The sequence below is a fragment of the Dromiciops gliroides genome, chromosome 1, assembly GCF_019393635.1.
Source record: "Dromiciops gliroides isolate mDroGli1 chromosome 1, mDroGli1.pri, whole genome shotgun sequence".
NCBI lineage: Eukaryota > Metazoa > Chordata > Mammalia > Microbiotheria > Microbiotheriidae > Dromiciops > Dromiciops gliroides.
In genome coordinates, this window is record NC_057861.1 from 671,913,783 (window position 1) to 672,038,997 (window position 125,215).

At 42.6% G+C, this 125,215-nt stretch overlaps 1 protein-coding gene across 1 annotated transcript; it reads left to right on the forward strand.

Moving 5' to 3' along the window:
- The first annotated feature begins 3,768 nt into the window (after nt 1-3,768).
- Nucleotides 3,769-114,517, forward strand: CCDC13 (coiled-coil domain containing 13). The gene is given in 17 exon segments (XM_043978082.1): nt 3,769-3,807; nt 3,810-3,980; nt 3,982-3,992; nt 5,038-5,186; nt 15,252-15,394; nt 27,472-27,561; nt 38,213-38,329; nt 39,914-40,018; nt 42,643-42,801; nt 54,301-54,477; nt 55,762-55,968; nt 62,511-62,659; nt 63,845-63,928; nt 67,164-67,292; nt 96,507-96,661; nt 109,670-109,784; nt 112,314-114,517. Coding segments are annotated over 17 exon segments (2,160 nt in total). The 3' UTR covers nt 112,474-114,517.
- The last annotated feature ends 10,698 nt before the right edge of the window (nt 114,518-125,215 follow it).

Here is a 125,215-nt window from a genome sequence, read left to right on the forward strand (position 1 = left end):
ATATTTTCACTGACATTGACCACACTGTTATCCTGGTCCTGGTTTTCTCACTTTGCATCTGTTCTTTGGAATCTTCCATCATAACATAACCCTTTGTGATTTTTGTTACTTATTGTTATTAGCTAAGCTATGCACAGCACATTATAGTTTGTAAGCACATTTTCTTTATGACAACTTTGGGAGAATTATCTTCTGTGAAGGAAAATTAGGCCCAGCCGGGTGCAGGCCTTCTCTGCTCCCACAGAATGTTAGTCAGTGGTGGAGAGTGGCGAGCCATCTTCTTCCAATCCAGTGCCTTGGGCTGGGATACTGGTGACAGACCTGCCTAGAGCCTCTCAGACCCTCCCTGGTCAGGAGGTCCACTCACAGGCTGCTTGTTCCCCCTTCTCGAAGACTCAGTTTTCCTCTTTTGTAAAGAGGAACAGTAATACTTACCCTGTCCCCACCTCTGCAGGGTTCTTGGAAGGAAAATCTTTGCAAACTTCAAGGTGAGATATTCCTGAGATTTTATTCCTTCCATGAGCTGTAAGCTTTCTGGGGGAGGCTTTTTCAGGTTCTTAGTAGTAATAGTCCCAATAGCACAAGTAAATTTGGGATTAACCAGGTATATATTTGGGCTTCTCCAAAAGTCCAAGGGATGGAAAAAACATTTGCCAGATAAAGCCACTTAATTAAGGAGAAAGCTACTCTTGTATACCTCTAACTCAATAGTAACAAACATTTATATAACACTTTAAAGTTTACAAAGTATTTTGCATACATTGTATCATTTCCTTAAACCAACCCTATGGGGTAAGTACTTAAACATTTTTTACAGATGAGGAAAGTGAGGCTTAGAAAGGGTAAGTGATTTATCCAAGGTCCCATAGCTACAGTGTCACGGTCACAATTTGAACCTAACTTTAGTAAGATATAAGATTGGTAATGTCATGCTGCTTCTCACCACCAATAAAACCTTATGAAAATTATTCTATACTGTTATAGCTCCTTATCTCAGAAAAAAACCATTATAAATAGCATTGGAAATATATAGACTTGAATGAAAGGGGAAAAAGATTATATTTAATGAAAGTGAAATACAGTTTCTAATATCCTTCTAATGTTCTGGAGGCAGTGTGGCATAGTTATAAAAGGATGGAGTTAGAAATTTGGATTTGAATCCTGATTTTGCTCCTTGGTAACTGTGTGACCTTACAGGAGACTCAAGGGCCTCACTTGGATCTCTGGGCCAGTTCTGACATCCTATGCTTTGTATGTAGTCAAGGGAGAAGAAGAATATTTACATGCTAAGATTTCCATGTTTCTAGTAAGAGAGAGAGTGTGGTTTGACCACCCTTTCCTTTTGCCTCCTTTCCATTCATCCTACATAAATCTTCCTTACTACATAGATCTATTCTTCTGTTCAAGCATCTTCAGTTGTTCCCATTACCTACTTTGTGGTTGTCGCAGTCATTTCAGCCTTGTTTGACTCTTCGTGACCCCTCTGAACATGCCTTGCATGGCCACTGTGCCTATCTAAACTACATCTCAACCTCCTTCCTCCTCTCCTTGCATGGAGCACAGTAAATTAATGCTTAATGTTTGGTGAATTGAATTAAATATGGGCCGTGAGAAATAGAAAAGACCTTAAGAGATTAACTGAGAGACTAGGAAGGGCTCATCTTGTGCCTCTCCTCTTTTCTAGACTCCAAGTATCAGAATAGAAGAGATTATGCAGAATTTAAATTTTGCATCTCCCCTCAGATCTTAATGTAGACTTTGTGGTAGGTGTCTGTTAATGTATGAATGACTCATAACAAAATTAGGACAAGTCAAATTCCTATAAGGACTTTTTCTCAAATAATCCATTGAGACTAGGTTGCATTTTTATCCCCATCTTACAGATGAGGAACTAAGGCTTAGCAAGGCTAAGTGACTTGATTGAGGTCACAGACCCAATAAAAGCCAGGCTTGAGATTTGAACCCAGGTCTTCTGATGTTGAAACCAGTGCTTTCTCCTCAAGCACATTTCTTCATGCCTAGTTCATAGTAGACACTTAATACCTGCTTGCTGATTGATTGTAAATGAATCTGTTCTAATGAGGTGCTAAATGATGGGCTTTTGGTTTCAGAAAGTTTTGAATTTATCAGAATAAGAGCTATTTCCCCAATTGATAAATGGTCAAAGGATATGAAATGGCAGTTTTCAAAAGAAGAAACCCATGTCATCAATAGCGATATGAATAAACTTCCCAAATCACTAATGAGAGAAATGTACATTATAGAAACTCTGAGGTTCTGTCTCCCAACCATCAGATTGGAAAAAGTGACAAAAAAGAAACTTATAATTGTTGGAGGCTGTATGGGAAAGCAGGCACATTTATACCCCTCCTCGTGGAGCTGTGAATTGGTCTAGCTATTCTGAAAAGCAGAATAGCAGAATATCTCCAGGACTATACTCCAGAAGTTACTAAACCATGCATATCTGTTGACCCAGCTACAGATACCAATTACTAGGTTTATGCCCCAAATATAGGGAAGAGGACCCACATGTACAAAAGTATTTATAGCATCTCTTTTTGTAGAAGCAAAGAACTGGAAACTAAGGGATGGAGGCCCACCCACTGGGCAATAGTTGAATAAATTATGACATATGAATAATAGAATACTATTGTATTATAAGAAATGATGGTTTAATAATTATAGCTAGCATTTGTATAGCTTTTACCATGTACCAGCTTACTGTGCTAAGAATTTTACCATTATTATTTCATTTGCATCTCATAACTACCCTGGGAAGTAGGTGCTACTTTTTTGTTTTATAGTTGAGGAAATTTATACCAAACAGAGCTTAAGTGATTTTCCCAAGGACACATAGCTAAAGCTAATAAGTGTCTGAGGCTAGATGTAAACTCAGGTTTTTCTGACTCCCAGCCCAGGGACTCTATCCTAGCCTGTAGTTCCAAAGAAACCTGGAAAGGTTTGTTTGAACTGATAGAGAGTGAAGTGAGTAGAACCAGGATAACAAGTTATACAACTACAACAACATTGTGAAAGACAACTTTGAGAGACTTAAGAATGCTGATCAATACAATGACCAACCATGATTCCAGAGCATGCGTGATGAAAAACAGGCGCCCCAGAGAGATGATGGACCTGGGGTGTTAGAATGAGACACTTTTTTTGGACATTGCCAATTCAGGGATTTGTTTTGCTTTGCTATTTACAAAGGATTTATCTTCCTTTTCTTTTTTTCCAATGGGGTAGATGGTGGTGGGATGGAGAGAACTAGATTTTTTTAAGCTAAAAAAATATATAAAATAAAATCTTTAAGAATCTATTAAAGAGGGGGAAGCTAAGTGGTACAGTGGATAAAGCACCAGCCTGGATTCAGGAGGACCTGAGTTCAAATTCAACCTCAGACACTTGACACTTACTAGCTGTGTGGACCCTGGGCCAAGTCACTTAGCCCTCATTGCCCTGCAAAATAAACAAACAAAAAGTTAATGGACAAAACAAAAAAAAAGAATCTATTAAAGAGGGGCAACTAGGTGGGCGCAGTGGTGGATGAAACACCAGCCCTGATTCAGGAGGACCTGAGTTCAGAGTTCAGATCTGGCCTCAGATACTTGACACTTACTAACTGTGTGACCCTGGGCAAGTCACTTAACCCTCATTGCCCTGCCCCCCCAAAAGAATCTATTTAAGGAGTTTCAGAAAGCATCATCTAAATCCTCTGATGCCCTTATTAACCAATTTTCTGGTCATGGTTGTTGTGTTTAGCACAGGATGGAATCTGAGGAAGGGATGCATGAGAATTTACGGCTTCCAGTTTAAGGGCTCTACAGGAACAGCAGCACAAGAGGTTACAAAAACAGCTGGAGAAAAAAAGGGAAAAACACATGAACCTCACAGGAGGTGGGAATGACCCAAAGGCAACATTTGGAATCCAGAATGAGCTAAACTTGCTTCGAGAGGGTGGGCAGCCAGCCAAGGATACCCTTCAGCCAAAGGTAAATGGACACCTGTGCTGGCAAATTGTGGAGTTAGGGAAGAAAGGGGGGATAAAAGAAATGATGGAAGATATTGGTTCCAAAATCATGATGTTTAGATTTTTTTTTTAAGTATGAGAGACTGATTTCAATGTAGTATTTGCTTTTAGTGTTTGGTACATTTGATTGAAGGTCTGTGCTCTGTTTACATAATTTTATACAAATGTATTTGCCTAGCATTTAAAGTCAAATTGAAATGAATGCTCATTATGATTTTGTTATTCACTTGATTTCCTCTGTGGAAAGAAGAGAGTGTTTCGCATTAAAGAAATATGTTCAGACATAATGTCAGTGGGTTTCTCAGGAGCTGATTGGTTTTATATGATGGTATGTTTATGAGACTTCTTTAAAGCTCATCCTCTATCATTTTCTCTTTTGCCCTTTTGCCCTTGCCTTTTGCCTAATCTTCCCAGGATATAACCACACACAAACATAAAGGAACTCTGGCTTCTAAATAAGATCAATGGAGATTACTTTTTTTTTTTTTTTTGCAGGCAATGGGGATTAAGTGACTTGCCCAGGGTCACACAGCTAGTAAGTGTCAAGTGTCTGAGGCTGGATTTGAACTCAAGTACTCCTGAATCCAGGGCTGGTGCTTTAACCACTGCGCCATCTAGCTGCCCCTGAGATTACTTTTTGTTTTCTTGATATACTGAGAGTGATCTTTGTAACAGCATTCATCCAACACTTGAATGACCAGTGATCTCTTTTGTATGGGTGCTCCCTCCATGTCTTCTGGCTCTTCCAGTGTTGTGACTAAAAGCATTCACTCATTGATAACCTGCTGGCCAACCCTCTAGTGGTGAGCTTTTCTGAGCTTAATGAGGCTGGGCCTCAGATGACAGACATACAGTCCATTTGGAACCTTTCCAATTTGGGAGGAACTGTGTGTTGTTTTGAGATAATTTTTGAGAACACAGGGTCCCTTCCACATCACAGGGATTTGTGGAAGGAGAATGTTAGTGGAGGAGACATCAAAAGAAATAATGACTGGTTTGACTTGTAGGTTGCTTGAAGAAGAGATTGAACAACTCCATGAACAACTCAGAGAAATTGTGGATGAAAATGGAAGGTTGTATAAACTGGTGAAGGAAAAGGACTTTGAAAATAAAGCACCTCAAAAGAAAATAGAAGAAGACCGATGGGCTTTCACAGGTAGGGCTGCAGAACTTGAGAGAATAACTTCCCTTCTCTGGGACTCTATTTCCTCATCTGTGAGATGAAGAAGTTTGTACTGGCTGGTCTGTCTCTAAGCCCCCTTCTAGCACGAAAGGGTCCTGAGCCTAGGATTCTTTTTTTTTTTTTTTAGTGAGGCAATTGGGGTTAAGTGACTTGCCCAGGGTCACACAGCTAGTAAGTGTTAAGTGTGTAAGGCCGGAATCTGAGCCTAGGATTCTACAGTGCAGGTCCACAGGTCAGTAGTGCTATAGAGCCAGGATGAGGAGTGTGTGTGTGAGTGAGTGCGTGAAAGAGAGAGACACAGAGAGAGAGAGAGAGAGGAGGAGGGAAGTAGGCTGCCAATAAGGAGGTCAGGGGAAGTTAGGATAACTTGAGATGTCACCACTTCAGAGAAAAATTGTCTCAGCGATTGTCACAGCAAAGGTATACAGGAAATGGTAAATCTCATAGTCTGGAAAAATGACACAAAAGGGTGATTGTATGAAATGCATAACTCTGGCTGGCTCTAAGATATTATGCCTAGGGCAAGCCCCACAGGTGGCTGGGTTGGAGAAGGGGAACTTCCTCCAGGGAAGCCCAGTTTGCCGCACTGTTTCCTTAGGATTGCACAGCCATAAGGGACAAAGGGTCTTAGTGCTGGAAGGGCTTGAGCGATAATTTAGTCTAACTCCATTTTACAGATGAGGGAACTAAGGCCCAGAGAGAGACCAGGTAAGACATTTCTCAAATGCCACTTAGTAAGTCCTTTCAGCAGACTACCTGAAAGGGAATTAGGAAGTTGTAGTTTTGTGGGGTTTTTTATTTTTTGGTGGGGCAACAAGGGTTAAGTGACTTGCCCAGGGTCACACAGCTAGTAAGTGTCAAGTGTCTGAGGTCAGATTTGAACTCAGGTCCTCCTGAATCCAGGGCCGGTGCTTTATCCACTGCACCACCTAGAGCCGCCCCGAAGTGTAGTATTGTGAAAAGAATGCTCATTTTTGTGTCAGAAGACCTACTTCCTAGGCTTGGTTCTTTTACTTTGCTTGCTGTATGACCTTGGAGAAATTGCTTTCCCTCCACGAGCCTCAGTTTCCCCATTTGTAGAATGAGAAATCTAGACTAGATGATCTCTAAGGCTGGAATTCTAAAGGACCTTCTAGCTCTAATATTCTGGAAAATGTGTGAAGGAGTGGCCCGGGCAGGAAGGCTTCAGGGTCCACATCTGTCCTCTCCTCTTTCCCTCTTCATTTGCCTCATTTCCTCAGTTTCTTCAGGTAGACTGAAGGAATGGATAAGTACAAACCAGAGAAAGCATGTAATGATTGCAATATACAATATAGAGTCTTTATTCTAAGGATTTCAAAGTATTGATAGATTTTTTTTTTGCAGGGCAATGAGGGTTAAGTGACTTGCCCAGGGTCTCACAGCTAGTAAGTGTTAAGTGTCTGAGGCCAGATTTGAACTCAGGTCCTCCTGAATCCAGGGCCGGTGCTTTATCCACTGCACCACCTAGCTGCCCCCAGTATTGATAGATATTAATAAAATCTGCATGGCATTCATGTAAATGATAGAGGAATGCTACATGTGAGAGACATTTAGCATTTTAAGGTTTATCTTCAAAGATCCCAAAACAAATCTGGAAATAGAAAACATATCTCAGTGCTGGTCAGGTGCAAATTTTTAGGCAATGTGAGCCCTCTACAAGTAAGGGTTCATTGTTATCCTTAGCTGGCCAGCCCTCTAGTGGTGAGCTTTTCTGAGCTTAATGAGGCTGGGACCTTCCTTGGCACCCCTGGGAGACTCTTGAGTTTTATTATTCATCATTATTCATTGAAAAGGACCAAAATGACATCACTATGTTGGGGTCAGGGTATAGTGTGACCAACTGTGGCCTTTCAGGCCAATACAAGCTCAGAAGGCTGTACTACATGTTGGGCACAAAAATGACTCATGAAAATTTGGAGTGGAGATATCTCTAAATTTGCACATTCCACATTTCTTTTGAAGGGCATGAGCAAATTGAATGAAGGTAGGAGTGAGCTGGCATGTGTAAATGCAGTTATGATGGCAGATTGAAGAGATAGTCATTTAGGGCTTTCCAAACACTTGGGGCCCTTGTAAGGAGGCAGTGTGATGTGGCATGGTGTGCCATGGCATGGCACAGCATGGTATGGCACTCCTGGAGTCATACAACATGTGTTCAGATCATGCTCCTGATACTTACTAGCAGTGTGCTTCTGGGTGAGCCATGCAACTTTTCCCATCTTCATTGTCCTTACTTCGTACTACCTCCTTCACAGGGTTATTGGGAGGAAAACTTGAAAACATTAAGGTGCCATGTACTTGAGAGCTGTTAAGGTCTCCCTAAATATATCATAGCTGCTCTGAAAACTTCTGTCCCCTCCATGTAGTATTTAACTAGAAGGAACCCATGGACCAGGCCACATTGAAGGCAAGCTGAGGCCAGCCTCCATCATTTAGCGCCACTCTTGGTCCCTGTCATCAGCAAGAGCAATGTGCCTGAAATAACAAATGGCAGCGTTCACCAGACATTCTCATTGCTCTCATTGACCAGTCTTTCATCAGGCAGTCATGGAAGGAAGAGATTTACTTTTCTTTACCCAAATGTCCTGAATGCTTCAAGAGGAACCCTAATTGCTACAAATATAACTAAATCCAATAGGCTTTTAAAAAAAATTAAATGTGTGTGTGTGTGGAGGGGGCAGCTAGGTGTTGCAGTGGATAAAGCACCAGACCTGGATTTGGGAGGACCTGAGTTCAAATCTGGCCTCAGACACTGACACCTACTAGCTGTGTGACCTTGGGCAAGTCACTTAACCTTCATTGCCCTACCCACCCCACAAAAAAAGAAAAAAGAAATAAATGTCTGCTGTGTACCAAGTTTTATTCTCCTTACTGGAGGAGAAACAAGTTTAGCTAAGACATTCGTGGGTTTCCCAATCCAGCCCTGACTGCCACCTCCTCTCTCCTTACCTCCCTCCTGCATTCCCACAGGAGGAACAGTAAGGAATGACTAAGGCTTGGCACCCCTGGGAGACTCTGAGTTTTATTATTCATCTACTACTGCTTACCATGACTCTATTATCCCTAACAATTTTCTATGACCTGTTTCTCTCCTCATCCCTGTGTTAATCAATCAGTAGCCACACAGGAGAAAACCATGCCCAATCTCCACCTCTCTTTTCCTGTTCAAGTCCTTCACTCTAGAGTTCCCTCTCCATAATGACTGAGCTTCCCATCATCCTCCAGCCTCTTTCTCTCCGGCTCTACCATGTTCAGACTCTCCCTTTGGCCCTATTCAGCCTTTGCACAATTAAAACTTTGCATTTCATTGAGATCACGGTAGCTGTTGTGTATTGCCCCCACATAATTCTCCCTTCCTTTCTCAGGGAGTCTAGCAACTGGCTAACCATCTGCCTCTTCTCCCCAGTTCCTCCTCTTATACTAGGAGATATCCATATTGAGGTTAACTTCCTAGTTCCTCAGTCTACTTAAATTCCCTATTCCTTTGCTCCATCTCAGCCGCAGATTGGGATGGTCACATCCTGGATCTCACAAGTGTTCCACTTCTTTAATGAAAAAAAAAAAAAACCCAAATACTCTGATATTCTTCTTTCTTACGTATCATCCGTCTCTTTCAATGCCTCACTCTCCTTAAGTCTGTTCTTTTCCTGATTCATTGTAACCTCTAGTCCCTCTTCCCTGAGCTTAGTATTTTCCTTCCCTTTTCCTTCCTTTCCAGTATTGGCCCCATAGTTAACCAGTGTAATTCCTTGACTCTAGAATCCCTCATCATTTTGTCCTGTTGATGCTCTTTCTCTGTCAGACCTCAGCTTGGGATTTAGCTCCTCATACTGCTAAATGGAGCTGAGGACATCCCACAACTGTGCTAGCTGGGCACATCATGTATTAAAGCTATTCAACTTCAACTGGACCTCGCTGAAGAAAGGCGATGCTTTTACTCCTCCCTAACCGATTACCTTTCTCACTATCCTCGGAGGCTGTTCCATAACCTTTTCGTCTTTCCTCACGGTTTCCATGCCTCCCCTCCCCACTGTCTCAGCTGAGTATCTTGTCTCTTACTGTTCTTGGAAAACTGTTTTCATTCAACATGAGCTCCGTCTTCTCCCCTTTTTGTCATCTCAAAACTCCTTGACATCTTGCTCTACTCTCTTCTCACTTTCCCCATTCTGTGATGATGAGGTGGCCTTTCTTATGAAGACCAAACTATATGTGCCATTGAACCCACCCCTTTTCAAATTCCCCAGCAGATTGTAACCTAACTCGTCCCTCCCTCTAATCTTCAAAATCTCCCTCTATCTAATAGCTCCTTCCCTACTGCCCCCAAACATGCTCACATCTCCTCCATCCTTAAAAAAAATCACTAGATCCTACCAATCCCTTAAACTACTGTTGAATATCTTTCCTAGAAAAAAAATAGCTGTGCTCCCTGACTCCCTTTCCTTTCCTCTCACTTTTCAACCCATTGCAACCTCACCTCATGACTCACTGAACCTGCTCAATCCAAAGTTACTGAAATTTTCAACTTACATCAAAGTTACTCACAGTGTCTTTTTTTTTTTTTTTTTTGGTGAGGCAATTGGGGTTAAGTGACTTGCCCAGGGTCGCACAGCTAGTAAGTGTTAAGTGTCTGAGGCCGGATTTGAGCTCAGGTCCTCCTGACTCCAGGGCCAGTGCTCTATCCACGGCGCCACCTAGCTGCCCCACTCACAGTGTCTTAATGACCAAGATCTCCCCCTATCTGCTGCATCTGACGATGTTGACTACCCTTCCCTCCTGGATAGTCTCATCTTTCTGGGCTTTCATGACACTACTTGCTCCTGGTTTTCTTCTTCCTATTTATCTAACCATTCCTCGATGTCCTTTTTTTTTTTTTTTTTTTTTGGGGCAATGGGGGTTAAGTGACTTCCCCAGGGTCACACAGCTAGTAAGTGTCAAGTGTCTGAGGCTGGATTTGAACTCAGGTCCTCCTGACTCCAGGGGCCGGTGCTCTATACACTGTGCCACCTAGCTGCCCCCCTCGATGTCCTTTGCTGGTTTATCATCCATTTTCTATGTGTGCCCAAAAGCTTTGTCCAGGGTCCTCTACACTATCTCTATGTTGTCTCTCTGTGACCTCATTAGTTATCACCATATGCACATGAGTCACATTTGCATATTTAGCTTCACATTGCCCATTGCTTATTAGATATTTCAGACTGGATGTCCAGAATGCATCTTAAACTCGACATATCCAAAACAGAACTCATCTTTGTTTTTGTCAAAGGGACCCCCCCCCCATTCTTTTAGTTTCTCAAGTTTGAAATTTTTGTTCAGTTTCTACTTTTGGCTCACTCTCTGGCCTGCTCCACCTCTACAGTGACTGCCTGGTCCCCGAGGGACAATTCCACCCTGAAGCCATCTCAGTGAATGGTGAGTCCCTGCCTGGAACTGACATTTCATGAGAAAACCCAGCCATACCACTCACTGTCTACTTCCAGCTCACCTTCCACTTTGTCTCCCCTCCCATACTCTGGAATCCAGCCACACTCTCTTCTACTTGTTCCTCACATGTGACACTTTATACAAATGTGTCTTCCATATTGTTATACTATCCCAGGAGGTAGAAACTTAAAGCCACAAAACCAAAGCATTTTTTTTTTAAACGGGGCAATGGGGTTAAGTGACTTGCCCAGGGTCACACAGCTAGTAAGTGTCAAGTGTCTGAGTCTGGATTTGAACTCAGGAACTCCTGAATCCAGGGCCGGTGCTTTATCCACTGCGCCACCTAGCCGCCCCCACCAAAGCATTTTGTAGGACTGCTCAATTGGCATTTCGCATTTCACCTCAGCTCCACACTGTCCACCCACAATTACCCCTCAACCCTATCTTCTGGCAAGCCTGGCTGGGGATGGAGCTCCTCCCCCTGATATCAGTCAGAGGTTCAAGGGACCTAGGACTTCCAGACCTTTGAGATTCACAAGGTGGCTTCCAAGGAAATGTCCGTTTCAGGGCTGCTGCTCTGTCACCTGTAATCAGGCAAAGAAACTAGAAGCAGAAGAAGTTGGGGTTCTGAGATCCAGCCTCTGGCTTGCTCTGGCAGGAAATATTCTTTAACCACTATGGCCTCCCAGAGAAGGGCAGCCCCTTGCCTCCTGCCCCATGCACAGAGGCTCAAGTGAGGCATGCTGGGAAGAGAAGAGAGGGACAATGGGCAGGCCACTGAACTATATTCTCTTTCTCTTGGAATTCCTACAAGTTCTCAGGGGAGTTCTGGTGCATATTCTTTGTCCATTCCCATGCATGCTTCCTGGGCCCACTGCACACATACCAATGTAGACAAAGTAAATGTAAGGGAATATCATCAGGAAAGCCTTAGCTGCTGGGGCTACCAGCGGGGACAAGAAAGGCCCCATGCAGGAGGAAGCAATGAACCTGAGAGGGAGGCCATGGGCAAAGGCAAGGAGACGGCAGGTGGAATGTCATGTGTTAGGAATGACAATAAGATCAATTTGTCTGTGTTGTAGCATGTATGGAGGGGATTGGTATCTAACAGGCTTGGACAGGAACAGGTTGGAGTCAGTTGTGAAAGACTTTAAATGTCAAAGGGAGGAGTTGGGTTTTGATCCCAAAGGTAGTAGGGAGCTACTGAAGCTTATTTAACAGGGGAGAGGTATAAGTCAAATCTTTTGCTTTAGGACTATCTCTTCAGCACCTGTGAAAGATACATTTTAGAAGGAGGAGACTTGAGGCAGAAAGACCAATTAGGAGGCTGCGGTAGAGACCGGCAAGATAGAATGAGTACCTGAACCTAGGGTAGTGACTTTGTGAATGGAAGGCAGAGACAGATGTGGGAGATGGTGGGGAGGCATAATAGGCAATATTTGGTTAGCATCAAGGATGATTCTGGGATTATAAACCCAGGTGACAGGAAGTACCTGGACAGAAATACAGAAATGGGAAGTCAAGAGGGCAGGGATCAGGGAAGGGCACAGGTGGGGGGGGGCATTAACCTTAGCAAGGAATGAGATATATTAATAAGCCTATAATAATAGGGGGAGATTGCATCTGGACTCAGGAGACGGGGCTAGAATCCTGGTTCCTATGTCACTTTGGGCAAATCACTTACCCACCAAAGGCCTCACATTTTCCTCATATATAAAATGAGAGGTTGGGCTAGATGAGGGGGTCCCCATCTTCTTTTGGTCCTTACAGTCCTTGGCTTTCAGTAATCCTGTACTCCTTTTCCATACAAAAGCTAATAAATTCTAGAGTTTACCATGCATATGCACATAGGAGACATTTGAAAAAAGATTAATTTTCATAAAGAAAACTACATTTTGTATATCAATATGTTTTACTGTCATAAAGTTATCAAATGATTATCAGAACAATCAAACAGTTAGTGAGACCCTTAATTCTATTTGTTGTCAACCAGTAGCTTTATTCTTGTTATTGCTTTTGACACTTCCTTCTTTTTTTTTGAAATTTTTTTTTTTTTGGTGAGGCAATTGGGGTTAAGTGACTTGCCCCGGGTCACATAGCTAGTAAGTGTCAAGTGTCTTGAAAGGAATCATACTTTTTTGGGGGGGGCGGGTAAGGCATTTGGGGTCAAGTGACTTGCCCAGGGTCACACAGCTAGTGTCAAGTGTCTGAGGCCGAATTTGAACTCAGGTCCTCTTGAATCCAGGACCTGTGCTCTATGCAGTGTGCCACCTAGGTGCCTCTTTGTTATTGCTTTTGAAGGAGATCCCTGCATATCATGTTTGGTTTCCTATTTGTTTCTTGCTTTGAATATGACTGAGAGCAGGACTGAGCATCCTTATTCACAGAGATCAGTTGTGTTTTTTGTTTTGTTTTGTTTGAAGGGCAATGGGGGTTAAATGACAATCAATTGTTATGAACAAAATTGAACATATTTGGTGAGAAGGGTGTGTACTTCTCTAAGGGTGTACCCCAATTGTGTAAGTCCATTGATTAGAAACCAATTAGAAGTTTCCTGTTTGTTCATTTTTCATTAGGTTGTTGTCACTGATATTTGTTTTTTTCTGACTCAACAGGAAGAGGTTTTTGTATCCAAACCTCATTCTTTTGCTTTTGGTCAGTTGGTAATTTTCCTTCAATCATCCTTCACATTTTTTAGATGTTGTATAACACTCCTTCTCCCACAATTCCCTACCTCTTTGCTGCTCTTTCTCCAGTCTCTCTCTCTCTCTCTCTCTCTCTCCATCTCTCTCTCCCCTCTCTCTCCATCCCTCTCTCTCTCCATCTCCCTCTCTCCATCTCTCTCTCTCTCTGTATACACACACATATTTTAAACACTACTAATTTTGGAATATTTCATAGGCTAATGTTCTTATTATTCTCATATTCCCCACACCTCCTTGACATGCTTCTTGTACCCCCAGTGGTATCTCCACTGGACTAAATCAAAGCTTCCTAACCTGTGGGTTGTGACCCCATACGGGATCATGTAACTGAATGTGGGGGTTGCAAAAAATTTGGCAACAGTAAAAGATTATGCATACCTGTTTTACATACATATATGTAAAACCTTTTCTCAGGTGAAAAGGGGTCACTGGTGGAAAAAGTTTAAGAAACCCCGGACTAGATTATGTTATAAACTCCAAATCCTATGAGCTCTGTGCTGTGGTCAAGTGTCGCCATCTTCCACCAGGTGTCACTGTCAGTCTGTACAGCTGAAAAGAATCCTGCAAAGCCAGAGCTCACCGATGATGGAATTGGGAGGCACCGGGGAGGTCTCCGGGGCCAACACTCTCATAATACGCAGATAAAGAAGCTGAGGATCGCCGAGGGCATGTGACTTGTCTGGGTCTCACTGCAAGAGAGTGAGAGTCAGAGGAGTTGAATCCAGAGTTCTACGCCTCCCCTTCCAGTTCATTTCCCCCCATTCTGCTATGCTTCTTTCCCAAGTTGAAACTTTGATTTCTGACATCACAGGCACTGTGGTGTGGTAGAAAGAACCCAAGAATTTTTTGTTGTTGTTGTTTTGTTTTGTTTTTTGCGGGGCAATTGGGGTTAAGTGAGTTGCCCAGGGTCACACAGCTAGTAAGTGTTAAGTGTCTGAGGTCGGATTTGAACTCAGGTACTCCTGAATCCAGGGCCAGTGCTCTATCCATTGCGCCACCTAGCTGCCCCCAAGAACCCAAGATTTAAGACTAGTTGGGCTCAGGTCCACATCCTGGCCCTGCTATTAACTGGCCACACATGTAGCTGTATGCCAGGCACCAAGGATACCAACACAAGCAAGCTAGAAAGAAGGTCCTTGCCCCCCAAATAGCTTACATTCAAATAGGGGAAGTGGTACCGGCAGCTAGGAGCCTGGAGTGATTGGGGCCGGGGGTATCAGGTGATGAGGGGGCGGGGCAGGCTTGGTGGAGGTCCTTCCTAAAGTAGGGGTCACATGACCTAGGCTGACATCACAGCCTTACTACCAACTCCCTGTGTGACCTAGAACTACTCGTTAATGTCTCTGGGATTCAATTTTCTCTTCTACAGAATGAAAGGGTTGGATTAGATGGTCGTTGAATCTTCTAGCACTGAATTCTCTGACCTATGACCTTTTTATATTTTAAAGCCAGCCTGTAGGATCCCTAGGCAGCCACGTTTCCATTCAAAGGACATAATGTTGGCTTGTAGGTTTAGTTGACATCATACAGTCGGTCAGTTAGTCAGTCAGTGGAAAGAGCCAGAAGAACCTTGGAACCTCTGCTTGAGTCTGGGCTCCAAAACTCAGCTGCACAAGTCACTTCGGGAAGACTGTTTCCTTCCCTATAAACTGAGGACAGTAGTCTTTGCCCTCCTTAATAGACGGAGTCATTGGGAGAAGGATGCTGCTTTTCCTAAGAAATAGCAACTCTTGGATTGCTGTGAATTGCCTGACGAGCTCTGATCTCTGCCCACTTTGTGGGGGTTACCATTGTACTGAGGACTCCGCCCACCCGAGGATAGCACTGGGGGCTGGGGGCTAAGAGGGCTGAGTTTCCATTGGCCTAGTCATTTTTCTCCGATTTTATCCAGGGACAGCTGGTATGGCGGGAGATGTCATAGCCACCAAGATCGTGGAGCTGTCTAAGAAGAATCGCGACCTGACTGCTGAGACAGAGAGCGAAAAGACCAGAGTGAAACAACTGAACAATCGAGTCCGAGACCTGGAAAGAGAAGTGAGGTGTTTTGATCATTCTTGTACCTTGAGATCATTCTGGTGCTGCTGGAGGACTTTCTCTGGCCGAACTGAGGTCTCCTTTGCTGTTCTTCAGCTTGGTTGAAGTTAGCTGGGTTGGTAACAAAGTCCTTGCTCTCTGCAGGCATCAAGCAAGGCGAGATAGATGATAGATAGATAGATAGATAGATAGATAGATAGATAGATAGATAGATAGATAGATAGATAGATAGATAGATAGATAGATAGATAGATAGATAGATAGATAGATAGATAGATAGATAGATAGATAGATAGATAGATAGATAGATAGATAGAGACAGAGACACAGAGACAGAGAAAGACAGAGACAGACAGACAGAGAGAAGCAGAAAGACAGAGGCAGAGAGGAGAGACAGAGAAACAGAGACACAAAGAGAGAAAGAGAGAGAGACAGAGGGACAAAGACAGAGACAGAGGCATAGAGAGAGACAGAGACAGACAGAATTCAGAGACAGAGAGAAAGAAACAGAAGGGAACAATGAAACAAGATGAATAGGAAGCCAGCTGTTACAACTGCTAATTTGCTTCAGAAAATGAAAGTGGAATTTCTTTCGATGCCATTTCACTTTACTGTGCCTTTTGGTTTTCATGTTATCTGTTGTTTTTTTTAAATCTAATGTAAAACCCTCTTTTATTATGAGCAAAGCCATATCCAAGTGGATCATCTTCCCTTACTCATAAGGGTAATAAGCTGAGCCAAGGAAGACTCGATTTTATTTGGGTTTGTGCTTAATTCTGGGATTCTGGTTTTCTTCAATTGCCTATGATACAAATTTATTAAACACTGACTGTGCACTGAATTCTGTGCTTTGTGCTAGGAGAGATTTAAAAAATTAGACCCAAACACAATTCCTGCCCTCAAAAAGCTTATAGTCTCGTAGAGGGACAGAACACAAGCACAGAAAACTACATAATGGCAAGTGAGTTACATTAGAAAGCCACAAAGCGCTATGTGAAGTCTTAGGACAAAGATTATTAGCGAGGGGGTAGAGTGAGAGGAAGAGAATCAGGAAAAGCTTCGAGCTAAAAACAGCAAACTTTTATTGAATACCTACTGTTCTTCAGTCACTGTGCTAGGTGCTGTGGGGAGACCCGGAGAAAAACAAGACAATTCCTGCAAAGCTTCCCAAAAGAGATGATGTTCGAATTGTGCTTTAAAGGGTTGGTAGGAATTAAACGCATGGCTAGGTGGTGCGGTGGATAGAGAGGGGTCTTCATCTGGAGTCACGAGGACCTGGTTCAGATTCAGCTTCAGACACTTACCAGCTGTGTGACTCTGGGCAAGTCACTTAACACTGGTTGCCTCAGTTTCCTTAGCTGTAAAATGAGCTGGAGAAGGAAATGAAATACTTTTTTTTTTTAAGTGAGGCAATTGGGGTTAAGTGACTTGCCCAGGGTCACACAGCTAGTAAGTGTTAAGTGTCTGAGGCCGGATTTGAACTCAGGTACTCCTGACTCCAGGGCCGGTGCTCTATCCACTGCGCCACCTAGCTGCCCCTGGAGAAGGAAATGGAAAATTACTCTAGTATCTTTGCCAAGAAAACCCCAAATGGGGTCAAAGAGAAATATTTTAGGGTAGCTAGGTGGCACAATAGTTAGAGTGCCAAACCTGGAATCAGGAAGACTAATCATCCTGAATTCAAATCCAGCCTCAGACACTCACTAGCTGTGTGACCCTGGGCAAGTCACTTAACCCTGTTTGCCTCAGTTTCTCATCTATAAAATGAACTGGAGAAGGAAATGGCAAACCACTCCAGTATCTTCTCCCTACCAAGAAAAGCCCAAATGGGGTCAGGAAGATTTGGATATAACTGAAATGACTGAACAACAACAAAAACAAAGGAATTAAATGGGCAAAAGGGGAAGAATCTAAGCATAGGGCAGTGTGGACAAAGACATGGAGGTGTGAAAGGTCACTGAGTGTTGTAGGAAAGGAGCTAGGAGAGCAGTCCAGTTTGGTTGAAGTTCAGAGAATTTGGAGAGGAGTTATTTCAGATAAAGCTAGAAAGGTCAGAATTGTAGAGGGCCTTGGATACTGGGAAAAGAAGTTTGAATTTTACGTGGGAGGCAATAGGGATCAGATGAAGATTTCTGAGCAGAGAAGCGGCATGATTGGATCTGTACATAAGGAATGTCATTATGCAGGCTAGGCTAGGAAGGATGGATTAATGGGGGGGGGGACACCTTTCCAAGAAAAAGGTATATTTTCATGTCTACCTTGAAATCTGATGATGACCCATCAGTGACCCTTTGGGGTTTTGTTTTTGTTTTGTTTTTCCTAGCTAAAGTATGTACTTGAGGACTCGTAGGCATATGGTCAGATCACTGGATAGGAAGGAGAAAGGTTTCAACATTTACTAATTAAAAAAAAAAATCTCCATTCAAAGCAATGAAATGATGAAACTTATGTCATGGCTTCTACTCAAATCCTATTCCAAAGCCTCATCAGGATGGTTTTTGCAGAATAAGTCAATGAATTGCAAGCTCTGGCCGGTGGGGGGGGGGGTGTCCTTGGAACCTCAAGAGGTTTCAAGTCCAGGTTCTTTAAGGGATTCTGTGTCTTGAGTCCAAGGACCAGCCTACCTAAGTGCAGGAAGGTTCATCCCAAGGAAGCTGGACACCGGCTGATGAATGTTTTTTGGTCACAGCAAGTTATGTCCTATAAGGTAATGGTGAGGCTTTGATCTGCACCTGTGGAGGGAGTGCCTATACTGATGAAGCCTTATATCTTTTGAAGTATTGAAATCAGAGCATGATTGAGTTCAGCATAACCCAAAGTATCCATCCACAAACTAGCCAGGCCACTGATGTAAAGACTTGAAGAGCAGAATTCCTTGCCCAAGGTCAGTAACAGGCAAGGTTCTAACACGAAGAACTGAAGAGGCCTAAGAGAGGACATTATGATCCCAAGTTCACATAAGAACATAACAAGGGAGGATGCAGGGGGGAGGTTCCATAGAATTCAGACATAGCCAAGACAGGATTTCTTAGCTTTTCACTTGGCCTGCTTTTTTTTTTTTTTTGCAGGGCAATGAGGGTTAAGTGACTTGCCCAGGGTCACACAGCTAGTAAGTGTCAAGTGTTTGAGGCCAGATTTGAACTCAGGTTCTCCTGAATCCAGGGCCAGTGCTCTATCCACTGCACCACCTAGCTGCCCCCACCTGGCCTGCTTTTAAAGAGGCAAGTCATGATCCCTGGCTATTTGGCATCCCAGGCTCCAGGTAACCCTTGGGCATCATCCAGGTGCAGGGTGTCAGCAAGGAGAAGTACCAGGAAGGTAAACTGTGGTGTAGAAGGAAAAGACAGAGTTTTAGAAGCAAAATTCTGTCAAAAGAGCTAATTGTCTGGATGGTTTGAGTTATTAGGAAAGGTGAGGTTTTTGTGTTTGGGTTGATTACTGTCAACACCCTGGCCAGGGGTAGCAGCAGAGCTGTGAGCAGTGAGCTGATGAAGTCTCATGGCAACAGACGATGGTCTGGCCAAGCCTCTCACACACAGATGGACTGCTCTGGGCTGCCATTGGAAGAAACAAGATGGCACCATGAGGTAGAGGATTTAAAGAAGAAAAGCAGAGTCCTCCAGCTCACAGTACTAGGCTGCTATTGTGGCACCATCATAATACAAACTGACTTTATGTAATGCTTTGCATACATTATTTCATTTGAACCTCACAACTACCCTGTGAAGATGACATTATATTATTTTCCCTATTTTATAAATGAGGAAACTGCAGCCAAGGGTTACTTAACTCATGGTGAAAGTATCAGGGACAGGATTTGAATTCAGGTCTTTCCATATTAATTTTAGTTCCTTTCCAAGAGTCAGTCAGGCCCTGGCAAGCCTCTGGAGTTTCAGAAATATAAATACATCATCAGCATTTCTGAGAACTCTCCTTTATATCTCTGTGCTGATCTTTGAGAAGGTAGGAAGGGGAGTGTGTGTTTTCCTGCCCTTTGAGTGTCTCATGTACCTGTGATTATTCTTAGCATCTCCCCATTGGATGAGGGTAAGTGCTGCAGCTTTCACTGGTTGAATTCCACTTTGATGGGGTCCTATAATTTACCATCTTTAAAGTGCTGTCCCACATAGAAATGTGGGGTATGTCCAGGAACGACACACTTATGCACAACTGGGTGTGGCAGGCACATCAGAGTCCAAATGGTATTATTAGTTTTTACCATTGTCTGTTTATATTGCGTCTGGAATATGGTCTTCAATTTGTTACTCTGGCCAATGCAAACCATATCACATGCTCCTCTTCAGACCTAGCTTAGTAAAAAACGTGGGCTGCCTCTGCTGGTCCAATAGATTAAGGAATAGACACAGAGTATTGATTGCTGATGATCTCTTGTATTGATGTCATGTCCTGGTCATTATTATGGAACTGGAGTTCCCCACTTTTCCTTTTCACAAATAGTAAAGGTGTGGTGGAGACCTGGATAAAACCCTACTAGAGATTGGTGGGGAGAGAAACTTTCAGGCAAGGGCCTTAGGAACCATGTCCATAGTGAAGTTGTTGTACTGATATGGGAAGGATCTGTCTGCAAAGAGTAACAGAAACCCACACTTATACCTTAAGTAAGTTTTGCAGAGTACAGTACTTTGCTCATAGCAATTTTGTGAGGTTTATTGAAATGTGAAGTGTTCAGTTAATCAGCAAAGGCTCTCAGACTGCTATGAGTGCATGCCCATGGAGTGGTGTGGCTCAGTAATCTCTGCCCTCTTATTTGATTTATAGATCTTATGATCCAAGCAATGCCAGATGAGAAAGAAGGGAAGGGAATAAGAATTTATTTATACAGTGCCAACTGTGTGCCAGACACTGGTGTTCCTTCACAAATATTATCTCATTTAATCTTTTTTTTTGGGGGGGTGAGGCAATTGGGGTTAAGTGACTTGCCCAGGGTCATACAGCTAGTAAGTGTCACGTGTCTGAGGTCAGATTTGAACTCAGGTCCTCCTGAATCCAGGGCTGGTGCTCTATCCACTGAGCCACCTAGCTGCCCGTATCTCATTTAATCTTCACAACAACCCTAGGAAGTAGGTGCGAAAACTTGAGATAAACAGGTCAGAAGTTAGTGACTTGCCCAATGTCAATACCCATTATGTGTCTAGGATTGGATTTGAACTCAGGTCTTCCTGATTTCAACCCTAGCGCTCTAACCATTACACTGTCTAGCTCCCTCTCTAGGCTGAGAAACAAAATAGAAAGCATAAATCTACAAACAAGTCGGAATTCCTAACACAGGGACAAGAAGAGGTCCATTTTAAATGGTAAATAAGTGGGGAATTAGCACAGAGCTCTGAAGGTAAGGCTCACATCATAGCTGTAATCTGATGCATTGGCGAAGTCATGGACTACCTCAGAGATCATCTAGTCCAACCTTCTCATTTTTGTTGTTGTTCAGCTGTGTCTGACTCTCTGTGACCCCATTGAGGGTCTTCTTGGCAAAGGTATGGGAGTGGTTTGCCATTTCCTTCTCCAGCTCATTTTATAGATGAGGAACTGAGGCAACCAAGGTTAAGTGACTTGCCCAGGGTCACACAGCTAGTAAGTGTTAAGTTAGTCTGAGGCTCCTGACTCCAGTGCCGGTGCTCTATCCACTGTGCCACCTAGCTGCCCCCTCGGATTTGAATTCTTGAAGATGAGTTTTCCTGATTCCACGTTCAGTGCTCTATGCACTGCACCACCTAGCTGCTCCATCTCATTTTACACAGTGGGAAACTGATGTCCAGAAAGAGGAAAAGGACTGATGAAACATCATAAGTAGCGGAGCCCAGATTCTGTCTCCAGTTCCACCACACTGGCTCCTGACTCCCACTTCAGAACTCTTTACTCTACAGTGTGAAAGCCCCCCAAGAACACTGTCATCAGTTCATTTTGTTTGGTGGCTATTGGGAGACTAGAGCAAAGAAACCAGAGATGGGGGTTGTGGTTCAAACAGTTAAGATAAGACCTAAGAACACACTCTTTGATGGGCCCCAGGCAACACCACTCTATAGCCCTTGTCCTCCTATAAAATCGTTGCTGTTGGCAAGAATATTGGTGGAAGAGTTGAAGAAAAAGAAACTTTTACTCTCTTTAGGTGGTCCCTCTTCAAGCTGTGCTCATAGATCTACCCTGTGGCTAAATGGAGGATTCATGTCAATCTGATGCTTTTCAGCTGCATTGCAATTAACCTTCAAATCCCTGCATCCTTGGGCTAGAAGGAGCCTTGGGAGGCTCTTGAGTTTGAGTTGCATCGAACTCATTTGGGAAAAATCATCATGCTATTCTAAAACAAAAACAAAAACAAAACCTCCAGGGAAATTCTACAGCCTTCCCTGCAAATGTATTTCCTTGTCTTGATACAGGTATTAGGAAAATTCCACAGACACACCTAGATTTTAGCTCGAGTGCACCCTATAAAAATGAGTGTTTGCCTGTCAAATAGCTCTGAACTGACAGGTTTCTCTGTCTCAGTTTCAATCTGGGCTCGACACTTTCTAGATATGTGACCTTGGGGAAATCTCTTGGCCTCTCCATGTATCTGTTTTCCTCAGCTGTGAAATAAGGAAGATGATACCTGTATTACCTACCTCATGTGGTCATGCTGAGGTCTAAGACTGCAAGCTCAATGAGGCAAAAAAACCCCAAAACGACGGTGACAGACAAGAGAGGGGGTTCTTGGCCTTCACAAAAACAGGAGTTAATTGTGCTGTTCTCTGCCTTGGCCAGACTGCATGGGGGTATCGTGAGCAGTTCTGGGCGCACATTTTAGGACCATTGACAGGCTGGAGAGGGTCCAGAGGAGGACAGCTAGAATGAGGAAAGCCTTGGAACCCTGCTGGAGTTGAAGGCATTGGAATGTTTAGCCTGGAGAAGAGAAGGCTTGACTTTGTCATAACAAACTCAGAAGCCTGAGGGGTTAGGGTTGGGTTTTTTTTTTTTTTATATATTTGAAGTCCAGAAAATCTTCCTAGCAGTTAGGGCTGTTCAAAAGTGGGGTGAGGAGCCACAAGGGGTGGCGGGTGTTGAAGCAAAAGCCATGAAAGTGAAAATCACTTGTTAGGTGAGGTTATGTTGGTACAGGTTGGATTAGATGGTACGTAAGTCCTTTATAACTCTGAAAAACTGTGATTCTGTGAAGTGAGGGTGTCTCCAGAGCACGTTCTAAACTTTAGAATGATATCGCAACACCAACTCTGGCCATCGTCACCTACTTCCGAAACTCCAGAGACTTCGATCTGCTATACATTGACATGGGCCTTTGGGGGGGGGGATGTAACTCCTCTTTGGCAGCAGACCCTCTGGTGATGAGTCTCCCCATCGGGAGCCAGGCTGATGCTTGGAAGACATGCAGTCTATTTCTGGACCTATGCTTGAAGTCTTTCCAGCTTGGTAGGAACTGTGAAAACTTGTGCTCTACTAGCATTACTCTGGAGAGCCCAGAGTCCCCTTCCCCACCCCAAGGACATGTCAGAAGAGGATATTAGGGCAGGGCTAAAGGATACATTTGGTTTTTGTTGTTGTTGTTGTTGTTTTTTAGTGAGACAATTGGGGGTTAAGTGACTTGCCCAGGGCCACACAGCTAGTAAGTGTTAAGTGTCTGAGGCCGGAGTTGAACTCAGGTCCTCCTGAATCCAGGGCCAGTGCTCTATCCACTGCGCCACCTAGCTGTCCCCATACATTTGTTTTTAATCATTAAGCACTGCTTGGAGTTTATCTGAAACAGGTGTGACATATAAAAAGTTTGAGAGACATAGTTTATGGGTAATTAATCATTTTATTAATTATTATTAATTAAGTAGTAAAAGGGGTTAGTGGCACTCTCAATTGCCAAAGATGGATCATGGTGGCTTCTTGGCATTTATATGCCCTTGGAAGAGTGGGTGTTCCTGACAGGCAGCAATCAACTCTGATTAACAATTTTAATGAGAAGAATGAATATTATAATGATAGGGGACCCTATTTTAATAAGGGGCTGGGAAGTGACTGATCACTCAGACTAGAACACAATGGGCCGGATTTCACTCAGATTAGATTTTCTTTATAAAGTTTTTATAGTTGGGTGGGTCAACAACTCCACTGAGATAAAATGGTCTAGGTGGGGTAAATCTGGGGACAAAGTCAGAGATATCCTTGAAAGACTGGACTTTGAAATAGGAAAAAGGAAAAGAAAAACCATGGCTCTCCCCAAGAATTATTTATTATGAGAGAAATAACCAGTTCTCTTGCCTGAGAGGTGCTACAGGTTTCATAGGCTGTGCTGTTTAGTGTATTGAAATATGAAATAATTTTGGATACTTCTGATGAAGGATGTTAGAACTGGATCATCTAGGGCAGCTAGGTGGCGCAGTGGATAAAGCACTGGCCCTGGATTCAGGAGGACCTGAGTTCAAATCCGGCCTCAGACACTTAACACTTACTAGCTGTGTGACCATGGCAAGTCACTTAACCCTCATTGCCCTGCAAAACAAAACAAAAACAAAACAAAAAAACCCCCTTAGAACTGGATCAGGGGCGGCTAGGTAGCACAGTGGATAAAGCACCGACCCTGGATTCAGGAGGACCTGAGTTCAAATCTGGTCTCAGACACTTGACACTTACTAGCTGTGTGACCCTGGGCAAGTCACTTAACCCTCATTGCCCTGCCCCCCCCCCAAAAAAAAAACAACAACTCAACAGAACTGGATCATCTAGTTTAAATTGCTTATTTTGGGGAGGAAAAAACTGAGGCCTTTGAAGGGCAAGTAACTCGTCTAAGGTCACATAACTGGTAAGTAGTAGAAGTGAGGCTGCACCTCCAAGTTCTCCTTACCCTGTATCACTGTGATTTCAGTCCTTAAGCAAGTTTGAGAATCAAGGTGTAGAGGAAAGAGGACTGGACTTTGAGTTCAAATTTCCACTCTCCCACAAACTTTGTGACTTTGGGCTCTGCTTTACCTGTGGGAGTCTTGTCTCCCCCAGTTGTAACAGTGAATAACAGTACTCACCCTCTTCACATTCAGGGATGTTTTGAGCAATGTGCTTTGTAAACCTTAAAGTATTATGGAAATGGGAGTCAAATCTTAGGTTTCCCATTCTGCTTAGTTCTTTTTCCATATCTTTCCCTCTGTCCTCAGGCTCTCCACCTCCAAACACACAGACCTTGCCCTCCTGCTTGACTGAGATTGAAGTCATCTAACAGGAACCCTGTGTCCTCAGTCATGTTCTCCTCCTTCCTCACTCTCTGAGGAGGTTGCTTACCTCATGGCAAGGCTAACTGCTCCACCTGTGTCTTTGACCCTTGCCCCTCTTGTCTCCTCCAGGACCCCTCTTCATCTCTCTCTCCCTTCCATTGCAAATCTCTTCCTCTCCACTGGCTCCTTCTCTTCTGCCAGAAAACATGCTCAGTTTTCCCATCTTAAAACAAAACAACGAAAACACCTCTCTTCAACCCTGCTGCTGCTCTCTTGGGCTACAGACCATCTTCTTCCTTTCAGCAACACATTTCCTAAATAAATAATGTGCCCTTCCTGCTGCTTCTTCCTCACCACTCTTCATCAGCTGTGAACCAGCTTCTTCCTCTCCAAGGGACTTTAGGTTCCCATGGACCAGGTCAACCCTGTGGGATGATCCCAAAGGGTCATTATCTCCCTTTGGCTCATGCTGAAGCCCTAGAAAGTCTGGGAGAAACCTGAATAAAGCTTAGGTATGACTCCCAGCTTTTTTCCCAATGTGGGTAACAGGGTGTCCCAACTCCTTCTCCCTAGGCACTCAATATATGAGTATTGGCCATAGCACAAAACTTACTTCACCCATTACAGAAAGTACACAGGATACAAAGAAAGGAAGAAGGGAACAAGTATTCCTCAAACATCTTTGTGCCAGGCACTGTGCTGAATGCTGTACAAACATTATCTCATTTGATCCTCACGACGATGTTGGGATGTAGATTCCCATTTTACAGCTGAGGAATTGTCTAAGGCCTAATTTGAACCCAGATTTTCCCGACCCTAGGCCCAGTGCTCTATCCACTGCACCACCTAGTTGCTTCTCAGTTAAGGACTCACAGAAGCCCATGAACAAATACAGGAAAATAAGGAATTCTGCAGCCCATTAGACTCCCCTCTCACCTGCTCCCTTCATTCTCCTGGCCAGAAGGTAAGGACACATTAAAGGATTGTTTAACCAATATTTCCCATTTACCTCAGACCCACTCTGTGTGAGCACCTCCCTGCAATGGCAGGGTTGGCAAGAGTTAGTCCAGCTCTCTTACTTTGATGCCTCTCCCCAAAGTAGGGCATCAGTCCTCCAGCTACAGAACAATTATCTCTTGAGGATCGTCTTCTCCAAGCATGTTACTGAGGAAGTCTTCCTCTAGGAAGCTAGTGCCCGAACTCTCAAATTCAGGAACTCTAGATCTCTTGGGAACTCTACACCTTGCATGGAAAGGCCAGTCTTAGGGACAGCAGTCTCGGACCTGTGCTCAGAAAAGGAGACAGGAAGATACCCGAATACTGGAGGTCCAGAAATTCCCTTCACAGGCTATTTGCCATCCGCTTCTCATGAAAATTACTGTTTTCTGCTCCTAGGCAATAGGAGGGAGAAATCGTGTCTTCCCATCCCCCTTTGCTGTGCTTGAGCCTGAAAATGCAAAGAAGAGAGTATGCAGAAGAAGGGGGTGAGCCATTCTGAGAGCTTGCTCTTATAAACTATGGGGATAGGAGGACTCCTTGGAAAACATTCATCTCCCCTGGCTTTCAGTCATCAATCAGTCTAGCTTGGACATAGCTCAGTGTCTAGGAGCAAGTGGAAGAACTCCCTAAGTCTTTCCAACAAAGAGCATCATTTTAAATTTTACCCTTACCCATCCCATCCATTATTTACCACATAAATTGGGGAAGTATCAGTTCTGTTTCCAAAATATCTTTTTTTCAACTGTTCTCATCCTTCCTATTTCCACTGCCATTATTCTAGGTAAGGTCCTCATTCTCTTTTTTTTTTTTTTGGTGAGGCAATTGGGGTTAAGTGACTTGCCCAGGGTCACACAGCTAGTAAGTGTCAAGTGTCTAAGGCTGGATTTGAACTCAGGTCCTCCTGACTCCAGTCAGTGCTCTGTCCACTGCGCCACCTAGCTGCCCCCCTCATTCTCTTTTGCCTAGACTCTATGAGTTTCTATTTTCTTCCCACTCCCCAACATATTTCATATTACAGCTAGAAGCATTTTCCTGATTCATATATCAGATCCCATCATTTTCCAGCTCAAAAACTGTTCTTGCTTATGGAGTAAACATCCAGACTGTATAGCTTGGTATTTAAAGCCCTCCACATTCTGACTTCAACCTGTCTTTTATACTACTTCTTTTCATATGCTCCTTGTTTTGGTGAGATCAGACTGCTGCTTACCTCAGATTCTTATCTCTGTCTTTCCCTGCCTCCATTTGAAATATTCTCTACCTGTTGACAACTTGCCCACCCATTAAAACCCAGGTCAAACATCACCTCCTCCAAGATGCCTTCAGTTTCCCCCAGCTGGAAGAAATCTTCCCCTTATCTGATCTGACAACACTTTCTTTCTCCTCCTATGTATTTGACATATTCTAATTTGTTTTATGTTTATCTGTGTGCATATTTTATCACCCCTATTAGACTCTAAGCCTCTAAAGGCAGGGACTAAGTCTTATTATTTACCTGTGTACTTCCCCTGGTGACTGATATAGTGTCTTGTCCATGGTAGGCACTTAAGAAAGGTTTATTTAAGTAGTTTAAACTCTGCATCTTAGTTTTTCTTACATTCACCTCTCTTACCACCTACCTCTCTTATCACTCCTCTGTCTCCTTTTCTGTATCTTCTTCTACACTCATTTTAAGGTAGGTATTCTTGTTCAAGTTTCCTCTCTCATTGTAGTTTTCTGAAAAAAAAATAACATAATGATCAGAAATATTCAGAAATCATAAAGTAAAAATAGAAATGCTAAGCCCACCTCACCCCTCAGCATCAGAGTGCTTTATTTTTACTGGATAATTGCTGAATAGAATTAAATGTTAAGTCAAATCATTTCCTTTTTCAGCTACAGACAGCTTTGGCAAAGATCCAGGCACAAGGAGGCCGAGAGTCAGTGACCAAGCAGTTCAATCCCAAGACAATGGAAGGAATCTTGGTATGAATTAAGTTTTGACCTGAAGAAGACTGTGTAATCCTTGTAATTGCCTTTAAAACTCTTGCCCCATAATTACCTATAGCCTAAGATCTCTAAGAGAATTTGAGCACCACAGGACTCTAGATACCAGAGCTTTGAGGGTGCTTAGGGACCATAATAGTTGACTCCAACACGTACACACGTCCTACCTTCTTGGAGCTTGTTTCCTTGTGTAAAATTGGGGTAAGGATATTTGTGCTACCTAACTCAGAGGATTGTTCCAAAAACCAAACATGAGTTACTGTTATTGTCTTGTCCCTCTCCCTCAGTTTACCAGTAAGGAAACTAGGAGAGTTAAGGTTAGTGCTTAAGGAAACATGGGTCACGAGGGTGTTAAGTACCTAAACAGATTTGAAACAAGTTCTCTGACTCTTTCCACTATGTTAGCAGCTTCCTCATTGTTAAGAAACTGGTAATCATTCATACTTTAGTGTGAAAATGTCACTTGTTCGGTCATGTACAATTCTTTGTGACCCCATTTGGGATTTTCTTGGCAAAGATACTGGAGTGGTTTGCCATTTCCTTCTCCAGGGTGATTAAGGCAAACACAGGTTAAGTAACTAGCTCAGATTCACACAGATAGTGAGTGTCTGAGGCTGGATTTTAACTCAGGTCTTCCTTACTCCAGTTCCAGTGCTCTATCCGCTGAGTCATCTAGCTACCTATAGTGGGAGAGTGTACCCCAGGACTATTTTGAAGGGATATTTTATAGCTACTCTGCTTATTATGCCTTCTGGTAAATACTTTTGTTGAGAGCTGTGTCTACTCTTTAGCTATAGTATTATAAGTATATACATTTGGAGCACTCTCTAGAACCTAGCAGTTGTAGCCACCATCTGGGGATCCAGCCTATGAATGGAAATGCACCTTGGTATTAGCACTCCAGGGGCTTCATCCAGAACATATTTAGGTCACCTCTGCACTTGTAGGGTCCCACAGGAGTGATTCTCCATCTGGGACTTTGCTTTTTGGATAACCTAGTTTTTCAGAGATCCACTAGAGAAAAATTAGCGTTTTTTTCCTTTTGTTTCAAGCTCTGATTGTATCACCCATTTTCCAGTGTGCTTCCTTTACAAGTCAGATAGATTAGTGTCTTTGAGATTACATTTGCATGGTTGTATACTTAAGTATTAATTGCTGTTTGTTTCTCTACCCCTCATGAATATGTCTCATGTCCAACTCTTCCTGACCCCATTTGGGGTTCTCTTGGCAAAGGTGCTGGAGTTGTTTGCCATTTCCTTCTCCAGCTCATTTTGCAGATGAGGAAATTGAGGCAAAACACAGTGAAGTGACTTGTCAAGGGGTCCCACAGCTAGTAAGTGTCTGAGGCCAGATTTGAACTCAGGAAGATGAGTCTTCCTGACTCCAGGCCTGGCACTTTGCTGCCCAATATATAATTTGCCTAGAGTACATCATGAAAGCTCATTCATTTTCATTTTTTAAAATAAATTTTTATTGATGTCCTTTTTATCACCAACATTTTTCCTATTATCCCTTCTCCTTTCCCTCCCAGAGAGCCACTCCTTAACAAATAATATTTTTAAATACAAAAAAAATAAAAAGAAGTAAAAGTATTAGTAAAACTGATCAATACATAGGAAAAGTCTGAAAATATGTGCAATGTATCATACTCATAGTCTTCCCATATCTGCAAAAGGAAGGGGAAATGGGAGTATCTTTTTATATCTATTTTTACATCATGCATGTCCTTTGTAATTTTTCAAATTCACTTTTTGCTTGTGTGTGTGTTTGTTCTTTCACTTTACAAGGCTGTAGTCATTGTGCATATTGTTTTCTTGTCCCTGCTTACTTCATTTTGCATTAGTTCATATTTTTCCAAGCTTTCCCTTGTATTCATCATATTTGTTATTTCTTATAACATAGTAATGTACCATTACATTCATGGACTACAATTTGTTTAACCATTCCCCAATTGATGGACATCTACTTGGTTTCCCTAGTAGTGGACTCTGTGGGTCAAAAAGTATGGCCGTTTTAGTCACTTCATTTGCACAATTCCTAATTGCTTTCCAAAATGATTGTACTGATTCACAGATCCACCAAAAATGTACTAGCGTGCCTATCTTTACATAACCCCACCAGCACTGTGTAACGATTGGAATGATGCCACCTGCTGGAGACTTAATGTAGAAAAGCTCCGCCATGAGGAGAAGGTCCCTTTGTGGTTGCTATCTATAAGGGGTTAAAATTCTAGCTATACTATCTAAAATCTAATGAGTAGTCGCCAATAAATTACAAGTTTTAGCAAGAGTATTTAAGTGTTTAAATATTTATTACAGAGCATTAGGATCAGAGAGAAAGGTAAAAATCTAACTATTTCTAAGAGACCCCATCATTTGACCCACCATGGCGAGGTCAGGAACCAAAAAAGACTGAACCCCTCCACCAGCGTCCACTTCCAACTTCGCGTCCTCCTCCCAGAAATGGGAGGCTCCTCAAGTTGATTGGCTGGTAGCCTTGATAGACAGTACCCACAAGCAAATGTCACTTCCTGACGCTAAGGACCTTGACCACATGGCTTGTCCTCAGAGGCCTTCTCCTCATGGTGGAGCTTTTCTATAGTAAGTCTCCAGCAGGTGGCATCATTCCAATCGTTACAACTGACTGTTCCCACCTTTTGCCATCTTTGCTAACTTACAGAATGTGAGATGAAACCTCAGAGTTGCTTTGATTTGCATTTTTCTTATTATGAGTGATTTGGAGCATTCTTTCATCTGGGTTGTTAATAGTTTAAAAATTCTTATTTGGAAAACTGTTTACACATTTTGACCACTTATCTCTTAGGGAATGACTTTTTGTTTTATATATCTGTTAATCATTTATATCTCTTGGATACCAAACCCTTAACAGGGAAATCTGATATAAAGTTGTTGGTTTTTTTCCATTCAATTGCTCCCCTTCTTATTGTAGGTGCATTAATTATGTTTGAGCAGAAGGTGTTCAATTAAGAATAGATCACCCATCCATAGCTGTAAGAGGTATATGATCTGTTTCTTTTCTAATTGTTTATTGTGTAGTCTTTAACAATAAGGCCATGCAGCCATTTGGAATGCATTACAAAATATGGTGTAAGGTATTAATCTAAGCCTCATTTCTGCCAGACGGTTTTTTACTTTTCCCGGCAGGTTTTTTTTTTTTATCATGCCATGAGTCCATATCAGTTGATCTGTGGGTCTTATGGAATCTTTTTCATAGGATAAGATTTTCCTGTTGGCTTAGAAACCCTGAGTAATCAACTCCAAGTGCGTAATCTCTTTTTGGGAGCTGCACACTTCTTTGAGGCTTTTCTGAATTTATTTTAGTTTTAAAATAGCATAGTTGTTCCCATGACAGACGAATTCAGGCAGTCAGTTGGATATTTCCTCTGGTTTAAAAGGGGATCCCAGGAAATAGGTACCTTATGCATTGTAGGGACCCAGAGGATTTTTTACCCCACTATTAAACTTGATCTGTGAATGTGAGTCTGAACCAGGATAGGTGCTTTAATGGGTGGGGGAAAAGGATGATCCTAACCCCTTTTAGGTCCTGCACGTCTGTGTTATTACACAAAACACCAAGACAAAATTACTTGGTTTCTAACTTAAAGGGGAGGAAGTGACTTCTAGTCCACCATTGGTACCTTAATCCCTATAGGGAAAGCCTCATGTTTTCTGGCAGCTTTATAGGGATCAGGCTTTCTCTTTGAAAGGGGAAGTTTGATTTCCTTTTTTCTTTTTCTTCCTGTCTTTTGGTTGGGGCAGGCCTTTGTAAACACCAAGCTCAGTGATATATTTCACAAAATGATGTCTGCTTTGTTAAAAGCAGCTATTTGGAAGTGAATGTGATTCCAAGGCCCACTAATTATTTTATTTTTTATTTTTTTCTATTTTTTATTATCAAGGCCCACTAATTATGGTGGAAGAATGTTCATTTCTGGATCGTTTGTGAGCCATACTACACAGACTTTTCCAAAAAGCATCCCTATTGATTTTCTGGGGACAGCAAATTTTTAACTGGGGGAAGGAGGTGTTAAAGGATCACCTCCATCAGCCACTTTGCTTCAAATTAGAGCTACCAGACACTGTAGAAGAGACTATATCTATTAGGAAGTGGAAATGCATACTCCAGGCAAATGCATATAGAAAGGGGTTATTACTGGAGGAAGGAAGCCACTTCTAGGAGGGGATACCCTGGTGTTGGAGAAAGGACGTTGCTGTGCACTTGAGAGAGTTAGCCTTGGCAACCAGGAGTTAGAGCTGTGGGATAACTCTACGATGAAAGGAAGAAAGGATTTTCAGGCCTTGAAGTTGTGAGTTACTTTGGTGCATGTGTTCCCTCTCTGTGTGCCTCACTACCAACGCACTCTGTTTGTGTCTGCCTTCCATTCGATGCTATATTAGTGGGAGTATACACCCCAAGTTTGTTGTGTAGCTGCTGTTCTTACCACACCACCTTATTAAATGCCCTCCTTCAAAGGTAATTGTGTGGGTTGGCTGATTGTTAATGGGCAGCACACCAATGGAGGCTTGTGAGCCATAGGATGAGAAGTGCATGCCCATTGGGCATACTCTAGAACCCAGGGGTAGCAGGCACCCTCGGAAGACTCAGCCTTTGAGTTTGAGTGCCAGGACGAGTGCAACTTAGCGGAGTATCCCAGAAAGGATGCTCTGAAAGAACGGGCACACAAATATTCAAAGAGTTCAATCGACACTGAGCTTTTCTAGGAGAGTGGCTGTTTGATGTTGTGGAAAGAATACTGGACTGGAAGTGGAGATATGGCACATGACATTGTAGAAAAAGGGAAAAAGCTTTTGAGATAATCTAGTCCATCATCCCCTTTGATTCATAAATGAGAAAACTGAGGCTAAGAGAGAGGAAATGACTTGTCCCAGATCACATAACTGATAAGTCAACACCAGGTGGTTTTCAATGCTCTGGCAGCTCCTGGATTCATGGAGTATCTGCATGGGAAGGGGCGGGGGCAGAGAAAGCAGGTGATTGGTGTTGAGGGAGATAGACCCAATTTCTTTACCTTTGCTTTTGTCCTGATCATCAATTCCCCCACTATGGCCCTTTTAGGAGTCAGAAGCCCAGGGGAACGTCCCTGTAGTTCATCCATAATGGTGTGTCCACCAACAAGTTTGGGCAGGTTGGTAGAAGTACAGTTCCCACATGCACATATACCAATCTCCCCTTCCTTTGAGGGAGTGAATAAGCAAAGACTTGGCATGCCACTTTAGAGAGATGGATGGCCTTGTAAGCTCCATGAGAGTGGAGAACCCCATCTTATCTAAACTCTGTATCTTACTCAGTGTCATGGTGCCATGGACAGAGCATTGGGCCTGGAGTCAGGAAGACCTGAATTCAGATCTAGCCTCAGATGCTTACTAGTTGTGTGACCCTGGAGAAGTCACTTGCCTGCTGTCTGCCTCAGTTTCCTCAGCTGTAAAATGAAGATAATAATAATATGTACCTCTTAGGGTTGTTGTGAGGATCAAATTAGATAATATTTGTATATTACATAGCACAGGTGCATAGTAGGCACTCTATAAATGCTTATTACCTTCCCTTCCCTCTTCCCCAGAATAGGGCTCAGCATATAGCAGGTTTTTAATGAACATTTGTTGAATTTTTTTTTTTTTGGTGAGGCAATTGGGGTTAAGTGACTTGCCCAGGGTCACACAGCTAGTAAGTGTTAAGTGTCTGAGGCCAGATCTGAACTCAGGTCCTCCTGAATCCAGGGCCGGTGCTCTATCCACTGCGCCACCTAGCTGCCCTTTGTTGAATAATTTAATGAAGATCTCAAAAGAGTACAAATAGATGTATGGGTGTGTATGTGTGTATGTATGTGTATACACGTGTATGTATGTCTCTGTAGCCCTTATAAACTCTGAGGATCCTTAACTCCCATTCTCACTGAAGAGTTGAGACCTAAAGCAAGGCTACATCTCCCACTCAGGGCTCTGGGGTTACTATCTCCTAGTCCAGACTCTGATGTATGCTACCCCATATCAATGGCCAGTGATTAGTTCCTCATTTAATGTAACCAGTTAAGATTAACATTCATTAGCTTTCACAAATGGATATTTATTGAGAAGATATAATAAGAATAAAAGCATAAGCATTGCCCGTTAACACCTAGTGGCAGGCTCTCCTTTCTATCATCGCGTCTATCCCCAGGGAGAATGAGCTTAAACATGAAACAGTTTTTTAAAATTATTTTTAATTTGTAGAATAAAACAAGCATTTCCATAACATAGTATAATAATAATAATATGATTGAAGGAGTTTCTACAAAGCATTTACCATCCTAAGTTCACTTCTGCAGGCAGCATTGCATATGGACAAATCTTTCCTCCTTAGATGACCCTGCAAATCCTCAGAGCTGGGGACCCTGGCCCTTTTGGGCCACATGCCTTCTGGGGCACAAGCTCCCCAGCTGCCTCCTCAAGGTCAGGCTGGCAGCAGTCAGATTGAGCACCATGAGCTCTAAGGATGGGGCTCCAATTGGCCAGGCAGACTCTGTTCTATCCATACACTTGATTTCCTTGTTCAACTTAACTTATAATCAAAGGCTACCTCATCCTGGGAGGAATAGTGCAAGTCAAATCAACAATAATAATTTGTATAAAACTTTGTTGTTGTTGTTGTTGTTGTTGTTGAGTTGTGTCCAACTCTTTGTGACCCCATTTGGGGTTTTCTTGGCAAAGATACTGAGAAAGATTTCCTTCTCCAGCTCATTTTACAAATGAGGAAACTTAGGCAAACAGGATGAAGTGACTTGTCCAGGGTCACACAGCAAGTAAGTGTCTGAGGTCAGATTTGAACTCAGGAAGATGAGTCTTCCTGAATCCAGGCCCGGCTGGGACCTATGATAAAATAGCTCCTATTTCTACAGCATTTTAAAATTTCCAAGATACTTACCCCATAATAATTTCATGAGGCAAGTAAAGCAAATAATATCCCCATTAAAGAGACAATAAAATCCCCAGAGAATCAAAGAGGTAATGTGATCTCACATAGATAGTAAATGTTGGAACTAGTATAGGAATGTGGCACCCTGCTCCAAACTCAGATGCCCTGCCCATTCTACCACACTGCCTTTCTGGGCTGCCACAGGTCATTGCTAGGTGGGGAGAAGCATGGGGCTGGAGGAGAGAACCTTAATGACTTGATTCAGAAGTATACTCTCCATTGATAAGTGTATGATCAAAGGCTTTGATCAGATCTCCACAGGCCAAGGAACAGAACAGTCCTTAGGACAACAACTATTATCAAATTTCGGATCAGCTGGATCATGATCTAAACTCCAGAGGCTTAGAAAACTCAGATAAACATCCAGGAATGGACAACTCCCTCCTGAGGCAAACCAGGTTCCAAACTTACTGAATTTCCACTTGCATTCTCCACTAAGGGCTTTGGGTAATCGTGTTACACAGGGCATTGTCTATTGTATCTTTGTTACATAGAAACTGCTATTTAATGTGTTATCAGAAAAATGACTCTGACCTGCTCATTTCTCTTTATCCAGTGTTCCCTTCTCATTATACAGCAGTGTGAACACCAGGGGGGAATTTGTACTTTTGACTTTTCAGTCAAACTGGATTACTAGCTGGATCTTGCCTCTTCTTTATCTCCCCTTTCCCCTTCCCTTCCTTTTGTGCATGCTAAAATGTTAAGGCTGGGAAAATACAGTTTCCCACATTGTAAAGTGCTAAAGTCCCTTCTAGCCTTAACACCAATAATCCATGAGTATTGAAGTTATAGTGACCCTGAGTCATCTAGAAAAGGTTAATTGATGTTTGGTGCCATCCAGTTAAAAAGGCAGGAATATACATCATACCTTTTAGAAAGATTTCCATCCAAAATATTGAGCATTTTTAAAAAATGGTATTTAAAGGGGCAGATCCTCAACTGTCTGGAAAACAGCTATCTTAGATGATTCATCCCGTAAGACCACTGGAGAGATGAATGGAAAGATAATCAGTTGATTAATCTTCCACATTAATCATATATAAAAACAATGACAGAAAAAGGGAGTGAGGTTAAGGTTAGAGAGCCTCAGTACCACCAAAGACCAAGTCCTACCCAGATTTTCTATTCTCTAAGGAGTGAGGATGTGTATTTCTGATTTCAAAACTACCTCTAAAGTGAAATTTTTAAAGAGTGTAAATCTGATGTTAAAGAGAAGTAATTTCCTTTTTCTTTTCATTGTCAATGAAAATAAATTTGTTTAGAAAGGATAACAGGAGAAGATAGGAGAAGAACTCACATATATAACAGAAACTCATATTGTCATATTTTTATAGCACTCAGAGCCTTACAGAGCACTTTCTTCCCAACAACCCTGTGAGGTGGGATCATCAGCTTTTTTTTTTTAGGGGGGGGCAGGGCAATGAGGGTTAAGTGACTTGCCCAGGGTCACACAGCTAGTTAAGTGTCAAGTGTCTGAGGCTGGATTTGAACTCAGGTCCTCCTGAATCCAAGGCCAGTGCTTTATTCACTGCGCCACCTAGCTGCCCCCAAGGGATCATCAGCTTTTTAGAACTGGAAGGGAACTTAGAAATCATTAAGGACAAAACGGTGGTTTTTCAAGGTCATGAAGGTTTTGCAAAGGGCCCATACCCAGTCATGCATTTTTTAAAAAATTAATGACTATTAATAGTACAACTCCTACCATTTGAAGGTCTATAAAAAAAATTTTAACGTTAAAAAGTGGTCTTCATTCTTGAAAAGGCTGGGAACTACTGATTGAGTCTAACCTCATTGTACAGAAAAGGAAATACAATGTCGTGGAGAAAACGCAGGATTTGTTGTCAAAGCATCTGAGTTTGACTCTTATATACTCACCACCTGTGGGAATGTGGCTAAACCATTTCACACTTTCTAGCCTCAGTTTCCTCATCTGTAATACAAGAGAGTTTAGTTAGGTCCCTAAGGCTCCTTCCACCTCTAAATCCTATGATCCAAGTGGTAGAAGCTGGACTTTTATGGTTATTGTAATGCCTTTCTACTTATAACAAAAGGGGAATATATGTGTGCATACTTGTGTCTAGACATGTGTACATATATGTCTAGACACAGCTGTTAAGGGCTAAAATTCTAGCTAAACTGTCTAAAATATCTAATGAGTGGTCGCCAATCAATTACAAGCTTTAGCAAGAGTTAGACTTTTAAGCATTTATTAAGGAGAATAAGAATTTGGTAAAGAGAGAGAGAAAGGCCTAGATTCCTATCTATTAAAGGGAGAGCACATTTCTAGCTCCCTTCTCCGCCAGCGTCCTCAGGAAAGAGCCCCAGAGTCAGCGCCAGTCTCTTCCTTCCTCCTCCCACTAGTCCGCGTCACTTCCTGATACCAAAGAAAAGACTCCTGGTCTTGCCCTCAAAGACCTTCGCTTCATGGGCAGAACTCTTCTACAGTAAGTATCCAGCAGGTGGCGTTATTCCAATCGTTACACAGCACATGTCTATACACAATGCATATATATCTATACATATGTGCTGCATGTATATATATATACACACAGGCATGTGTGTGCCTATATATATATTTGTGGGTGTATATCTATACATATGTGCAGATACACATATACATATATTTTTGTTGTTCAGTTCTGTCCCACCCTTTGTGACATTGTTTGGGGTTTTCTTGGCAAAGATACTGGAGTAGTTTGCCACTTTCTTCTCAGCTCATTTCATATTATATGTATTCATACACATATGCATGCATTAATATATGTGTAGACATACATGTTAGGAGATATATATTATATATGTGTGTGTGTATATATATATATGTATACATATAGATAGAATGTTTTAAGACATCCCAGAAGTGTGTGTGTGTGTGCGTGTGTGTGTGCGTGTGTGTGTGCGTGTGTGTGTGTGTGTGTGTGTGTGTGTGTGTGTGTGTGTGTGTATACAATAGATGTTAAAAGAGCACTGGAGGGACAGCTAGGTGGCGCAGTGGATAAAGCACTGGCCTTGGGTTCAGGAGTACCTGAGTTCAAATTTGACCTCAGACACTTGACATTTACTAGCTGTGTGACCTTGGGCAAGTCACTTAACCCTCATTGCCCTGCCCCCCCAAAAAGAGCACTGGACTCGGAATCTTAATACCTGGGCTCCAGGCTTAGCTCCCCTCTTACTAGCTGTGTCAAGTTCTTTGGGGTTCTCAAGACCTTGGTTTCATCATCTGTAAGATGAGGGGGTTGAATATGGTCCCTTCTAACTAGAGATTCTCTTTTAAAGTGTTATTGCTGCTACTAATGAAAATCTATTATGATTCTAAGACATTTAAAAATCTGGTCGAGGCGGTGTGGGATGGCACTGGAGTTGGGGCCGGAGGACCTGTGGGTTGGAGTCCCAGCTGTGGTACTTACTGCCTGTGCCCCGGGGGATATATAGGCCACTTTCAGCTTTCTTACTGATAACATGAGGGGAGGGGCCCAGGTGACCTCTGAGATCCTTCCTAGCCCTAAATTTTGTACTGATCCTGATATGGCAAACTCTTTTCCTTATTAGTCCCATCTGGGCTCCTTTCTGTTACCCCTGGGTGCTCAGCATTCCGAATTTGAAAACAAATCCCTTTTCTGTTTATTTTTCCCTTAAGGCCGAAAATCCAGAGGTGAAAACTTTGCAAGACAAGCTGGCTTCAGCAAACTTTAAGATGGTAGAATATCGCAACCAGATCCAGACCATCAAACAGGAGCTCAAAGTTGCACAAAAGGTATCCCTGAGCTTCCTCTTGTCATCATAGGCTTCACCTGGGCCTCAAGAAGGGCAGATCACAGATGGCTCTTCCCCCACCCCAGCCCCGCAGGGTTATAGCCAAGCTCAGTTGAATTCCTAGGAGAGGGAGATTCAAGGGAGACCAGAACAATAGATTGTTATTTAGAAGTAGAAAATATTCAGTCACATGAAAGTCAGGCAGTTCTTGCTGGGCGTGTCTCAAGATGCACTGACCTATTTTCCACAATCTCTATTGACTCATTTAGTTTGGTGCCTGAGGTATCGAGTGTCTCTCCCCAGTCCACACCTTCATGGTCTCTTAGGCACTGAACCCACATTCATCCTCTGCGCCCCTACCCCAAGTTCCATTGTCTCTGATACTTCCATTGTACCAATTATTGTCAAATAAATGTCTGAATTTGTTATAGTAAACCATCTTTGGCTTGGTAAATCACACCCAGAAATGTGACATTTGGATATGTCACTGGATCTATTTGATTTATTTTGTTGACCTTTTGGTATTTTTTACTTAATAACAATGACTACAACAGTAATAATGATAAAAGTCGCATTCAGTGCTTCACAGTTTACAAAGTACTTTCTTCACAACAACCCTGAGAGCTAATATTTTTATCTCAGTTTTACAAAAGGGAGAAACTGAGGTGCAGAGAAGGGCAGATTTGCCTGAGGTCACAGGGCAAGTAAGTGGCAAAGTGGATGTTCTGATGGCATTTTCCATTACACTAAAAGGTTCCTTTCTGAAGAGAGTGTGCAGAGTTGGAATTAGGTCCCAATTGGTTTGTTATTTATTTTCATTTAAATAGTGATTGTGGCTAGAATTCTTTAGAGTCTTTCCTCTCTGCTGGAGCCTTTTATATTAGCCAAGATTTCTGAAACAGTCTTCTATTGTGGAAACAAGCTGAAAAAGCTTTGTACACATGGCTCAGTTTCAGTTGACAGGCATTAAAGAGGCCAAGTTTATAAACTGAAGCATACTCTTGTAGATTTGAAATCTCAAGTCAGCTCTGGGCATAGATAGGTCTTCATTGATGGCACCGTGTCATTCCCCTCAAAAGCCCCCAACAATTTCACCCCAGTATACCAGATTGACATGTTCTGTTCCCTTTTCATTTGCCGCTGCTTTGAGATGGCCATCCATTTGTCTCTGCCTGATTCTAAACTCTGTGACACAGGGGATGTGGGGCCAAAGCTTTACAAATACACCATGTGGAATGTACTTCCTGTGATTATCCAGAATTAGCCAAGGTTGAGGCAAAATGGGAAACAGGTTGAAAGAAACACAAGGGTTTTCCATGGCCAAGTTTATGTTTCATCTGTCATGTATTGGGAGAAAATGAGTTGGAGTTGGAAAGAGAGCATTCTGAGCCCCGGTGGTTGGGGGGGTGGGGGCGAATGGGAATGCCTAGGCCTTCTGGGTAACTATCAGGTGGGTGGCCATCTCCTCTACCCTCAGCCTCTGTGAGTCCTGTCCTTGAACCCTGTGGAGCAGTGTCAGGGAAGGGGGTCAGCCGGGGTTCGCATGCGGCAATGGACACTAATCCCACTGGCCCCTGATTTGTAGGTTTTAGCAAGTGAAGTTGGGGAGGACATCAACATTCAGCAACTGTTAACCTCCCCTGGGACTTGGCGCGGTCGGGCCCAGCAGATTCTCGTTTTGCAGAGCAAGGTGAGTCATGGCTCTGTGTCCCTTTGTTCCTAACTTGTAGATAATTTTTACAAAGATTATTAGAGCATTCCTGGAATCTTCCCAGCAAGTTGATTGTCCCAACCAGAACGTTAAAAGTAGCATAATCCCCACATCCACAGGGTTGTACCTCACAAAGCACTGCAGTCCTTACACAGCCCTGGGGAGCAGGCAGCCATGTTGCCTTCTTCCAAGTCCAAAGCACTTTGAACTCCTCTTCTACAATGGCCCCAGGAGGTGGCTAGTAGAACTACTTTGCAGATGAGGCATAGTCACCCAGCTACAGAGCTGGAGCTAAAATCTTGGCCAACTGACTCCTCACAGCAGCACCCGGCCCCAGGCAGTGAACATCGGAAGCCCCACGAATAGTGCTATGCATGATATTCATAAGTAAATTTTAGTAAGGATTAGTTATCCCAATTTTTTTGTTGTTTTTTGGGTTTTTTTGTGAGGCAACTGGGGTTAAGTGACTTGCCCAGGGTCACACAGCTAGTAAGTGTCAAGTGTCTGAGGTTGGATTTGAACTCAGGTCATCCTGACTCCAGGACTGGTGTTCTATCCACTGTGCCACCTAGCTGCCCCTCGATTTGTTTTTACAGTGAAACATTTCTTTCCAAAGAGGCTTCATTATACAGTGGAGAAAATGCTGAAATTGAACTCTAATAACCTGGGTTCAAATCCTGGCTTTTCCAGGCAGGCCCTCAGACAAGTCACTTCTCTCTGAGCTGCCATTTCCTTATCTGTAAAATGGGAAGGTGGGACTAGATGGTTTCTAAGGTTCTCGCCAGCTCTAAATACGACTCAACTTAAGTCAATAAGTGTTTCTGAGTGTCTTCTATGTACCCACTGGCCGTGGGGACACAGAGACAAACGAAGCAGAGACTTTCATGCTATCAGGGGTAAACATGTACAAAGTGAGCTAATACAAGATGTGGGAAAAGTTACGTGAAAAGGGCAAAAGCTGAAAGGCAGCTTTTCAGCCATAGACCAGGGATTTCACAGGGCGAAATTGAAGGGTGGGGAATATCAGAGGGATGAGGTTGACATGGTTGAGTACAAGGGACCTGGGAGTGTGATCGGCAACGGGCACCCTGGCTTGGGCAGCCTCCAACCCAGCATCCCAGGCTTTCTGAGGGGAGCCCTGAGGTCCCCCCACATAGAGTATGTCCTCACAGTGTCCACAGGAGCAAAAGCTAATTTGATCCTCAGTCTCTTGTGGACAAGGTAGAAAGTGGGGGCCGGAGGTACAATGTGGCAGGGGAGATGTTAGGAGATGTGGGCAGGGGTTGGTGCAGTCCTGGGGCCAGTCCAGCTGCAGAGGGCTTAGGTCAGCTCTCCTTTAAAACTTGCTCTAGTGTCAATCCTGGGATCTCAGGTCTCTGTGCCTGAGCTAGTTTCCCTCAATCTTTGAAGAGGTGGCTGCAGCTAACAGCTTCAGGCCAAATTCTCTATCTCAGGATGTCTACAGGGGCTCAAAGACTTACACTATAGCGGGTCTTCCTAAATAATTTGCCCAGATTTCCTGTTGGTTGGTTTCAATTGCCCAAAACAACAAACTCAATTTTTTTTTTTAATCTTAGGGCACAACTTGTTTTTCTTTGTCACTCTGAATTCCTCTTGAGAATAGACCTGTAAGGGCTGTAGGCTGTACAATGTCTGAGCTGGACAGGAACTTAGAACATAGAATGTTAGACCTGGAAGGGAGCTCACAACATAGATCATAGACTGTCAGAGCTAGAAGAGATCTTAGAACATAGAATGTCTGAGCTGGGGGAGACCTTACAACACAGAATGTCAGAACTTGGAAGGGACCTTAGAACATAGATCATCTAATGTCTTAGCCAGGAGGGAGCCAGAAATCTTCTAGCTCATCCGTCCCACATTACAGATAAGGAAACTCAATCTGCAGAGAGAGGACCTGCTTTTCTAAGTTCACACAGTGAGTGTGTTACGGAGGGATTGGATTAGCCCCCAGGTCCTGGGGGCTCTTTTTTTTTTTTTTGGTGAGGCAATTGGGGTTAAGTGACTTGCCCAGGGTCACACAGCTAGTAAGTGTTAAGTGTCTGAGTTCAGATTTGAACTCAGGTCCTCCTGACTCCAGGGCCAGTGCTCTATCCACTGCACCACCTAGCTGCCCATCCCCTTCTCTTTTGTGAGTAGTTACACACATCTCAATTTAGGTTCCAGGACAGACCTCTCTGTCCTTGGGGTGGCCTGGCCATACACAGCTCCTTAGAGCTTCTCCTTGGGCCTTTGAATTATATCGACATTGTGATTCAAACTACTAATGTGCCTTTGAAAGATTTAAAATGATATTATAGAGACATATGAGGTGGCTATAACCAGAGTAACAAAGAAAAACTCTCCCTGATCAAATATCAAAAATCAGGAGGTGGGGATGGGATTTACTACTGCCCTTTGTCAGTGATGCTGGAGAATTCCGATTCCTGCCTTCCTTGGTCAGGCTTGTTTATTCTGCACATTTGATAGGCACCCTGGTGGAACATGCTATTTCTCTTTTACCGGGTCAAGTTGACCTGCTCAGTGGTAGGGCCTTTCAGCTCAGACCTGGACCTGGGGAACTTCATTTTTATATTCTTCCACAGATTCGAGAGCTTGAGAATCAATTAGGCTCACTCCGGAACCGTTCCATTAATAATGAGGAGGAGATGCCAAACCACTCAGAAACAAAGAAATTTTCAGCCCAAGAGAAAAACCTATTAAAGATCCGTATCTTGGAGAAAGAAAAAAAGGATGCATTAGAGGTAAAGAAGAGTTTCTATGGCTGGGGTTCCAAGGGTTTAAGCGAGATACTTCCAGAGACATTGGGCTGGCATGTAGGATGCTCAAGAAAGTCCAGGTTTTATAATATAATAATAGCAATTAAACATTTATTAAACACCTACTTATGTACAAAACATTGTGCTGGGCATTGTGGGAAACATAAATCTTAGATTAAACATGGTTCTTGCCCTCATGGAGCTAATAGTCTCATTTAGTCATAGACTACAAATACAGATAACTATAATACACAATAGGGCAGCTAGAAGGTGCGGTAGATAGAGTGCCAGACTTGAAATCAGGAAGACTCATCTTCATGAATTCAAATCTAGCCTCAGACACTTCCTAGCTGTGTGACCCTGGGCAAGTCACTTAACCCTGTTTGCCTCAGTTTCCTCATCTATAAAGCTAGGTGGCACAGTGGATAAAGCACCAGCCCTGAACTCAGGAGGACCTGAGTTCAAATCCGGCCTCAGACACTTAACACTTACTAGCTGTGTGACCCTGGGCAAGTCACTTAACCCCCATTGCTCCGAAAAAAACAAAAACAAAAACAAATGTGCTGGAGAAGGAAATGACAAACCACTCCAGTATCTTTGCCAAGAAAATCCCAAATGGGGTCACGAAGAGTATGACACAACTGAACAATAACAACAAAGTGACTCTATACTATGCATAAATCAGATTATTTGGTAGGGGGCATTTGAAAAGGCCCTTAGAGATTATTTAGTTGAACCCTTCATTTTAGAGAGGAAGAAACTGAGGTCCAGAGTGGGGAAGGTACTTACTTATATTAGGTCACACAGAAGACTGCGCTGGTATCCAGACCCAAAGTCCAATCCAAGCCTCATCATGAACCTGTTCTCTTCTTGCTGAAGCAGGTTCTCACTTCCTACACTTGACCAGCAGCTATTTGCCAGACTCACATGGCTAGACTCAATACTTTGCCCAAGTGCTGTTCGGTGGTCAGAAAGTATGTTTTCTGTGGCTGCATCCTAGGGCCATACAGACATCTCCTTGAAATCATCAGTCCAGAGAAGGTCTCTGCCAATCTTCCCCACATGAGGTGTACATGGTGATTTAGCTGAGGTTTATCTGAAGAGATCATTAGCCCAAGACAAGGTATTGGTCACATCCCCCCAAGGAGAAAAAGCATTTTGTTTTTTTAGTTTTTAGTATCCAGATTGGGTTCTGATACCTGACTGGTGTGCCAAGTAGTCATGTCTTATTTGCTATAGAAATTCATTTGACAAACGCTTAGGTATCTGGTGTTGGCTTCTGAGTATCGTGCTAGGGACTGGAGAAGTTACAAAATTTAGATAACACCTAGTCCCTGCCCACATGAACTCATATCCATTTGGGGGATAAGATAAGCAAGAAGGCTTATGCCCACACATAAACACAGAGCACCCCCGCTGGGGTGGGGCCAGGGAATTTGCAAGTCTTCCTGAAGATGGTTGCCTTCAAATTGGGCTTTATCAGTGAGGTAGAAATTGGCACAGGAAACAACCCAACGTGGTACATAGGACTCCAGTTGAGACTTGAGAGAAGAGATCTTGTCAAAATGGAGTGGCCAATAGGCCTCGTGAAGCTGGAAACACTTGGGCTGGACCTCAGAAGTATGGGGAGAATCTGGCTTAAGGGAGGGAGAGGGAGAAAGGGTTTTTTTAAGCTATCAGGAAATCTTAGAGTGGAGACTCATAATGGTGTGTTCAGGAGCGCTACAGAAAACAGGGCAAAGGGGTCAGGACGCTTGAGGCAGCAGTAGGATAAGTTTGATTAGAGAAGGCCCAGGATGCGAGGCTCTAAGTCTATGATGGCTGTGCTAGAAAGAGCCCTCCTTGGATTTGGAACAAGTGATGCTGACTTTGGAAAGCCAGCCTGAATTACGTGGGTTTCAATTCCTTCATGTAGCACCAGTGGGTGGCACCGTGGAAGGCTCTGGACCCTTTCTGCTTCCTCCTTCCTTCTCCAAGGGGAGAAGCTGAGCTCTTCCTTCTCAGGCCTCACCTGTTTTCCCCTTGGGGGTGGGTGAGGATGTGATCTTTTCTTCAGTCACCACCTTCTCCTCCTCACCTCAGTCTGTTCCAGAAATTCAATCAGCCTCACCCTATTTCAATCATTATCGTGATTTTATCCTGGGGGCAGTGTAATGGCCTTCAGATCTACCTGGTCCCTTTCTCAGCTATCTTATTGTTTGTATGGGACAAAAAGTTATTACAACAATTACTATGGCTTAGACACCCACTCCTCCCAAGTTAGGAAAATTCCTAAAATTTGGACAAAGGTTTGTTTCTCTGCTCTAATTTAAAATTTACTTACCCCCTCTCTCCCACCAGTCTTGTGCCACTAATTTTTTTTTTTTCAGTTTGACTTATAAGTCCTGAGTAGAGATGCTATCTCACTGATGCTGCGGTGTTTGTATAAAGCCAGTTCCTTCCTCTTAGTCTGATGTCTCACAGGTTGTGTGTTTCTTTCAAAAACTCTCAGGTGTGATTTCAAGCCACCTTCTGGATCATAAATTTCTATAGTCCATATATCTCTAAATGCCAGTCAGTCCTCAAACCCTTATAACCTATAAAATAAGGGAATTGAATCGTGCAGCTGGGTGGGAAAGTGGATGGAATGCCGAGTCTGAAGTCAGGAAGACTCATCTTCTTGAGTTCAAATTTGGCCTCAGACACTTCCTAGCTGTGTGACCCTGGGCAAGCCATGTAACCCTATTTGCCTCAGTTTACTCATCTGTCAAATGAGCTAGAGAAGGAAATGGCAAACCACTCTAGAATCTTTGTCAAGAAAATGCTAAATGGAGTTGCAAAGAGTTGGACAGCCCTGAAAAACAACTGAACAACAATAACAAGGGGGTGGAATTAGATTTCCTTCCAACTCTAAAGCCTGTGTCCTGTGCCAGACTCTGAATTATGTAGGCAGTGGGGAAAGAGGGAGGAGGCCTTTAGATATTTTTGAGTCATGGCCCATCATAAAATTAATGTTTTAGGAAAGCTGGCTTCCTAATTCCTTGTACAGGAACTGATTGAGTGGAGAGAGAATTTAAAAAGCTATTGAAGTCCAAACAAGAGGTTGGGATGGAGGTGTAGTTGGGGAGGCTGACCTTGTATGATAACTTTGGGAATGGAGAAGAAGGAGCAGATGGGACAGACAATTCAACAAACATTAAGTACCTACTTTGTGTAAGGAGGGCAACTGTGTTCCATGACCGGAAGCCCCTAGCCTGTCCAAACTCTGCAATGCTATCTCCTCAGGGTCTTCTAACATTTTCCCAAATACAATAAGATCGAATAGTAACTCAAAGAGTCACAGAGCCTAAGAGCTGGGAGGGGGATCTCAGAGGCCCTCTGGCTCACTCTGAGCCAGCCTCTTTCACCTGTGGACAGTTCTGATCATTAGGAATGTCATTATTAATAGCAGTGGCAGTAATATCTCATCTCATCTTAATTGAATAAGGTTCACATAGGAGCAGTCCTGGGACAAGTTGCTCTCCTGCTATTATTCTTTTATGGTTAAAGGTCTTGCTCATTGTTGTACAGATGGAAAGAAATGACTACTTTTTCTAATTGAATTTTACAGTTTGGGGATGTGAGCTAATCTTCTGTAGGCTCATTGAAAGCCTGGGTGGGAGAACTGGAGTAGAACTCCCAATCCCAGGGATACTGTGTATGTCATCCTGCTATGATCATGGTTTTAATTTAGCATAGGATCATAGAATTAGAGAGCTCTAAGCTGGACAGGTTCTCAGAGACCATCTAATCTAACCCTTTGTTTTATAGATGAGGAACCTGAGAGATGAAGAGGTTTGCCCAAGGTCACACAGTCAGTCCTCGTTAGAGGGGAATGTGAACCTAGGTCCGACTTGAGTGTCAGCCTTCTTTCCCCCATACCATACTACCTGCATCAAAGACCTTTCTTCCTCCAGGTCCCCATGCTTTGAACATTTTGTATCCTATGTGCTTGAAAGATTACAAGTTTCAGTACGACAATGTCTATTAAGAACATCATTTTGGGGGCAGCTCGGTGGCGCAGTGGATAGAGCACCAGCCCTGGAGTCAGGAGGACCTGAGTTCAAATCCGGCCTCAGACACTTACCAGTTGTGTGACCCTGGGCAAGTCACTTAACCCCAATTGCCTCGCTAAAAAAAAAAAAAAAAGAACATCATTCTGGCACCTGGGCTAAGATGGCTGTATCCATGTGAACCTCTTGGTCAGTCCTCCCAGAAGCCATCTTAGCGCAGGTGTTTTTAATGGATATCTCATGGCTCACCTGGCTTTGGGTGAGCAGAGTAAGGGGCTAGGTGGCCATGATACAGCTGAGCTCAAGCAGTGGCCTGCCTATATGCTGGAGGATGGCTTCCTCCAAGCAAGCTATCTAAGCATATGCAGATGAGAAAGCAACATAATTTGACCAGATGGATGACTTCATGTTACTGAAAGATTATCAAAGCGTCCCAGGAATCGACAGGGTCAATAATGTTGTGAAAAGTTCTGTCTCTAGAAGTGGTCAACTAGAAGGAGATGAAGATAAAGAGAGAGCAGTGGCTAAATGAGGCTGTGACAAACCTAGATGAGACACCAACTCCCTTCTAGGTTCCAGTTACAAATTGATAGTCATGCTCTCTTGCTATGAGGAGCACCCTCAGGATAATGTTTGCTGCCCCAGTGGGGCAGCTACCTGGTGCAGTAGGTGAATAGAGCACCAACCCTGGAGTCAGGAAGACCTGAGTTCTAATGTGGCCTCAGATACTTAATTAGCTGTGTGACCTTGGGTAACTCACTTACTCCTGTTTACCTCAGTTTCCTCATCTGTAAAATGAACTGGAGAAAGAAATGGCAAACCACTCCAATAGCTTTGCCACAAAAACACCAAATGGGGTCACAAAACCACATTTTTCTTGAATTTTAAAAAATTGATCAATGTTCTGTCCAAGTAATTGTGGTTAACAATTCAGTCTATGATAATATTCCAATTCCAGTACTGTTTATTTGTGGAATTCTCAAGAATATTTTGAGGTCTGCATTTATAATATATGAATTTATAATCTGTTAGTTTGTAAAAAAAAATAATGGCCTCCTGGTGTATATAGTTCTAGCTATATTCTTCTAGGCATCTGGTAGATTCCATATTTTTGTAGCCTGCTGTGAATTGTTTCTCTTTGTCAAGATTGTCCTTCACTCCTGTATATTTACATTCCCAATCGGTTATTCTCTCTTCCATTTCTATGATGAGACCTGCCACTGTGAAATAAAGTTTTTCTACTCTGCCAATTATTTCTGCTGTGTAGTTCATAAATTCTGTATTAACAATTATTAATTTCTCTCTTAAATCATTCAGAAGCATCCTGCTGTGTTTCCATGCTTTCTTGAGAACACACAGAGACCTCTGTTTCATCAAGTGTTGTTTGATTTTCTTTTGTTTTACAATATTTATTTGTATGTCTGGAGTCATTTAGTCGATTTGGAGGTCATATCCCCTTTTGTTATTAATATATTCCCTGTTAGTTTATCTACTTATGCTCCAGGTCTTTGAGTTTTCTTCTTCTTGAGATCTTTGGTAATTTTAAGTCTTTTTTTCCTTCTTCTTATATTTCCCTATTGCCCACTTTCTGACTCTTTCCTTATGTTTGGTGATGCATCTCAAAGGTGTCTTAGGCTTTCCCCATGATGCATAATTCGTGTTTTAGCACTCTCAGTTTCTGCTTCAAATGATGTCATGGGAGACAGAACTGGCCCCCAGTTGGATGCTGGGTTCTTTCTCTCAGTATTAGGGGAATGCCATAGCCACACAACATGGATCTTGCTCCAGGTCCTTCTGTTCCTTGATTCTCTGGCTGAGCTCTGTTGCATCACACAGCTCTGCCTTTTGGTTCTCTTTGGCACAGGGAGGAGGAATGGGGCAGAGTGGAGTTCAACTACAAGTCTTAAAGTCAGCTTGCATAGCCCTGACAGAGTGTGCTTGGTGGGTAAGGGAGTGCTGAGTGAATGAGTTAGGTGTTAGGAATTTCTCTGCTCTAAGTTCACCAAATTATTACCTCATTAGAGTTCTTGGTGGCCATGGAGTATGATAAATTCTGCTTTTATATCTGTTGTTCATAATTCCTATTTTGGAGATGTTTGAGAGGTTGGGAGGATTGGAGAAAATGTCTAGTCTGCCATCTTGTTGGTCACATGACCTGGAACTCACCTGCTGTGATGTGTTGCATGGTTTCCACCATTCCATTGTATGCTCTGCATCAATCAAGGTTTGGGTTCCTTAAGGATGACCTTTCTGTAATTTCTGGCGGCAGTGACCTGATCCTGGATTGCTATCATAAACCTCTCTTTTTCTACAAACAAATCTAAATGATTGTCATTCTTGACACCTCACACGCACTCGCTCCATTTATCCAACCTGTGGCCAAATCTCTCCTCTACTTTTTTTTAAAATTTTTTTTTTTTTTTTTTGGTGAGGCAATTGGGGTTAAGTGACTTGCCCAAGGTCACACAGCTAGTAAGTGTCAAGTGTCTGAGGCCAGATTTGAACTCAGGTCCTCCTGAATCTAGGGCTGGTGCTCTATCCACTGCACCACCTAGCTGTCCCCCTTTCTCCTCTACTTTTACAATATTTCTCAGATGTGTCCCCTTCTCTGCACTCAGAGCTACCACCTTACTTCAGGCCCTTGTCTCTTCTCACATGTACTCACTAGTCTTCCCTGCCTCAAGCTTTTATGTACTCCAGTCCACCATACTTCATTCAGCAACCACAGTGGTTTTTCTTTCTTTCTTTCTTTCTTTCTTTCTTTCTTTCTTTCTTTCTTTCTTTCTTTCTTTCTTTCTTTCTTTCTTTCTTTCTTTCTTTCTTTCTCTCTTTCTTTCTTTCTTTCTCTCTTTCTTTCTCTCTTTCTTTCTCTCTTTCTCTCTTTCTCTCTTTCTCTCTTTCTTTTTTTTTAGTGAGGCATTTGGGGTTAAGTGACTTGCCTAGGGTCACACAGCTAATAAGTGTTAAGTATCTGAGGTCGGATTTGAACTCAGGTACTCCTGACTCCAGGGCCAGTGCTCTATCCACTGCGCCACCTAGCTGCCCCCACAGTGGTTTTTCTAAAGCATAGATCTGGCCATGTCACTCCCTGTTACTTTCAGGATCAAATATAAAGTACTCTGGCACTAAGAGTTTTTCCTGTCTTGGCCCCTTCCCGACTCCCCATTTTTCTACTTTATTGCCTTCCATGCACTTGTACAATCCAGCTAACAGATCTGCTGACTATTCTTGATACATGGTACTTTATCTCCCATCTCTATGCCTTTGCACGGACAGTACCTTATGCCTGGAATGCCCTGCCTTTTGGTTCTGCTTCTTAGTCTCCCTGGTTTCCTTTAAGACTCAGCTTAAGGGCGCAGCTAGGTGGTGCAGTGGATAAAAGCACCAGCCCCTGGATTCAGGAGGACCTGAGTTCAAATCCAGCCTCAGACACTTGACACTTACTAACTGTGTGACCCTGGACAAGTCACTTAACCCTCATTGCCCCACAAAAAAAAGACTGCTCAAATCCCACCTTCTATAGAAGGCCTTTCCCAGCCCTCCTTAGATGTTAGTGTCTTCCCCTCTGAAATTACCTTCCATCTCCTCTCTTCTATGTAATTTGTTATTGTTAAGTTGTTTTTCAATCGTATCCAGCTCTTTGCGACCTCATTTGAGGTTTCCTTGACAAAGCCACTGGAGTGGCTTTCTTCTTCAGCTCATTTGATAGATGAGGAAACTGAGGCAAACAGTGAAGTAACTTGCCCTGTTAGTAAGTATCTGAGGTCAAATTTGAACTAATGTCTTCCATTCTCCAGGACTAGTGCTCTATCTACTAGCCGCCCTAGTCATATATAATTTAGATATGGATTGATTATTTATATTGACACCTTCATTAGGACACGAGAATGTAAGCTACTTGAGGACAGGGATAGTTTTTGTTTTTCTTTACACCCCTGGTGCTTATCATAGTACCTGGCATATAGTAAGCACTTAATTGTTCATTGACTAACTGATTCTATGGACTTCAAGTATTCTACCATTCTCACTGAGCCTGAATTTTCCTTCTCCATCCTACAAGAGTGTGTCTTCTGGTTCTCTCTACATTCTTCCTCTATGATCCCAAATGTTCAATTATTATCTCTATGGAGATGACTCCCAAAATCTTTCATGAACTCCAATTGTGGATTGCTAGCTTCTTGCTGAATATTGCCACCTGTACATCTCTTTAAAAAATCTAAGTTGATGATTGGTTCCATGTGTGTGTGTACATATATAGGTGGTATCTTTAGAAAAGCACTTGTTTTTCTTCCCCATCATAACTGGGTTTTTTTGAGTCTTCAGAATTTCATTCTTAGAGTTTCACTTCTCTGGGGCTGCCTTCCCAAGTAGAATTTTTGAATCTATTGAATCCTACCCATCATTTCTCTGAACTCCTTTGAAAACCACTTTCCCTAAATGTTTCCTATATCAGAATATTCTTGCATTTCCTCTTCTTTACTCCAAACTCAAAGATGAAGTGGTTTCTTCCACCTAAGTTTCCCTTCACTTTTCCTTCAGTACCAATTCATTCTTGGACTGGTGAAAATCATATCTAAAACAGAAGTTCTCAATTGTTTCTCTGTCTTGAATAATAAAATTAAATTATCATTATAATAAATTTCATTAAGGCAATCAAGAAATTGACTCTCTAAAGGAAAAATATATGCAAGTCACATTTTTAAGTTTAATCTGCATTATTGACGTTTTCCCCATCACTTAAGTACACAATCAACAGAATAAATCAAGCCCTGATTTGTAGCATTTCCTGATTTCCAAAGCATAAATATACACACTGAAATTTTAACAATTAGCTTTCAAGAGCCAGTAAGATCTTGCTCCAGTGCACCCCAACTGATGTTACATTCCCCAACATCCTTTAAATGATCTTTTTTCCTTTTTGAATAAGATATATTCTTCTAGGGCCATATTCTAGTCATGGGTCTCATCCCACCAAGACAGTGATACCCTACAAGTTTAATTTTCCCCTCGAATTACGAGTAAGAGGGGCACCTTCCTTGTTACCCATATGTTGTAAATTTGTAAATAGACACCAGAGACTGTGGGTTGTTTTTTCTGTTTTCTTTCCGGTATGTAGTTAGTGCTTAGTCATGCTTGTTGACTGACTGACTTGGATATATTCTCCTGTGAATTTCTGGGCATTTCTAAAATGATTCTTCTTCCTACACTGCAGCCAATCCTTATCATCTTTAGTTTGGTGGATATAGGGAAGAAGTTTTCTTCTTCATCCTTGCCTATCAGTTTAGAGCTGTTTTGATTGGATTTGTTCAGACTTCAGACAAGTCCATTTTGTCAGTCCACATTGAGCGCTTTCCATCCATAACCAGGAGCCTGTCATTCCTATATTTTAAACTGCAATCCAGAAATCTAAATTCTGTCCTTGACCACATACATCTGCCTTTCTGTCCTGAAGCCTTGCCTTCAATCAGCAGCATTGCTGAAAACACCTCTGACTCAAGCCCTGGAGAGTGTTCAGGCTTCAAACATTGGCCTGTGAGGCTGCCATGTGGCCAACTAATGAATAGCCTAGCTGAGAATACCCCCCCCCCAATGCTTTAAGGTTTAAAAGTCACTTTTTTTCACTAAAGGTCTGTGAGGTAGTTGGTACAAATATTATCCATATTTTATAAATGAGAAAACTGAGTCTGAGAGAAAGGAAATTTCTTACCTGCAGTACCAGAGCTAGTATCTGAGGAAGAATTTTATTTTTTAAGAATATTTTGTTTTATTTTTTTCCAATTACATGTAGTTTTCAACATTCGTTTTTGTAAGATTTTGAGTTCCAAAATTTTCTCCCTCCCTTCCCTCCCCTCTTCCAAAGCCAGCCAGCAATCTGATATAGGTTATACATTATAATCATGTTAGACATATTTCTGCATTAGTCATAAGAGAAGAACCAGAACAAATGGAAAAAAAAAATAAGAAAGAAGAAACAAAAAAGAATCAACAACAATGAAAGTGAAAATAGTATGCTTCAATCTGCATTTAGACTCCATAGTCTTTTTTCTGGATGTGGAAAGCATTTTCTACCGTAAGACTTTTGGCATTTTCTTGGATCATTGTATTGCTGAGAAGGGCTAAGTCCATCACAGCTGATCATCATACAATGTTGCTGTTACTGTGTACAATGTTCTCCTGGTTCTGCTCACTTCACTCTGCATCAATTTATTTAAGTCTTTAAAGTTTTTTTCTGAAATCTGCCTGCTCATAATTTCTTATAGTACAACAGTATTCCATTACATTCATATACCACTTGTTCAGCTATTCCCCAATTGATGGGCATCCCCTCAATTTCCAATTCTTTGCCACCACAAAAAGAGCAGCTATAAATGTTTTTACACATGTGGGCTGAGGCAGAATTTTTTTTTTTTTTTGCAGGGCAATGAGGGTTAAGTGACTTGCCCAGGGTCACACAGCTAGTTAAATGTCAAGTGTCTGAGGCTGGATTTGAACTCAGGGAGTCCTGAATCCAGGGCCGGTGCTTTATCCACTGTGCCACCTAGCTGCCCCAAAGGAGTTTCTTTTTTTTTTTTTTTATAGTGAGGCAATTGGGGTTAAGTGACTTGCCCAGGGTCACATAGCTAGTAAGTGTTAAGTGTCTGAGGCCAGATCTGAACTCAGGTACTCCTGACTCCAGGGCCGGTGCTCTATCCACTGCGCCACCTAGCTGCCCCTGTGGCAGAATTTTAACTGGTCTCCCTGTTCCAAATTCATGGTTCCAAGTCCATCCCTCTTTTTATGGTCTGTTACTGAGTACAGAGGAGCATGTCACCAGATATGTGGTGGGCCACCAAGGAGTGAATTTTTTTAGACCCATCAACTCATGAAGAACCATTTACTGAGGACTAGGAGGGGCTGAGTTCTGCACTGGCAGAGACAGCCCCCATACCAATGAAATTACATGTCCTTGAGCTGCTGAAGTAAGTAATAAATTTATGTTGTGCTACTTTGCATTTCTGTAATTAATTTTATCAAAACATCTTTTAATATTTTTCAAGTTTTAATCCTTAAACAACTCTAAATTTAGACATACACACAATACTTTCATTCTTCATATAGCAAAAGGCCAGTGAAAGCCAAATGAATTTGAAGTGATTTGCTTAAATGTCCTATGGAAAGGTTAGCGTTTCCTTTGGCCTCATAATGGAGAGGACTGAAATAACACGTGGGAAGAGACGGGTGAGCGGCAGTGCTCCTCTGGGGCTCAGTTTTCTCAGCTGCAGAGTGAAAGGGCTTGGACCATGTGGTCTGAAAAGTCCTTTTGTGGCTCTAAATACTATGGCTCTAAGCTCCTCGAGGACTGGGGCTGTGTCATAACTACCTTTGCATTCCCGGTGCTGAGTAGTGCCTTAATAAATGTTTGTTGAATTCCTGATTGGATTATTTTGTGTAATTTTGTCTTATCTCATTCCAGAGACTCACGACTGAGCGAGATACTCTCCAAAAAGATCACGAAGAACTAAAACGAAAATGTGATGGCATAAAATCCCGGAACAAAGTGTTATCCAATGAAATCAAAACACTTAAGAGCCAAATGGCGACCCTGCTTGAGAAAGGCAAACATGATGATGAGCTCATAGATGCTTTAATGGTACAACCTTCGGCAGCTGCGTGGCTGCCTTACAGACCCACACTCTTTCCAAAATGTGCCAAGGGCAAAAGAGCCCAGATGCTGGGAGGGAGGCCTCCCTACTGCTACCCTTCACCCAGAGGTGGCCATGGGACCTAAGGCAGAACTTGTAAGGGTTTTTGTCTGGGAGGTTACTACTTCTGGCAGGGTTGCATTAGATGCTCCTCTGGATCCCTTCTAGTTCAGAGCTTTGAAGATATATAGTGTTGTAGGGGAATATTTGTGATCTCAGAATCTTCATGTTTCTTAAGAAATAGATATCTTGGGGGCAGCCAGGTGGCACAGTGGATAAAGCACCAGCCCTGGATTCAGGAGGACCTGAGTTCAGATCTAACCTCAGACACGACACTTACTAGCTGTGTGACCCTGGGCAAGTCACTTAACTCCCATTACCCCGCCCCCCCCCCAAAAAAAAGAAATAGATATCTTGGAGAAGAGAAAGCTGAGTGAAGACTAGAATGATTGAGAATCACATCATGGAGTGAATAGGCCTTGAACTGACCTGAGAAGCTGGATAGAGTTTGAATAAGCAGAAGGGAGAGGGGAAGATATGCTAAGCAAGGGAAATAGCTTAAATAAAGGCACAGAGGAAGCAGGGAATGTCTAAGAATCATATGAAGGAAGAAGAAAAGTAATAAAAACTACTTGAAGGACCCTCAGGAAGCTACAATCTTCTACCTTACCCCTGGGAGAAGTGAAGCTTAGCAGAAGTCAATAAAGGGATTGTCATGAAGGAACTTCACTGTTGTTATTTTAGATATGCCCTTCTCTGATCCAGAAATTTAATTTTAAAAAAACCAAAAAATTAAAATTAAAAAAAATTAAAAAGGAATCCTGGAAAAGAGGAGATTTGGGGTTAGGGGTTAGAGGGCTTGTGGCTCTATTCTGGCATTTCCAAGGCTAGCATGTGGGGAGGGATCTAGATTTATTTTGTTTGGCTCCAGAGGATGGGACTAGCAGCAACATGGGGAAGATACAGAAAAGTCTATTTGGCTCAGGAAAAAGGAAAAATTTCCCAATGATGAGAACTGTCCAAAAGTGGGATGGGTTTCCTTGAAAGGTTGTGTGTTCCTTCCCCCTACCAATCTCTAAGCAGAGGTTAAAAGACCCCTCATCAGGGATGTATTCCTGCTTCAGGTACTCATTGGCTGAGATGTGTCTCAAGACCTCTTCCTACTGAGAGTCTGTAATTCTGGGGCCTTCAGAATCATGATCTCAGATGACTTTTTTTTTCAATTTCCTCAGAGCCAGCTAAAGCAGCTGCAAGACATCTTAAGTAAACTCAGCCACCAGGATGAAAGGGCCAAGGAGGCTCAGCAGAACTTGGGCCAACAGATGACCATGGAGGCTCAAAAAAACAGTTGTATCATAGCCCAGCTCCGGAGGATGGTGGCTGAACGAGAGGCTAAGGTCCAGGAGCTGGAAGAAGAAATCAGTCACCTCACTCTTCAGGTAAAAGCATAGTGTGAGCTTCCTCAGGCCACATCCTGAGGAGCTTTTTGCGTGTGATAATTCACTTTTGTAGTTTATTATTATTTCTGACAGTAATAGCAGCTACATGGTGCAAGTGCATGGAACTAGGAGCTGGGAGATTTGAGCTTTAGGTCTACCTTTGTCATCCGTGTGACTCTGTGGGGTAAACCACCTTTCCAACATTCTGCTTCCTTACAGTTTCCATAGGTTGTTTTGTCTGGAACCTCCATCTCAATTTTTTTTCAGAACACAATTGGTTAAGAACTCTAAGAAAGAAGCATTGGAGGCCATCAAGTGTAACTTGTCATTTTTTATCTTTTTTTTTTTTTTTTTTGGTGTGGGGCAATGAGGGTTAAGTGACTTGCCCAGGATCACACAGCTAGTAAGTGTCTGAGTCTGGATTTGAACTCAGGTCCTCCTGAATCCAAGGCCAGTGCTTTATCCACTACTCCACCTAGTTGCCCCCTTGTGTAACTTGTTTTATAGATGAGAACACTGAGGTCCACGGAGGTGGACTGTCTTGGCCAAGGTCACACAGGGAATTAGTAAGCCAGGTTTTGAACCCAGGTCCCTTGACCCCAGATGTGGTGCTCTCTTGGCATCTCTTGGCAAACCACAAAGAGAAGGTCATCTTAGAGACTTCCTGGCGGAGGCTTCATTCCTATTAATAAAGACATCATCCCGCTCTTGAGTATGAGTTGGAGATGTCTTCACTGAGAGCCCTTCTTAGAGAGGGTCTTGCCCTCCCAGATTGATTTTTTTGGGAAGTCAAACAAGGCCGTCGTTCTTGCCACAATTCTTACCTAGCCTTTGGGTATTGCCTCAGACAAACCTGGGAAAGACCTTAGCTTAAAAAAGGCCAACATCTCTCCTTGAATCCAGAGCCATCACTGGTTGTCCTGACTCATGTCTTGCCACTGGACTCTGAATGACTCTGAAGGAGAGAGTGTGCTTGATGACTTTGCACAGCCCTGCCCCACTTAAATCCGGTTCACTTGCAAGTCAAGGTATCACCCTCCTGATGTCATTGGTCCTCTTTGAGAATGAAGGACAGACAACAATCTTACAGAGCGCTTTAGATTCTTCTCCCCTGAATCTTCCTTTGTCGGAATTTCACCTTTTCCTTGTTACGTTGTTGTGTCATAGTAATTTGTGAACATGCTACAGTAGCCATGTTAAATTATTTTTATTTTTATACTACTTGTATTTCTAGCACTTAGCACAGTGCTTTGCAGTAGGGGGTGCTTTCATTTGTTGATTCATTCTAAGCTCTGTGTGATCCTCTTTCGTTTTTTTGTGTGTCCCAACCCCGCTTATCAGATCATAGGCATAGAGGGAAGCTTAATCATGGTCTGTTGAACTGAATGATAAAAATGCCCCCCAATAATGCATGCTCCCTAAATACCTGCTACAGGGGTGAGATGAGGAGCGAGTGATCCTGACTGTCCTCCTACATAAAAGGATTATTTCCCATACCATATGGCTGTTCAGGAAGCCAGACCCCCATGGCTATGCTACAGTGGACTGTTAGGGGTGATGTTGTGAGAGAAGAGGGTGGGTAGAGCTAGCCTGGGGTTCTGTGGCCTGTGGTTTTTCAGGTTTTTACTTTGCTCCTACTCAACTTCCTTCCTCATTCTCCCCTTCCTCGACCTATGGCAGAAGAGACTCAGGCACACACCAGTCAACAAGGAATTAATTTTTAAAATATTGACTGGGGGGCAGCTAGATGGCGCAGTGGTTAAAGCACCGGCCCTGGATTCAGGAGTACCTGAGTTCAAATCTGGCCTCAGACACTTGACACTTACTAGCTGTGTGACCGTGGGCAAGTCACTTAACCCCCATTGCCTAAAAAAAAAAAAAAAAAAAAAAAAAATATTGACTGAAAATATTGACTGAACAGCTATAATGCAGTAGTCACTGGCCCAGGCAATATAGGAGATAGAAATGAAAGGCGAGGTCTCTGCCTTCAAAGAGCATACAGTTCTTTTAAAAAATAAGTCTTTGTTGAAGTATTCTGTATTTTACTTCACCAGAGTTTTCTCTAGCACATCCCCTTCCCTTTCTCCCTCCCAGAAAGTCATCCCATATAAAAAAATGTCATTTTTTGTTTGTTTGGTTGGTTTTGCGGGGCAATGAAGGTTAAGGGACTTGCCCAGGGTCACACAGTGTCACGTGTCTAAGGTCAAATTTGAACTCAGGTCCTCCTGAATCCAATGCCGGTGCTTTATCCACTGCGCCACCTAGCTGCCCCCAACAAATGTCATTTTTTAAGACAAAAAAGAAAAAGAAAACAAAATCAGCACACTTGATCAACACACTGACAAAGTCTGAAAATATATGAAGGCTCAGGTTGGAGTTGTGTTCTCTTTCTTCATTTGAGTCCTTTTTGTTATATTCATTTTTGTTGTTTTTTGGGTGTGTTCTTTCCATTTACATTGTTGTAGTATTGTGGATTTTGTTTTATTTCTGCTTAGAGTACACATTTTTAAAATTATAAACATTTTTATTTAGAGTTTTGAGTTTCAAATTTTATCCCTCCTTCCCTCCCTCCCCTATCCCCTCCCTGAGGTGGTAAGCGATCATATGTAGGTTACACATGGAATACACATTTTTTTAAAAAGTATATAATTGGGGAAATAAGACAAATCTTTTTCAAAGATTTAGGATTTTATCAGTGTGGGTACACCCTCATTCCTAACCTTCCATCACAACTACCTGCTGAGCATCTCCACCTGAATATGCCATAGGCTTCTTAAACCCATGTCCAAAACAGAATTAATTCATACTCTCCCCTCCAAACTTGTCCCTTGCACAGCCTTCCTTGTTTCTGTTAAGGGTCCCACCAGTCTTCTGGTAACTCAGGTATACAGCCTCAGAGACATGTTCAATATTTGACCCTCCCTCCTCTCCCAAAGATGATCAATTAACAGGTATTGCTGCTTCAGTCTCCACAATCCTTTCATGCCTGTCCCCTTCTCTCCACTCATGGAACATTTCTGAAAGCTTAAGCACAAGTCTCATTCAGTGCCTCCCTTTTGCCTCTAGGCTGAGGTACAAACCCCTCAATTTGGCATTGAAAACCATGAACGATTTGGATCCAACTTCCTTTTCCAAACTAATTTCACACCACTCCCCTTCAGGCATTCTACATTCCAACCAAATGTGATCACCTGCACTTCCCATACTTTGGCATTCATCTCCCATCATCTTTGCAGAGGATGTCCCTCCTCACCTCCAGTCAAGGCTGGGTTCAAGTGCTACCACCATAGGTAGCCCTTCCTAATCATGCTGGTTAACAGTATGTGTTCTCTCTCCCTCTCTGTCTGTCTTTTTCTCTCTCTGTGTGTCTCTGTCTCTGTCTCTCTCCCCTCAGAGTATCTACTTTTCTGTTGATACATTATATCTCCCAATAGAATGCAAGCTGTTTGAAAACAAGGATTGTTGATTAGTCTTGTATTTGTTTCCCCCATGATACCTACACTATCTGGTTCATAGTTGTTATAAGGGAAGCACTTTGTGAGTTTCAGAGTTTTGTAGACATACCTGGAGAGATGGATGTTCATGGGAGTTTGGAAGTTTTCTCCAATGATGTAGACTCTAGCTCATTCACAGTGGACCATCTATCTGCCTCTATTCTTGGATCGCCATAGGAGAGTCTATCCAACCTGCTGAAGGCCATCCTCACCATTTCCTGAAATTCTAGGGTGTCATGGAGCCTCCTGGCTATTGTCCTCCCCCAGCACTGACCCTCGTCTCTGCATCTTCTCCTTGTGTACTGTCTGATACTGTCATTTATTCCTGTTCTTCTTCTGAGTTCCTCATTGGTTATATGGTAGAACATGCTTGTATCTACCACACACTTCTTGTCCTCTGCGTGATATTCAATCTTAATTTTTCAGAGGCATTTGTGTTCTATGCTTTGCAGCTGTGTTGGAACACCAGAAGAATGTTATCATCAAGGCAGCTGCTTTCATGGGGAGCATGAGTAAAGGGGTTTTGCAATTTCCCCAAGACCATCCAGCCTGCACCCTTCCTTCTTTTCATCTCTGGGCCCAACTCCTCATCCACCTGTATTGTCTTATGCAAATATATAGCCCAATGGGCCAGCTCTCTAGGATCTCCATCCGAATGGCAATAAACATTCTCAATTTCATTTCATCTCACCTCACCGCCCCCCATAACTCTCAGTCTTTCCCCCTGAGATTGCCTTCCATCCACCCTATCTCTTGTGCATACATGGCTTTCTACAGGTTGTCTTTCACATTATACAGGAAGCTTGGTGGGGACAGGGGCTGTCTTCTGCCTTTTTTGGTATTCCCAGTGCTTAGCACATAGTAGGTACTTAATAAATATTTGTGGATGGCTAGGTACAATTTACAAAGCATTTTTTTGGTAACCACACTATCATAGGTAGCATAAGTATTATCACCCCAATTTTAAAGACACGGAAACTGAGGCTTGGGAAATCAAACCACTTGCCCAAGTCCATATAACAAGTGTCAGTCCAGGGTTCTAAACCAGGTCACCTAATTCCCAAATCCAGTGTTCTTTGTATTTTTTTGTTTTTCGTTGTTGTTGAATCAGACCTGTGATTTCAGGGGCATAGGGAACTCCTAATGAGGAAGTGAGAGCAGCTAGATGATGCAATGGTTGGAGCACCAGGCCTGGAATCAGGAAGACCTGAGTTCAAATCCAGCCTCAGACACATATTAGTTGTGTGACTCTGGGTATGTCACTTCATCCTATTTGCCTCAGTTTCCTCATCTGTAAAATGAGCCTGAGAAGGAAATGGCAAACCACTCCAGTATCTTTGCCAAGAAACCCCCACATGAGGTCACAAAGAGTCCTGTACAACTGAAAACAAATAGACAAAAAAAAAAAAACCAACCATGAGAAAGTGCCCTCCAGCAATGCAGATTCACAGCTGCTGCCTTGGAAAGGCTTTCAGTGAGAAGTGCAGTGAATTTCCCAGTCACTTAGTCAGGATGTGTCAGAAGCAGGAGGACTTGAACCCAGTTTTAACTGATTCTGAAGCCAACTCTCTAGCCACTAAGTCATACTATCTCTGTTCTTTCTACTATGTTAGGAACATTAGATAATCTTAACATGGAAAAGGAAGGTTGAGGGCATGTGTCAACCTATTCAGTGCAAGCAAGTTTCATTGTTCTTTTATTAATGTCTATTGTGATCTTTACCATTTGTCTTCCCATCCTCAGTTCTCTTGGCCCCCTATCAAGAGGAGAAAGGAAGGATTCTAGAGAAGGTTGGGCTGGGCAACTGTGGCCGACTGGCTCCAAGCTGCCGCCACCGCTCCCTGCTGTGGAGGCCTCTCCTGTGCCGTCCTGGAAGGCTGACCACTTGGGCACATCAGCATACTTATTTAATTTGTAACAGACGCATCCTCTGCCTTTCAAGCTTAGGAGAGGGGAAGGACAGGGCCAGGACTAGGGGACATAGCGTGGAATCAATATACAGCACTCCTCTCTAAAAAGGATCATAATTTCCAGATCAGTAAAAGGCTGAACTAAAGCGCTAGGCACAGTGCCCTGCAAGTTTATAAGCCCCAGCTGACTCAGTCCGATATGGTAATTTTCTGAGGGTCCAAGGATTTAAAGTGAATGTCTCAAAGTAGAAACTGCACATCTGTTTTGGGAGTTTTCTGTGTCTAACACTGTTATGCCATCTGATTTACTGGCATGAAGGGAAGCATTATTAGATATCATTATTATGCAAGAGGCATTTCATGAAGCCAAACTCACTTTGCTCTCCTGCTGAAAGGAATCTTATTAATTTATTTATGACTTTTTTGATGTGTATGTTAAATTTAGCGAAATAATAACACAAATGTCCTATTTGCTTCCACGACCCCTTCTGAGCTCTTCTATGCATTTTCTTTTTGTTTTTTTTTGTCAGCTTATTAGCATAAGTATAAATCACATAGCTGCAGTCACTGTGCATATTGTTCATTCTGATTTCTTTGCTTTGTATGTTTTAAGTCATCCCATATTTCTTTGTATTTTTCATATTTGTCATTATGGTGCAATAATGGTCCATTACTTTGGGGGTGGGGGTGGGAAAACTTTTCGATTTAAAGCTGACATGTCAGTTGGTGCTATTGCCTGCATGACCTTTGGCTAAGCCCACTTAAACTTTCAGAGCCTTAGTTTCCTACTCTAGGAGGGGAAAATGAGGTTGTAGTAGATAATCTTTAAAACCTTTTCCATCTCTAAATGATATAATTCATTCAGCCACCCTTCTCCAAGTGTTTTATGTATGGGTTGTTTACAGGGTTATTTATTTACTTTTTTTGCCATTACAAATAAAGCCACAGATGAACATTTTTGTAGAACAAGATCTTTTCTTCCCCTCCTCCTTTTAATTATATCTTTGTAGAGGGATCACAGGAGCCTTCTTTCAGACATCTGCAAGGTTTATAATGAATGCTCCAATTCATTTCTGTGCTTCTGAACATTTCTTTTCCAAAGCGTTGTCAAATCATGCTGGTGTTCACTTTCTTACAGCATCATCTTCAGAACAAAGATCGAAGTGAGGACTCCAACTTAATGGATGGCAGTTCACTGTCTTCCAAGTTTATCGAGGAGCCAAACTTTAACCTACTCAAACCGCCTGCATCAGCCGGAGATCACATTGGGAGGGTCGGAGCTTCTCGGTAAGAGGCATGCAATTGAGATATTTGCAATGAATATCAATTATTCAGAAGGATATTGTTTCCTGCCAGCCATCCAAAACCACAAATGCCATTTTAAGATGACTGCGGCATTTCTTATACAATATATGGCTACTCCTTATTACATTATCTCTGCATCTGTAGGAAGAACCCATTTAAACACAGACATTATTACATTAGGAATGTGTCTATTACAGTTCACTTTAATAATAGCTGCACAGTTGACTTTTAAGTGCCTCTGCTTCTAAGAATTTGAAACAGGGAATCCATTTAATTATTATCCACGTTCTTGTTGTGCCTCTGCTCACTTCTTCCTAAGGTGAATGTCCATGGCATGGTGGTGCCTTAGGGTTCTCAGAGGTTATGGCAGCAGAGTACAGCTTTGTCAGGTCCCACCTAGGATTTGAATAGGTCCCAACAGCGAATTGTACCAGCCTAGCAAAGTGCAGGGAGACTTGTCACTTAGAGGGTTGGTCAGAAGGTGTTGTTTTCTTTCTTTTTCCTCCTTTCTTCCTTTCTTTCTTTCTTTCTTTCTTTCTTTCTTTCTTTCTTTCTTTCTTTCTTTCTTTCTTTCTTTCTTTCTTTCTTTCTTTCTTTCTTTCTTTCCTTCCTTCCTTCCTTCCTTCCTTCCTTCCTTCCTTCCTTCCTTCCTTCCTTCCTTCCTTCCTTCCTTCCTTCCTTCCTTCCTTCCTTCCTTCCTTCCTTCCTTCCTTCCTTCCTTCCTTCCTTCCTTCCTTCCTTCCTTCCTTCCTTCTTTCTTTCTTTCTTTCTTTCTTTCTTTCTTTCTTTCTTTCTTTCTTTCTTTCTTTCTTTCTTTCTTTGTAGGCATTAGAGGTGTTGGTGCATTTCCACTAGGAAATGATGGATCCTTGAAGTAAAGAAATGATATTGTTGCCATTAGGGTTGCATCTAGTTTTGAGTAATCAGGAGGTCTGAAATAATGCCTCACAGGAGTATGAAATCCTGACTACCTGTTGTTAGTGCTCTTGGGGTGATGCTTTGGGTATGGGTACAGAAATGCTGAGAGAGGTCCACCAAGAGCCAAGAAGTTGGTTTGCACCCCATGGAAAAAGACTTGTCACTGTGGCTCCCTTGGATTTCTGCTCAGCCAGTTTCTGGCTGGGCTAGTGTTCAGTTGTTCTGAGAGACCTTTCTTATTTCATGCAGAACGGTGAGCAGCCTGGGGCACACTCTGGTGGAATCTTCAATCACTCAGCCCTCCCTCCCAAGCCCTAATGTGTCACCTCGAAGGTAGGTCCTCATAATGACTACAGTTCTCTCCATTAACCTGCTACTTTATGGCTTCTCAACCACATTCTCATCCATCATCTCAAAAGCCCCAGTGAGACAGTGACAGGGATTATGGATCCCCATTTTAACCTGAGGAAACTGAGGTGCAGAGAGGCTAAAGTGGCTGAAAAGGGATTTAAAGTAAGGTCCTCCCCTCCACTTTATTTTTATTTATTTATTTTGTGTGTGTGTGTGTGTGTGTGTGAGGCAATTGGGGTTAAGTGACTTGCCCAGAGTCACACAGCTAGTAAGTGTCTAAGGCTGGATTTGAACTCAGGTCCTCCTGACTCCAGGGCTGGTGCTCTATCCACTGCACCACCTAGCTGCCCCCTCCACTTTATTAAAAAAAATTTTTTTTTTAAACGGGGCAATGAGGGTTAAATGACTTGCCCAGGGTCACACAGCTAGTAAGTGTCAAGTGTCTGAGGTCAAATTTGAACTCAGGTCCTCTTAAATCCAGGGCTGGTGCTTTATCCACTGCAGCACCACCTAGCTGCCCCCTCCACTTTAAGAGTTGGCATTTCATCAGTGCTCTGAGGTGTACTTAGTAAACCTTGCATCAGCCCTATGGAGTAGGGGACGCCGGTGTTTCTGTCCTCATTTTACAGATGAGGACACGGAGACTGAGACAGCTGAAATCACTTCCCTAAGATCACAGAGCGAATAAATGGGAGAGCCATCTTTGGACCACAGTCTCCTGACTTTGATTCCAGGGCGCTTGTCTCTGTCCCACTCTGCTGAAAGAGGAGAATTCCCTGAATCTACCTCAGGGGCTGTACCACTTCCTGCCAAACAAAGCTCCTAATGCCCGTGCTAAGTTGTTCACTCATGGGGGACTTTCATGTCATATTGATGAATGTTTCCAAACCACTGAGCCACCTTGTCTGTTTGGCCTTGTCTTTTGTGGTAACACTGAATTTTAGATTTAAACCACTCCCTCGGCTGATAAATGTTTTCCAGCCCGAATATTATAAGTGATGTCATAAGCAGTCTTTTCCATTTGTTATATTCATTGTCAAATGCATACTTCATACATTTGCCTTCTTAATTGGCGTGGTACGGAGCCCATAGAGAATTACAAAATGCTAGGATTTTGAGAAGATCTAGCCCAACCCCCTCATTTAACAGATGAGAAGGTGGGTGCCAGTAGCATGGAGGATGTCCTGGGTAAAGTCAAAATACAAACAGGATGACCCATTTATAGCGAGGTTCTCCAAATGCTGTTATTCACAGGTGAGATTATGCTCATCGCTTTTGAGACCTCTATTGCCACCAAGTCACTTCAGGGAAATTCGCTGCCATGAGAAAGAGGCCATTTAACCATTTGCAATGGAAAACAAAATGGATAAAACCATATTGCACAGATTTGGAGGATGGGTACACTTCAGGCTCGTCCATGACGTCTAACTAGGACAGACCCTGCAGATAGACAGAGAGGTGAGCCTGGAGTTGAGTGGCAGGAGATTGGACTGGACTGTATTAAGAAAACTGCAATGGGGGCAGCTAGGTGGTGCAGTGGATAGAGCACCGGCCCTGGAGTCAGGAGGACCTGAGTTCAAATCCAGCCTCAGACACTTAACACTTACTAGCTGTGTGATCCTGGGCAAGTCACTTAACCCCAATTGCCTCACCAAAAAAAAAAAACACACAAAAAAACTGCTAGGGCTTTCAATGATCCCAAACCGCAAAGGTCCAACTCTGTAGCACCAGTCTTCTCTTGGTGACCCTGGGTGTCTGTGAATCATGGAACACTGTGATGGCAGAAGAATAAAAATTACAGATATCCTAAATGGCCATGAAAAGTTAGGACAAGGGGCATATTGCTAGTGATGACCCGTGTGTAAAAGGCTTCATCAAGAACATGTTAAGACCAGAAAAAGGGATGGTTCAGCCACAGTGTCAATGAGAGACAACAGATAGCCCAAGTTGTACATTTCTGTCCCTGAAATATTAAAAGAACCAGGGAAAAGCTTCTAACATTTTGGTAAAGCTATGAAGGATTGACATAAAAACACAGATGGGGATTATACAGGATAGGAAGGCATTGAGGCGCTGGGGTTGCCATGAGGTGAGGAAGTACCCACTCAGATGAGATAATGGACCCATTCAAGAACCAAAATGTGGACCTCGGTGCCCCTCCTCCTGATTGGCTTCATGCCTGGGCTCAGCTGGAGCTGGAGCTCCAAGGTTTGATTGGAGAGGTTACTTAGCAGAGATCCTCACAAAGGCAACTCCTTTCTATACTCTGGTGAGGTCTGATGAATTTTAGTCCTGGCTCTGACACTAATTTGCTATATGGCCTTAGACAAAGTGCCCGAGACCTCAGGTTCCTCATCTGTAAGATAACATCATAGGACTCAGAGCTGGACAGGGCTATTTTTTTTTTTTTTAGTGAGGCAATTGGGGTTAAGTGACTTGCCCAGGGTCACACAGCTAGTAAGTGTCAAGTATCTGAGGCTGGATTTGAACTCAGGTCCTCCTGAATCCAAGGCCAGTGCTTTATCCACTGTGCCACCTAGCTGCCCCCCGGACAGGGCTATTTTTCAGGTCATCTTGTGCAACCCCCTCATTGTAGAGATGAGTAGGGAACATGGTGTAGAGCAAGAATACTGTTCCCAGACTCAGGTGATCTGGGTTCCATCCCTGGTTCTTCTGCTACTTTGTAGTGTGACTTTAGGCAAGTACTGCCATTTTCTGTTTTGTACTAAAAAATAAATGAAGGGGTTGGACTAAGCCTCCCTTCAACTCTAAAAGTCCATGACTGAGGTAAGGGGGAAAGCAAAGCCAAACTGAGTCCTATGAAGGAGAAATGACTTGCCCAAGATGGTAAAGATAATAAATAAGCAAAGCCAGCATGTTTGAGGAATGAAGAGGGATTAACTAGAAGCACCTGAGAGGCAGGCTTTGTTACCATCTTTAGAGTAAGTGAATCATAACTGGAGGTCTTCAGACAGAGACCATTTGTTAGGCTTGTTGTGGAGAGCATGGATTAGACTAGTTGGCCTCAGAGGTCCCTCAAGAATCTGTGACTCTTCATCTGGCGCCTACACATGGAGCAGGCTGAAGTCCCTCGTCTCCACCTCTGTCTGTAGTCCTGAGGCTTTGTTAGGGTGACCTTACAACAGCTGAGTCTCCCCTTAAGTGACCACAAGTGTTTTCCAGCCCCAAGATTCTGTGATCCTTACGCTTTTTGTAGGCCTTCAGAGATGGACTCTACAGAATTGAAACGGAGTCAGGCACAGATAATGGAGTTCAAGACCCTTTTACAGTCTGCTGAGGTGGAAAGGGACCGGCTCTCAGAGTTTGTTGCTGTCCTGCAGAAAAGGTAAGGTTCTGGGATGTTTTTTTTCCTGGTCTTGGCCATGTTGCTGCCGCTGTCATCAGCCCCACTGGCTTCTAGAACAGGGGCATTCCTCTCTGTTATCAGTCTGTTCAGCTCACTGACCTGGTGGCTTTCATAGCTTCCTTTGCTTCAGCTGGAATAATATAATATAGCTCCCTGGAGTTATATATAATATAACTCACTGGAGTTATATGTAATATAATATAGCTCACTGGAAAGTCTCTGTCCTTTGCTCCCTGGGCTTATTTTATAGTTGAGATAATAATTGTAACATTCATTCCTTCATTCATTCATCCAACATTTATTAAGCAGCTGTTGTGTGCAGACAATTGTGGTAAGTGCTAGGGGAGGCACAAAAGGGGTTAAAAGTAACAAAATTTGGCAGATCATCTGCTCTACTTAGAGTCAAGAAGATGAGGTTCACTTCCCGGCTCTGAAACTTGGTAACTGCACATATGTGGGCAAGTCATTTATGTTTTTTGGCACTGAAGGTGAAAGAAAAAGCAGTTCCCCCCACTGCACCCCCTTCATCTAAGACAAAGGCCTTGAAGAACAAGAAGGCAGTGTCAAAGGGTATACAAAGCCACAAAAAGATGATCTCAATGTCCCACACCTTCTGGAAATCCAAGGCCATTTGGCTTTGAGGATAGTCCAAATACCCTTGAGAAAGAGTCCCTATGAGAAACAGGTTTGGACATCACTCTGCTGTTATTGGGCTTCCCTTGACCACTGAGTTTGCTGGGATAAGGACAAGACCACCCTGTTATTCATTATAGATGTGAAGGCCAACAAACATCAGATTAAGCAGGCAGTAAAGAAACTGTATATCAACATAGTTAAGGCCAATACACTGATCCAACCTGATGGAGAGAAGGCCTGTGTCCAACTTGCCCCAGATTATGATGTTTTGAATGTTGCCAGCAAAAATGGTATCCTTGGGGCAGCTAGGTGGCACAGTGGATAGAGTACTGGCATTCAGGAGGACCTGAGTTCAAATACAGCCTCAGACATTTGACATTTACTAGCTGTGTGACTCTGGACAAGTCACTCCAATTGCCTCACCAAAAAAAAAAAGAAAAACCGGTATCCTCTAAACTACATCTAACTAGCCTGATCACCGACAATAAAATATTTTCCAAAAAAAAAAAGAAAGAAAGAAAAGAAAATAGATATTTCCCATGCCTAGAACATGCTCCCTTCTTATTTCTAACCATTGAAATCCTTTCCTTTGCTTCAAGGTCCAGCCCAGGGGCCACCTCCTCCCTCATATTTCCCCCTAAAAGTGGCCTGCTTCTCCCCTCCAGACTTTCTTAGAGCATTTTGACTGATTTGCACATCAGCAAACATTTGTTAAGTGCCCCCATTGTTCAAGGTCCTATGCCCTTGTCACATTTTACCTTGTATCATACTTATTGGTGGACATCTTATATCCCTATTAGTGTATTATATTTCTCGATGACAGGTATTGGGGGTCCTACACATCTATAAGTGCTTAAATGTTTCTTGAACTATACCCTGTGTTAGGAATTTGAGGGTGTGAAAGGAAGCAGAGAGATTGCAGAAGATAACCCAGTCTCTAACTATAAAGAGCACATAATCTAGTTGGAGAGAAAGAATACACACAAATAAAACAATTAGAGAAGAAGACAGCACGTAATAAAATCCTAAATAGTATTATGGGAGCAATTAAGGAACAATGCCATGTATAATAAATTGATCATTAGTTAGTGCAGACACAAATGCACCAGGAATTGGAGAAGAAAGGGAGAGATTAGTGTGGGCTTGAAGAAGGTGACAGGGACAAAAGTTCTATTTCCTGTGATTGGTTTCTTTTAGCAGTTGGAAGGCTACCTATCATTGTAGTGACCTTGTGCAAACCTCAAAAGTCAGTCTACATAGAACACTTTTGGAAATTACATGTTGAACTTAAGAAATATTTAAAAAGCAAAGAAAGCTGCACATAATAGAGGTTCGAAGTTTCAAGTAAAACCCTTTCTATTCTACTACTATGGAAATGCTCATTTTATTTGGAATTTGTTAAGTTTGGAATAAAAAAATTAAATTTTTTTTTTTTAGTGAGGCAATTGGGGTCAAGTGACTTGCCTAGGGTCACACAGCTAGTAAGTGTTAAGTGTCTGAGGCCATATTTGAACCCAGGTACTCCTGACTCCAGGGTCGGTGCTCTATCCACTGTGCCATCTAGCTGCCCCCAAAATTAATTTTTTAAAAAGAGAGTCTGCTTTCCATGCATTAAGTGTTTAATAATGAGTGGCAGTCTCTGTCTGGGGTTGAGGAAGCAGGGTCTCATTTTGAAGTAGAACAAGCAAGGGGAAAAGATCCTGGTTAAATTCAGACTGGGTTGGCTTCAGAGCACCAAGATACAAGTGTAAAAATGGATGGGAGGACTGGTTTCTGAAGCAGTCATCCATACCAGATTAGGAAATCAAAAGACATGGAGTACCGTAGAGTTGACTAAGCAAATTTGGTGATGCCATCCTAACTGCTCTGAATTTTTCACTGGCTCCCTGCTGCTCCCTATCAAGTAAAGCTCAGATTCTTCAGTCTGTCCTTCAAAGTCCTGCACAATCTAGAACCATCTTGTCTTTGCAGCCTTTTCTCCTCTGTTCCCCTTTATATACTCTGCCCTCCTCAAGCTGGACCACTCTCTGCCTCCTGATCACTCTTCTTCTCTCCCTTTCCTCTTTGCATCTTGATTACTTTTCTCTCCCTTTCCTCTGGGTTTGCTTATACTGCACAGTCCCTATGCCTGAGACATCCTCTCTCTTCTCTTCAACTATTGAGTTTTTACAACCCAGCTTGAAGGCCACTTCATTCTGGAAGCTTTCCTTGTTTCCCTCTATATCTCATCCCTCACTTTATTTGCATCTCTTTTTTTTTGTTTTGTTTTTTGGTGAGACAATTGGGGTTAAATGACTTGCCCAAGGTCACACAGCTAGTAAGTGTTAAGTGTCTGAGGCCGGATTTGAACTCAGGTCCTCCTTACTCCAGGGCCGGTGCTCTATCCACTGAGCCACCTAGCTGCCCCTATTTGCATCTCTTAAAAAAGGACAGGCTAGCTGCATCTTTTGTTCTTGTATCACTGTGATTTCTAGATATGCCTTACCACCAATACCTACGAACTAAACCCTCCCTAGAAACAAAGCAGAAGAGTTAAGCAAAAACAATTAATGGATTGATTATGCCTCACAATGTAGTATTTGTTTAACATGAAGGAAACCTCTGCTGGACCCAAGAGATTGGAATATTTATTAGGCTACACTATTCTGGATCTAAGCATATGGTCCTGGGGGAGCCTGGCCTTTAATGAAAGTGGAGAGAGGTTCCCTTTTTCACACTCTTTGGCTTATTAAATTTCCACCCCAGGGTCCCAGGGACAGTTATTTGAAGTTTAAATCTGTGGCTTGTACCTAGGTCTCTCCAAACAGGGAGTAAAAAGGGCACTAATATACAATATGAATCAGGTATGGGACAGGTATTTTATTCCTATACACAAAAATAATACTAAGTGTAAAAGACTCATAGTACCCATTAACAGGATTACTTCATATAGAACTCAGTAACTTGTAACTATTAATAAGCTAATATTCAATCTTCATTAGAGCGTAAAGCCATTGGCAAGACTGACTAGGTATTTTATATCTCACCTCAGCTCCATACCATCTCTCTCAAAGTGTCCTTATATTCTTTTTTTTTTTTTTGTGGGGCAATGGGGGTTAAGTGACTTGCCCAGGGTCACACAGCTAGTAAGTGTCAAGTGTCTAAGTCCGGATTTGAACTCAGGTACTCCTGAATCCAGGGCCAGTGCTCTATCCACTGCACCACCTAGCTGCCCCTAAAGTGTCCTTATATTCTGACAAGCCAGGCCAGGGTTTTGGTCTCTTCCTCTTATCAGTGGTCATCTCCTCCAATGAAGTAACTTCCCTTGCCTCCTGCTGTCTTTATTCAGTGAACCTCTCAAACTTACAAAGTTGCATCTGAGCCTGGACATGCCTAGTTTGAGGTTCATACTTGGTCATCTGCTTAAGAGGGGCAACATAAAGCAGAAAAGTCAGCCAGGGCACATAGACAGGGTCACCTTATCACACTGACTCTATCTGCCACAAGAACTAGTTGCCCAGATGCTGGAGGTCGTGTGTGTGTGTGTGTGTGTGTGTGTGTGTGTGTGTGTGTGTATTGAGTGAGCTCACCTTCAGTCCCTCCCCTAGAGAGAGCAATCAGAAACTATCTGTTCTTTTGTTTTGTTTTTTTGTTTTTGCAGGGCAATGAGGGTTAAGTGACTTGCCCAGGGTCACACAGCTAGTTAAGTGTCTGAGGCTGGATTTGAATTCAGGTCCTCCTGAATGCAAGGCTAGTGCTTTATCCACTTTGCCACCTAGCTGCCCCCACTATCTGTTCTTTTAACTAACAAACACCCTACCACTGTCAAGAGGTTTTTCTGCATCTTCCCAAAGTTACAGGAGACTTTCATGACCAGGTTTCCACATGACTGGAAACATCCAGGAAGTTTGTCAGTGAATCTGCCCCATCACACAACCCAAGGGTACACATGCAGTAGGCATGGCATTCATCAATGTCTATGGAATTCAGTTGCTTCCCTTGATTTTAAATCCTTGTCCCTGCCTAGTAAAGTGAAGCCATCAGGAGGGTGGTGATAACAAAGACTGGGGTTTATCATAAGACGAAAACCATAGACTGGGAGTGTTTAAATTAAATCAGAATGGAGAGAGGAGTCTGTTTAGCATAATCAGAATTATGAAGAGCATAACAAGAACTGGTTAGTCCCCTCTTTTCCACTGTCCCGTAATAAAAGAGTCAGAGGGCTGCTCAGTGAAATTAAAAGGCATTGAATTTAGAACTAATGAAACGAAGTGCTCCTTGATGCAACAGAAAGTCGAACTGTGGAGATTCACTGCCAGCAAGAGGTTATGAAGTTAAATGCTATGCTGGGACTTAAGAAAGGAGTATATAATTTTATGACCATGAATAGCATTTTCAGCCGTCCCAGCTACAGCAGCGATAAGGGTAATCGTAGCTAATGCTTCAGGGAAGGCCTGTGATCTCCTGCCAGGATAAAAAAGGAGCCTTCCTCTAAAAGTAGGATCAGGCAATTGGCTTTAGTGCATTAGAAGCTATTTTCTCTAGAAAATTGGCTGTTGGTAGTCACCGCCGGGCATAGGATATTGGACTAAATATATTCTCTGCTAGCCCTTGGGTTTCTACCTCAGCCTTTGTGACTAATTGTGTGAAAGTGGCATGAGGTTATAGGAAAGTGAATGAAGGCAGCTACTTACTGTACATTCTCCAGGAGTCAGCCTCCTGCCCTCCCCCCAACTCCCAAGGCACCTATTAACAGCATCCATCCTGCTCTTGTTCTTCACTCCATCTCACCCCTGCCCCTCTGAAATGATTCCAATCACATCCACATTCCTACTGTTTGGAACAATGGTGACTGGAGACAAAAAGGAAGCACACATCTCGACTGTGGCCATCATTACAAACCCCTCTCCAGGCCTGTTTCTTTGTCCTCAACACAAGGGGGTTGGATAAGATGAGCTGTAAAGTTTGAGGTGAAAAATTATTGCTATTCTTTGTTTTTACATCACCTCCATTTCCCACTACATCCCCCATACCCTTCCCAGGGAGAAGTCCCTAACTAACATCCATGGAGTCCAGTGTCACATACACTGGTCCACACACATAGTCCCTCATACCTCTGCAAAGAAAGAAACGAGAAACGTTCTCCTATATCTCCTTTGGGCCAGTCTCAGTCATTTTCTTCCCTCCTCCCTCCCCAAGACAGCAAGCAATCTGATATAGGTTATATATGTACAATCATATTAAACATATTTCTGCATTAGTCATGCTGTGCCAGAAGAATCAGAGCAAAAAGGAAAAACCTCAAAAAACAAAAACAAAACAAAGATAGATAGTATGGTTCACTCCGCATCTAGATTCTATCATTTCTTATAAAGTAGTAACATTCCATTCCTCAGAGGGGAAACTAAGACCAAGAGAGGAAGGTCACATAGCAGAAATTGGGTTTGAGTCTAAACCTTCTGACTTCAGGTCCTATACTGTCTCCACAATATTACACTGTACACTGCCTATATTTCTTTTGTCTTTACAACACTGTCACTTGGAAAAAAGACCTTCCAAATGGTATAACCATTCCAGAAAACAATTTGGAATTATGCCTAAAGTCGCTAAACTGTGCATACCCTTTGATGCAGTGATACCACTACTAGGCTTATACCCCAAAATAATGAAAGACAGAGGGAAGGAACCTATTATATGCAAAAATATTTATAATGGCACTTTTGTTATAGCAAAGAACTGGAAACGAAATGAGTGCTCATTAACTGGGAAATTAATGGAATATTATTGCAAAGTAAGAAATTATAAAAAATATAGATTCAAAGAAATCTGAGAAGACTTGTATGAACTGATGCATAGTGATGTGAATAGAACCAGGAAAGCAATTTATGAATTGGCTACAGTGTTGTAAAAGACAACTTTGAAAGACTTACTAACTTTGGTCAATGTAATGACCAGAACAGAAAGAAAAGAGAATGATGAAGAATGCTTCTTACCTCTTGGTTAATTTGCTTGCATAATTCCAAATTGATATCCAAAACTGTTAACTAATTCATAGATTCAGGAACAGTGCCCACAGTCTTTCCAACATCAAATTGTCCCTGGGTTTCCATAACACCACTATCTTCATCAATTTATAAGTGAGATTAAAACCTCGGTTTTTAAAATATGCATTTCTCTTAGTGATTTGGGGGGCATATTGTCAAGTGGTTTCTTATACTTTATAATTCTTCTTTCAAAAACTGGGTTTCCCCTCTATATTTTGGCCTAACTGTGATTGTTTGTTCCTATATTTATATACTAAGGAGTTTCTCTTGGCATTACATAATTGTATCCATTTTCTACATATCTTGAATACCATACTTTTTTAAATTTAAATTTTATTTTTATTTTCAGTTCCACATTCTATTCTGCCCTTTGTTCCTTCCCCACCCAGTGAGAAAGCAAGAAATACTATATCCATTACACATAAACAGTCATGCAAAATGATTCCAGAATTTTATTGGTGATATTTGATAGTTTTTTTTCCTATCCTACAACTTCTTTATTTATTCTATCTTCATTGATTTTACTTGTGCAAAAGTGTTAAAAATTTATGGAACTGAAATTGTCTATTTTGTCTTCTGCGATCTCCTTTGTCCCATGATTGGTTATGGATTCTTGCATTGGCCATAGATGTAGCTGTTCTTTTTTTTTTTTTTTTTTTTTTGCGATGTTACCTTTTATGAACTACAGTGTGGTATCTACTTCAAGCTTAGCTTGGTTTATGGTGTAAGGTGGTCAAGTTACCTAAAACTCTTAGGCCTCGGTTTACTTATCTGTAAAATTAAAGGATTGGACTAGATGGTCTCTGTGGTCCTTTCCAGCTCTAGATCTATGAGTCTGTGTTGGTCTCAACTTAATTTCTGGTAAACTGATTTCCAGTTTTTCCAGCATTTCTTGTTGAAAAGGGAGCCCTGCTCCCAAAAATTTATGTTCTTGGTCTTATTAAAATTGGATTGCTGTTTTATCCTACTTATTGCTTTTTCTTTTTCTCCTCCTTCTTCTCCTCCTTCTCTTCCTTTTCTTCCTCTTCCTCTTCTTCCTCCTTTTTCTCCTCCTCTTCTTCCTCCTCCTCCTTCTTTTGGCTTATATGGGCTGTTCCACTAATATACTCTCCTATTTTTTGACCAATACAAAATTATTTTGAATGACTACTGATTTATAATAGTTTCAGGTTTGGTGATGCTTCACCACATTAATTTTTACTTTTTTTTTTCTTTTTTTTTTTAGTGAGGCAATTGGGGTTAAGTGACTTGCCCAGGGTCACACAGCTAGTAAGTGTTAAGTGTCTGAAGCTGGATTTGAACTCAGGTACTCCTGAATCCAGGGCCAGTGCTCTATCCACTGTGCCACCTAGCTGCCCCCTTTACTTATTTTTTATTATCTCCCTTAAGATTGTGGATCTCTTTTTCTTCTGGATGAAGTTATTGTCTTGTCTAGTTCAATAAAATATTACCTTGGTAATTTGAGTGATGTTACTAAATTTATAAATTAGTTTAGGTAGTATTGTTATTTTTAAAATATTGAACTAACAGAAAGTACATAACACACAGTAGTAAATGACCATAGTAAACTATATGTTTGATAAATACAAAGATCCAAGCTTTTGGGAAACAAATTCAGCATTTGACAAAAAATCCTGGGAAAACTGGGAAAGCAATTTGGCAGAAACTGTATTGACCCACCTCTCACACACCATGTACCAAGATAAGATCGAAATGGGCACATAGTTTAGAAAAAAAGAGTCATATCATAAGCAAATTATAGGGGCATGGAATACTTTACCTGTTAGATCTATGGATAAGGAAGAATTTACGACCAAACAAGAGATAGGGAGCATTATGGGATATAAAATGGATAAATTTGATTACATTAAATTAAAAAGGTTTCACACCAACAAAATCAATGCAGCCAATATTAGAAGGAAAACAGGAAATTGAGGGGAAATTTTTATATCAAGTTTCTCTGATAAAGGCCTCAATTCTCAAATATATAGAGAACAGAGTCAACTTTTTAAGAATATGAGTTATTCTTCAATTGATAACTGGTCAAACAGGCAGTTTTAGACAAAGAAACCAAAACGATATATAGCCTTATGAAAAATGCTCTAAATCATTATTTTTGTTGTTATTCAGTCATTATCAGTTGTGTCTGTTTCTTTGTGACCCCATTTGGGGTTTTCTTGGCAAAGATAATGTGGTGGTTTGCCATTTCCTTCTGTATCTCAAATTGAGGCAAATAGGGTTAAATAACTTGCCCGGGGTCACATAACTAGTAGTGTCTGAGGCCAGGTTTGAACTCATGAAGATGATTCTCCCTGACTCCAGACCAGGAACTCTATCTACTGTACCACCCAACACTATTGATTAGAAAAATGCAAATTAAAAGAACTCTAGGGTACCACCTAATACCTATTAGATTGACTAATATGAAAGAAAATGAAAATGACATATGTTGGAGGGGATATGGGACAATTGGGACACTAATGCACTCTTGGTGGTGTTGTGAACTGATCCAACCATTCTGGAGAACAATTTGGAACAATATCCAAAGGACTATAAAATTCTGCATACCGTTTGATCCAGCAATATCACTACTAGGTCTATATCTCAAAGAGATCAAAGAAATAGGAAAAGATCCCATAGTTATAAAAATATTTATAGCAACTTTTTTTTGTGGTGGCGAAGAATTGGAAATTGAAGGGATGCTCATCAGTTGGGGAATGGCTGAACAAGTCTTGATATATTATTGTGATGGAATACTATTGTGCTATAAGAAATGACAAAGCAGGATGGTTTCAGAAAAACCTGGTAAGACTTATGTGAACTGATGCAAAATGAAATGAGCAGAGCCAGGAGATCATTGTACACAGTAGCAGCAATATTAAATGATGATCATTTGTGAATGACTTAGCTGTTCTAATCTGCCTCCAAAGAAAGAACTGATGAAATCTGAATGCAGATTGAACCATACTTTTTTTTAACTTGGCTTTTCTTGTTTTTCAGGTGTTTTTTTGGTCTGTTTTCTCTTTCGCAACATAGCTAATATAAAATTTTAAAATATTTTGCATGACTACAGTGCATAACCTTCTCTTTTTTCTTTTCTTATTTTTATAACAAGGGTGTTCCATACTCCTACCTCAGTAATTGCCAAGGACCCACACTTCTTGATTCATAGTCAATCAGAAGTATGAACTAGGTGTGAACAAAGCCTGGACACCACTATTGAATCATTAGGCAACCACAGGCTAACAGGCTAGGTGGGAGAGGTGCTTGATTAATTTAGAAGGCATGAAAATCATTAGATAAAATGGAGTTCAAGTGCTACACAGGACACGTATTGAGATTGACTAAAGAGATTTAGTCGTATAAAAGTCTAATTTTAAAAACTTGTATAGGAGGTTCATTTGGAACTTGAACTTTCAAAACAGTCCCCTGAGAGGGAGTCACTGAGGGGGAGGAGAAATGCATGTCTCCTTAAACAGAGGAAGATGGCCTGTTGGGTTTTGGACTTTCCATCATTATCCTAGTAGCATCTCTAGAACAACTGATGGTAGTGTCTGCATCGGGAGGTGAGGAAACTTTAGCCACACTGAGTAAAGGTGGCTTCAGGACTTTACAAGGAGCCCAGCAGAAAGCTAAACCATGCCTATGGGGAACTTTCTGAAGTCCCCATGAAGAAGAGGAAAGAACTGTTCATCTTCTGCCACATGTAATCTAAGCTTGAACCCATGATCTTCTGTGTTCTGTATGTACATGTAGGACAGCATGCCCTCATTTAAGGGTATGCTTTGTATTAATTGTTCTTAATATCCACCTTAGTAAATACTTATTTCTAAAGCTACTTAAATATTGCTGGCTAATTGATACTAATTGATAATAGGATAAGTGTAGCCATGGGGGCTCATGAGCTAGATACTGGAAGACTACCTCCCAACCTTTCAGAGTTTACCCCTAGATTCCTGAGAGGAGAAAGAGTAGCCTAGTAAACCAACATAATTCCCTCTCTCATATTTTCCTTCCTTAATCTCCCCCTCCCATTCCTACTTTTTTTCTCTGTTGAGTTTGATGTCGTTTTATACCAAACTCTGTTTGTATATGTGCACATGTAATCCTACTTTGTGTGGTTCAGGCAAGAGTGAGGTTCCTCTGATATTCACTCTCCCCACCCCTTTCCTTATGTTTGTACACTCTCCTCACATACCTCAATGATGAGAAATAGTAGGTTCCACCCTCTTCTTTCTCCTTTTACCTCTCTTTTCTTTTCCCTCTTAAAACTCACTGAACAGAATGGATCCACTATCAGGTCTGCCTTTCTCTTAATTAACTCCCTTAATACCCTTTGATGACATTGAGATTTTACAAAGACACTTGTATTAGATTACTCATTTTTCATCATCATATATCCCCTTCCAATTGCCCAAATACCTTTAACTCTCTGGGTTTCTCTTGACTCTTATGTTTGCATTTCACACTTCCTACTCAGTTCTGATCTTTTTATCATGAATGTTTTAAAGGTGTTCTTTTCCATTAAAGGTAGAACTATGCTTAGGTTCGCAGGATGTTACTCTTGACTGTAAACCTATATCTTTTGCAATATGCATTCTAAGGTCTCCTTTCTTTTAGTAGCTGCTATATTGTATGTGAACCTAACTGCAGTTCTTTGATACTTGAACTCCTCCTTTCTGGATATTTGATGTATTTTTTCTTTGACCTGGAAGCTCTGGATTTTGGCTGTGACATAATTTGGTTTTGGGGTTTCAGGAAGTGATGGGGTTTTTTTGTATTTTCATTTTGTCCTCTAGTTTTAAAAAAATTAAATGTATTATTTTAATAATATGTTTAGAATAAATTTATTTTTTACTTATTTAAACATTATTTCCTTTTTAAATTTAAAGTTTTAAATTCTCTCCCTCCTTCCCACCTATGCCCCATCCACTGAGATGGCAAGCAAAATTATATCAATTTTACATATGACATCATGGAAAACATTTCCATATTAGCCATATCACCAAAAGGAAAGAAAAAAGAAAGAAAGAAAGAAAGAAAAGTTATACTTTAATTTAAACTCAGAGTTCACCAGTTCTCTGGAGGTAGATTGCATTTTTTCATCACGAGTCCTTTGGAATTGTCTTGAATCATTGTATTGATCAGAGTAGTCAAGTTTTTCACGGTTGATAATCATTACAACATTGATGTTACTGTGCATGATGATCTCCCAGTTCTCACTTGAATTTGCATCAGTTCATATAAGCCTTCCCATGTTTTTCTTAAACCACCATCCTGTTCATTTCTTATAATAGTACAATAGTGCTCCATCACAATCATATGCCGCAACTTATTCAGCCATTCCCCAGTTGATGAACATCTACTTTCCTTGTCTGTGGTCTGGTCTTTACCCAGGAAGGGCCCTTGCTTACTCTCCAGCTATAATTGTTAGCACTCTTCTCAACTCTGGAAGTGTGACCAGAGCCCCTGCAATGTTATGACTGACCACTAGTGCTCCTCTCTGCCCTGGAACTGAAACTCAGAACATCTCTGGGCTGAACGTTGTCAAAAGTGCTGCTGCTAATGCACTATTGATTCCATTCTGTGTATGCCTTCCATATAGGCCTCTACCTGGTGTCACAGACCTCTGCTGCTGACCTCCTAAGTTTTCTTAGGCTGGAAAAATATCTCACCCCGACCTTTTCTTGGTTCTGCCATTCCAAAATTTAATTTGAAGTGTTATTTTAAAGCGGTTTGAAGAGGAATGTTGGGAGAGTTCTGCTGGGTGGCTGCCTCTAATTTGCCATCTTGACTCCATTCCCCCCTCTTCCCCACTGCCCTTTAGTTCTAATAGATCTGGGCAGTTTTCATTTATGATTTCTTGAAATAGAGTGTCCAGAATTTTTTTTCATCCCAGTTTTCAGGTAGTTTGATTATTGTTAAATGATCTCTACTTGGTGTCTGTTGTCCAGGTCACTTGCTATTGGCAGCAGGTACTTTACTTTTTTTGTTTGTTTGTTTTTTAAAAAGACTAATATTTCTTGCTGTTTCATGGGGTCCTTGATTTCTATTTTGTCTTATTCTAGTTTTCAGGGAGGCTATCACTTGGATAAGGTTAACCACTTTCCATCCTAAGGTATTTCTTCTCTTTCCACTTCTTTTCTTTTTTTCTTTTTTTTTTGTGGGGCAATAAGGGTTAACTGACTTGCCCAGGGTCACACAGCTAGTAAGTGTCAAGTGTCTGAGCCCAGATTTGGACTCAGGTCTTCCTGAATCTGGGGCCAGTGCTTTATCCACTGTGCCATCTAGCTGCCCCCCATTTCTTTTCTATAGAAAATTTATTTTATTTTTATCTCTTTATTTCTTCTGGGTATTCATGTAGTTAGTGGAGAATCTATATTTTTTCCCTTTGATTCTCTACTTTCAACTGTCATGGAGCTATTCTCTCATTCTAGGATGGGTTTTTTGATATCTTGGCTTTATTATAAATCTTTAGAGTGGTCTGATATCTTGTGTTTATTCATTTCTCCAGCCTTAGTTCTTGAATCAGGGGCATTGTGACAAGGCCAGACACTGCCTCCCTGATGAGTTTTGGGGCTAAGTGGTTGACCTCTGCTTGCTCTCAGTCTGGATTCCTGTGCTGACTTCAACTTCTCAGGGTCAGACTCACTTTCAGCACATGTGGCATGTTAGGACAGAGTGCACTGACCCCAAAGCCCTGGAGCCTGGGGTGTTCTAGTCTGAGTTCTAACTTGGACTGGTTACTGCCATTACTGGTTACTTCCAAAGTCTCCTGCTGTTTGTTTCTCACCATCCTGGGGTTTTCTCAAGGAGGTCTCATGTCTTACTCCCTCAGGTTAGAGAGCCTTGTGTGTCTGTCTCTGGTTGTACTGGGAGCTGCCATCTTGTTTGCCTGTGTTGGCACTAGCTTTTCTGGTATGTACAGTTGTTGATGGAAAAGTCACTTACTGTAGTTTTACATATTGTTTTCTTCTTATCACCATATAGTCTGGTGTGATTTTTAGGTTTGTGCTGGAGTAGCTATGAGAGTTGGGCTGCCTGCCTTTTTTTATTCATTTCTTCTTCAGTTGTGAGTTCTTCTTTTTCATTCTAGATATGAACAGTTTGATTTTCTTCCCTTTTTAAAAATCAGGTTAATCACCTCTATTTTTTATTTTTTTTCTCTTCAAAAGAATAACTTGGTCTTTTTTGCTTTCTGTTTTATTAATCTCTTTAATTTTCAGAATTCCTACTTTATTATTTAGTTGGGGATTTTTGATTTGTGGTCAATATATGTGTATATATTTTTCCCCTTTTAAGTTAGTACTTAGTCTCTTTGGTTTGTTTTCCTTAAACTAGTCTGACCCTGGTCTCCTCTCTCAAACTTCTCTCTGTCTCTCTCCCTTGTCTCTCTTTGTCTCTGTCTTTGTGTCTCTGATTTTACGCTTTCTTAAAAGTTAATCCTGCCTCTACCTCCCATTTCATCCATTCTTTGATTTCTATGATGCTAATTTATAATGCCCTTCTTCAAGAGAAATTGTTTGCACTTAACTCTTGCCCCATCCCCTTTTAAATTTTATTTCCATTTCTAGGATAGAATTTGTTCCCATGAATATAGTAAATGTTTAACGGAGGCAGAGATGTGCAATGGAAACCATTCTATAGCCTGAACCTGGTGAGCCCCATCCTATTCTTTGCCTTTACCCTCATTACTTGTGCTGTCCATTTCTTTGGACTTATGAAACACTGCTGTCTGAGATGTGCCCCTTTAGGTCCCACTCACTTCCTCCTCATTAATGGGAGCAGTTCTGAAATACTCGGTCTCATCTTGAAGAAGATTAACACCTGAATTAGCCAAGCTTTGCTAGCAGAGTTCATTACAAGACCCCTGTCTCACATCTTCCTGACCATGGTATACCTTTTTGATAGTGGCAGTTTCTTTAAAAAATTTATTCATTTTATTTATGGCAGCTCTTTTTTGGTGACTAAGAATTGGAAATCAAAGGAATGCCCATCCATTGGAAAAGGGCTAAACAAATTGTGGTATATGATGGTGATGGAATATCATTGTGCTATTAAAAATGACAAGCAGGATGGTTTCAGAAAGGCCTGGAAAGACTTACATGAACTGGTGTATAGTGAAGTGAGCAGAACCAAGAGAACATTGGGCACAGAGATGTCAGTACTGTTTGATGAAGAATTGTGAATGATTTAATTATTCTCAGCAATACAATGATCCAAGATAATCCCAAAGGACTAATGATGAAGCATACTATCCACCTCCAAAGAAAGAACTGATATTGATGGAACAGACTGAAGTATGCTATTTTTCAATTTCTTTCATTTCCCTTTTATTCAAGTTTTCTTGTACAAAATGACTCAAATGTTTTACATAATTATACATATATAACCCACATCTGATTGCTTACTGTCTCAGGCAGTAGGGAGGGGAGAGAGGGAAGAAGAGATAAAATCCAGAACTCAAAACTATAAATAAAAATGTTTATTATTTTAAAAAATATTTATTTTAAATAAGTTTTTATTGATTTTAATTTTGTTTCTTATATCACCATAGTTACTCCGGTATCCCTCTTCCTTCCCCTCCCAGGAGACATCCCATATGACAAATAACATTTTTTAGGGAGAAAAAACATCAACGCAACTGATGCATTCATTGAAAACATCCAAAAATATGTGCAGTGTGTAACATCTTTGAACCTCTCACTTCCATGGAGGGGTGGGTTGGGGGTATCTTTTCATCTCTCTTCATTTTATAATTTTGTTACATTTGCTTTTTTGTTTGTTTGTTTTTGGTGAGGCAATGAGGGTTACGTGACTTGCCCAGGGTCACACAGCTATTGTCAAGTGTCTGAGGCTGGATTTGAACTCAAATCCTCCTGACTCCAGGGTCTGTGCTCTATCCACTGAGCCACCTGGCTGCCCCTCCATTTACTCTTTTTTTGTTTGTTTGTTTTGTTTTGTTTTTTTTTTTTTAGTGAGGCAATTGGGGTTAAGTGACTTGCCCAGGGTCACACAGCTAGTAAGTGTTAAGTGTCTGAGGCCAGATTTGAACTCAGGTATTCCTGACTCCAGGGCCGGTGCTCTATCCACTGCGCCACCTAGCTGCCCTCCTCTATTTACTCTTGATTTTTTGGTGTATAGTTGTTCTTTCCATTTACATAGGTATCTACTGTGTATGTTGTTTTCTTGGCTCTGCTTACTTCATTTTGCATCAGTTCATATAGATCTTTCCATCCTTCTCTGTATTCATCACACACAGAATTTCTTGCAATTAATTTTCCTTCTGAGTTTGCACTTTTGCATTCCAATTATGTCATTCTCTCATATGAAGTGATGTATAGTGAAGTGAGCAGAACCAGGAGAACATGGTGCACAATGACAGCATTATCGCTCTATGAGCAATTGTGAATGACAACTACTCTCAACAATGCAATGATCCAAGACAATCCCAAAGGACTAAAGATGAAGTATACTCTCCACCTCCAGAAAAAGAACTGATATTAATTGAACACAGACTGAAGCATGCTATTTTGCGCTTTTTTTCTTTACTTGAGTCTTTTTATGGAAAATGACTAATATGGTAATGTTTTACATAATTGCACATGTATAACCTATACCGATTGCCTGCAACCTTGGGGAGGGGGGAGGGTAGGGAGGGAGGAAATGAGAGAGGAATAGAATTTGGAACTCAAAACTTTAAATAAATAAACAAACAATTATGTCATTCTGTTTTTCACAGAATATTATGTTTAGGAGAAAAGCTCTGTCTTTTATTCTAAATTCTATGTGTACTCTGTCAGGACTAGACAGGCTTTATCTCTCCCTCAGGTACTCCCTTGGGTACCCTGAGAGATTTAGGGGGTGCTTTTTCTTCTGCTACAATCATCTTGAGCCTCACTCCATTGTCTTTGCCTCCTCATTTTGGGGGACCAGTGGCTAGCACCTCAGTTCACCACTTGACACTGAGTAGCTTTTACAAAGGAATATTTACTTCAAAGATATAACAAAAACAAAAATACATCGCCTCCCCTTTTCAGCATCTTTTGGAATATAATCTTCCCTCTACCACCTTCATCTCTGGGGGAATTGTCTAGAAGTTTAGGTTACTTCCTACATAGCATCCATTCCACTAAGTTTACATTAATATGGCATGACTGCAAGATGAGCCTGTGTCTCAGTTCCTTCTGGCCTGGGGTTTCAAAGGTTACTTCCAAATATCGCCCCTTGCTCTCAATGTATTGATGCTGGGCTTGCTGTGAAGCCCTAACTCTGTAACTACAAGGTACCAAGGGAAGCTCTACTCATAATCATTCCTTGTAGCATAGATAATAGAATGGCTGCATCTTAACCCTGCAATAACAGTATGCCAAGGAGCCCCAAGACCCTTCATACACATGGGGTTTTAGGCTTCCTTCCCTCCTTTCACCAGTTGCCAGCTCTCTCAAGATTGCTGAGACATAAATCAGGAGCCTAAAGCTGACAGGCCTTTTTTTGGAGGGGTACATGGGACAACGAGGTTTAAGTAATTTGCCCAGGGTCACACAGCTAGTAAGTGTCAAGTGTATGAGGCTGGATTTGAACTCAGGTCCTCCTGAATCCAGGGCTGGTGCTTTATCCACTGTGCCACCTAGCTGCCCCTGACAGGCCTTTTGGAATGATTTTTCATCATGTGGTATTACCTAAAGCCACTGACAGAATGTCTGCTCATGCCTCTTCTCTCCAAGATACTTTCCTTACATGTCATCATGATTCTCCCAGAAGCATCTCCTTAGCAACTTGCACATGAAGAAAGACACCATCTCAGGTGGTATCAACATTGTAGACTTATTGATTTCTTTTTTATGAATTTTAATTTCTGCCCATATTTTTACCCATTTTGTTCTCTGCTCTCTGAAACATTCTGGAGGGGTTTTTTGGGAATTGTTCCATTGTTGTTGTTTTTAAAAACAAATTTTTAATGAACAAAAATCTATTTTCTCTCTCTCCCACCTCCCTCTTCCATTTAGGGGGAAAAAAGAAAAACAAAACCTTTATTACAAATATGCATAGTCAAGCAAAATATCTATATTGTCAATGTTTATTAAAATATTTCCCTCTTTTTTGTACCGAGTCTATCACTTTTCTGTTAGGAGGTTGGTAGCAGGTTTCATCATTGGTCCTTTGGAATTGTGGTTGGACATTAAGTTGATCAGAACCCTTAAGTCTTTCAAAGTTACCTTCAACATTGTCTTTTACAATCTTCATGTATAAATTGTCCTTCTGATTCTACTCACTTCACTCAGCATCCATTCATACAAAGCTTCCCAGGTTTCTCTTCTTTTCCTTTCATAATTTCATCAAGTAGTATTCCATTACATTCATATACCATTATATATTTAGATACATGATTTCTATGTATTCCCCCGCCCAAAATCGATGAACACTACTTTCATTTCAAGTTCTTTGCCACAACAGAAAGGCCTCTGATAAACATTTTTGTACATGTGGGTCCTTTCCCCCTGCCTTTGATCTCTTTGGGGCATAAACCAAGTACTGTTATTGCTGGCTCCACTGTGGTTGCAAGGGGGCTTTGCAGAATTTATCATAATAGCTTCACCTTCCTGAGGAGATTTTAATTCATTTCCCTTTGTTGTGAAGTTCTTGTTAGTTGAAATAGCTTTTTCCTTTGAACATTTATCCCTCTCTTCTCCTCAGTCAGCTTTTATCTGTTTATCCCCTGATAGACACTGATGATTTTTCTATGGTGCTAAACTTCTATGAGGTAAACTTGCTTCTAATCCTTTTCCTTTTGTAGATCCAGGCCTTCCTACATCTGTGATGCTTGTATCTCCTCTTTTAGATCACCAAGTTTGGACAAGATGTACAGCTCTCAAAGAGTGAGGGCAATCCATTGGGAGCATGTTTCAGGGAGATTGGGAGCCTCTTGGCTGTTGTGGTTGGATCTATTCTTCTTCTTGGCATCTTCTGGGCTTCTACCTCTTCTTTGAGACTGACTTTCTTTGAGTGGGGAGAAGTTGCCCAAGAAAATTGCTGATGGGAAACTCTGAAATGCTTTTTGCAATTGAGTCTCTTCTCCATCTCTCTCTCATTTCTTCTACTGAAAGATTACTCACTCCTGAATATCATTAAAAGTTATGACCAGGGGCAGCTAGGTGACACAGTAAATAAAGCACCAGTCCTGGATTCAAGAGGACCTGAGTTCAAATTCAGCTTCAGACGCTTGACACTTACTAGCTATGTGACCCTGGACAAGTCACTTAACCCCAATTGCCTCACAAAAAAAAAAAAAAAATTATGACCCATAGCATTTCTGGACTCTTTCCTCATCCAAAATTTTTCCTCTCAAGATCCACACCTCTCTAGGTACTCCCTCTCCTTCTTTTTCAGCCTCAGGACAGGTTTGATTCATGGGCTTCTGCTTGCCCAGAGAGCCAGGTCACCCTTAGGATGTAAAGAATTAATTGTTATTTGAGATTTTTATGCCTCGGCGAGCACTGGCCTGGGGCTCCGCAAACCTCACGGTGCTCCACCCACTGGTTGTAGCCGTTGCCAGGGCTCTGGCACCTCACATCATCACCACTCGCCGTCGCCTACATGGGCCTGGCAAAATTATAATGATTGGAAGCCTAGTGAGGGCAGTCATGTGACTGTCAGAGTGGCCATCCCATTGGCTGGGACTGTGTGGAGTGTTTCTAGGTTTGGGGGAGGAGAATTGGGCATTCAAGGTGGAAACTGGAGAGCGACAGGCGTTCTTTGACAGGCATATTTTCAGCTGATTCCTGGGCGGTGGTATTTTTCAGGTATTATAATTTCCCTTTCCCCATTTTATTTCCTTTCCCTTGATCCTACTGATCCTGTTTGTGGTTTTTTTAAAGTTCGTTCTTGTTAAAATAAATCTTGTTCTGTTTTGAGGGAGGCTGCCGGTTTCCTTCCTTGCCCCAATATTGCGGCGAGCCGCTTAGCTAGCATTCCCCAATTAAAAATTGGTCCCCACAAGGATTAACTCCGAAAGTTGGTACTCAAACTACAGACACCAATTAGGAACTTGGGGCTAACCTGGCCCTAGCAGTCATAGGCTATATGTGTAGGAGGGGAGGGGCAGAGAAGAAAGGCCGCTCTGGGGGTGCGGAAGTCAGAAACAATGGGCTTGTGGGTTAGTTCTCAGTTATTTTCTCACAGTAAGAATTATCATGTGCTAAGTTCTTTCCCTTTTTCTCCTCTTGTCAGTGCTGTGTTTGCTGAGTTTGGTGTTTGTTTGTGGTGGTGAACAGGTTACCTCCCACAGCACCATCTGCCCGGGATGCCCACCTCTCATTTCATTTAAGTTCCCCACCCCCCCTTAATTGATTTCATTAAATTCCCATTTCATTCCATTATGCCATGTGGAATAATAACAAACTAGCCTTTCTTTGCACTTTTAGATGCGCAAAGGACTTTCCTCCAGCAATTCTGTGATGAAAGTAGAGTAGATATTATCATCTCCAATTTATGGATAAGAAACCTGAAGTGCAGGGGCAGCTAGGTGATGCAGTGGATCAAGTACCAGCCCTGGATGCAGGAGGAGCTGAGTTCAAATCTGGTCTCAGACACTTGACACGTCCTAGCTGTGTGACCCTGGGCAAGTCACTTAACTCTCATTGCCGGCAAAAAAGAAAAAGAAAAAAGAAAGAAACCTGAAGTGTAGGGAGGTTAACAGGCTCTACCTAGATGACTGTTAGTAAGTACTGAACCTGGGACTCAAACCCAGGTTTGCTGACCCCAAGTCCAGGGCTCTACCCTCCATATTACACCACCTTCATGGGGGGCTAGAAAGTTCAGTTGGACTCCGATCCTCTTCCCAGAGACTCCAGGAGGATGGAAAAGATATGGCCGCCCCTGGAGACCTTGGCCCCTTTGCCTAAGCAGGGCAGAAGACTGCTTTGCTTCATTAATCCTGCCAGGCTTTTCCTTATGTGATTTCATTTGAAATGGGTTTCACCATGAGTCGTCATTCGTGGTCCTCATTATCACATTTTTCAGTACTTCAGAAGATGCCTAACTTTTCCAGTGTAGCTTCTCCCTCCACTGACACAGGACACGGCCCTCTTTGCTGTTTCATTATTTGCCAGCATTGCAGAATGCCCTCTGGTGAGCAAAAGTGCTTGGCATATAGTAGGCACTTAATAAAATGTTTACGGATCAAAGGAGTGAATGAATGAATGAATGATGAGAAGCTTCCCTGCCTTTTGCACGGCTCATCCTCACAGGAAGGATGCCCATCCCATCCCCACTCTGGATCTCACTTTTAAGGCAGGGTGATGCTATGGAGAGGCCCTGCCTCAGACCCTCACTATCTAGGTGACTATCAATAGGGTGGTTCCCTTTTGTGAGCCTCAGTTTCCTCATCTGTAAAATGTGGATAATTGCTCGTGTACTCTCCACCTCCCAGAGCTGTTAAAAGGAAAATGATGCATGAGTCACAAAACACAAGTGATAATATATGACGAAATGCCCTCCACCTATAGCACCCATTGAGAAGATCATTTTCACTGGCACAAGGCCCAGTTGCTCCTGGCATATGCTGAGTCAGCAGAGCTCAGGGCCAAAGATCATTGCCAGCAGATTCCTGTTGTGACCTGACCAGGCAAGGCCACTTATCTGGCTCACTTTGTTCCCTCGGGCAGACAAGAGGAACAGGTCCCCAGCAAGAATCTTTGCTCTCCTGGAAGGTGCACGCCACCTTCTTTGCCCTTGTGAGTGCTGTTGCCATCTGTCCTAGAAGTCGGGGGCCACCGTGTCCTTTCCTCACACTCCCTCAGGGACATCAGCACTAATCGTAGCTGGCCATTTCTTGAATGTTTAGCATTCACAAAGCATGAAACCACCCTGGCTGGCTAATAGTGCTAAGGTTATTATCGTCATTTTTCAGATGAAGAAACTAAGGGTCATAAAAGGACTTGTCTGTGGTCACACAACTAACTGGCCAGGACTTGAACTCAGGATCCTTAATTCCCAATCCAATGCTCTTTCTGATAGACTATGCTGACACTGGTACAAACTTCCCTTCCCCCTTCCCCAGAGGGACAAGACAGAAAGGGATTGGGTCCTTGGCACACCTCTCTATACAGGTTGCCCAACTTCTTCTGTAATAGCTATTTCTGTCAGAAGTGGCTTAGTCACTGGATTTGCGCTCTCCCTCCCCCTTGGATCCTTCTGTGGTCACTGTCACTTCAGAAGGCTGGTTGTAGCCCGATTCAGTGCATACCCCTGCTCCAAGTACTCTGGGGAATAGAGGGGAAGTAGAGGTCTGCTCTTGCTCTCAGGAAGCTGGAGGTTTGGCTGAGGAGAGAGGACTTACACAGAAAAACACTACAGATACTTTTGTAAAATTCAAGTCACAAACCAAGCCATAGACTTCAAGATCCTGGGAGCTATAAGGGACTTCAGGGAACATGGATTCCACTCCCCATCAAAAGCAGGAATCTGTTCCTTAGCATCTCCAGCAAGTGGTCATCCACCCTCTATTAGGATACTTCCAGGGATGATGAACCCATCCCATAGATGTCCCACACCCTATTTGGATCGCTGATTGTTAGTTAAGTTTTTCCCTTTATTGAGCCCAAATTTGCCCTCACTAGCATCCCCCTATTATTTATTCCTAGTCCAATCTTCTGGGGCTCATCAGAACAAGTATGATATCAGTATAATTGATAGCCTTTCAAACAATCGCCTCACCATCCAGGTTATCTTCATCTAGACCATTTGCCAATAAATACTTTTGGTGATGGTTGTGAAGAGGGGAAATGCAGAGTAGGAGAATGACAGAGTCAGGTAGAATCCATCAGGAAAAGCTTACTGAAGGAGGTGAGTTTGGGAGAAAGTAAAGGACACGAATAAGACAGAGGGAGCATAAGGCATTCTGGATGGAGGAATAGTGAATATAAATGGTGGGCGTATGTTAGGATTGGGCAATATGTGGCAAATAGATTCATTCTTCTGGAGTTGAGGATCCACGTAGAGGCATCAGGAGAAATGAGACAAGAAAAGGACTATTGAAAGGGAGAGTTAATTGGTAAAGAGGCTTTGGAAGTTTGATTACCTTCAACTTTAACACTCCTAAAGTGTCAGTTTCATACATATGGGGTGTTCTCTCCATCTGTGGAGACCATGACCCCTCCATACTATTCATTCATTAAACAAATATTTATTAATGTATGCAGATTTCTATGTCAGGCACAAGGAAAATGATCCAAATTTTAGATTTTTATATACCCTATGTCTTTATCAAGCTTAGAATCTAGTAGGAGGGAAAAGATACACACCCACATAACTATATGATACATCAGAGAAATATAAAACAGTGCTATGTGAGGTCCTAGAAGGAAAACCATACCAGCAGGGACATCAAGGAAGGCTTCCTGGAGGAGGTGCATTGAGGTTAGTCTTTACTTCTTTTAATTAAGTTTTTATTGATGTCTTACATCATCATAATATTCCCAGTATCCTTCCCACCCTTCCCCCTGTCAGAGTCATCCCATACAACAAATAGTCTTTTTCAAAGAGGAAAAAAAATCATTACAGCTGATCATTAAAAAGTCCAAAAACATCTGAAATGTGTAACACCTAACTCCCACTACTAATTTAAATTTGGGGGGGGGTGAGGCAATTGGGGTTAAGCGACTTGCCCAGGGTCACACAGCTAGTAATTGTTAAGTGTCTGAGTTCAGATTTGAACTCAAGTCCTCCTGAATCCAGGGCTGGTGCTCTATCCACTGCACCACCTAGCTGCCCCCTAACTCCCACTTCTATGAATGGGTGAGTTGAGGGTGTCCTGAGGTCAGTCTTTAAATCATAGTTAAGGACGGCTTTAAAATGTGGAAAGGGCATTCTAGACATAGAGGACAATGAGTAATGACACAGAGGTGAAAAAGGGCAAGTGTAGGATAGTGTTCAGATGTCAGCACAATATATAAATGGAAATGCCCCATAGATAATTTGTCAACATAGGAATAGGACGGGGATTATTAACTTTTCTTTGGTGAAGCCTGTGGACCCCTTCTTAGGACCATGTTTTTAGTATAGTATTTTATTTTTTCTAGTTACAAAAAAAGACAATTCTTTTTTTTTTTAGTGAGGCAATGGGGGTTAAGTGACTTGCCCAGGGTCACACAGCTAGTAAGTGTTAAGTGTCTGAGGCCAGATTTGAACTCAGGTCCTCCTGACTCCAGGGCTGGTGCTCTATCCACTGCACTACCTAGCTGCCCCTGCCCCGACAATTTTTAACATTCATTTTTTTTTTTTTTAGTGAGGCAATGGGGGTTAAGTGACTTGCCCAGGGTCACACAGCTAGTAAGTATTAAGTGTCTGAGGCTGGATTTGAACTCAGGTACTCCTGACTCTAGGGCCGGTGCTCTATCCACTGCGCCACCTAGCCGCCCCCCCAACATTCATTTTTAATAAAATTTTGAGTTTGAATTTTGAGTCCCTTCCTCCCATCTCTCTAAGACAATAAGCAGTTTGATATAGGTTATATATGTGCAATCATGTAAAACATATTTCCATATTAGTCATGCTGTGAAAGAAGAAACAGACCAAAATGGGGAGGACCATGAAAAAATAAAGTGAAAACAGTAAATTTCGATCTGCATTCAGACTCCATAGTCCTTTGTCTGGATGTGGATGGAATTTTCCACCATGAGTCTTTTGGAATTGTCTTGGATCATTGTATTGCTGAGAAGAGCTAAGTCTATCATAGTGGATCATTCATTGCACAATGTTGCTGTTACTGTGTACAATGGAACCATGTTTTTAAATGCGTGAAACAAAATATGTAGGTTTATAAAAGAAACCAATTACATTGAAATAAAGATGAATTATTTTCCCATGCAAGTTCAAGCCATCCACAAACTCCAGGTTAAGAGCTCCTGGACTAGAGAGGGCAAATAATAAATGTTGTTGTCTTCAGCATACAGGTATTAATCTGAAAATAAGTGAGCGCCCTGGATATGAAAAATAACTTCCCTTCCTCGATACGACTCTCAGTTTGTAATGAGAAGGAAAGCCTCAAATTGATGCCACATAGGTACATACCGAGTCACTAGGGCCCAGGACCAGATATTTCAAGCTAATTCCTGTTGTGACCTGATTAGGCCTGGCTACATCCCTGGCCGATTCCTGCAACCCACAGAAAAACAAGAACAATAGATGCATGACGTAGGATCCCTATTGTCCCAAAACATAGCACTAACAACAATAGAGTCTGAATCTTAGAGAAAGAAAGAGAAGGGAGATAGGCTAGCTCACTTATGAAGAAGTGCTGGCCAGATTGTCGTGATAGCAGAAGCTCTCTAGGTGTTAAGACGCTGTCTTGTAAACAATTCACCTCAGTCGTATGTGTGTTGTATGTGTATATGCGTGTATGTATGTATGTATATATGTGTATGTGTGTATATATACATACACACATGTATGTATATACATGTATATACATATATGTATATATATACATACACACACACACATATATTTGTTTCAGCCTTTCCAAAGCCAAAATATCTATTGTCTAGACTTTCTGACACTTAATATTTAACCATTGACACTGAGAAAGGATTGCAGAGGAGCTGGACCAAGACAACTGATGGTACATGTAACTACTTCTTTGTAGTTTACCTTTATTTATTTATTTATTTATTAAAATTTTTATTTATTTATTTTTTTTTAGTGAGGCAATTGGGGTTAAGTGACTTGCCCAGGGTCACACAGCTAGTAGGTGTTAAGTGTCTGAGGCCGGATTTGAACTCAGGTACTCCTGAATCCAGGGCCGGTGCTTTATCCACTGCGCCACCTAGCCGCCCCTACCTTTATTTTTAAATAACCATTTATTTACTTGACATTCTTTAAAAAAAAAAGTTTGAGTTCCAAACTCTCTCCCTCCCACCAGCCCTCCTCCCATCCATTGAGAAAGCAAATAATGTGATGTCCATTATATATGTCAAGTCATGCAAAATATATTTCTATAGTAGCCATGTTGCAAAAAAAGAGAAGAAAAATAACAAAAGTGAAAAATAATATACTTCAGTCTTCTCTGAGTGCATCAATTCTCTCTCTGAAAGTGGATAGAATTAATTTATCTTTCTTTTTGTGTGTGTGGTGGGGCAATGAGGGTTAAGTGACTTGGCCAGGGTCACACAGCTTGTAAGTGTCAAGTGTCTGAGGTTGGATTTGAACTCAGGTCCTTCTGAATCCAGGGCCGGTGCTTTATCCACTGCACCACCTAGCTGCCCCAGTTTATCTTTCCTTTTTTTTTGTCGGGGCAATGAGGGTTAAGTGACTTGCGTAAAGTGTCTGAGGGCAGATTTGAACTCAGAACTCAGGTTCTCCTGAATCCAGGGCCAGTGCTGTATCTACTGCACCATCTAGCCACCCCCTTATCTTTCTTTTTTTTTTTTTTTTAGTGAGGCAATTGGGGTTAAGTGACTTGCCCAGGGTCACACAGTTAGTTAAGTGTTAAGTGTCTGAGGCCGGATTTGAACTCAGGTACTCCTGACTCCAGGGCTGGTGCTCTATCCACTGCGCCACCTAGCTGCCCCACCCTTATCTTTCTTTAAAAGAAAGGATGAAACCCGGAAAAACCTACATGAGCTGATGCAACATGAAATGTACTGTATACAAAATAACAGCAATACTGTAAGAGATCTGCTGTGGACGACTTGGTATTTTCAGCAATGCAGTGATCCAAGACAGCTTTGAAGGTGTTATGAAAAATGCAGTCCATCTACAGAGAGAGAACTGACGGTGTCTGAATATAGATTGAAGCTTAATTATTAGTTCCTTTAACTGAAATAAAAAACAAAACCAAAATAAAAATAAATAAAAATAAAAGAAAGGATGAGTGTTTGTCTCATATGTTAGTACCAATGATTGGGCAGCTAGATGGTACTGGCCCTGAAATTGGGAGAAAACTGAGTTCAAATCTGACCTCAGACATGTACTAGCTGTGTGACCCTGGGCAAGTCACTTCACTCCAATTACCTTAAAAAAATATCTGGGGCCATCTCCAGTTGTCTTGATATATATCTTTATATATATATATATATACACATATATACATATATATATATATATACACATATATACATATATACATACATACACATATATATATCTCTTTATATATATATATACACACACACACACATACATATATATATTCCAGATGGTTCTGGAATAGAGAGTGAGGCTGGTGATTTTGCTCAGTCCTAACTCAAATCCAATGCATTGCAAGTCATGACATTACCCCAATGTAATGGCCCTCTTCGAGAATGAAGAACAAGAAGAAGTACCAATAGTGTCCAAAATTTTCATCTGAGTTTTGTTGCCATATATTAATTTATATGGTTGCAGTGAGTTGTAGCAATGTTGATTTATAGCTCTCTCAGTTTTATCTCTTATTTGAGAATCAGGACTAACTTTATCTCATAGAAAGGGTTTAGCAAATTGTCTTTTTCTCTCTGTTTTTGAAAACAAGCTTATATAGCATAAGGATTTTTTATTGTTGTTATTTAGATGTTTCACCAAATACATTTTTAAATCCATCTGGTCCTAAAGATTTTTTTCTTCTATAGGAATTAATTTATGGCTTGCTCAGTTCTACTTTTAGATAATCTGGCTTTTAACTTATCCATGTTTTGCTAGTTATGGTATTTTATATTTTTGTAGATATTCAACCATTTCATTTAAGTTTTCAGTTTTGTTGCCATGTGATTTGGTATCATAATATCTGATTATTTTCTTTATTTCCCCTCCGTTTGTTATGAATTCTGTGGTTTAGTTTTTTGTTTTGTTTGAATTCTCTCTTTTATGAAATTAACTAATTATTGATAGATTTTGTTCATATTTTTTAAAGAATCAGAGTTTTGTTTTAGTAGTCCAATTCTTTTTTTCGATGTTAGTTCATTTTGTTTAATTTAAGGTAGCATTTTCACTTTTACTCCTTAAAACACTTTTTATGTTAATTTTGGGATTGTTTTATAGTTTAAAATTGAATTACTTTTTTAAAGAAGTCTTTTTATGATTTAGTCTTTGACCTACTTATTATTTAGAACGTCATTTTTAGGGTCCAGTCATATTTCCCTTACTGATGATAATTTTTATCATACTATGATCAGTAAAGGATATGTTTTAAGTTTTTGTCTTTCTACATTTGTCCATGAGTTCTTTGTGCCTTTGCATTTTGTGTGTCTTGGGAAATTTGAGAATATGTATATTTTCCAAGATACCCATTCAGAAGTCTCCATAGATCTAACAAATCAAGGTTTTCCAACATTTTCTTCATGTCTATAATTTGAAAGAGGACGTGTAGGACATATATTGGGGGACACAAGTAGTTCAGTTTGACTGGAATATGGAGCATGTAATGGGGAATAATGTAAAAGAGAGTTGTAAAAGCAAGATATTACTAGACTGTAAAGAACCTTGAATGCTAGGTTAAGGAGATCAGATTTATATAGTTCAGATTTATATAGTGAGCAATGGGGGTTCTTGAGTAGAGAAGTGACAATTTGATCAGAGCAATACTGGCTTGGGGAGTTTATGCCTCCTCCTCATTTTCCCTAGATATTTTGGGAAGTAATTGTGAGTAATCTGAACAGCCTTAGCAGCTGCACCCAAAGGGAATTACAATAGACTCTGATAACTGGGGAGAGTGAAAAAGGTTACCAGTTCTCAGACCTATATTTCAGAACTTCTTAAACTTTTTCCACTTGTGACCCCTTTTCACCTGAGAAATTTTTTAAGCAACTCTGGGTATATAGGTATATAAAATAGGCATACATAACCTTTTACTGTTGCCAAATTTTTTGTGACCCTCACATTCAGTTACGTGATCCCATATGGGGTTGTGACCCACAGTTTAAGAAGATAGGCTGGGGGCAGCTAGGTAACACAGTGGATAAAGCACTGGCCCTGGATTCAGGAGGACCTGAGTTCAAATCCAGTATCAGACACTTGACACTTACCAGCTGTGTGACCCTGGGCAAGTCACTTAACCCTCATTGTCCCCCCCCCCACCAAAAAAGAAAGTAGGCTATATTTTACTGTTTCAGGATATTATACTCTCATATGCCATCATTTACTCTTCTTCTTCTTTTTTTTTTTGTGAAGCAATTGGGGTTAAGTGACTTGCCCAGGGGCAGCTAGGTGGTGCAGTGGATAAAGCAGCAGCCCTGGATTCAGGAGATCCTGAGTTCAAATCCAGTATCAGACACTTGATACTTACTAGCTGTGTGACCTTGGGCAAGTCACTTAACCCTCATTGTTCCACAAAAACAAAACAAACAGAGGGTCTCCAAAGTCCCCTCCAGCTCTGGATCTGAGGATCCTGATGACAGACACTTCAGAACTCAAGCGTGGTTAACCCGCAAATGAAACACCATGGCAGTGAAGCCTCAAGGAACTAAATGCCTTAAGAGAAGCTGTAGCCATTGCCAAAAGAGGACATTGTCCAAGTGAGGGCTGACAAAGTAAATGTAGGTCACTTGTGTTTGTGTGTCAGGGTTGATGAAGGGAACAGCAAACTTCTGGAGACCGACAAGAAGCTGCAGGAGGAGCGGCACAGGTGTGTTGTTTTGGAGCAGCAGCTGGAAAAAAACAAAATGGACACAGGCAAGCCCACTGCTTCCCAGAAGTCAGCAACAAGGACCAAAGGAGGTAAGAAGCCTGAGTCAGTGGGCAGAGAGAGACAGAATATGGGTAGGAGCTGCTTCCTCACTGTAAGGTCTGTTTCCTATGCATGGGTTCCCTAGGAAGAGATAGAAAGCAGAATTTCCTCAAAATTAGAGCTATCCCGGACTGAATGGTTGGCCACAGAAGGTCATGAAGTCCCCATCAGAAGAGGCCTTCAGGGGGCAGCTAGGTGGTACAGTGGATAAAGCACTGGCCCTGGATTCAGGAAGACCTGAGTTCAAATCAGACACTTAACACTTACTAGCTGTGTGACCCTGGGCAAGTCACTTAACCCCCATTGCCCACAAAACAAAACAAAAAGAAGAGGCCTCCAAGCACAGGCTGAATGGTCACTCGTTTGGGATGTTTTCAAGGTATTTCCAGTTCAGGTATGAGCAGGAGGAGATGGTCTCTGAGGTTCCTTCCAACTCTAAGATTCAGAGTCTGGGATAGCATAATAATCTCTAAGTGACAATTTAATTATAAAAGAAAGAAATAAAAATAATCATACAATAAGTAAAGACAAATTAAAAGTTAAAAAACTTGAAAATCTTGAAAAATGTATTCCCTTCCCTAAGAAAGGTAGTATTTTGTTTGTTTTTAGTAATCACACCTGGAACAACTGGGGCTGTCCCCAGAGAGAATAAAAATAACATCCTGCATTTCTTTCTATAACACTTTAAGGCATCTCCTCACACCAGCCCAGAGAGGTAGACAAAGTGGGTATTGTTATTCCCGTTTGAAAGATCAGGAAACAAAAGCAATATGACTTATCCAGGGTCATGTAGCAGGTGACTCCTCCTCTGCCCCTGAAGGTCTCCCAGCAGAGGCTATTAGACCACTTCTCAGAGATGTTATAGAGGAACCTCCTGTTCAAATGCAAAGTTGGACCAAATGCTCTCCTGAGATTCCTTCTCCCGGACACTGTGGTATCTGAAGACTTTGGTCATTAGAGTAATACCTTTGTTAACCAAGAGAAGCCTTTGCAAAGACTCTTTGTTGACTAACATTTTATTACTAGAGAGAGAAATTCTGTGGGAGGCCCAGGGACAGAGGCAGGATGTGGAGTCCTTCTCTGACCCTCCCCAGCTGGGTGCTCCCTTTTCCCCTCCAGGTACTTCAGGGCATGGTGAAGGTAACACTGTTTGTGGAATCAGAGGACCTAGGTTTGAATCCTTGCTCTGCCCACAACTAGTGCTATGGCTCTGGACAAGTCATCCGACCCTTCATCTGGACCCCATTTTGTTTATCTGGTGTAAGGGGCTAAAATTCTAGCTAGTCTGTCTAAAATATCCAATGAGTGGTTGCCAATAAATTATAAGCTTTAGCAAGAGTTAGACTTTTAAGCATTCATTAAAGAGAATAAGAATTTGGTGAAGAGAGAGAAAAAAGGCCTAGATTCATCTGTCTATTAAAGGGAGAGAGCATTCCTAGCTCCACTTTCCTCCAGAGTCCACAGAAAGAGCGAGAGTCAGAGCGCCAGGCTCCCCCTTCTTCCTCCCACAAGCAAACGTCACTTCCTGATGCCAAAGAAAAGACGCATGGTCTTGCCCTCAGAGACCTTCACCTCACGGCGGAGCTTTCTACAGTAAGTCTCCAGCAGGTGATGTCTTTCCAATCATTACACTGGAAAAGGAGTGGAGAGGACCAGTGGATCTCTGGGCCCCTTCCACCTCCGATATCCCATGTTCCATCTTTGTCTCTACCAGGGCTAAAAAATGCAGAGAAAACCAATACTATGAAGACTCAGAAAAGGTTATTGGGTTTTAGCAACTGAGTTCTTTGGTCACCATGTAAAAAGCAGATTTGGCCAAGTGGTGTCTTGGAAGCAAAAGCAATGGGTGCAGACCGCTTCTTTTAAAAAGAGGTTTTTGTTATTTAAAAAAAGTGGGAAAGAACAGGGTAAAGAATGGTAGGGTCAGGGGCAGCTAGGTGGCACAGTGGATAGAGCACCTGCTCTGGAGTCAGGAGGACCTGAGTTCAAGTCCGGCCTCAGACACTTAACGCTTACTAGCTGTGACATCCTGGGAAAGTCACTTAACCCCAATTGCCTCACCAAAAAAACCCCAAAAAACAAAAAAAAGAATGGTAGGGTCAGGTGGAGGGGTTTTTTTTAGCGGAGATGTGGGCATATGAGATGGAAGTATCAATAGCAAGAGAGTTTCCTTTCCTGTGTGGAATGGATGGTGGGAGTAGGGGTATAATACCCAGAAACGGTAAACTGTAGGACTGAGAACTGGCAACAGGTTTCCTCCTCACCCTGTTAGAGCTCCTTCTCATTTAGTACTGCTGAGCCAGGAGGCCTAGTGAGCACTTACTTGTGTCACAAACCATAAGATTTAGTTCTGCGAGGGACCCCAGACATCATCCATCTTTGTTGTTGTTTTTTGTTTTGTTTTGTTTTGTTTTTTTGCAGGGCAATGGGGGTTAAGTGACTTGCTCAGGGTCACACAGCTAGTAAATGTCAAGTGTCTGAGGCCAGATTTGAACTCGGGTCCTCCTGAATCCAGGGCCGGTGCTTTATCCACTGCGCCACCTAGCCGCCCCCCAGACATCATCTTCTTAAGCCCCTCATTTTATAGATGAGGAAGCTGAGATCCACAGAGGTTCAGAGATTTGGTCAAGATTATACTGGTAACGAATAGTGCAGCTGGGATTCAAATCCAGCTCGCCTTGGCTCCCAATCCAATGCCCTTTTCATACCATGTGGCCAACTCAAGGACTCTGAACTGGTTTATGGAACTCCTTAAAATCCTGCTCACTCCCCATTATCTGTTTGAAATTTCACCTAGCTGAAGGTGAAATTGAGAGTGGAATTAGAGGGTACATCACTTTTTAAGGTCTGTCAGCATCCATGAAAAGCTATTGCTGGTGATGAAGTAATTAGACCCCCTGTAATTTATTACCACTGAAATATGATAATCTGCTGCTATAAATATGAAAGCTTCACTAACACAGTTAAAAAAAGAATTCACTGCAGAATGTTAACATTTTATTCCCTTGATCAGACTCTTTTATGGTTTATGGACTATAATCCTATAAATGCCTAATGCTGTGAAACTATTCGCATCCCTGGAAAGAACTTTTCATTTTATGTTTAATTTAATGAATTAATAAAGTCTTAAAACAGAGGGTGTTACTCAGGATAAAGGATTGATTTACTAATAAATCTAGCAGAGGTTTTGTTGTTCTCCTAATAGGTCTTTTAGACCAGATTAGGGTCAGAAGATTTAGGGTCCTTAGAACCCAGAACCCAGAATATTGGAACTGGGAGAGACCTCAGAGCCCATCTAGTCCCAGGGGTACATGGAGAGATTTCAGGGGCTCCATGAACTTGGAGAGGATAAAAGTTACATTTTTATTTTTGCTAATCCCTAACTCAGGAGTTCTTAAACTGAGTGTGTGGGAGGGGGCGGCGCCCTCTGGCAGTCTGGTGAAACCTCCAATTCCCCAAAATCAGATTTCCAAATGCATAGAACAGGATACCTAGGATTATAAATGAGACCAATTATATTGAAATAGAATCATCAACATTTTTGAAAAAATTCACAGCTCCCTCAAATCAATCCATGGACATCTTGGGGTTCTGTGGAACCCAGCTTAAGAATGAATCCTTGCTCTAACTGAAATTTAACATTTCCTTCAATTTTGAGTTAAAGGAAAAACCCAAACCTTATTCTGAGAAGGGTTCCGTAGGCTTCCCCAGACTGCCCAAGGTGTCCAAGACACACACAAAAATGGTTAAGAATGCCTGCTCTTGACCAAACTCCTCATTTTACAGATGAGGAAACTGTGGTTCAGAAGACAGAGGATTTGTTTCACATTGCTATATGAATGTGTCCAGTCCTCTTCTCACTCTACCACGATGCCTCTCTTCTTTTTGATTGAATTCTCCTATCCCAACTATTGAGCTAAAACAACTCTCCCTATCTGGGGCATGGTTTACCTTTCAGAATCACTGGAACCTTGGTGTAATATTGGGAATTAGAGAGCATGACTGGTCTGCCACATTGCTGGGTCAGCCCTGTTAAAGGCTGGGAGGAGGGGGAGGGGGAAAAGACACAGCCAACTCTGTGTAATAGCAAGCCCTGGGGTTCTCCTACATTTATTGATTATTACACCCATCTGGCCTCCACCCAAGTCTTTTTCCAATGTCTCATTATGTCAAGGAGGTACCCAGGGGTCTTGAAAGCTTCCAGTTATGACAGGTTCTTCCAAGCAAGAAAGGCTTGAGGATACAGAGCTAGTGATGGAATGATGATCTTTTTACCTGAGGAACAACCTAGCTAAGTGCTAAAAGGCTCTTCAAAATGGGGTCAGCCACTGGTTTAGTAACTTTTTTGGCCCTGGCTAAACATCCCGTCAACAAGTAGTCAGTCAGTCAACAAGTATTTATTAAGCACTCATTATTACGTGCCAGGAATGGAAGGCAGTGGGCTGCCTTGTTTGAGGGAGTAGTTTCTAAGCCATACAAAGATAGTGCTTATAAATGAAATGCTTCTCCACCCTCAATTGTGATCCTTCCAAGTTCCCAAACAAAACTTAATGCAAGGTCACCTCTATGGAGTCTACAAGTGTGTCAAGGAGTTGTCAGTCTCATCAATGGCATCTATACACTGCCAAAAGATTGGGCAACAATTTACCCACTGGCCGGCCACACACACACATGCGCACATACACACCAACATACACAAACACACACACACATCCTGAGGGGCTGGAACTGGGAGGGGAACTTCTGCTCCTCACTTGATGCAATTTTCCATCTGCAGATCCACTGATCTTTCTTAGACCCTTATACACTCTCTTTTTCAATTTACCTTAGGTGTCATGGAAAGAGTATTGGATGTGAGTCAAGAGACATGAATCTGAATCCAGGCTCTAACATTCACTAGCTGCCTCACCCATATCAGTTTCATTTTTCTTAGTGCTGGACCTGGCATCAGAAAGACTTGAGTTCAAATCTGGCCTCAGACACTTACTGATTGTGTGATCCTGGGCAAGTCACTTCACTCTCTTTGCCTGTTTTCTCATTTATAAAATGATCCAGAGAAGGAAATGGCTAAATCACTCCATATCTTTGCCAAGAAAACCCCAGATGGTGTCACAAAGAGTCAGACACAACTGAAACAACTGAATAACAACAACCTAGTAGCTGTGTGGTCATAAGCAAGTTGCTTAAACTCTGCCTCAGAGTGGTTATAAAGTATAGGAAGACTAGAAAGGTTGGAGGGAGGGTCAAGGTTAGGGAGGACTTTAAATGCCAAACAGGTTTTTATATTTGGTTCTGGAGGTGACAGGGAGCCACTGGAGTTTACTGAGGGGGAGTGAGGTGGTGTATGACATGGTCAGACCAGTAGTGCATTGGGAAAAATCATGTTGGCGGCTGAAAGGAGGGTAGGTAGGGCTCTAGGTACAAGAGAATGGGCCTTGTCAGGAGTCTGTGGATCTCCCTCGCCGATGGTCTTCATGTGTACACTGACTGACCACGTGCCAGGGATGCTGTGCAGGAGAGCCATGTTCAGGTGGGGCTTACCCCAAGGTCCTTTCCAACTCCTGTGATTCTCTGAGAATCAAACTTCTTTTTCATTGTTGACTTCCCATTGTTGTGGTCTGGTCTTTTCCCTCTGCTTCTTCCCCCTTTCTTCATCACTCCCATGACATCTCCCATGCCTTGGGGCTTTATTTTCTGCCTGGACGACAGAGCAGCCAAGGTAGGGGCCCAGGGGCACTGGGCCGAGAGAACATTTCTGTCGTGGAAAATCCACCGTGCTGACTTGCATCAAAGCCGGACGCCAAGCTTCTGGGTGAAGGGTGTTTTCTATCTCATGGGTTCCAGAATTCTAGCTGGTGTTTGCCACCATTTAAACTATTTCTCAGCCCCAGCTATTTATTTTTCCAGAGGGCAACAGCTCCATGTGATCAGTACCATAAGCATTATTTGACGGATGAGGACTCTGAGGCTCAGAGAGTCCAAAAGGTTTCCCCAGAGGTCATACGTCATGTTAGTGGGGAATCTTGAGGACCGTAGGATTGAAGGAAAAAAACCCTGTGCAAAATACTGTGCTAAGCACTGGGAATGCAGACAGAAAAGCAAGGTAGTGGTCACCCTCAGAGAGCTTATATTCTAGTAGAGGAGACACTTACAAAATCAGAAACAAAGGCTCAGTGGTCCTCAACAGACAGTGGCAAAGCAGATGGTAAAACTGCATCTTTAATGCCATTTCCACTAATAAAACCATGTCCCTCTCTGACATTGAACCATTTGACGATGGAATTTAGTAAGAAATATCTTTTTTCTGGGTTTTCAGTAGCACAAGCTGCCTGGGAGGTGAGAGGTGCAACCTCTGCAGAGGAAGTTGCTGGGTCTCATCTCCACAAGGATTGCTTCCCATCAGGAGAATCAAACAGAAGACACACATGCTCGGGTGAACCCTGACCAGAATGGGTCAAAAGGGCCAACCTGGTAGAGCATTGCAATGGAACCTGTTGAGGGCAGGGACTGCTGGGTTTCATCTTTGTGCCCCTAGGGCCAAGCCCAGGGACTTGCATACAGCTGGTGCTTCATATTACTTATCGCTTTGTTCAGGAAAGGTGAAGGCACTGGCCAGTCAAGGTCTGGTAATCCACTGAGACACATATAATAGCCTCCTGCTCTTTTCAGACTTGCTAAAACGGGAAGCTGACGGAAGAGCAGCTCTAATTGCTACCCATGCTTGAATGCTAATGTTTTCATCCTGCCCCATGCTGAGCGTCCTGGCAGATGACTGTGGATAGAATTCTTGCAGATCTAGCAAATGGTGAGGCCCTGAAAACTCTGCCCTGCAATATATATATATATATATATATATATATATATATATATATATATATATATATATATATATATGCAAGGGGAGAAAAAGATCGCCCTTCCTTTTGCATAAATGAAGCCACTGTGGCTCTAGGCAACACAAGCATTATGGCTGGTCTCGAGATCAGAAGGGTCCACACAATTTACCTGGTGTTCTTTATTCTCTGACATCCTTCAAACATCCCATCTGTTCTCCTTTTTCCCCCTCTTTATTCTTTCTGAAAATGAAAACCTTCCAAACTAATTAAGGAGGATATATCCTTTCCATGTCGATAGGTAGCAGTGACCCGCGCAGAATTGTAGCCTGTCAGATTTGGAAGAGATGTTAGAATGTAGCATGCCAAAGAGGGGGGACCGTATTGATTATACAGTTCAATGCTTTAATCATATTAACAACAATAAGAGGCAGCATTTCTAGTTGATGGGTAGCACAAACATTATTCCATCGACAGAGGAAAATGGGGCTCAGATAGATCACGTGATTTCCCCAAGTGACAGAGCTGAGACTTGAATCCAACTCTTAGTCAAGTGACCCTTGTAAAGAGCTTAGCACGATGTATGGTACATAGTAGGCACTTAATAAATGCTTGTTCCCTCTTACATTTGAAATAAAAGGAAACCAAGGTCCTACTAGAAAATGTGATTTGTTTAAAGACACTTAGCCAGTTAGCAACAGAGACACTGTGAAGCCAAGTTCTCCAAACACCTAGTCCAGGACTGTTTCTACAAGATTTTTTGCAAGTTAGGTGGTATTTTGTTTCTATATTTGAATGTAATTTTCCACCGTGGCCATAGCCACTCTGAGGAGACATGAAAAGGCAGATAAAAGACCTTTGCTTGAACCTGCTCCCTTTCTTCTCCCACAAAACAATCAGCCTCTAGTCTTCTGTTTATTGCCAAAGTTCTATGCTTATCACCCCTACTTCCCCACCCATTCATTCACTGCTTAGCCCCCTTCAGTCCCACTTCTATCACCACCTCTCTCCTGAATCAACCTTCTCTAGTCATGGATTGCCAAACAAGAACGTCCTGATGGGCAAATTCAGCAGCCCTTTATCAGTCCTCATCTTCCTTAATTTTCTGTAATGTCTGACACTGTGAGGATCCCCACATGCTTTCCTGGATGCTCTCTCTTCCATTGGTTTTCATGGTACTTCTTTGTGCTACACACTATGCCTTCTTTGGCCTTTACCCTGGCACCTCATCCCTTTGCCCCCTAAATATCATTTCCATCTTTATAAATGATCAACATAGAGGAGATTTGTTCTAGAGGTTGTTGAGGTATCAGTTCTCAAGATATCTAAAAACAGGAAAGGATTAGAAAAATCACAGACTTTCAATGATTACTGACCCTGGTATCTGCCTTCCATCTCTAGAAAATCGCTCTAAGACTAATCTACACAGATCTCAGGGGTATCCATGGTAAAGACACGAGACGGGGATAGGGAGATTTTCACAAGCAATATTTTATAGCAGACCACATGTGTGCTGTCAGAGAATTGATGAAGAAATAAGTGCTTATGGGTCACATTGTGCTGATTTGCATCAGCCATTCCCCAATTGATGAGCATTCCCTCAATTTCCAATTCTTTGCCACCACAAAGAGAGCTGCTATAAATATTTTTATACATGTGGGTCCTTTTCCTTTTTTATTATCTCTTTGGAATACAGACCTAGTATACAGACTGGGTCATAGGCCTTTGGGCATAGTTCCAAATTGCTCTCCAGAATGACTTGATCAGTTCACAACTCCACCAACAATACATTAGTGTTCGATTTTTTTTCCCCACAGCCTCTCCAACATTTATTATTTTCCTTTTTTTGTCATAGTAGCCAACCTAATAGGCAACCTACCCATCTGAAGATGTTGGTTCTGTGAACAGAACCAACCAAGTCGACAAAGAATGCCTCTTGTCTTTCTAAATTCTGATGTTCATTTGGTTGGACAGACAGTTCATGGGGCTGGGCCAGAAGTAGTTGCATCTTTTTTTTTCAGGGCAATGAGGATTAAGTGACTCGCCCAGGGTCACACATCTAGTAAGTGTCAAGTGTTAGAGGTCAGATTTGACCTCAGGTCCTCCTGAATCCAAGGCTGGTGCTCTGCCTAGCTGCCCCCGGAAGTAGTTTCATCTTAGACAGGCAACATGGGTGGAAAATTATCCAGGGCCAGAACTGAATAGGAGGAGAACAGGTTAGACAACGTTTAGACAGTTATGAAGTAGCTTTTAATGACCTTAAGTTTCTCTCTGAAACAAAGACAGCTCACCTTTGCAACACCGTTATTAGTACAGTGATGCGCTATGACTTGGAGTCATGGAATACCACAGTGTCTGAAGAATTAAATATATGGATCACCCAGAGGGCAATGGAGAGCTGTCGGGAGGTTGGGATTTGAGAAGGCTGGAGAATATATGACCGATGAAGAATTGCTTGCACAGGAACAGTGTGTAGAGGAGATTATTGGAGAGATGTTTGACCGGCAGTGGAGGTGGGCTGCTCAGGTAGCTAGGGTAAGGAACACCTGTTGGGCAGCCTAAGGGAGGCTCCTCGTACATTGGGTAGGCCTTCTTTGGGAGACTTAAAGGGGCACATTTATGAAAGTCACATAAGATGAGGGTTACCATTTGCCCTATTAAAGTGACTACACCAATGAGATCACAGATGCATCTGTCATTTATATAACACTTTAGCCTTAACACCATTTTTCATTTGCATGTTTCCAGAACTGAGCCCAGGGCCTCATCCATAGTAGGCACTTAATGAATGTTTATTTGATTGCCCTGAACTGAATGAAATTGACTTGGGCCTGGTGGCTTTAAGGGTGGAAGATTGTCAGGTTACAGAGCTTGGGAGGTTGGGAGTTTGGTGGAAAGCTTTCTCAGCAGGGGGAGAGGGTAGGGCAGAGAGAGAAGAGAGCATGGATGGCTCATGTTGTTTCCTGGCTCTCTCCCTGATCCCTCTCCCCCCACCCCCACATGCCTTTCCAACTTTGGGCACAACTGTATTGGGGAATGTGATGTCTCTGAGCCAAACAGGGACATGGTGCGGGGAGAGCCAAGGCAGTGAGCCCTTGTAATCATCCTCCATCTTGCTCTGAGTTTCACAAAAGGAGAGTTAGAGCCACAGGAAGAGAAAAGAGCAGTGGTCCCGATAACCCCTTCTACCGCTCGTGTGACATTGCCAAAGTCATTTTCCCTTCCTTGACTTGAGGGTCCTCACATGTAAAATATCTACGTTACCTCCCAGTTCCTTGTTTTTATGTTATATGTCCTAAGAGTCCTTCCAGCTTCTAAATCTTATCCCTTGACCTACCTCTGTGGATATTTGACTCTGTCCGAGCCATCCAGAGCTGATTTCCTTTCCCTTTTACCACCTACAAAGTTTTCATTTTTAAAAAATTCAACAAACATGTATTCAGTTCTTCTCCAAAGGGCCCTGCCCTCATGGAAATTCACAGTCTATTAAAGGGATAAGTATCCCAATCCAGAAGGCTCTTATGTGCAGTAATTCACAATAAGTTCATAAAAGAGACCCGAAGTTCTTGTGATGTCTGAGGAAGGAATGATCCTTTACCCGAATGCTGTGGCCTTATTGACAGATGCTTCCTTCCCTATTTATAAACACAGGCGTGATTATTTGGATAGTTAAAGATTTCATGTGTACAGATAGATACATAGATGGCTGCACTGATACAGACAGAAAGACAGACAGATAAAATACGTATGCGTGTGTCTGTGTGTATGATACTCCAAACCCATAGGAAACACATTCTTGTGCCTCAAGGTTTGAGTATGATAATAATAGCTGACATCTGTGATATTAACAGCGGCCCCTTGGAACTCATAGGGAGTCTAGATTCATCCCAGAAGCAAAATAGTCCCAATGAGGAGGGTTGGGCTCTTTTCCAGCCTGGCTTGTGTCTTTCCAAAAGTGGGTTAATAGGTTCCCTTCTAGAAAAAAAGTCCTTAACGTACAAAACAGATCAGATTTAGGGCGGCAGTTTACTTCCTCAACCACAAAAGAGATGCTTAAAATACAGAAGACTGATGAGCGCGCATTAATAAGTACTTAAAACATAACCCATCATACCTACTATGCTCTTCTAGGAGGTAAGATAACTTCTATCTGTCCCATCCAGGCAACCCAAGAGGTCCAGATTTCCTGGTCAGTGGGGCAAAGCTCTTTACTCCTTTGAGGTTTATGATGATCATATTAGTGGATCCTATTAGGATTGCTGGATGGTTTTCAAGAGTAGAATTGCCTCTCTCTGGGACTGTGGGTCTCCCCTCTCACAGGCCTGTTTCCTGCTCTGCAAAATGCAGGTAGACTTTAAATATAGCTTTATATGATTCAATCTTAAAATTGGAGGGAGGGGGCTTTAACCATCCTCTTTCAAAGCATCCCTCTATTTGCCATAAAGATTGCCACCGCCAGGGGCAGCTAGGTGGCGCAGTGGATAAAGCACCAGCCCTGGATTCAGGAGGACCTGAGTTCAAATCCAGCCTCAGACACTTGACACTTACTAGCTGTGTGACCCTGGGCAAGTCACTTAACCCCCATTGCCCTGCAAAACAAACAAAAAAAAACTAAATAATCAAAGCAGAGTTTATTTATGAGATACTATTTAAAATTAAGAATACAGGGAAACAAAATGTACAACCTGACTGCATTGCGGGCGTGTCTCTTTCCACTGCATCTCTTTCCCACCTGCTGGCCTGGACCTTTAATACCATAAGGGCCTTAGCCACCTCCTGCCTCAGGGCATGCTACACTTTCCTTGCTCAGCTACTTTCTTCTAACTCCTCTTAATCTTCACTTTCTCCAACCCATACCCTGTGCTCTCCACTGCCTCCTGGTCAGTCTGTCTGTCTGCTCCATCAGTCTGCCCTCTGCCGCCTTTGCCGCCCCTCCAGTCTTGTTCGCCTCTCTTAATCTTGTCCCCTGGCCTTTCCTCCTTGCTCCTGGTCCTGCGTTACTGTTTGTCTCATCCCCCCTTCTAATCTAACTCCCAGGTTTATGTACACCTTTTCTTCTCTTCACTCAAATCTCGGGGCCCTTTGCACCCACACAGACCAAGCTAATCTGCCAGTCAGGGCTGCCGCTGGTGGGGGTGGGGGGTGCACTCGAGCATCACGTGCTACGCCAGAGGCTACCCCAGAGCTCAGGATCTCTCAGATAGCTTCGCTCAGGGCGGAGGGAGCTAGGGGCTTTTTTCCCCCAGCTGTCTGACCTGGCGTCTTGTACAGCCCACGGGGCTTTTTGGCTCAGCTGAAGCAGAGGGGGCAGGGTACCAGCACCTCCCACACAGAAGAGACCCTGAGGGCCTAAGGCTTTCTAATCTCAGCCCAAAGGTAGGGTCCCCAAATAAAAATAAATTTTCACAGTACCTAATAATCCAGAATAAGTAGCTGAACTAAGAAGCTATCAGATGGTTTGCCTTCTGGTGGAACAAAGGGGATGGGGTTGGGAGGAGGCATGTGGATGGCCTCCCCTATCCCAAGATTTCTGTCTGGAAATCTTCTGTGGTGTCTTCCTGCACCCCTATCCATGCCAACTGTGGTTGTCTTCCTCCAGTTGCACTTGCCTTTGGCATGCTTTGGAGTGCCTACCCAGGTGTAAAAATCCCTAGTTACTGTTCTGAGTCCGAGTATTATCTTTCCTGTTTTATAGAGGAATTAACTGAGGCTCTTAGAGAATAAGTGACTTGCCCAAAGCTATCACCCAGGTCTTTAGACAAGTCCAGTGTTCTTTTCACTACAATATGCTGCTGAATATGAAATGCTATTAGGGAATATGGTAAGTTTGGAGTCGAAGGTTTTTTCCTCATACTGTTTTACCAACAGGAAAGACCAGCAGAGGTTTCTACAAATATAGATATGATTATACAAATAGGTCATGTATAGGTAACTTATTTTTTTAATTCCTCACAGATCCTTTTAATCAGCAGGGATGATTAGGGAAGACTTCCTGGAGGAAGTGACATTTAAGTAGGTATTAAAAGACTGGGTAGGAATTTGCAGATGATCCAGAAAGAAAAGTGTGGGCATCAACAAAGATCACTGGAGACTATGTGTATATGTGTGAGTCAACTTTTTTTGGGGGGGGGCGTCACTGAATTTACTTTTCATATGCCTACACAGGACTGCCTGCTAACAACACAAGACATAACCTAAATGTGAGTGAGAGGAGGGACCTGTCCTTGAGTCAGCTCTCAGAAGTGCCGCTGGAGTCCCAGGTGGAAGAGCTGACCACCAGGTACTCTGTTCTGTTCACTTCCCTCATATAATGTTTGCTCTTTCCTGTGGAAGGTTGTATCTTATCCTCTGGGACCAGCCATAGGGACTTGAATGAACCAAGGGTAGACCAGCCAACAGGTGCCATGTTGTATTCCCAATAACTGTCACCAGGTATATAGTAGTGTCTGGATCACGGCAAAGGGTCCATACACAGACTCACAGCATCCCAGAGATGGAAGAGGGCCTCAGAGACCACCTGGGCCAACCTATACCTGAACAAAGATGTCCCCTACAAGATTCCTCCAAAGTGATCGTCTGGCCTTGCTCAAAGGTCTCTAGTGAGAGGGAACACCATTCTTCCCAAGGCAGCCCTTTCCACTTTTGGATCACCATAATGGTTAGCAAGATTATCCTTCCCCCAGGCCCACACCTCCCTCTCTGTAACTTCTGCCCCTCCTAACTCCCTCCCTCTGGGGTCACATGGAAAAAAATTGCATTCTTTTTCTACATTGCTTCCCTTCAAATTCTCAAAGTCAGCTATCATCTTCTCCCAAGTCTTCTCTTTTTCTTTAGTACAAACATCTTCTCTTTCTTCACCTGGTCCTCACATATCATGAGTTCAAGTCTCTTCATTGTTCTGGTTGCTTTTCTTCAGACACTCTCCAGATTATTAATATCCTTCCTAAAAGGTGGTCCCCAGAACTGATAACAATATTCCAGATGCAGTCAGATGCTGGTAAACCGTATCTCCAGCCCTCCCCTGACCTGCTAGCTTAGAAACCCTGTCTAGAAAGGAAGTGGGATGAGTCTTAAAGCCACCATGCTGGCTCTTTGGGATTGCTGTTTGCTTTTTAGATGCCCATAAGCCATCCCTTTAATAACATTCCCTAGAAATTTGCCAGCAAGAAAGTCAAGTTTATTGGCCTATAATTTGCCAGCTCTGCTCCCCTCTCTTTTTTGAAACTAAAGACAAGTCTTCTCTAATCCTGCGGCCTGTCATACTTTGGAATTTTTTTTTTTTTAGGGCAGTGGGGTTTAAGTGACTTGCCCAGGGTCACACAGCTAGTAAGTGTCTGAGGCTGGGTTTGAACTCAGGTCCTCCTGAATCCAAGGCCTTATACACTGCGCCACCTAGCTGCCCCCCATACTTTGGAATTTTTCAAAGATTGCTGGCAGCTCAGGGATCAGATCTGACAGTTCTTGGGTTACCACCCTCCCAATGTAGCTCATCTGAGCCTCATGAATTGAACCCAGGAGCTTCTTAATGCTCTCTTGCCATCTCCCTCCTTATCTGTAGTTTTAACTCCCCCTTAGCCATTTCTGTGCTCTTTTACAATCCAAAGATCATTCTGCTTGGCTGAGAAAAGAGAAGCACAAGAATCGAAAACCTCTGCATTCTTTTCATCATCTGTTATCAGGTTCCTACCTATTCGATCCCCTCTTTAATCACCCTCTTCTCAGCATAGCTTCAATAGAATAGCCCAACCTTTTTTGTCGTATAAAGCTTTCCTCACCAAAACTCATACAGAACTGTAAGGGCGCCTCCCTCCAGACCTCTGCTCATCACAAAATCTAAGGCAGTCCGTGAGTTCCCTTCGTATTCACAGTGGTCTCTTTGGACAAATCCTTTTCCTCCTCTTCAGAATTGTCTCTGAGATTTAATCTGGGAGTCAGATGCCGACACCTGAACTTCTCCATGAGTATTTCTGGAAAAATTAGCACTCACAATAGTCCCTAAATATCTGGACGAAAGATTTTAATCTCAGCACAAAAAGCAGCTCTTAGTGCTTGATTGTGTTACAAACAACAACAGCTGGTTAATTAACTCTATTCTCTAAGTCTTTGAAAGCACTAAAGTGGGCTATGGTGATCCTAATAATGAAGAGGGGCTCCTCTTTTCCTTTGCAAGCCCCTGGCCCTACAGTAGCCCCATGGGACCCAGTTAGTTCAAGACAGGTTTTGGGAGGTTAATTCTAGACCTGTGATTTCATTGGTATATGATGCTCCTTTTGTGGAAAACCCCCTCTGCCAAAGCAGATCAGCAACCTTTCCTGAGCCTCATGGTCTTAGAGAGGTGCCTGGGGGCCCAGACAGGTTGTTGACTGGCCTTGGGTCACACCACCACTTGTGCAATAGAAAAATTAGAGCTTGCATTCAGGTGGCCCTGATTCCAAGGTCGGCCTTCTTATCAATTATACTATTCAGGAAGCTAGGTGGTGCTATAGCGCACAGAGCGCCAAGCCTGTAGTCAGGAAGACTCATCCTGCTGAGTTCAAATCCAACCTCAGACACTTCTGAGCTGTGTGACCCTGGGCAAGTCATTTCACTCCATTTACCTCCATATCCTCATCTGTCAAAGGAGCTGGAGACAGAGAACCTGAAGCTCCAAAAGATTAAGTGAAAAAGTCCCTTGCCTGGATTGCCCACCCACCCAAGCAAGTGTCTGAGCCGAGCTTTGAACTCAGAGATTTCCTGCTTCCAGGCCCATCTTCTTCCCAATGTGAGTTGTTGGAGAAGTGAAGTTTGCTTTGCATTTGTATCTGTTTAGACTTTTGATCCAGGCTGAGGAGAATGAAGCCTTGAAAGCCGCTATGAACAACATCCTGAAGGTGAAGGAGGAAGACTTCAGGCTATACCATGAGACCATGAGCCAAGTGAAACAGATCTTCCTCCAGGCCCTGCGGCAACAACAAATGGAAAAAAACTAATAGCTGTCCCTGCAGGCAGGTCCCTGGGGAAGAGACTGGGGAGGCAGAGCAGGCCATAGGAAGGCAGCACCGGGCAGGCAGCCAGGACCGGGCCAGGATCTTCCTGCCCCAGAATCCCAGCCTTGGGTTTTGCTTGTCTTATTTGCAATCCTTGGAGAATTGCAAATGGAGAAGGAACAGGATCCAGGATGGGGATTGGGCTCCGGTCCCCATCCCCTCTCTGTCTGATGGTGCCATTAAAAAATGAATCGGTCCAAGGGAAAGTCATGCAAGGCCTATTCCCTCCCTCAGGGCGAGACCATGACAGTGCAAGTGGTTCTGAAATCGCATCACAGTGTGGACCAGGCTCTTTGTAAAACTCTAGGATGTAGAAAATCCAAGGTCACCCTACCCAAGAAGCTGCAGTAACAACAGCTTGTAGAGGATGTTGGGAATCATGGGATTTTAAAGTGAAAAGTGACCTTAGAGATAATCGAGTCCAATCTCCTGTGACAAATGAGCCCCAGAGAGGGAAAGGGACGTGTCCAAAGTCACAGAAGCAGTAAGTGATGGAGTTAAAATTTGAACCCGGGTCTCCTGACTCCCAGGTCACCACACTATGCTGCTCTGTTCATAAAGTGCCTTTACTTCCATCATCTCATCTCAGGCCCATTTTAACCCTGGGAGGGAGGAGTGATCCTCCTTGTCCAAGGACACATGATTCATAAGTGTTAGGAGGTAGAACTAGAATTAATTTCATTTCAATTAAATTCAACAAGCATTCATTCAGTGCTTACTGTGTACAGGGCCCTATGCTCAAGACTAAGGATACAGAGATGAAAAACAAGTGGCGAATGCCCTGCACACAAATATAGAGAATGTGAGCTAAGGGGCAGACTCCCTACAGAACACACCAGGAAAATCCAAGATGGCAGCCATAGTTGAACAGCTGATTGGGGAGAGGGAAGGAGTAGAAGAGAGAGATTCCAATAAACAAACAGGAGGAGAGAATGCATTCCAGGAATAGAGACAGTGGAGACAGGAGGAGGCAGGATGGCACCAGGAAACCACTTAGGAGTCCAGTGGTCCAACCACTTGCCTGGGTGTGTGTGTAGGGCTGTTGTGTAAAGTAATGCTGGGAAGGTAACTTGGAACCAAATCATGAAGACCTTAAATGCCAGGCAGACGATAGGCAGACACCAAAAGCTTTTGGACAAGGCAGTGCTATGGACAGAACAGGAAGACAGTTCTTCCAGCAGATACATGAAAGATGAATGGGATGGGACTTCTAACTCGGTTTGCAATGTTCTTTCCGCTATCCTAGGGTCCCTCTTGTAGCCATTTATCCATTGTTTTGGCTAATTCCCAATAGCCTCAAAGCTTCAAATGAAAACCCATGAGGCAAACATTGAGCCCAAGCTCATCCTTTCCAAATAGGATTCATTTCTCAGTGCCCAGAGACAAATCCTTGGCCCAGCAGGTAAGTCCTCTCAGTAATGACTGTCTCAGGGGCTGGTGTGGGGTATTTTGTACTTTGTATGATTATCCCCAAACAACCCCTTGGCTGAGGTTATCTTGCTGGATGAATTAATCTTCCTAATAGACTGTTCTGACCATCATTCTCCTGCTCTAAAGACTTTGGTGGCTCCTATTGTCTGTCCTTGGGAGCTCTTCCTAACGTGGCTGCCAGCTACCTGTCCAGGCTTATTTCCTAGTCATTCCCTTCGCATACTACATCCTGCTCAGGCTGGACTACTAGGATCTCATCCTGCCCTCTTCTACTTCCGTGTCTTAACCCAGGCTATTCCCACGCCCCGCCCCTGTTGAAATCTCTCTCTTCCTTAAGGCACATCTCAAACGTCATGTCCACAAGACCTCCCCTGACCTGATTTGGATTCCCGCTTCTCTACCCCCAGCATCCACCATCACCACCAAAGCTGGGAATGATCTCTTCTTCAGGTTCCCCCTTCTCTCCTCCTGCTATCATTGCTTTCTATCCTATGTTCACGTTTCTGGCCTATGTGTTGTGTTCTCCCACATCCTGAGTAAAATGTAAGCTTCTTGAGAGCAGGGGCTGTGTCATTTTCTGTATGTTTGTAACCCTTGGCAGGGTTCCACCCCTGCCCTTAATAAATATTTATTAAATCCAATTGGATTGTAGGCCAAGGATCTTTAGTTCCTCCATGTAGCCACCATCTCATAAGGCTCTTAGAATGTAGCACCTGGAACTTCAGAATGGAAGGCGTCCTAGAACCCCTCGCTTTTTACAGATGAAGAAACTCGAACCCTCAGAAAGGAGACGGCTCCTCTAGGGTCACAGGCATGGTAAATGGCAGAGCCAAAAGCCACACCCCCATCCTGCTGACTCCATCCCCAGTGTCCCCTCCGCACTGGACACCATGGCCGAATTAGTGAGATGCCCAGTGTGGCCACAGTGGAAAGAGCCCTGGATGTATGGGCCCAACTTTGAAATTTAGAACATGTGCACACATGGCCATCAATAAACAAACATGAAGTGCCTACTGTGTGCTGGGCACTGTGCCTACGAAGCAAAAGACAGTCCCTGCCCTCAAGAAACTCACACTCTAATAGCCTCTTTCTGGGCCTCAGTTTCCTTATTTGTAAAAGGAGGAGGTTGGACTAGATGATCTCTCTGATCCTCCAATCCTGGGAGAGCCCCTGAGAACCATCTAATCACAAAGTATAGTCTTGGAATGAACCTTCCCACTGCAGGGACTTCTTCCACCATCCCCCTGTATCAGGAGACACTGCAGGGTCAGAGGACAGAAACCTGGCATCAGGGATGGTTTTTGGCAGCTCCCTGGCTCTCCACTGACCAGGAGAATAGCTGGTCCCCACCAGGGATACTGCAGGGAGCCAGGATATAGGATCGTGAGCTGGAGGGAACCACAGACACCAAAGCATCCCCCACCCCCTCATTTTATAGGAGAAATATCTGAGGCCCAGAGAGGAAAAGGGATTTACCAAAAGGCCCAGGGAAGCTTCTGGGGCACAAGAGCTTTGGTAGATGAAGAGTGATGGCCTCACTTGTTGAGAGCCAGTGGATGTCCCAGTGAGGGTTAGAAGTAGATGTGGATGAGGGGGTGGCTAGGTGGCACAGTAGACAAAGAACTGGCCCTGGATTCAGGAGGCCCTGAGTTCAAATCTGACCTCAGACACATGACACTTACTAGCTGTGTGACCCTGGGCAAGTCACTTAACCCCCATTGCCCCGCAAAAAAAAAAAAAAAGAAGTGGATGTGGAGGAAAGGAAGAGGATGGGCTAGCAGAGGCTTCAAGACATGTTTTACCTGCTACAAACTGCCTGACCAACCACTCTATAATACAACCTTTGGGATGAGAAATGTCTCCAATTGAATCATTCGATTTAATTGGAAAGAAGAGCATTGGACTTGGAATACCTGGTTTCCATTGGGTCTCTGTTCTTTACTGGCCTTGTGACCTTGGACAAGTCCCCTTTCCTCTTTCTGGGCCTCAGTTTCTTCAGGTGTAAAATGGGGAAGAATTGAAGCAGACCTTTCAGGTCTCTTCAGGTTCTGAATCCTGTGCTCTATCCCAGGTCCCCTGGTTCCAAATCCTTTGTTCTTTCCACTCTGCACCCTTCACTGCTTCCCCAGGCACCGCCCCTTCCTGCCCTTTGATATTCCCATGTGGCACAGTGGGAAGACTGCCGCACTTGGAAGTCAGCTGACCTGGGTTCCAAATCCCCGCTCTGCCGTCAGCTCTTTGTGTGACGCAGCTAAGTCATCTCACCTCGGCGGAGCTCCCTCCCCTCTTTGAAGAGCCAGGGTTTGGACCCGTTGACTTGTGAGGCCCCTTTCCATCTTCTGGTCCTTTTCCTGTGCAAGCCCTTAGGTTGGGAAAGCCAGGTACAGCGGGGACTCTTACATGACCCTCCTGGCTTTGGCGCAAAGTCCTAGATGAGAACCGAGAAGCTTGGGAAGCAGCCCCACCTTCCCTCACTCCTCTTTATCCCTTCATTGCTACTGCAGCTAACCAACCTCCTTTCCCACCCCACTCCAAAGAACAGGCATCTTCTACAGTAACCACAGAATCTCAGGGTGAAGCGGCAGCCGGCACGAGCTCTGGGCAGAGCATCCCTAGAGCCCACTAGGCAGTCTTGCCCTGTCAACCTTCTGGCATCCAGCTACTGCATCATGGAGCCGGGGAGCCGGGATAGTGGTGACTTCAGAAGGCCCCGTTCTAGCTAGGACGGATTGCTAGGACCTCTTTTCTTTCTTCCTTTTTTTTTTTTTTTGGTTGTTTTTAGTGAGGCAAAAGTGACTTGCCCAGGGTCACACAGCTAGTAAGTGTTAAGTATCTAAGGCCGGATTTGAACTCAGGTACTCCTGACTCCTGGGCCGGTGCTCTATCCGCTCCACCACCTAGCTGTCCCACTAGGACCTCTTTTCAGCAGCGACGTGCCCCTGTCATTACCCAAAGACGAGAACAGAAACAAACCGAGTGAAAACCAGATTCAGCTTTGGTTTTGGAAGTCCTTAGGTGAGGTGTTCCTAGGTTACTTTGTTGCAAAGCTTTAACCAGATGCCAACCAGGGATGGAATGGCTGCCCTTCTCACTAATTGAGTAATCAGCAGACATTAAGCACTTGCTGCAGGTTGTACTCCGTCAGAGATAGCTTAGGTAAATCAGGAGAGCTGCCCAAGCAGAAGAATGAGGTGGCCGTCCCTGGAACACTTCAAGTAGACACTGGGTTCTATAGATGGGATTCTTGTTTGAGTGTAGATCAGGCTGGGTGACTAGAGGTCCTTCCGGTTTTGTGATCCTATGAAGAAGACCCTCTCTGCCCTCATTGGGCTCATGATGCAGAGAGCGCTGAGAGCATCTGCAGTCAGAGGAGCTAGTTCAGATCCTAGCTGTGTGATGTCAGGCAAGTCACTTAACCACTCTGGGCTTTGGTTTCTCCATAGAATCAGGGAGGTGAACTAGATTGAGGGTTCTTGACCTTTTTGTGTGTCATGGACCCCTTTGGCAGGCTGGCAAAGCCTATATGGATCCCTTCTCAGAATAACTTGTTTTAAAAAAAATTATAAAAGTATTTTATTATTTTCCAGTTCAACATTTGTTTTTATAAGATTTCCAGTTTCAAACTTTTCTCCCTCCCACCCTCCCCAAGACAGCTAGCAATCCGATATAGGTTATATATGTATAATAACATCAAACATATTTCTGCATTTGTCACGTTATAAGAGAAGAATCAGAGCAAAGAGGAAAAACCTCAAAAAAGAAAAACAGCAGCACTAAAAACAAAAGAAATAGTATGATTCAATCTGCATCCATATTCCACAGTTCTTCGGAATCACCTTTTTAAATGCACAAAACAAAATATATGGGATTACAAAGGAAACCAGATCATGAAATAAACTTGTAATTTTGTTCCCATCGAAGTTCATGGACCCCTTGAAATCTTATCCATGAACCCCTCGGAGGTCTGTGGATCCCAGGTTAAAACCATTTGGACAAGGTTGTCTCTAAGATCCCATAAGATGTTAATCCATATCTATAAAACATTATGTAAGTATAGTAGGGAAGTACAGAAAATGTGCTTTATGAAGTCCAAACATGGACTAAAAACGGGCAGATGCTTGGCACTGGGAAATTCAAATGCTCCCACTGAAAACCAAGATGTGACAGTGCCTGAGTGGTAACTTCCCTTTAGGGAAATGGTAAAACTGGCCCACAACCTCCTCAGCAAATCCGAAGGCGCACGGATTCTAATTCTGGCCCCCTGCATTTGGAGTGGGGGAAGATTCAGTGGTGAATTGGCAGAGAGTTTCCCTTGGCACAGTGTGTCTCTTGTGGGGGATGGGCTGGGGAAGGGCCCTCTCTGTGATTATAGTGGTCTTAACTGGATTGCCAGGAGAACGTTTAACCTATTTAGAAGAACAAACCAGTTAAGGTGTCCTCATTTACATACTAACACGAAATGAAGCAAATTCCAAATCATTGTTCTCTTCTTGTTAGCAGATGCTCCAAGGATGTCTGCCGGGCAATCCTATGTAACAGGATTGTAGTATTAGAGTACCCATAAATAATATTGGCTATACATACACACACACACCACACCACACACCCATACCACAACACACCACACACCCATACTTCACACACATACCACACACCACATACCACACACCACACACATATCACACAGAGTTAATCTGGAGGCAGGTCAATGAGATCCAACAGGACTAACTTCATTGCCTACCTTTGGGGTGAGGCACTCTGACTTAACTATGTTATAGGAGTCATTACTATGTATCAGTCCAGGGAAGGCCTCCTCTGACAAATGGGCTCTGTCCAAGTTTGGGTGCTGCTTTATAATAGTTGTTTCTTTGTTCTATTGCTTCCACCTTGAAAGCAGAATCTGGCTTAAGTCACCAAGGATTCCCAGCCCTTTATAAAGATCAGACTGCTAAAGCAATACAGATCTATTCGCACCCCCTGCTTTCTGCCTTTCCTGCCAGGTACCACTCTCCTAGCCCTCAGGTGCCCAGATCAGCCCCCTGCCTAGTTCCTGGTATCCCTAAATACCCCCTTGGAATTGCACTCATCCATTCTTTTTTGGAACTGCTCCTGCAATGGAGAAAGTTGGGCAAGAGATTTTCCCAGGCAAGCTTCATTACCTGCTTCTGTCTCCCCCAGTGTTTATGGGGATGCCCCACAACAGGATTAGCTTCTGCCCACCTTGCAGTAGAGCAAACTTTGCGTTAGTAACTTCAGACATTTCCAGCTAAGAATCACAGAAGGTTAGAGTTGGAAGGAAGGTACTTAGAGATCATTTAGTCTAAACCAACCCCTCCTCTCCAATGTCCCCTCCCCCATCTCCACACATCTCATACACACACCCTAAAATGTCAGCCCTGTCAGTCACTTTGGAGGCTGAGACACCGACTAGGAAGCTTGAGAAGAGACAGCTGGTGATTGTGAAGACAGGGGTTCTGATTGGACAGTGAGACCAGAGTGAGCTGGTGTGTGCTTGGCTAAGTCTGGAGCATGAAGGGAAGGCCTTGGCTGCACATGACTTAAGTGAGATGGTGAACTGGGTTAGGACATTAGTCTGAATGCTAATGTCTCCTTAGTGCAGTGTATGCCAACGTGGCATGATAAAAGGTGGGAACAAAAGCTTCTATCTCACACAGTACATCAGAATCACTGGTTCCTGGGTTTCTTCTTGCCCAGGTCCTACCTGTTAGCCTTTCACAGGCCCCTGAAACCAAGACCCTTAAACTTTCACTAATTTCTAAACTTTCCCTGAGCTCTAAACCCCAGCTCCAGGTTCAGAACCTAGGCCCCTGTGCCTGCCTGGCTCCTTGGATACAGATTGGCAGTACCTAGTGCTCTATGACCTGCCCTTTTTCTGCCATTGTCATCGTAACTAGGTACCTGCATCTACCATTCCCTTCTATCTTTTCCTTCTTACCTCTTTCTACTATATACTCTAGATTATGAGTGGGGTTTTCCTGAAGTTGTTTTATAAGAAAAAAAAAGACAAATTCAGAAATAACCCATCAGGAGGAGGTCATTAAAAGTGAATATAAAAGAAAAATTATCCTCTTAGACTGTATGATGCCCGAACTTTTAAAAAAATGTAAATAGTATTTTTTCAATTGTATATAAAGACAATTTTCTTTTTTAAGACAATTTTCAACATTTTTTATAAGATTTTTGAGTTCCAAATTTTTTCTCCCTCTCCCTTTTCCCCTCCCCAAGATGGCAGGAAGTATGATAAAGGTTATACACGTGCAATCATGTAAAACATATTTCTACATTAGTCATGTTGTGAAAGAAGAAACAAAGCAAAAGGTAAAAAAACACAAAAAAATCAAAGTGAAAATAGTATACTTCAATCTGCATTCAGAGTCCATCAGTTCTTTCTCTCAATGTGGAGAACATTTTCCATCTTGAGTCTTTTGGCATTATCTTGGATCGTTTGTATTGCTGAGAAGAGCTAAATTCATCACAGTTGATCATCGAACAATGTTGCTGTACAATGTTCTCCTGGTTCTGCTCATTTCACTCAGCATCAGTCCACTTAAGTCTTTTCAGGTTTTTCTGAAATCTGCCTGCTCATCATTTCTTATAGCACAATAGTATTCCATTTCATTCATATACCACAGCTTGTTCAGACATTCCCCAGCTGATGGGTGCCTGAACATTCTGTTATTTCATCATATCAGACTTCCTCAGAATGATTTCAGCCCATGACTCACCTTTTCTAGTGTGGGAGCCCTACAAAATAGTCTAGATCCCTCACGGTCCCAGAAGAGAATGGCAACTGGTCCCCCCAGATGCTCCCTAGGGAGCCATCACCTTAGAAAGCACTTCCAAGAGTAACCCATCAATCCCAGAAATGTCCAGATTGCTACTAAAATAATCCTCTGAGTCCCACCCAACACACACACACACACACACACACACACACACACCCCACAATATGGAAAACAGCCATCATCACTCTTGTCTAGTTTTGGAAAGGGGCCAGGTAGGGTATAAACAGTGATTGTTTTTGTTTTTCAGTTGTATCCTACTCTCCATGACCCAATGGACCATACTGTCCATGGGGTTTTCTTGGCAAAGATACTGGAGTGGTTTGTCACTTCCTTCTCAAGTGGATTAAGGCAAACAGAGGTTAAGTGACTTGCCCAGAGTCACACAGCTTGTAAGTGTCTGAGGCTAGATTTGAGGTCTTCCTGACTCCAGGCCCAGTGCTTTATGCACTGAGCCACCTACCTGCTTCTATAGTTTACCTTTTTAGTTATAAACACTGTTCCTCCCAGATAATAACTATTTCTATGGAATTTTAAGGTTTACAAAGCACTTTCCTCGCCACAACCTCATGAGTTAGATAGTACAAGTATTATTAACCCCATCTTGCAGGTGAGGATATCTTCTAATGCAAAGGAGTTCTTGGTCAACAAAGCATAATCCTCACACTTGGGGGAGGGGGGGGGCTCTGATCTAATGAAGTCCTCTCCGTTCTACCTGCTCCATCTTTTGCATCTCTCCTCTCTGTTCCCAGTACTTACCTCCATGGCACAGGTCTTCATTACCACCTATCCACCAGGCCTATTTCGATAGTTCCATCACACCACTTCCCACCTCCTCTCCTGCTCCCACTAATCTGTCGTTCACACCAGAATAATTTCTTCTCACGTACAGTGATTTTCCTCATAAAGCTTTGGTGGATCCCTATTGCCTACAAAATAAAACTCAAACTTCTTGGCTTGTCATTCAAGACCCTCCACAATCAGTGCTTCCCAACTTTCCCCACTTTATATCATATCACTCCCCTCGATGCCCTCCACCCTTCATCCAAACCATATGTGACTCCAGTCTCCTGAACATGAGCTACATCTCCCATTTCCCTGTTAAAGACCCTAAACTCAGTCAGTTTCCAAACTCCACATCTGCTTGCAGCCTTCAATCTCCAAACATCCCCAACTTTTCCCAGACCAGTGATGGCTTGGGCTGATCCAGATAGAGCATCTTTTAGAAACCTTACTTGTTTCCTGGATATTGGAATTGCTCCATTGGGAAGACTCTAGCATCTTATTCTTTCCACATTTTCTGAATCAAGGTTCATCTCTAGGGAAAATAATACCCTGGGAACCCATAATTGACTCAAAACAACATGTTCACTGCACTTAGACCCAGGCCATTAATCCTCATGTCCTCAATAGATCTCAACACACTCCATCACCAAAAACCCAGGGGCTGATTTCCCCCTTGCTGAACCTACCCCACTGATAATCAGTTTGAGAAGATTTTCCTCATCTTTCTTTTATCACTCAGGGAGTAATTAACAATTACTGGCATCTGGACTCATCTTAGCCTTGGGCACACAGGAAGTACTCTATCCCTCTGTCCCATGCCGAGGTGTTCCAGGCCAGCTGTCTTTCCTCTCCTTCCCCTGGTGAATTCCTGTCCAACCCAAATGCCACCTCCAGGAAAGCCTCCTTGTCCTTCCGGTCATTGATGACCTTCCTCTTGGGACTTCTCTTACCCCTTCACACCTCTCTAATATACTTCTCATGTTATATTGAATATTAAAGTTCTCTCTTTGTGTCTCACACCCGTATAAGACTGTGAACTCCCTGAGGGCAGGGACTGTATTTTAAGTCTAAATTTCTTGTCTCTCCCAACCCTGAGCACAGTGCTATACACCCAGTAAGCACCTAATAAATGCTTGTTAAATGAATGGATGACTGCGCAATTTCCATAAAATATTCCCAGAGATGAGCTTTTCTTTCTTTCTTTCTTTCTTTCTTTCTTTCTTTCTTTCTTTCTTTCTTTCTTTCTTTCTTTCTTTCTTTCTTTCTTTCTTTCTTTCTGTGAGGCAATTGGGGTTAAGTGACTTGCCCAGGGTCACACAGCTGGTAAGTGTTAAGTGTCTGAGGTCGGATTTGAACTCAGGTATTCCTGATTCCAGGGTCAGTGCTCTATCCACTGTGCCACCTAGCTGCCCTGAGATGAGCTTTTCTAAAGCCAGCTCACCCACTCCATTACATCCAGGTAGATACACCTTTGGAAGCCAGAAAGCTGGAGATGTTCACAGCAGCTGACATGGCCAATGTGAGGGCACATCAAGGCAATGACATTGTGTAGAATAAATGTTCAATTTATGTTCCCAGGTTTACAAATTGGAGCTCAATGATGCAGGAAGTAGGTAATGGGGCCTGGCCTCTATGGAGTTCACAGAGTTCTGCCAAATCTTAATTAACAGGATTGCAGGATCTCTGCAAAGAGCTACGGAAGGAGCAAGGGACAAGGGGAGGGGAATTAATGAAGAATTGGAATGCTGGCGGGTTGAGAATGGCTCTGCTCCCCCAGAATAGGCGCCAGCACCGGAGTTAGAATGTGGCTGCCAGCTGGGGACCCAGAAGAAACTGGGATGGAGACCTTCCCATCTCCTCTCCACCAGGGCTCGGTTACAGTCACCATCAATCAATGTTGCCAGGAATCTACTGTATGCAAGGCATTGCGCCAGGCATTATTGGAGGAAAGTAAAAGAAAGGTCATGGAAGGTCCCTTCTCCCCTCTGCTACTACTCACTGCCCCCCTCTCTCAGGCTGTTTAGTCCCACCAGCACATAAGCTCCTTGAGGACACATAGTATCCAATACATGCTTGTTGATTGATCTCTCCATCTTAAACATCTCTCTCTCCTCTCTGTCTCTGTCTCTGTCTCTGTGTCTGTCTATGTCTCTCTCCTCTCTGTGTCTCCTTTTTTTTTTTTGGTGGGATAATGAGGGTTAAGTGACTTGCTCAGGGTCACACAGCTAGTAAGTGTCAAGTGTCTGAGGCTGGATTTGACCTGAATCCAGGGCCAGTGCTTTATCCACTGCACCACCTAGCTGCCCCCATATCTGTCTCTCTTGTTCTCATTATTTCTTCTCTGTCTTCTCTCTCTCTCTCTCTCTCTCTCTCTCTCTCTCTCTCTCTCTCTCTCTCTCTGTCCCTTCATTTCTCTTTCTCTCTCTGTCTTTCTCTGTTTCTCCTCTTCCCCTCCCCCCCTCTGCCTTCTTCTTCCTCTCTCTATATAAACACATACACATATATAATGTATGTATTTCTCACTATCTCTATACTTCACCTACAAAGTAAAAGAATCAGATTAAAAACCTCTAAGGCCCCTTCTAGCTCTAAATCTAAGATTTGGGGGGCCCATAGATTTGGGGTTCTAAAGGATCATAGAGATTGTTGAGTCCTACCCCCTCCTTACTTTGCAGATGAGGAAATTGGATTATAAGGAAAGCAAGAGATTTGCCCAGTAAGTATCTCAGGTGGGATTCAAACCCAAGCCCTCCTAATTCCAGGTCTAGCACTCTATTACTATATCACCTTTACCTGGGCGGGGAGGAGAGAGAGACAAACAGACACCAGACAGACAGACAGAGGCAGAGAGAGGAGAAGGAGGAGGGGGAGGAGAAGGAGAAGAAGAAGAAGAAGAAGGAGAAGGAGGAGGAGGAGGAGGAGGAGGAGGAGGAGGAAGAGAAGGAGAAGGAGAAGAAGAAATAGGGGGAAGAGGAAAAAAGAAAGGAGGAGAAGAAAAAAGGAGAGAAGAAAAGGACAGAAAGAAGAAGAAAGCTCTATAGATCTACTATGTCTCCAGAGACCTCTTTATACTTAAGCTTTCCTGAATGACTCAGCATCATATCTAGGAGCCGTCTGTTTCAGCATTCAGCAATAATAGCTTCAAGGACTTTTGAGGTGTTGAGAAGTTGTATGTCCCTGTGCTAAATGACCCTGCCTCCTGGGATCTTGCATTGTATCTGCTGCTTTTCTGTCTCCTCTTTCTATCTAGTTGTTAACTATCACACAGAATCATAGAACCTCAGATTTGGAAGAGCCCTCAGAATCCAAGGCGTAACTGAGGCAGAATCTCTTCTAAAAAGTCCCTCCCCCCCAAAAAAGTCCTCAATGCATGCTCCTTCAGCCTCCACTTGAAGACATCTAGTGACAGGGGAGTCCCAAGGTGACTCACTCCTTTAGGGCCAGCTCTCATGGTTGAGGGGTTCTTCCCCAGAGTCAAGGACATCTGCCCCGCTGTAATTTCTATCCACTAGTCCTAGTGCCTAGGATTGTTGGACCAGAGGATCTCAGTGCTAACCTCAGAGGTCTGGATCCACTCCCTAATTTTCCAGGGAAGCACTTTGCTCCATTCACACAGTGGTAACTAGCAGAACTGTGGATGCTCTGAACCTGCTGCTTTCCCCATC